The following is a 144,179-nucleotide window of genomic DNA, read 5'->3' as shown; positions in this document are numbered from 1 at the left end:
GACAAAGGTGAAACATTCACTCTAAATAAAAATCAACAGTATGTTATTCCTCATCAAGACATCCTTAGGAAGATCAGACACTTGAATCACCTGCTGCGTGGTCCGGGAGGGGCTGGTTTGCATTTGCGCAATGGTCTAGTACTCGGCTCCCAACTGGAGCGGTCCGGGTTCGAATCCCGGTGATTGGGTAAGTTCTTCAATAGGTGACGATGAGATAGGAAAGGGCAAGGAGTTGGAAGGAAGCGGCCGTGGCCTTACTTACGGTGCAGTCCCAGCATTTGCCTGGTGTCAAAGTGGAAACCGTCTTCGGGGCTGCCGAGAGTAGGGTTCGAACCCGCTGTCTCCCAATGCAAGCTCACAGTTGCGCGCCCCTAACCGCACGGTCAACTCGCTCGGTCTTTGGAACGCTTGTCAGGTTCTGTATTGAATATGAGTGCTTGGATGATCTCGCATAAAAAGTGATGAAAAATTAACAGGGCAGTGTTAGGGTGACGGTTTTGAGTTTTGATGTAGAATACGTACGGCTTGATGGGTAGGCCTATTGTCAAAGTAAAAATATGATCAGCATGTATGTTGAGTAGTCAGTACGAAGACTTGTCGGATCCTCAACAGAATCACCCTCTGCTGTCATAGATGGCTTAGGCTACACTGAAGTATACCAGGGAAATGAAGAATGATGTAGTTTCCCGTTGACTTCCTCACCGAACCAGACGTTACTATTACATATCAGTCTGCCAGGCCCCCTGAAATGTCTTCAATAACTGACCCTATGATTGACATTTCTTAGAAATCATTTACGAATAGCCTAGGCAAACAATTGATAGAGAATTTGCCACATGAGCTACAGTGCTTTATGATGACTGATTGAGTATTGCAGTCACTTTCATATTGTCAAGGCCAAAAGTGAAACTGAGACATGAAAATTAAAATACATTGTAGCCCGTACCAGAACAACTAGACATACTGCACTGTAAACACTAGGTCTCTCCAGCAAAGGCAAATCTAGTGAGTGTGTATTTAAAATTTCATTCTTAACATCTTCAAAACCAAGTCGATGTACAATGAGGGGTATGAGTTGTGGAAAGAAAACGACATCAATATTACGGGTGAAAGTTAAATACAGTTGTACCGCGCAGAGTCGTGGGAGCTTCGATGGGCGCATCGGAGCCTCTTTGTTACCATTAGGGTGATCAGTGATCAGTATCCACACCCATGAGTTTCAAATCAGTTTTCACCACTGGGGCAGTAGATATGCTCGGATATGGATACAATAACACGGAACTTCTATCACAAAGCTCGGCCGCCTTAAAGTTTTGAAGTTCGGCATTGGTCATTTGAAATTTTTGAAATTCTCCATAGAGCATTTTTGATAATTTTCAAGCCATTCATTGCCCGTACGACGCGACATTTTTCGCACCACTTCACACCACAATTTTCTCAAATGTCCTCTATATGATTTTTTTGTTTTCATTTGGTTGCCATATACTTGTAGAACTCACTCACAAATTATTTCGATTTTAAATTATTCACGTTCTTTTAATGCTCAAAAACAGTTCCTATACTATAGGAGTATTCTATAACTTATCAAAATATTCTTGAGACAATACAAATAAACACTTTTATCTCAAAATTTATAAATTTAAACATTTTCCTTTACATTTAATCTACTTATTTACACAAGCTTTCTCCATAGAATGTTCACCCAACCAAACAGGTCATTTTTAGTTTTGGTACAACCGGCAACGAAAACGTAGAGCATTCAAAGGGTCAACCATGTTTTACTTTGACTCTAGAGAAGGCTGTGTAACCTCGATGTAATCATTATGCAATCTTAAAATTTGTGCTCTCTGTAATATCTCTGTCAGATAATCAGCCCGACAGGTTGCATCCTCAAGTGACACAAATGAAGTTTATACCGTTATAATTAAATCGCAAGAACCTATGGCAGTGCTATGATGAGGCAAACTAGGCAAGATGCGGAACGAGGTAATTTGCCATTGTTTTCCTCACTATCCAGAAAATGCTGTTCCAGCAGAACTCACCCTGTGAGTAGTACTTTTCACAGCAGCCATACGCAGTAGTCTTGCCCCGAATATCAAAACTCAGCTGCAACCTTACCTCAGTGGCTTGCAGACGGTCGAAGCTGTAAATAAGGCTTATAATTCATATTATTTAACTGTGTCCTGGAAACGATCATAAGAGAATGGACCAGGTCTTTATCTGAGAACACCGGATTAAGGATGGGGTTTAAAGCAGACAATTTGAGGATCTCATGCCTGGCCTTTGCTGATGACCTTACTTTATTAGCAAACGACATGCATGAGGCCACTCTGCAGCTTCAAACACTGCACTCTACAGCAGCTAAAGCGGGTCTCTTGATCAACATTGGAAAGACTGAGTTTATCACCAAAATCGGAGAGTGGATATCGGAGGACCTAAGTGAAACGATGGCTCTTGAACGAAGGAAAATCAAATTAAACAAGGCGTACCATGCCTGCAGAAAACTGTATGCCTCAAAACAGCTATCAAAGAATGTAAAACTGAGACACTATAATGCAGTAGTCAGACCATCAGTCCTCTACGCAGCAGAATACTAAAAAGACCCCAGTGAGAGCCCTGGAAGTGCAAGAACGGAAATTCCTGAGAATAATAATAGGGCCAAGGATCCTACCAGATGGAAGGCGATGGTAAAATCCCAACAATGAGCTCTACCAGCATCAAGAAAACCTCATAGACGCTATCAGAAGGAAACGTCTGACTTTCTATGGGCACCTACGTAGAATGGATCCTAAATTATCCCATAAAATCTTCAAGGTTGCTAACAAAAGCAAAGCTACTGTATTCCCCTGGACCAAGCAAGTGGACAAAGATATTGCAAAGCTTAATATTAATCAAGCCGCCATAACTGACAGGAATGCATTTCGTTTAATGGTCAAAACTAAGCCTTTCCTAACATCCCTTACATCTGCTAGCCACAAAGGAGCCGGGAATTGGTCAGAGGAGCGCAGGAAAGAATTCAGCGAGGAAATGAAGGAACACTGGGCCAACAGCAAGCCTCAAGAAGCCGCTAAGAACACAATCCAGTACGCCAAAAGGGGCAGACGATGACAGAAACACAGCTAGAACACAAGCACCGTGGTCCGTCGATGGCCTAAACGCAAAGGAAAAAAAAATAGTGGAAGCTACATTTTTAACATCTATGTCAAGGGTTATACCCAAGAAGGACTTCGGAAACGGATGTTGAAGATTTAAGGTCAGAACAATATTATCAGATTCTTAAAACACCAATTATGAATGGAAAGTAAAGATTCCGATCTCTTCACAACTGTAAGTAGGCCCTAACTGCCAATGAAGGAAAAGAAAAAACAGGTAACTAATTTTCTTCTTCTTTTGCTATTGGTTTTGTGTCGCTCCGACTCAGATGTTATGGTGACGACGCGAGAGGATAGAAATCGGAGTTGGAAAGACGCGACCGCGTCCAAACACTAATTAATGTACAGATCCATCATTTGCTTCGAGTGAAAATGGGGAACCACGGAAAACCATCTTCAGAGCTGTCAATAGTGGGGTTTGAACTTATCATCCCACGAATGCAAGCTAACAACTATACAGTGCATACCGTGCAGCAAACTCACTCACTACACGCAGGAAATGAAATATTCTGTTGGTCAATTATTACAGCGGGATAAGCATGAACGTTGACTGAATGAGTTCGAACAAGAGGGAGAAGAGTGTGGTACCGTACTCCACTACATTTAGGCTCCATGATTTGCAAGCGAGGTGTGACAGTTCTAGGCCTTTTATGAGGCTACAAGGCAAGTAAGGAAAAAGTTCTAGGCGGTGATTATGTGCTCATTTATCTCGGAAGGTAGAGTTGTATGTGGGTTTACATTTCAAACATTCCTCATTCATTGGTTGACATTCAAACCGTGATCACCTTGTAGAAAGCAATTTATGGACCTCTCAGCTACCACGCTTTTTTTATCACTAACAATATTTTACAATATTTGTCCTGTTCCTTTTCCGATTGATCAGCGTAGTGGCCTTCTGTGCTGAGGGCCCCTTGCTCGATCTCAACTGGGACAGATTTTACCTGCGTATTTTCAGATAAGCTCTGGGACTGGGTGTTTGTGTTCGTTTCAATACAATCTCTTCATCAACACATAACTATCAACCACCGCAGAAGTATATAATAGTAAACACATCACCTCACATTGGATTGAAACCTGGAATGTCATCTGGCCGTAATACAAGGGCACATACACAGTGGGTCGAACGTATAAATTGGGAAAGGTTCAAGAAAAAGACGAAAATGGAAATTCTACAATTGCTATAACTGCGGTACTACATTATGTAAACATCAGTCTTCCATGTATGTCTATCCTTGAGTCCGGTTTCTGATATGGAGTTGGGGTTGCAGTAAAATGAAATTATATGGCATGATTTCAGTGCCGGATGCCCTTTCTATAGACAACTTCATTTCGGGAGCTAATGAATATGAATTATGTTGAATGAAACTGGGTAAGGAAGTGGAGAGAATCGACTGTGGACCATTTTCCGGTTAGTGAAAATGAAAAACCACAAAAATGTATTTTCAGAACAACCGACGATGGGTTTCGAACCCCTCATCTCCCGAATGCATAGCTTGGCTCCATACCCGTAGCGCGTTAACACGAGCAGCCACCCTGCTCAATAACACCAATCTTCTATACATCTGTGAAACAATTAAAAGCATAGGTTTAATTTGAAGTTGTAGAATTAGGGCGGCATAACGGAGTGAATGGTGAAAGACACACAACCATTCCTAACTCGAGATACGAATAATAATGTTATTGATCTTTATGCCCCCTTTACCGGGCGAGTTGGCCGAGCGGTTAGGGGCGCGCAGCTGTAATCTCGCATCCGGGAGATAGTGGGTTCGAATTCCATAAGACCTATCTGTGTCGGTGCGACGTAAAGAAAATAGGAAAAAATATGCCACATTAACGATTTTTACTGTTTACGGAGACGTTGAGGAATCAGAATTTAGTCTCGTTAAGTAAACCGATACGAGACTGACATATCGTACTCTGGGAATACGAGGGCCACAAGTGAAAACTGATACTTCTGAGATAATTGCAATATAAGAATTTAAAAATATATCGTCGCTCGACCGGTAAAAGATTGTATTCCACAAAGCTCTCCCTATCAATTATTCTCCTTAAGACTGGTCACACCTCCCAGCCACGTATGGATATGCAGTCCATCAGAACAAATTTTGTTGTGTTCATTTTCCTAAGCCCATGTGTAAAGGAAAATGAACCTTACAGTACCGTACTGTAGGAATGTACGTTTGCATTACGTATTTACGCACTCCTAGTGTACAATGCATGTAAGGTTCATTTTCGTTTAATCGTCGACATAGGAAAACGAACACAATGGACATTGTTCTGATGGACTGCGTATTCATATGTGGCTGGGAGGCGTGACCAGTCTTAAGGAGAAAAATGGATAGAAAGAGTATTGTGGGATACAACGTTTTACCGGCGAAGCGACGATATAAAATATATAACATACAGTATATAGGCTTATGTAAAACTGAATTTACTAGACCTTTTTAAATCTTACAGTGCACTTATCTGAGAAGTATCCTTTTACACTTTTGGCCCTCTTTTTCCCCAGGGGCGATAGGCTATCTGAATACTAGAAACACGAAAACCCACCGAAATGGGCCGGGACCAAACTGCCAACTTGGGAACAGAAATTCGAGTGCTCTTTTGTCTGAGTCACTCTGTCTGGCTAAGAGATACAAACTGCATAGAAATAAACTGAATACGTCCTCTTCTTACCTATATGATAGGACCTATTGGGGAAATGATGTAGAAATGTATATGTGGGTTTATGACAACGTTTAATGACGTATATTATTTAACACGGGAGATAATTGTTCAGGAATCAGTTGAATTCGTGCTGAAACAATGAAATATTCGAACGCACACTTTGCTCTCTCACGTCGGTCTTTTGCAGGGAGCCGTCAGAGGCGATTATGGGTGATAAATCTCATCCGATTATAATAGCCATAATTTTAACTTGCGACTTATATCCCGACGGAGAGTCATATTCCTGACAACTGAACATCCGTAACATAAACATAAATAATAATAATAATAATAATAATAATAATAATAATAATAATAATAATAATAATAATAATAATAATAATAATAATAATAATAATAATAGTAATAATAATAATAATAATAATAATAATAATAATAATAATAATAGTATAAATGCCGAGTGGAGTAGTTCAGACAGTTGAGAGCTCTAGTTGGGAGGTTCATTCCTGGCTCAGTGCAGTTGTAGGCCTATTTGAAAGTGCCCATATAGGGCAGCCTTGTGTGGGTGGATTTACCGGCGCGTAAAACAACCCATGTAGGACAAAACACCGACGCCTCGGCGTCTCCGAAATCATGAAATCACTTAGTGTGACGTAAAAGTAATAATAATAATAATAATAATAATAATAATAATAATAATACAGAGCGAGTTGGCCGTGCCGTTAGGGTCGCGTAGCTGTGAGCTTGCACTCAGGAGATGGTGGTTACGAATCCCACCCTCGGTAGCCCTGAAGATGGTTTCCCGCGGTTTCCCATTTACACAACCAGGCAAATACTGGGACTGTTCCTTAGTTAAGGCCACGGCCGCTACTTTCCGAATCCTAGCCCCTTCCCATTCCTTCTATCGTCGAAGGCCTTCGATGTGTAAGTTCGACATTAAATAAATAAATAAATAAATAAATAAATAAATAAATAAATAAATAAATAAATAAATAAATAAATAAATAAATAAATAAATTTTCTTCTGATGACGCACAGCACAGTTCTCTGTGAAACGTAAAGAATTTCACCTTATTTTCTTGGCACGGCATAAAGCCCAAAAGCCTATACAGTATCATGTCTATAAGTACGGGCCATGAAAGCATCAATGGGCAACATATCTGAAAAGAGTTCGAACATCAGAAAACATTGCTCGTGTGAAGGAAAGCTTGGATCGAATACCGACGAAATCTCAACGCCGTTTATCTGTACAAGTGGGAACGAAGAGATCGTCATGTCGAAACATGATCAACTAGGACCTGCATTACAAATTTACTGCTGTGCATACGTTAAAGCGTCCAGACGAACCTTCTCGTGTTTAGTTCTGCCGGTGGTTCCTGGGTGAAGTGGAGTCAGGATTTTTGGATTTTAGCGTTTCATTTCTTCAGATGAGGCTATTCCCAGCATTTTCTGTGATGTTCATTAATAGGGGGTCAAGCCCGCTTCAGTCCTCTTGTACATAGTTTCCGAGCCAGTTACTTTTATCCCACCCAGTAGTTAGATACTTCCCTTTACATAGTTTTGATATGGGGAAGAGCATCGAGCCTTAAAACTGGACCAAGTCCACGTGTGTGGCATGGATGGCACACACGATAGAGAAGGAATGATCGACATGGAATTTGTTTCCTCTCAAAATACTCCCTGATATCTTCCTCAGTACCTTCTTTTCTACAGAGTTCAAATGCACTAGTTTTTGTGTCCATAGACCTATCGGGACGTAAAAAACTCCTTCGGGACTCCTGCCCTCGACGTCTACGTAAATAAGGAAAGAAGAAGTTGGTGTTAGTAATACAAATACCATATTATTATTATTATTATTATTATTATTATTATTATTATTATTATTATTATTATTATTATTATTATTATTATTATTATGTCCGCCTCCGTAGCGTAACGGTTAGTGTTATTAGCTGCCGTCCTCGGGGGCCCAGGTTCGATTTCCGGTACTGCCAGAAATTTAAGACTGGCTGAAATGGTTGAAATGGTACATGCAGCTCCCCTCCAATGGGGTTGGCCACAATAGTGCTGCACCACCTCGGTATGAGGATATGAGTTTAAATTATTATTATTATTATTATTATTATTATTATTATTATTATTATTATTATTATTATTATTATTATTTGATTCGTTGTGCCCAGCTGTGGAGCGCGTTTGAACTTATTTTGCACAATGTTTCTTCTTCTTTTCTTCCCAATATTTCTTCATTTTTTCACTGTGTTCCTTTCTGCGTGTTTCTGTCCAGCCTGTATTTTTTCTTGTTGGTTTCTCTGCAAATTTATGTTTGTTTACTAAGCTTCTAAATTTCATTCTATCTTGAATGGTTTCGTCCTCAATACCCATTTCTTGTAGATCTTCATGAATTTCTGCTAACCAATTGTTGCGGATTTTCAGGGTTAGAGCTAGATTTAGAATTTTCTTTGTCAGCCTGTTGTTATCCATTCTGTGTAGGTGTCCGTAGAATTTTAGTCGTCTCTTTCTGATGGTATCTGTGATTTTTTCTGTGAATTGAAAAATTTCGTGTGGTTTCTTTTTCATCCAAATTCCATTTTCGAACTTTGGTCCTAGGATTTTTCTGATTTTATTATTATTATTATTATTATTATTATTATTATTATTATTATTATTATTATTATTATTATTTCTTGTTACATTTTTATTCTTCTAATGCATGGTTGACTATGACCAAGCGAGTTGGCTACGCGGTACGAGTTCGTTTAGGTGTAAGCTTGCATTCAACAATAGTGGGATCAACCTCATCAACCCCTTTCCCCACAATAATTTCTCATCTTATAAACAATGATAGGTTGAACCCTATGTATAGAATTTTATGAGATGTTAAATTATTATTGTACGAGCAATGGTTTCTGTACGTGGAATTCACACCGATTTGCTTGGAATTGATAAGCTGTATCCAAAATTAAAGGTAAATGTCGATTATTAGCTTGATAAATGTATAACGACGTAATTTAGTATTTACCATAAGATGGACCCATAAATAGTGAATGTTAACCCTGTTCATGTATGGACGCATAATTCCTCCTGCAGGCTGATTAAAGTTTAAATTCCCTCAACAGTTACGCATTTAGCGTTTATTACTTAAATGAGTTAATAACCAGAATTTGAGGCTGCTTTATGTTAATGAAAATCTCATAATGATATGATGGCGACAAAATCACCTCCCTACCTGCCCCTCCTCAACTATTCGCTGGGGTCGAACTATGATCTCAAATCCGCACCGGCGCCGAGGCCATGACTTCAGACACAGGCAGAAAATTGAAAGAGCAAGTGGAGTTTTATGCAAAAATGGTCAAACTATGCAATATATGTGAGAATTAAATGTGCAAGTCTGAAGATTTCAGTAATGAGCTACACATAATAATAGGCGTCATGAAAAATGGAGGTTCTCCTGTCTTTATAAATATTTATTAAAATTATATGCACCCTGGTACCTCTCTCGATAAGTGCAGCAGGACGCTAATGGCTAGAATTTTGAAGGATCGATGACTTGGCAGATCGCCTGATGGCCTCAAATTGGCAAATCATACTCAAAGATTGGACATGGGAACCAGGAGAAGAACATAATTGAGCTCGAGGATTCTGTTCCTGCATATTTGCAAAATAAAATACAACTATATATTGTACTAGTTGATGTACCCGTGCTTCGCTACGGGATCTTCAGAAAGACTGACTTTGTGGTTTTCCTAACTGAAGTCAACATAGGTCATTACAAAAACGTCAGTAGGAAAGTAGCGATTAAAAGCAATGTTATCATATAAACTACTCGATCAAATGAAAAACCGCACTTTTAACGAACAGTTGCGGTGCCGATCTATGATACATGCACACTGCTCATTCCAGTCAGTGCCTCAGAGTAGGGATTGAATAGCTTGAATGCTTTGATGAACCTGTGTGTTACGTACCAGTAGTATCAGAAAATTTATGAACCATAGGAATGGCATGCTAAAGAAGAAAGTTATCTTAACTCCCACCTACTTCCCGCCAATATTCGGGCAGGCTGTTACACTCGGTACGACGGGGTGATTTGGCCGTGTGGTTAGGGGCTCGCAGCTGTGAGCTTGCATCCGGGAGATAACGGATTTGAATCCCATTGTCGGCAGCCCTGAAGATGGTATTCCGTGGTTTCCCATTTTCACACCAGGCAAATGCATTGGCTGTATCTTAATTAAGACCAAGGCCACTTCCTTCATACTCCTGGAACTTTCCTATCCCATCGTGCCCATAAGACCTTTCTGTGTCGGTACAACGTAAGGTAAATTAAAAAAAAAATACTCGGTACGCAGCAGTAATCCTATCTATCGGAGATGAGTGACAACAGAAGACACAAAGCACATCGCAACAAACAATGGTCAATGTAATGTTATTGTTGATCAATTTTATGAGCTTTCTATATTGTAGGCCTTCACATTTAGTTTCCTTTCGACTTTGTGATATTAGGGCGTCTTATAAAATTCTTTATAGCGTAGACTGTAGTTCCTTATTTTCCGACTTTACGTACCGATTTTCATTAAATTCTGTTTACCCATTTTCTTGTGACTTAGCGCTGATATGGACTTGGTAAGAAAAATCCAAATTCATTAATATCTCTGTGATAATAGCCGGTACGTTAACAATGTATAAGACATAAATGATCGGAAATTTAATACTATATAACGTTAGTTATATAGTATTTATATCGATACGACCAATAATAGCATGAATATCAATGGCTAAATGGTTAGCGTGCTGGCCTTTAGTCAAAGGAGTTCCGGGTTCGATTCCCGGCAGGGTCGGGAATTTTAACCAAAATTGATTAATTCCCCTGGAACGGGGACTGGGTGTATGTGTTGTCTTCATCATATTTTCATCCTCATCACGACGCGCAGGTCGCCTACGGCAGTCAAATCAAAAGACCTGCACCTGGCGAGCCGAGCCCTTCTTGGGATATCCCGGCACTAAAAGCCATACACCATTTCATTTGAGAATTAAATTTTAGGCCTTCGCATAAAATACCATTTCACTCAGCGTGAATAAAATTATTTATAGTCTAGGTTATAGCGACTTATTCCCCGAATTTGTATACCGATTTTCGTTAAGATAGGACCACTAATAATACCAATATTTCAGAACTAAATTTTAGGCCTTCCCCTAAACTACCATTTTTCTCAGCCTGAATACAATTATACATGGCCTAAATTGTAGCGAGTTATTCCCCGACTTTGCCTACCGACTTTCGTTAAGATACGACCACTAATAACAAATATTTGAGAATTATATTTTAGGCTTACCCCTAAACTACCATTTCACTCAGCGTGAATACAATTATTTATGGCCTAGATTATAGCGACGCATTTTCCGACTTTGAATACCGATTTGCATTAAAATACGACCACCAGTAACATAAATATTTGAGAATTACATTTCAGGCCTTCCCCTAAACCACCATTTCACTCAGCGTGAATACAATTATTTATAGCATGGATTATAGCGAGTTATTCACCGACTTTTCTTACCGATTTTCATTAAGATACGACCACTAATAGCACGAATATTTGAGAATTAAATTTTAGGCCTTCCCCTAAACTACCATTTCACTCAGCTTGATTAAAATTATTTATAGTCTAGATTGTAGCGACTTATTGCCCGACCTTGCATACCGATTTCCATTAAATTGTCTTCAGCAGTTTTCTCGTGATGCGTGTACAGACAGACAGACAGACAGACAGACAGACAGACAGACAGACAGACAGACAGACAGACAGACAGACAGACAGACAGACAGACAGACAGACAGACAGACAGACAGACAGACAGACAGACAGACAGACAGACAGACAGACAGACAGACAGACATTACGGAAAATTAAAAAGTGCATTTCCTTGTTACTGTGGACACGACTAATACAGAAATACCATCCTTTTTAAATTCTGAGCAATGTACAGACAAAACTCTTATTTTATATATATAGATAGAACAATAGATTACCACCTCGCACCTTGGGTCTGGATTCTTAGGATACAGGAATAGATACAACCACTTATCAAGACTATGTAACAGTGAGGTCAGCTCCGTGGTGTAAGTAAAGCGTGCCTGATTTTACCCGAAGGCCGTGTGCTCCAATCCCTATTATTTCAAGATAGCTTAACCTGGTATTGGGATCACTAATCCTAAGGACCTACGAGATATGTGAGGCAGCGGACTTGATCATGGAAACAAATCAATATGGCTGAGTTTGCTGTCATCGCGGCCACGTGACACCGCAATATCCACAAGCTATCTGGCTAGTTAGCTGTCGTCTTTAAACCATCGTCCTTAATGGACAGTATGCGCCCTGCGGTACAGAAGACAGATGGAGAGCTTGCAGGTAGGCCTAATTTAAACTTTAATAATAATAATAATAATAATAATAATAATAATAATAATAATAATAATAATAAATATAATAATATGAACTGTATGCTGAGTATTCAGCCCGAAGACGGGTCTGAGCCTCAACAGCTCATCCATCAGCTGTGATGGATGGCCTAGGCGTCACTGAAGAGGCATACGAGGGAAATGAGGAGTGAGATAGTGTCCCATTGCTTTCCTCACCGAGACAGAAGTTGCTAATCCATCTCACTCTGTCGAACTCACTGAAATGCACGCACCAGCTGACCCTATGAGTAACATTTTAATACCATTCATAATAGGGTCTAGCTGCGTAAAGAATGGCAATACTAGCATCACTCATGCCTCAGTCACTTTTTTATTGACAAATCCAAGGATGAGACTGAGACAGGTCAACGAAAGTAACACATTTGTTGCTATCAGAAAACATCGCGTAGTGTAAACACTAGGTCTTGCCTGTGGATGGAACAACAGCAACAACAACAACAACAACATCAACAACAATAATAATAATGATAATAATAATAATAATAATAACCGAGCTCGATAGCTGCAGTCGCTTAATTGCGGCCAGTATCCAGTATTCGGGAGATAGTAGGTTCGAACCCCACTGTCGGCAGCCCTGAAAATGGTTTTCCGTGGTTTCCCATTTTCACACCAGGCAAATGCTGGGGCTGTACCTTAATTAAGGCCACGGCCGTTTCCTTCCCACTCCTAGCCCTTTCCTGTCCCATTGTCGCCATAAGACCTATCTGTGTCGGCGCGACGTAAAGCAAATATCAAAAAAAAAAAAAAAAAATAATAATAATAATAATAATAATAATAATAATAATAATAATCTATCTATTAAGTCATCAGCCCAGAGGCTGGTTGGATCCTCAAATAGCTCCACCAAAGGTTATGCGGTTATAAGGAAACCACAACAACCAATGGCAGCACCAAAATGAGGCGTACTAGGCAAGACGAGGAGTGAGGTAGTTTGCCATTGCTTTCCTCACTGGGTCAGAAAGTGCTATTGCAGCACAACTGACCCTATGAGCAACACCTTTCATAACACTCAGATGCACTAGTCGTGCTCTGAATGTCAATACTCAGCACCACCCATACCCCAGCAGCTTCCATATTGTCACAGCCATGGATGAGACTGGGACTTCGGTGAAAGCTACACTTTATTCTGGCCTGTGCCAAGAGATGGATGCAAAAGTACTGTATCCATCAAGAAATGGCAGCAGGCATAATAATAATAATAATAATAATAATAATAATAATAATAATAATAATAATAATAATAATAATAATAATAATAATAATAATAATAATAAATGAAATGGCGTATGGCTTTTGGTGCCAGGAGTGTCCGACGACATGTTCGGCTCGCCAGATGGAGGTCATTTGACTTGACTCCCGTAGGCGACCTGCGCGTCGTGAAAAGGATGAAAATAAATGATAATGAAGACGACACATACACCCAGCCCCCGTGCCAGCGGAATTAACCAATGATGGTAAACATTCACGATACTACCGGGAACCTAACCCTGGACCACTGTGACAAAATGCCAGCTCGCTACTTATTTAGCCATTGAGCAGGAAATAATAATAATAATAATAATAATAATAATAATAATAATAATAATAATTATAATAATAATAATAATAATAATGAAAACCTACAATCTCTTTTCCACCCAATGACCGGGTCAGAGATGGGATGAATGAAGCCCTCAACTTGCGGCCAGGATAGGAATTGTACTGGCTGCCGAGGCCTGTCGCACTCCTCTGGGGCAATGATTAATGACTGACAGATGAAATGAAGTGGAGAGTGTTGCTGGAATGAAATATGACAGGGAAAACCGGAGTACCCGGACAAAAACCTGTCCTGCCTCCACTTTGTCCAGCACGAATCTCACATGGAGTGACCGGGATTTGAACCACGTTATCCAATGGTGAGAGGCCGGCGCGCTGCTACCTGAGTCACGGAGGCCGCAATAATAATAATAATAATAATAATAATAATAATAATCATAATAATAATAATAATATGTATGAACATAGCCAGGTTTTACAACCGGATGCCCTTCCCTACTCCCTCTCTATGCATTTCGTGTTTCTGTAGATGTTGGCAGTGCAGTAAATGAAGAAATGTTTGAGACAAGCAAAAATCCCCGATCTGACCACATCCAAGCTTTCTGGAATGACTTTAATATTCCTGTTTCCTGATGGATTACTTTAATTACTAATGCAGGACGTCAGATGTGTCCAGCCTGTAGGACGACCTTTCCTAGACAACCAAATATAATTTATTGTTATACACTGTCAGCTTTTGTCTTTGTGACAGAGTATTTTCCAAGAAAACTATAATAAACCTTCTGGCTACTTGAGACCAAGAACCAATGTTGTGAACGCTCGCTGTGGCCTGAACGAGGCAAGTATCCATAACGTTGGCAGCTGGATAGCGGGTAAGCGATGTCTGAGAACCGTCTCACCTGCTAGTGTCTTCCACCCACCCAAGAGTATTGATGTGTGCGATTGCTGATGGAGAGCCTCTACCTTTCGCTTAGATTGTGCTATCATTTTTTCTGTACTCCCAGTAAGTCTGTAGAAAACCCTGGGGCAGGCTTCAAACACATGCATATTTCCATTCATGGAGATGAATTATATTGTCTTTTATGACAACGAAGTACTGATATAATTTTTTTTTTCTGATTCTATTGCTATGCACAGAACATTCTGTCAACTGCAATCTGTCTTAAGAGACCCCAGTGCGGCGAAGTTTAAGGGTGAAATGTATTTTATTATTCAAGTCTTGAACAAACTTCTTTTTTACAAGTTGCTTTACTTCGCATCGACACAGATAGGTCTTATGGCGACGATGGGACAGCAAATGGCTAGGAGTGGGAAGGAAGAGGCCGTGGCCTTAATTAAGGTACAGCCCCAGCATTTGCCTGGTCTGAAAATGGGAAACCACGGGAAACCATCTTCAGGGCTGCTGACAGTGGGGTTCGAACCCACTATCTCCCGAATACTGGATACTGGCCGCACTTAAGCGACTGCAGCTATCGAGCTCGGTATTTTAATAAACCTCCACATCCGCTGGTACGTTCTAACTCACACAATTCCAAGTCACTGTAAAGCGTTCTTTATAATGAAACTGTTAAAATGACAATGGAACTAGAAATTTGCGAGAAGAATTGAATAAAGTCTTTGATTTTACGTCCCGGGTTGACATTTCCTATACTGAAAACTTTAAAATTGCTATAACACTGTATAATAATCAAATAATATGCATCCTAATGTAAAACCCGGCTATTCCTGAACTGAAATGCAGTTTCCCGAAAATCTGTTTAGCCATATTCCTGTGAAGCTGTAAGAATTACACGGACGGACATACACACGCATAAAAATTGAACGGAATCTACTTTATACTTCCATAGGCTATATTGAATCTGAGAAAAGACGAAGCATGAGACGAAAATTGAGTGACGGAGGCAAAAGTTTAATTTTATTTACGCCATGTACTGTAGATTAGAATAACAGTGTTGGAGGTAGTGCAAGATCCCCATTGTAGGCCTATATGGATCTTTCCCCTCCTTTAAATTGTACACTTCATTCTGCGCAATTAGAAATATTTCCCTTCTCTTCCTTTCCATTAGTATAAGAAGGAACTCATCACCTTGTTTTTGGCTCTTTCGAACAACCATCACCACTACCATTTTTTTGCAATTTTCTACGTTGCACCCACGCAGATAGTTCTTATGCCGACGATGGGATAGAAAAGGGCTATGAGTGGGAAGGAACCGGCCGTGGCCTTAATGATGGTACATCCCCAGCATTTGCCTGGTGTGAAAATAGGGAACTACGGAAAACCATCTTAAGGGCTGCCGACAGTGGGGTTCAAACCCAGTGTAGCCTTCCCCTATCTTTTCGTCGCCGGAAACCTTCGACATATTAGCACGACGTCAAACAATTAGAACCAAGAAAAGTGTATTAGAAGAGAAGAGAAGAGAGTAATATCACGAGTATTGAGGCAATGATTGTCCAACATCAACTTGGATGGGCCGACCACTTCACTTGAACGCTTTAACATACGCCTTCGAAAGCAAATGATGTATTGTTTACTAAAGGATGGAGAGTGTAATCAGCGTATACTAAGTTATAAATGTTTGTTCGGCAGTCATACCCAAAATAAGCGTCCTATCGATTGGAAGCTGAACGGGGCGGAACGGAACGAGTTCAGAAGATGCCAGTAACATTTGCTAAGACAAAGTTGAATGTGTTGAAAAATATATTAACACAACCTAAGAGTGAGAAACGTTAGCTCACTCTGGAGATTACCAATTCCCAGCAACCAACGTGCCCATCTAGAAAATTTTCTCCCTGAATATTTGACACTGTGGTTAGAAGCATGTTTAATCTAGCTGTTGAAGTCCGTTCAGTTTTGCAATAAAACGATGAACAGGACTTGGATTTTCATTTAAACCAATAAATAACCGCAGTAGTTACGTTGGTGCCACATTATTTACATGAGTTTCTTGTACAGTATTCTGATCCTCAACCTAAATCATGGTTGTGAAACTTCACGTATTTTAAAGCAATATTCTGTTCCTCACATTTTGCTTAAGAAAAGCTGAAAGTTCTGTATTTTCAATTATGGAAATATAGATTTTCTTTACCATCTCATTTGAAAAAAAAATGTCTTTGCAAAGTATCGTGGCACCAATAAAGTCAGAAATGAACTTGCATCATGTCTGGAATTGCTCAGACACACTAAATGGCATGATACTGCTCATAATTAAATTAAAGACAACTCATTAACAAAGACTAATGTGCCCTTAATAGGCGCCATTCTACATTCCTCATTTGCCTGAATTTCGGTATATACGTGCTATAGCGGTACTCAGGTATCGTGAGGTATGTTGTAGCCCGTAATGAAACAACAGTTCCAACATAATTGTAGGTAGCCTAACCGAAAAACAAACTTGCGATATCTGGAAATACGTAAAAAACTATGTACAATAATATGTTTTCTCAGCTATTAACACATTTTAGAAAATTCCACTCATTGCTTTTACCTGCTGATGCTGCGGTTTTATCAGGATTTTAAACGACGTAAAATTATTTTAATATAAAATATATGCGGTGTACTTATTTTAGTACGTATACTGTGGAAAATAATGTGTTGGTTAGAGTTTGTCATATTTTTGGATGAAACTATATAGGATTTTCTTTATATTTATATATTTTTGTCCATTAATCTGATCTAACATATCTGTCAACAAAAAAACCAAGATGCCTGCTGACCAGTCCGATAACCTGCAGAATCTGGAGTCAAGTGGTCATCGCGACGACATTCTCAGCTTCGCTTTCTGAATCAGGTCTGCTTTTCGGTTGAAGGTGACTGAACCCCTCAGTCCTGGATTAAATCAGTGGTCCAGTGGGGAGTCTAACTCCAGTCCAGTGGGAAACAGACACGTTACTCGTACGATATGACATATCTGATAACCCTGATCACAACAGTTATAGTTATGCATACTGTTATAGAGCCCAAATGAATTACACTTTCTATACGCACAAATACAAAGGTCTTACTATCCAATAGACTAAATTTCAACCACCTAAAATGAATCAATAGCTTGTTTCAAGCACGATGAATGCTGCATTCTCGTACAAACATGCAAACCACCCTCTCGAGAGCTTTAAATATTTCATGAAGGAACGATCATCCTTCAGTAGATTCAAGGAAACATCTCTATTTCCAGTTTTGTGAGACAAGAGAACATTAGCTACTGACAGCACAACTCATTAGTTATCATCGTTCCCCTTCTTCTTGTTAGTTCAGGATATTATTTCAACTGCCTTAGTCCATTAGCTTGGCTGTAATCCGTCCGGAATCTCACGCAACGTAGGAGGAACAAGGTACATAAACCAATAAATCAGTTATTTTAAAGAAAACTTACGCATTTGGTGATCGGGTAGGAAAGTGGTTTAAATCTTTAATTTGACACAGAAAATCATTTGCCTGGGAACAGGAGCGGTGAGTGTGGGGTTGGCGGTAGGCTGGTCCTATCTAATGTCTGGGTTGTAATTAATGAGAGGCCTGACATACTGAACAGGTCATTTCAACCAATATATATATATATAATTAATTTTAATTAGATTTGGGGGGTAATTCACTTCCGTTTGACGTCTTTTAAATGTTTCAGACTATCTGAAGAGTAGTGCGTGATAAATTATCCGTTTCTGTCTGTTTTTCATGCTTGTAACGGAAAAGCTGCACGGCCGATTTCAACTAAACTTATATTTAGAATATACCAGCATAATGTTTGGATGTACTAGAGGTTTGTAAAAAAAAATACTGTTGACACTGGTTTTTAACAAAACAAAATAGAATAAAATTGGCTTAGGCCTAATTATAATGGCGCTACAGACCTCATAGGCTTTGGACTACCAAGCAACCTCTGCTCAGCCCAAAAACCTGCAGATTACGAGGTGACGCGTGGTAACTGTGACGAATCCTTGGCAGTTATTCTTGTATTTTTAGACCGGGGCCGCAATTTCACTGTTAGTGAGCTCCTCAAATTGTTTTCACGTAGGCTGAGTGAACCTCGAACCAGCTCTCAGACACAGGGAAGAGTCCCTGATCTAGCCGACAACGGAACCCGGGGTTTATCGGTAAGAAGTAGGCTCACTACTTCCAGGCAGCGGGGTGAAATATAATTCAAGGCAGTGAACGATTTCTGTATTATTATTCTTCATCTTCATATTATTATCATTATGAATTTTTAATTACCCCGGGATGAGCATGATTTGTAAGAGTCGAGTCTATATTGATGAGTTAGATGTACATTATAAATGCTAAGACCTGAAATATTCCAGCATTGGTTAATATTTAATTCACCGGGCGAGTTGACCGTGGGAAGGAAGCGGCCGTGGCCTTAATTAGGGTACAGCCCCAGCATTTGCCTGGTGTGAAAATGGGAAACCACGGAATACCATGTTCAGGGCTGCCGACAGTGGGGTTCGAACCTACTATCTCCCGAATACTGGATACTGGCCGCACTTAAGCGACTGCTGCAGCTATCGAGCTTGATAAGCCTACAATTCAAAATAAAATGTAGCCTAGTGGTATACCTACATTCTATCGCACAGCTGTCGAATATAGCCTGAATTCGCGGTGTAGCTTGTGATATGGTAGATTACAAAGGAAAGAAAGTAAAACATTATTTCCCGTTATATTTGCAGGATTTCTGGACGGTAATAGCGATGTGTGGGTAGGGAAGAGTTGGCAAGAAAGAGAAATCAAGGAGCGAACAAACGGTGGTTGGTGTTAAGACAACAAAGGTCGTTAGGATGGGCCGTTCTATCTCCTGGGATGAAGTGCTAATCGCATCCCATTACAAGGTCCACACCAAGAAACTCGTAAACGGCGCGCGGGCTGCTCAGGGACTGGAGTGTGAGTAATGGCAAACTCCTCCTCCCTCTAACACTTCAGGTTCGTCATCTTACGTTTAGGTACGTGAGAGTTTCTGTTTCTTCAGTTTCATCTTCTCATGCTTAGGCCTATATAGAGAAAGTCGATGCCTTAATAGAGGATAACTTTCGTGCTGTTAAATACTGATCCACGTGAAAGTCCGTTCTCTTCCAGCTGGGATTCTGAAGTGGGACACTCAAGTCTGGTATGGAATGGCTAGGACGCTGCGGCATCAACCTCTGAGCCATTCACTCAACCCTCATTTGATTAATTTTGAGGGCGATTGCAGCTACTCCGTCTCAATTTGGATTTTGGATGGAGGATTAAAGTTGGATCTATACCGGCTATATGTGCATGTTAAGTCAATTATTTGAGTGATAGTAATCGAAATAACAATCATAGTGACATAGCTGCTGGTTTTCAAACCGCCTGCACCCAAAATAGAGAAGTTTGTTCTCGGCTAAGATCGGCGGTACTTGAGACATTTCTATGGGCCATGGCTCTGGCTTCCGACAGATTGAAGAACACCCGTGGGGCAAAATGCCGACAATCTGGTGTCTCAAAATCTGTAGCAAGTGAAGTGACTTAAAGCAATTATTATTATTATTATTATTATTATTATTATTATTATTATTATTATTATTATTATGGGCTACTCAGCCAAGATGGGAAAGACACACTCGGTTCTCCCGGAAGGATGTGGGTTCGAAGTCAGGAAGTCGAAAAATTATTTATGAAACTGGATCTCCACTTCTGAAGGTGTACGTGGCCCTGAGGTTCAGTCAAGCTGCACCAAAAATCAGTATCAGTTTAATTCCTGGGGGCAATGGAGGCCAGGCTTTGAGCTAACTACCTTATCCCAATAAGTGGCAAGGTTAAGAATAGCGCAAGAATTTACCTTCCGATCATCCATAGACGTTTATGACCTGTGTGAAGATGCCTTTGTTTTATCATTATTATTATTATTATTATTATTATGATATTATTATTATATTATTATTATTATTATCATTATTATTTCAAACTTGTAGTCTGATGTTGGAACTCTGATGAGTCCAGAGTGGATATATAGTGACAAAATTTCAGTAATGGTTCAAAGCTTTGACCATAACAAGATGGTTCTTTTGTGGCACCATACTTCGAGGACTTAGCCACATTTAATTCCACATCAGTCTTTCACAATGTGTCACCTACATGGATATCGTAGACTATTTCAAATTATAAATTGTCTTCATAAAAGAATGACATAATTGGGGTAAGACTGTCTAAGGATAATACCCTCCGTCTACTCTCCTACAGCGTATGAAAAATTTAACCGTACCATGCGCGTCTGAGAAATCTTCATCATCAAACGATAGGAGACATGACTGCACATTCTGAGACATTACCATTTCTTCATTGTGTTCTACTGGATACCGATCGAAGGTACATACATTGATGTATGGACAAGGCAGCAAACAAGGAACCGTTTTAGACCTTACGATACGTTTCGATACACCAAGTACCATCCACTAGACCAGAGGCTGTCTATCAACCGTTTAGAAACCGCGTCGCGGTGAATTATCCCTCTATAAGAATAGGGTCCTGCCCCACTCCCCCCTCCACCCAAAGCCCATAAATACGATTCCATTCTTCTTAGTTGATATACTTTTACTAGTGTAAAAATTAATAATTAAGTACGCCGTAATATTCTATATGCTGGTGCTGTTCCTCTTCTTATGCCTTTCCTGGAGATCGCTCTGTGGACTTGAAGTGGATACATCGCTAGCTGCTACGTGAATACCTTCATTGAATTCAGCAAAGCCCCTTGTGTTTTATTCACATTAACATTTAAATCTGTACACCTATTAATTGGAGTTTCCAAGCAGGCACTTATATAATGCAATGCGCACTTACTCAGAGACAACGTTCACTATGACTATTCAGCATCGACAGCTGGATACAGACTATCTTGATCTTCAATGTAAGTGAAAATGTTTTCTTTATACTTTCCAGTTAATTGGTCACTGAAATTATCACAGTTTCGAGAACAGAGGCTTAACGTTCCGTTGTTATAATCGCTACATTTGACCGACCATAAACATTAGCATTCCCTTTCCTAACTACTGAAAGATGTCTGAAAATTTATGATTTCCCAGATTTACTACAAAGATGTTATTAGATTTTAGAATTTAGAGCTTATAGCCTAAGAATCTTCCCACCATAAAATATTTATTCGTGAAAAAGACAGGTGGTATGATACTCAGACTTCTTGTACAACCATTGGTACGATTTTATGATATGGCTACCGCCACAACATGAAGAACACTAGCCATAAGTTACTCTGTAATCACCTGTGCCCGTGGAAGACGTGTATCTGAACGACACCATGTATTCCTTAAAAAGTATGCATTTTCGTTGGCTTTAAACTTATTGGAGAAGTTGTAATAATGATAATAGTTCAGTTAATTTGTCAGCCTTTTGAAGTCTCTCTACTTCAGTACAGAACACAGCCCTATCCAAGTAGTTCAGAAAACTTATTTTAATGAAGTATAAATATATTGCTTTATTTTTCATATTATAAGATACCATAGGATTATTCAATTCCAACCACGTAACGTTCGAATGGAAATCACGAATAACCACTGAAGAGTGGTATAGAAAAGAAGTATTTATTTATTTCTTACTACGACGAATTTGACTTCTTTCCGTTATATAAAGTGTATGGAATATAACACTTAACGTTTTCAGTAGCTACTTTCCGTAGATTATATTTCAAAAGCGCTTCTGATTGATTGAACTCTTGGGCGCTCACCAACAGCTTCTCTGATTCGTGGAAATTTCATATCGGATAGGTATAGATTTCCTGGACTTCCCTCCCAGTTTATTATTTGGACACTCCTTCATTTATTGATGATGGATTGGTTGGCGATGTGTCAAAATTATTTATAATAAAATATTTAATTTAAATTAAGTACATCTTCCGTAGGATGGAATAAAGTATTGTACACAACAACCACTAAAGTGACAAGTTTAACTTACTCGCTTCGAAATTCCGAAATTCCTGCAGCTCGAACGTACACATCTCACTCGTACGATGAAACGTCTTTCCGTGGCTGTTCCGTAAATCACTATTATGCTCTCACTTCTTTCTATTCTGAACATTGAAATAATTGTTACCTAGAGATGTTGTTCAAAAAGTGTTTAATTGATTTTTAAAAACTCTACTCTTTCTCTGAGACACTTTCTTCCTTTCGTGGTTGTTGTGTAAATGTTTCCTTCTCTTATTTTCCTTCTCTATTCTTATTTCTTCGTGTTAAATACCAAGATAAATATTCACATGTAAGGTACAAAATTCTATAATCCAGTAAATTGCAGGTTTCATTGTTAGTACTTCTTCATATTCATAAAGATGATAGGTAAAACGCCAGTTTCCGGCCATTCTTAGCTCTTTTCTTGTTATGTGTTAAGATATGACAGGTGCTATTACCTACGTTTGGATTAATGGTGCAAGAAAAGCATTGTCTAGTCCTACGGTACATGTTTTACACCTCTTATCTCCATTTCCACGGTCTAGCTCGCTGAAAATAACTCCTGCTGTGCAATATCATATTACTAATCAGAAAAAGTTTTGCGTTTTCTAAAACGAATCTAATGATTATTGGGAAGATACGTAATCCCATTATAATGTACGTTACTTTCTTACTACGTGCTCGGAAAACATTTTTCTGCTGTTCATTTTCAGGGCATCAAGCCCTGTGTTCCTGGGTGAGTGACTAAATATTTATTTAATGTGATCTGATACGTCAATGGCTTCTGAACTTTTGGATTGTAAGGGACCATATTTTCTTTACATGACGAGCAGGGCGGCCAGTTTTCAAAAATTGAAAAGGAAAAAATTTCATTTGCAATTATAGTTAATAAATATTTCCCTTGCACTCTTCAATAATCCAAATAACTGATTACACCTGTTGCATGATAAGAAGAATAATTTACCATGTTTGTTACGTTCACGAAATAACATAAAACAATTCTTCTTCCTCGCCTTAATCCAAGTTTATTGGTGTCACAATTTGATATGGATTTGGCCCAGTTTTACGACAGGATGCCCTTCCTGACACAAACCCTGTATGGAGGGATGTTTTCGCTATCGCGTGTTTCTGTGTAGTTTGTTGTCTATATGCGAAGAGAACTGTATTAATACAAAACCCATAAGAATCAAACATAGGAAGTTGAAATCTACAGTCTGACCAGTAATCGAACCCGGTGCTCTCTGAACCGTTCACCTGTACGCTGAGCGTTCAGCTAACGATCCAGATAACATAGAACACTTTATGACACTAAATATTGTGATTTATTCAACGTTATTCTACTTAAGCGAATGCATCTTTCAATCATACATCCAAATAACTGTATCCAAGTTACAGATCATGAAGGATCCTGGAGGAGTGGAACAGTGGACGATAAACCAATTCACTACTCTTAATCTCAGCACTAAGTGGGATAGAGAGGTTAGATTTATGTCCGTCCGTTTTATTTCCAAAGAATTAATCTTGAACTCGTGTTTGATGTAGGCTGTGTGAACCTCAGGGCCTCCAGAAGTGGAAATTTATTTTCCAAATTTTTGGACTTCATAATAGGTAATCGAACACACGATCTTCACAATGAGCCGCGTTCGCCTTTACCACGTATGCCAGGCTGCCGCTGAACCTGAATTATACACGGTGATAAATGAAGAAATAGTAAGAACAGGGTGGAAGAACTGTATGGTATGTTCGAATGTGCTGTAATTCAGAGAACTGGCGTTCCTTTCTGATGCATTGTTCTCTAATTCAGTGTTTACAAGTTATTGATGTATTTAAAAATAATTTCTCCAAAATCAATAAATAAAAAATGGTGTTGAATTTAACTTTTGTTTACATTCAGTTTCTTAAGAGGGAGCAGGTAATCAAGTTGGTTTATTCCTTAAAACAACAATCATCAGGAGAACATTTTTTCTTTAGCTTTTCAGTTTTTTGGAGTTGTCAGAGCTACTGTGGCTGAAATGAGTAGTGGTAGTGATTGCTTGATTGGGAAGTACAACTAGGAAACCATACGTTCTTTACACTGAACAGAAGAGAAAAAGGGGGAGGGATCCGACCGTTCAAATAATTATCGAGAAAAGAATTGAAGGGCCACGTGGGACGAGAAGAAGTAGGACTCCTTTAGGTCTCACAAACGTATTACCACAGGGGTCGAAAGAAAACTAGAAGAAGGTAGGAAAGCTAGAATAACTGTACGTAAAGTAAAAGCAATGTCAAACTCAGCTAAGGCTCCCTTACCTACTGCCAGTCACAATCGATATGGGGAGTTTTCATTACAAAGGCAGGTCCCCTTTCCTACTTCCAGTCACATTTGAGATGGGGAGTTTTGATTGGGATGGCAATCCCCTTTGTCTACTGCCAGTCACAATTGAGTTGGGTTTTTTTCATTATAATGGCTGGTCCCCCATGCCTACTGCCCGTCACACTCGACTTCGGAAGTTCTCATTATAATGCCAGCGTCCCTTGCCTGCAGTTAGTCACAATTGAGTTGCGCCTACTGCCGTTCAAATTATGTTGTTCAGGGTTGTTTTGGAAGTCACGATCCATTGGAGAGTTTTCAATAAATACTGATTAAGGAGACTGCGATACAGCAAGGTGTAGTTTTCTTGACCCTCTCTGTCCATGATTCAGTAAGAGTAAAAATCTGAAGCAGAAGCCGTTTACTAAACAGGGGCCTTAGAATTTGGATCAAGCCGAGCGATGCTAATGGAGTATCCATCTTCTCCATGTCGGAACATAAGAGAGTACTGAAGAGCGTCATAAGCACGATGGGTTCCATTGATCCCCACGAACTTCGTGTCTCTGCTGTGAAGAACGACGTCCCGCTTTTCAAACTTCTGCCCCACAATCACCAAATCCACCTCACTAGTTGTAGGTGCGTTCAGCTAGTGGTTGTCGGTCCGCATGAGTCAATTTTAAACTCTTGACCTTCTAGGGGATTTTCCAACGCTGTTTTAAAAACGCCTTCATAAGGATTGCGATTATGAATAACTTGTTAACATTTTAAAACTAGTCAAGGCTTCACAACAGGAGAGATATTGGACCGAATTAGCGACTCATTTTCATCATTGCCAAAAAAATATATTTGTAGAAATAAGATTTTTCTTGTAATTCGTGTAACTTCCCATTCAGTGGTAAACATGGCCTGAAACTTTAAACATTGGTCTAAAATTTCCCTCATGTACCTCCGTAGCTGCAAAGAACTCTCTCTCTCTCTCTCTCTCCCCGTGTGTGTGTGTGTGTGTGTGTGAGAGAGAGAGAGAGAGAGAGAGAGAGTTCAAAATTATGATGAGATACTAAGCTATGACATCGTCACATAGTGAAAATTCTATAAATTCCTCTCTTAATCCAGAGACATTAAACTGAAGGACTCTCCAACATTTTTCTAAATAACCCATACGCTACATCATACCCATAGGCTAACGCTGGCAAAGCAATGAGACAAACACAAGAAGTCATCTTGCACATTCTATCGACTTAAGGTATTTTAGATAGCGTATGTCTAGATCATTGTAGATATAAAAGTCGTCTGCAAGCGATTTAGTTGGGTGTTCTTTTTGAAAAATTGTGACCCACCAGGTTATCGGTACGTTCTAATAAATGGTAGACAAGGAAACCTGAAGCTTCTTTCTACTTACAGCACACACTGTGTCCCTGTGATTTATCCACTAATATTTCCATCAGGGGAACCTGCCTGAGACAAGGAACTTACACATATCGGCACTGTGCGTCAAGAAAAGAGGTAAAAAATAAACATGCTTCAATTCATCTGTTTCAGGCTTGCAATCACAGAAGATTTCTCAAATTTGCATCAAGCCAAGAAACTAATCCATCAGTACTTATGTGATCAATATAGCCCGCCTTGTGGCCGTGATACACTTAAGAAAATGGAAATTGCAACACCATGAAGGCATTGGTCGTTTGTGTTGATTTTCAAGATATGGAACGATGCCATGTAGGTACGTAAACGATCAAAGTTTCAGACCCATTGAATTGTTGCTACAGGTCTCCCCACGTGATTGGTCGCGGAGGAATCAACTCCAGTATATGGTGTAGCGTAGTTGACTTGCAGTCTGTGCAGTGAAGTGTTCCCCGTCAAACATGCCTCGACGACAGAGAATAACACGCTATCAACAACTGTCGCCGTTTGAGAGGGATCGGATATTTGGGCTGTGCGAGGCTGGATTATCCCTAAGGATTGTCGCTGCACGTGTTGGCAGACAGGCATCTACGGTACAACGTGTATGGCAGCAGTGGTCGAATGAAGGTACCCACACTCGTAGACCCGGCACAGGCCCAGCGCGACATACAATTGTGAGAGGGGAATGCCGCATCATTCGGAAGGGCCGGATGGAAACCCATGCAACAGCAGCGCAAATTCGAGCAGCTGTGGCACCCTACAATACACAACAAACAGTTGATAATCGCCTGCGTGCAGCTGGCTTACGAGCCCGTGTCCCTGCAGAAGGTATTCCATTGACCCCAAAACAGCGACGTGTAAGGCTGGCCTGGTGTCGAGAAAGATCGACGTGGGTCGACGAATGGCATAGGTTCGTCTTTAGTGATGAATCGCGCTTCTGTCTTGCCCGCAGTGATCGCCGGAATCGTGTGCGCCGACGTACTGGGGAGAGGGGCCACCCAGATCTTATTGTCGAGAGGCACACAGGGCCAACACCAAGCATTATGGTCTGGGGAGCTATTGGCTTTAATGTGAAATCACAATTAGTGCTTGTTGAGGGCACTATGACTGTTCGAAAGTACGTTGATAGGGTACTCAATCCAGTGGTTGTCTCTATGATGGCGAACATTTCTAATGGGATGTTTCAGCAGGACAATGCCCGGGTTCACACTGCACGCATCTCCAGAGAAGCTGTCCACGACATCACAACCTTAGAATGGCCCACCAGATCCCCGGACCTCAGTCCTATTGAGCATGTGTGGGACATGATGGGTCGACAACTGGCCAACCGTCCTCAGCCACCCACAACTCTGGAACAACTGACCCGTGCAGTCCCGCGAGCATGGGCCACAATTCCTCAGGAAGCGATCCAGGGCCTTATTGACTCCATGCCTCGACGAATTCATCAATGTATTGCAGCTCGTGGTGGGCAGATCCTGTATTGATTGATGTCTAAACTTGCGATCTGAGGAACCTGAAAGTGTAAACATCTAAGCACAACCGAACACTCGTCCTGCATGTTCAATTGCAGCAATGTAGCACCACTCCTTCTGGGTGTTGCAATTTCCATTTTCTTCAGTGTAGTTAAGGCGCTGAAGCTTAAACTGTCTGACACCGCGGCTAGCCGGTCCCAGTCCCGTTGTTCGAAAATATTTTCATCATCAGAATGTTGGCCGGCAGGGTAGGGGAGATGGTGGTATACAATTTCTTATCACTAGATTGCATACCAAAAGCCTGGATTAAATTTCAAACCTCTCCGTGGTGCTCACATGGAGTAAGGGCATATGATGCTGTTGATGGTGATTCGTCCGTCGGATGGGGACGTTAAGCCTTGAGCAGACCCCTAGGCGCTATTCGCTAGGCTATCTGCTGGCACCGGGTTTCACCCTCTCCCTACTATCATATAACACGTCATTCATTTCATCCTATTAACTCATCTGATGAGGTTGACAGATTCATCTCACCTCATACAGGACGCCGAAGACAAATGGGACAAGGGTTGATCAATATACTCGTGTTGAGGAGCAAACTGTTCAAAATTCAGATGGATAAGGTGGAGAATTACTAAAAAAGGTAGCAAAATTGGAGTGAACATTGAGAGTATGTATATTGTGCCCTACAACAGATATTTCATTTATAACGCTCATAATAAAGTAGAAATATGTAGCAGTGTGAAAAGCGTTACATTTCTCTTTAAGTATGTTCATAAGGTATATGATACTGCAAAACATGGCATATTTAATTAGTGACAATGTTCGACGAAAACATGTAGTGAGGGGTCTCGTCTAATTCCGCAGTAACTGAAATTGAAATATTTCACAACGTGAGCGGAAGGTATGATCAGGTTATTACGTCCTCTAAATTTTACTCCAGTGATAGAGGCTGTAAATTGTGTAGTGGATCCCTTTGGTGGAAGCGCCAAGAAACTTCATTACTTATCCTGCTTACTGTGTTTGGAAGACAGGCTTCTTTAAAGTGAGTACTTCTATAATATTCTGTACTATTTTCTAGTAATGTTATTTGCAGTGTTATTGGCAATGAATTCACGAACTACAACGGAATTAGTCATTCCATGCACCAGAATTTCCTGAACCGAAGTAAATTGCGATTAAATTGAAAAAGTTCATTATAATTTTGTTTAGAACTAATAAATATAGCATTTGTTCCAGCGTATGAACCTGGCTGAGACATGGAACTTACATATATTGACAGTAGGCGTCAAGAAAATAGGTAAAAAATGACCGTGCTTCAATTCATCTGTTTCAGGCTTGCAATCACAGAAGATTTCTCAAACTTGAATCAAAACAGGAAACTAATAAAACTAACACAAGCATGTATACAAGAAGCAACATGCTTAGTGCAAGTGAATGGAAAGAGGTCGGAGAAGTTCAAAGTGAGGACTGGAGTGCGACAGGGAGACTGTCTCTCCCCCTTCTGTTTAATCTGGTACTAGAAAGAGCACTGATTGATGTAACAAACCTAGAGACAGGAATTCAACTGGGTAGAAGAATCAACACCCTGGCATAAGTTACGCGGATGATGTAGTCTTGATAGCACAGAATGAGCAAGATCTTGTCAAAATTAGTGTGGGCTTAAGGATGAATACGGAAAATACCAAATACCTTGTAGTGAGCAGAGAAAACAATAACAAACCCTTAGATATGGATGGAGAAATATTTCAAAGAGTAAAATCATTTAAATATCTTGGGGCAATACTCAGTGAGAGGAATAAGATAGACGAAGAAATAATGGCTAGAATTCTAGCAGGAAACAGGTCAAAGTTTGCAGTCGGAAAGCTGCTCAAGTCCCGGCTTCTATCGAGACACACGAAGATAAGGATCTACGGGACTGTAATACAACCCATGGCCCTATACGGAGCAGAGACCAGGACTCTGACCCAAAAGACAGAAAGAAAACTCATGACATTTGAGAATGCTGTGCTGAGACAGATTTTTGGACCAGTGAAGGACAGAGGGGAATGGGGGAAAAGGAAAAACCTAGAACTTCAGGAGTTGTACAAATTGTTAGACATTGTGGCAGTGATTAAAGAGAGGAAGATGAAGTATTATGGATACTTAATGCGTCGGGAAGGTCAGATAACCAGGCAGGTGGTGGAATAAAACATCAGAGGCAAAAACTAAAGGGAAGACCACGATTGAGATGGATAAATGGGGTCAGAGAAGTTATGAGCAGAATGAGACTGACCGAAGAAGAATACACGGATCGAAAATGGTGGAGGGGGCTAATTGGCGAGGCCAAAAACCGACTACGGTTTGTGTGGCCAACCTAGTAAGTAGTAAGTAAGTAATTATTCTTAAAACGCATTGTGCTTTCAATTTTATCTTAATATTTCGGATTTGGCCTACATACATGCGTTTGTGCGAAATTATAAAAAGGGGGAAAATTATCAGCGAGACATGCATATCTATAGGAGGCACAACACAAAATTTACATTCACCTATTACTAATGGTCAACGAAATATCTTCCCTGTGATGTTCCCTAAGTAATCGCTTCTTGAGTCAGCGCCGTAATAACCGAGGATAAAAATTAGTTTATAAAATGATACAGGCGTGAGTGCTGAAACTCATTTACCTTTCATTTTGCAAACGTATACTTATTTCATATCTTGAGCAAATCGAATAGAGTACCAAGCATGCAATTACTGAAGCAGCTGGTCACTCACGTTAATAACAAGAGTACGGCCAGTAGCTCATCTCGTCTGTTTCGCACGGCTGGACGGACACACAGCTTCTGATAATGAAGTAGCCAGTATATATGGCTGTACTCTCTATCCTCGCTTCATATTAATATTCCACTACTAGAAACACTGTGCTAATAGCATACATCAGTTGGACGTCACTGTGCGGTGAATAATGCAATCGAACCATTGTGGCACACCTGCGAGAACCCTTTGAGGCCTTTGTTGGTGTGCCAATGCTCATTGGTTGTTAGCCCACTGAGCCAGAGAGCGCCGCTAATTTACACAAATATGAAATGCTAAACGTGGTGTCGTCGTCGTATAGACTAAGACCACAACTAAAATACATCTACAAATTTCATTAAGTAGAGACTGTAGGAAGAAAACATTATGTGAACGCAATAGAGTCTATTTTGGTAGATACGTATTCTCATTATTGCACACTAATGTGACGTGGACTGCATACTGGGGGCATCATCCCCTATGCAACGTCAAACTTTAGATTCCTGTCCTTTAGCCTGGATATTGTCTTTTTCTTACTGAAACGTTTTCAATGAACATGACTTAGGACTTGTGAGAATGATAGATAAAACAGCAGTTAGTCTATAATTAAAAGGTTTGGCAATTGCGCAAGAACAAAAGTGCAAATGGCAGTGACCGATTGACATAATTTGTTACATTATCATTCATACCATCTATAAATACTGTACTTATACATACAATTCAAAGTGTTTCTGTTCTTTGCTGGTTTACTCCATCTTTAGTGTTTCGTTACACGTTTTCGATTGCTTGTAGACAACTTGACGAAATATTTTGTGTGTGTTTAACTGTTGTAAGCTTACAACGAGGAAACTACTGCAGATATTCATCCAAATTTTATAAAATATAGAATGTACCATCTCAAGAAAACTTTTCTTTGTGTATGTTACGTCGAAATCGCTGAATGTAGCCCTAGTGGAAGTATGAAGGTAGTATGAAACAAATTAATAACTCTAACCATATTTGTTGATAATGGTTTTGGGAAGAAATGTTTTACAAGAATAGGTTTAAATGTAATTGTAAGCAATTTTCACTCAGTAAAAATTTTTGGTACGAAAAATTTTGGAATCCTTCCGGTGGGATGAAAAGTCTAGTCTGTCACAGTAACTTACCCTGGAGTATGTATAAGCACAAATAAATGCCAAAACATGGAATAATACATAATTGGCTAATTTGAATTTGAATATGAATATGAATAATATTCATATTTTATTCCCGCACAGATTGTCCCTTCTCTGCTACAGAAAACACTCAGTTGACACTGATGAGATGGAAGACGATGACTTTATAAACGACGGATATGTTAATCAAATAATTTCATAGGTCCTCGTGTAACACTTAAGCATTATTTTCTTGAAGTAAAAGTCTATTGTTTTACTTATCGTGAACACTAGTAATATGCAAACTCTAAAGGCTTTTTTCTTTCTCCTAAAATCATACAGTAAGTGAAAATCACTCGTACATTTGTTTCCGCTGCACGGTCAAGCGTAGAATCACGGATATGTTCTTATGGAGACGTGTAGATGACGCTACTGGATGACGATCACTGGTTGCCAAGGATTTAATGGTCTCGGTAAATTGATAACGCTAATTCTAGATGGACCCCCAGCAAAAAAAAGTCCTTATTAAAACTTTCACTACAAAACTTACAATACCATCTTTAACAGGGACTGGGCGAGTTGGTCGTGCGGTTAGGGGCGGGCAGCTGTGAGCTTGCATCCTGGAGATAGTGGGTTCGAGCCCCACTGTCGGTAGCCCTGAAGATGGTTTTCCGTGGTTTGCCATTTTCACACCAGGCAAATGATTGGGCTGCACCTTAATTAAGGCCATGGCCGCTTTATTCCTACTCCTAGGCATTTCCTGTCCTATCGTCTCCATAAGAATTATGTGTGTCAGTGTGACTTAATGCAAATAATAATAAACTTAAACAGGGAACGATATTTGTCTGAGAGTTTGTTCCACCTTAACATGGAAACGGACGGAGATATTTAATCGAAGTTTAATGTACATTTAGATACATTATTAAATACTAGATACTAAAAAGATAACGCTACGAGGCACATGCAGTAAAAGAAAGCGAGGAACTGATCCGCGAAGAACCTTCACCGTTAAAGCTTCTTGCATTTCCGAGCGATTGAAAATACAGCAAAAACGTTAATAAAGTGATTGGTAGATCTTAACTAGATTTCACAGAGTACCCGGAAACATATGTCTAACAAATATCTCACAATTCGTGTTTATTTTAATGTTCCCATCGTTTCCACTTACAGAACATTAAATGGTTCGCGTCATAATGACGAATACCCCAGACATAGGCGAGCGAATTTAATGGCGATGAAACGGCGTTTTACGGAAAGTATTTCGAATGGATATTTTTAGATATCGCTTCCAGAAACAGTAGAAAATAAATTGGCCAACAACGTGCAAGCGGTCCGGTGGAGGCGTGTTCTTTGAAGGAACAATTGGACATGCTGGAATGCAAGGCACTCATCTCAAGCTCATTCACTTCTTAGCTTCACTGTGGTCACCTTATTTATAAGCAATTCCAGAACATAAGCAAGAGAAGCCGCGGGGGTTAGTTAGTGTTTGTCATAAATTATTCTGGTTTAGCGGAGTATACTGTACACTTTATCACTCCTAATTTTGAACATTTGGACTGTGTTTGTTAAGAATGGTACAAAATGCTGTCGTCCGAACCTGGGCCGAATGGGTTAGTTTTTCTTATTAGTATACCGTAATACCTGTTAGAACTGCGTGTTCTTCTCTGTGAAATACAAAATGGGAAATGATTATACTTCAACCAGTGAGTAGTTACATTACCTCGTTAAAAATTTGCAAGAATTGTTTGGGCGGTGTAACATTGTCTTGAGGCTTGGAAGGGTGGTAGAGAACTGGGGTAAGTTTAATGAGGTGATGGTGGGGAAAAAGAGAGACCACATTTAATATGAAAGCTGGAAGAGCTCGTGCCCGAGTGATAAACGGTTGGCGAGCCATCAGCAGCTCCTTCCGTTTCATTTAATTATTCCATTAAGGTTGTCAGTCCTGCGTCTCTTATTAGTGTTACAAGGCGCTAGTAGCAACGAGGACGTCGCCATCTTCTTCTTATACTTCGTCTTCTGTTTCTCCATCTTCTTCTTCCTCCTACACATTAGTCTGAGCTTACGGCATATTAAGATGGTCGCACTTCTGCGTAAGGATGATATAAGAGTATGATGGAGTTGTCTACAGTACATAAGCAACGGCTTTGTGGAAATATAACTATCGTATCTCAAGTCATCATAAATAGGAGTATCGGACAGATTATTTCTCGAGTGGTCAACAACTAATAGTAGCTCTGTTGGTAACATGCTGTCTGACCAATGTATTTTATATGGTCTGAGTAATTTGTAGAATTTGTTCAAGAACTTCCCAAACGTTACAACCTGTTTATTTACCTAGCCGTTGTAAGCAAGTTGTACTAAGTTCACCCAGATAGAATTGGGTTTGCACTGCCATCATCAAGTCGGAAAATAAGATTACCACAGGGTCCTAGGGTCAGCCTCCATTAAGAAGGAATAACCACAGTGGGAAACAAATATTCATTAACGAAATTTCACCTATTTGTACTCATGACTAGCCTATTAACCGAAATAAATTTCTTTTTTTAGATAACGATCATCTTCCTCATCATCATTCTCTATTATCTGCAGTTTTTCATTTTCTAATGGTTCAGTCGAATATTAATTTTGTAAATCAATCAGTCTACAGTCGAGATGTGAGAGCAGCGTTCATTTTCAAGTTCTATTTTCAGAAGATATCTTGAAATTATCTTCTGACTTGTTGTGGTGCCATCAAGCTGGTTTTTCAAACTGCAGTGAGACAGAAACACTGTCCCAGAAGTGAACTCTAGGTAATTTCGAGAACCCACAGGGTTAGAAGCATTTTGACTTCAGCATTAAGATCGCTACGATGGGGAAACCCATGAAATCGTTTACTGTAAGTATATCTATTGATGTCCGTCTCCATGGCTAAATGGTTAGCGTGCTGGTCTTTGGTCACAGGTCCCGGGTTCCATTCCCGACAGGGTCGGGAATTTTAACCATCATTGGTTAATTTCGCTGGCACGGGGGCTGGGTGTATGTGTTGTCTTCATCATCATTTCATCCTCATTGCGACGCGCAGGTCACCTACGGGAGTCAATCCGAAAGACCTGCACTTGGCGACTTGAACATGTACTCGGACACTCCCGGCACTAAAAGCCATACGCCATTTCATTTCATATCGATGGATCATTTAGGAAGGTTGTTGTATTTGACGGGTGTATACGAAACGTGATCGTACTGGATTCAGCATTCTGATTTGAAAAGGAATAAGATGTGACCTTCGAGAGAAAGTCCAGCCACGAACCATCAAACTGGTAACAGGTAACTGGTCGGTAACAGGTATCCTGTACGATACGGAAGTACGGGAACATAGAAAAATATTATTACATTTAGGGGATGAAAATGAATTGTCAGTCCCTTGTATTTTACTTATTTTCTAGGAAAAGGCTGGGGCTGTACCTTAATTAAGGCCACGGCCGCTTCCTTCCCACTTCCAGCCCTTTCCTCTCCCATCGTTGTTATAATACCTGTCTGTGTCGGTGCGACAACAACAACAACAACAACAACAACAACGGATTTTTAGTTACTAGAAATTCACCGAGAGAGTTGCCCGTGCGGTTAGGGGTGCACAGCTGTGAGCTTGCATCCGGGAATTAGTGGGTTCGAACCCCACTGTCGGCAGGCTTGAAGATGGTATTCTGTGGTTTCCCATTTTCACACGAGGAAAATTCTGGGGCTGTACCTTAATTAGGGCCACGGCCGCTTCCTTCCCACTCATAGACCTTTCCTATCCCATCGTCGCCATAAGACCTAACTGTGTTGGTGTGACGTAAAGCATATTGTAAAACAAAGAAAAAAGAAATCCAAATTCTCAAGAAGACTACTCCCTAAAATTCACGAGAAGATAACAAAGAAGACCCCCACATATTCTGACGAAAACTTTATAAAAGAAAATGTAACTTCTTAAAGGTTTATTATTCAGAAGTACACATCTCCAAATCCTGGTCTCAGCAACATGCATTCAAAAAAATTTGTTGACCCCAAAGTCATTTTTATTTTTACTTTTCACTTTCGGCACTTCAGTATTGCCTTATTACTGGTGTATTTTAACATAATTTTGGTTGGGGCATCATCATTAACTAGAGGGTCAGCACAGCGAAATAAAAAATAAGTTGCATAATAACTGCGAAGCTTGAATATGTGAAATCGATTACTGTAATATTATTCCGTTCCCACTTATAAGAGCTCATTTCTCAGACGCGGAATATAATAGTGTGGCTAATGCAGTAGAGAATTCTACATTGGAGTCATTTATTGGGCCGCAATTTTAAATAAGTTATTGTTCAATTCAACTAGTTGCTAAATTTCATTTGAAAATAAAATACGTAGTTGTAATGCCTTGAACTAAGATTCTGAGCTTTATGACCTAAGTCGCAATACATAAACACGTATGCCAATAATGTATGTTACAGTGGGAAAATCGATGGCCAATATGTTCTCTACTCACAGATTTGATCAGTAGTTCTTTTATATTAATGAGTACCAAACCGAAGTATTCTCTTACATTTCAAATTAGATACATATAATACAAATCAATAATTAACAAAAATATTACGGACACTAAAAGCTAAAATTGTCACTTATAAAATCTAGGAAGTATATCGATGGGTTCTTTTAAACCTCGTAAGTCCCAATGCTCTTCCTACCCATTATATCCGCCTACCAGCCACATGTTTATAACCAGTCCATCAGAATAATTTTCGTTGTGTTCATTTTCCTACGGATATCGGAATGTATATAAACATGTGGCTGAGATGTTCCTCGGTCCGGCTGGTAATCGAACCCAGGGAATCTCTGAACTAAAATCTACTGCGCTGACCATCCCGTCAAGGAGCTTAATAATCGACCTGCAACGACAAACGTAGATTTCAGTCTACTCTATGTAAGCCTACTAGTCACCATTTTTGACAAAATTTGCGTTTCGTGCTCTGTGTAACACACCCCCCCTGTGGCTGGGGGTGGTAGAATAACAGCTGGTATCCCCTGCCTGTCGTAAGAGGCGACTAAAGGTGGCCCGAAGGGCTCTGGACTTTGGAGCGTGGTTTGGCCACCATGGGGCCGTTAGCTGAGTCCTGGCATTGCTTCCACTTTCTTACACCAGGCTCTTCACTTTCATCTATCCTATCCGACCTCCCTTGGTCAACTCTTGTTCTTTACCGACCCCGACAATATTAAATCACTCGATGCCTAGGGAGTCTTTAATTTTCACGCCCTTCGTGGCCCTTGTCTTTCATGATGGCCGATATCTCCATTTTGGGAAGTGTCTGATCCCTTCCATCCTTTCTCTCTGATTTCTGTTATATAGAGCATGGTTGCCTAGCTGTAGTTTCCCTTAAAACAATAATCACCACCACCACTCCTGTGTAACAACAAAGTAATGGTGAATCAGGTGTAGGTTTTAAGAAAATGCTAGCTACAATTGCGTGTAATAACTAATTAACTGAACTGAAATACATTTTACATTTCACATTTTCCATTTTTCTTCTGTTGTGTACTGTTTTACAATACAAATTGCATTTCAAATATACGAGTATGAGCTTTTACCAATTGACAAAATTAAAGTATGTTAATAGCACTAACTAGCGAATTCGTGGGAAGCTTCCCCAATTTACCCCTTTTGTATTTCGAAATGATGAACTACAAGAAGAAAAAATCTATATAAATGAAGTTGTAGGGGATCTGCTCTCTGTAATTTCGTTTGTTTTCCAAATTTTTCAGATATTTATCAGATTTAGGTCAACTTGGTTTCAGTGGTTTCTAGCTTACGTGTCTGTCCTTCTGTCTGTTTGTCCGTTTGTTCCACCATCACGGCGAAACGGCTGGATAGATCTCGACCAAACTTCATTTATAGAGTAGGCCTATAAGCATTCAGGGGAAGATTTAGGTATGTATATGATACTTTTTTACAAGTTGCTTTACGTCGCACCATCACAGATAGGTCTTATGGCGACGTTGGGACAGGAAAGGGTTAGGAGTGGGAAGGAAGTGCTCGTGGCCTTAGTTAAGATACAGCCCCAGAATTTGCCTGGTGTGAAAATGGAAAACAGCGGAAAACCGTCTCCAGGGCCTCCGACAGTGTGTTTCGAACCCACTATCTCCCGAATACCGGATACTGGCCGCACTGAAGCGACTTCAGCTATCGAGCTCGGTCATATGATTTTAAAAACCCTGAATAGTATGGGGGTTTATAGGGAAATCACTACAGTTTTCTTCCAACTTCCCTAATACTATTGTTCTGTAAAATACGTGGATTACATATGAAATGTTCCATCATTTTAAGCAACTTTTGTTATGAGCATAAGTTTGCTTACTCTTCAAATGACGGAGAAAATTACTACTTTCTGCGGGTTTCATGCTCTGCATTGACTGGCCGACAGACCGACAACGAACTTACCGGTTACCATGGCAACGTCTCTGGCTGGTTTCCAGCAGGGAAGTAACATAGGCTAATGTCATTTTCGTCAAAATTCCTGTAAAAATCTTGGTTATTCCTTGCGTAGAAGGCGAGAGAGAGACGTCATGCTGCCATTCTGCGGTATATTTGCGAAATCCCATTGGAGGTTACAATAGTCTTCAAATAGCTCTAAAGGGGCTGTTAATATTTGAGCAGTACCGCGGAATGTAGCTCATGATTTCACACCGAAAGGTGTTTTCTGGCATTTGCTATAAGTCTTACTGCATTTCTCTTCTACTTTAATTTCTTGCCTCTCTCTTGCCTTTTTAGGCTTAAGTAATAACACCATAGGTCATTTTCTTATCTGTTTACCTAAAAATCCCTGCGTCTAAATGTCTCCTCTGTCACTGCCTTCTTATATTCGGAACTCCTATCATCACAAATTAGTGAGGGACATTTCATTTTACAATACATCTACTCGGTATTTACATATTTGTCGTATCCAGCTGTCCTAATTTATAACCCTATTTTCTGTTAATTTCAACTTTCTCAACTCTATTTATTTCTTCCTTAATTACTCCGTATGTATGTATGTATGTATGCGAATACTAATCCAGAAACCTGGCCACTCTTCCCTTTGAGGAAAAATTCCAAGCTGTTCAAACGTATAACGTTTTGGTCTATGAACATTCGAAATAGGGAGGCAATTTCAATGACGGTGCAGATGGTTTCGGGGTAACTGGAGGCTGAATGGTAAGTCGTATCACAAAACAGATAGCCTTTTAATTTGGAGGGATCTAAAACTTTGACCCTTAACGTATTGTACGTTCTCGATCCCTTATACGTTAGATAGAGCTGCATTTCTCAGTTTTAATTTTGTCTTATGGTTTGGCACACTTAGGCCTAAAGGAAGATAGAATCATCAAATTCGGTACTCACATTGACACGAACAGTGGTCATATGTGAGTCAAATTGTATGATTCCAGCTGTCACATAATAAACCGAATAATAACGTAATGTGTGAAAACTGTACCCAAATTTGACCCTATTTCATTTTCTAACTCAATCTAACCCATAAATATAGGAGATACGAGAGAATGCCATAGGACCAACCATGTAGAACACTAAAAGAGGAGTCTGATGGAGAAATCTGTTTGTTGATATTACGTACCGTTTAAAATCAGTAAATCAGAAAGTGAAGTTCTGCATTTATAAACTTGACCATGCTTACCTATAAAAACAAAGTTGAAGAGGGTCCGTTGTCTGTAATTTCGTTTGTTTTGCAAATTTTTCAGATAATTTTCCGATTTGGGTCAACTCAAGCTTCGTGTCTGTTTGTCTGATCGTCCGTCTGTTCCACCATCACGGCGAAACCGCTGAATAGATCTCGACCAACCTTCTATAGTATACTTATCCAGGGGAACGTTTAGGTATGCATATTATTTAACAATCACTGAATGGAATGGGGGTTTATAGGGAACCCAAACCGTTTTCTTCCATTTTCTCTAATACTATTGAATTTCTGTAAAATCCGTGCATTATATGTGAAATATCCTTCATATTAAAAAACTTTTTTTATCTGGACACTCTTTGGTTTTTAGGGGAAAATTCCAGGCTGTTCAAGTATATGACTTTTATACCCCGGAGAATATCGATATATGGAGGCGATTTCAATGGTTTGCAGTCCTTCGTTTCGTGGTGACTACTTTCTCAACGGTAAGCCATTTCACAGAGCTGATTACACAATCGCTGACCAATTTGGAGGGAATTTCAACCTTGGTCCTATGTCTTATTGTCGTATCTCGATTCTTTATAGTTTAGATAGCGCAGCTTTTCTCGATTATAGTCAAATCTCTCCAACTCGCTGTGACTGGCGTTAGGAAATGGGGCCTGTCATAATAAAAACTATCCATCTCTATTGTGAATTGCAGTTGGAATGTGAACCTGTCGTTATTGTAAAAACTCCCGAACTCGATTCTGAATGGCAATAGGATATGTGACCTACCATTATCAACAAAATTTCTCCAACGTTCACCTTACATCGGAAACAACGTATTGGGTCCTTCCCTTTTTTTTTTTTTTTTTTCTTCTCGGATAGTGCAATTTAATATAATCTTACTCACTGAATGTAGAGTAACTTACGCAGAACTCCGTATAGGCCTACAAGGTAGAATGCCGTAGTGAAGCACGGGTACATTTGCTAGTAAAAATAAATATGTATCAGAGTCCGCCTCTGTGTTGTAGTGCTTAGTGTGATTAGCTGCCACCCCCGGAGGCCTGGGTTCGATTCCAGGCTCTGCCATGAAATTTGAAAAGTGGTACAAGGGCTGGAACGGGGTTCACTCAAGCCTAGGGAGGTCAACTGAGTAGAGGTGGGTTCGATTTCCACCTCAGATATCCTCGAAGTGGTTTTGCGTGTTTTTCCACTTCTCCTCCAGGCAAATGCCGGGATGGTACCTACCTTAAGGCCACGACCGCTTCTTTCCCTCCTCCTTGGCTATAACTTCCAATCTTTCCATTCCCCCACCCCACAAGGCCCCTGTTCAGCATGGCCGGTGAGGTCGCCTGGCCGAGGTACTGTTGCTCCTTCTCAATTTCATCCCCCGACCAAAATGTCTCACGCTCCAGGATACTGACCTTGAGGAGGTAGAGATGGGATCCCTCGCTGGAGGGTATAATGATTAAGAATGAAAGAAAGTAAGAAAAGAAGGAAGGAAAGAAAGACCGAAAGAATGAAAGAAAGAAAGAAAGAAAGAAAGAAATATCAGAACACTGTCATGTGAAGAAATTTGCAAATTCGAATTTTTACTGACGTATTTTTAACTCGGGTGGTATCAACTCAATATACTTATATTTGAGTATCTACTATTGTTTTTTACAATTTGCTTTATGTCGCACCGACACAAATAGGTCTTATGGCGATGTTGGAATAGGAAAGGGCTAGGAGTGGGAAGGAAGCGGCCGTGGCCTTAATCAAGGTATTCTACAATCCCAGCATTTGCTTGATGTGAAAATCGGAAACTACGTAAAGGCATCTTCAGGGCAGTTGACAATGTTGTTCGAACCTTCTATCTCCCGACGTTTCGTTACTGAAGACAAATTATTATTATTATTATTATTATTATTATTATTATTATTATTATTATTATTATTACTAATATTATTATTATGATTAATTATTGTTGTTAATAATACAATACCCGGTAGTAGAAATCCCTCTTCTTTTGAGCACAGAGCGTACAGCTAGTTAGAAGGAGATGCCACTAGAGATTTTGCAGCACGGCATTTTCATCGTCAACTGGTTTTTGAAACGTTGATTACATCACTCGCGATGTCCGCATGATGCATTGCTATAATCATAATCATCATCAATAATTGTAGAGGAAGATGACACGCCACTCCTCCGCCCTCGCGTTCCTCCTTCTAAGCTTGCAGCTACTTCCTTTAAATATAAAGTTCAAAATGTATCCTTTACAGTGAGGAGATGTCTTGCCACGAGAATGGATGTGTAGCTGTCAGACTTCTTGGCAGAGAACTTAGTGCAAGGGAAATGAATGAATCATGGAATTCAAAATCGTACCAGTTTTGCATTGTTAAATTCGAAATGAAAGAGAAGTTTTCCTATTGTTGGGTTTAACCGGCACCGCGAACAATGTTTTAGAATTAGAGCTTGAAGAACTGAAGTTTAATCCCGGATTATAGTAAAGGTTTAAAATTGCTCCTCACTTGTTAAACAACTCCTGCCTCATTCATTAACGTGGAAAACCAGGACCAGAGAAAATAAACCAGGTTATCAGACAAATATTTTGCCAATACGGAAGCTATCACTACATTATAAATTTTCTTATACAAGTATCGAGTGTTTCCCATTTTATAACCAAAGTATTGTCCTGAATAATGATGTTATTGATAACTGTCACGTCGCACATCGTTTCGAATACGCTGAGGTGTCGAAACGTTTGCTCTCCAAGATTTATTTTGCATGAAGGTGAATCTGCCTACATGATGCTGACGTATTTCTGAACATTCAAATATCACCGGAATCCAAACCACCGTCTTGTGTTCAAAAAGCCAGCGCTCCACCGTCTGGGCCACTCAGCCAGACTGGTTGTGTCCGTCCTGTCCTTGGCCATCTTACTCCTCGTCTTGGAGAGCGATGATAAGCTAACGCTCACAAAAGCGATAAAGAAGTGTTCGGTTCACGTGGAAGGAAATGGACCCAGTTCCCTGCAAGGAAGTCGAAACATTTGGACCAAAACCTCTGAAGAGCCACGGGACTCTTGTGATTCTCTCAGTCTACCATAGAAATAAGTGCCAGTTGAATTACTGGCAGCATGTTAATCACTGTATTCCACGTAGTGACAAGGTTGGGATTAGTGAAAGTACCATCTACTCATCCAGGGTCCTTTATTATCTGCACGAATATAAATTTTCTTTTGATTTTATAAAGTACACAGCCTTCTGACGTAGCTGAACCCTTCTCCGATCATACAGTACATTTACTCCACTGTCGCCGGTTACGAAAAGAGAAAGGTAATTGCTTTGCTGGATATACTGATGTTAGAAAATCCACGAATTTAAAACAACAAATCCGACACCCTATGGAGGCAAGTATGAGACTTTTTTAAACATGGTTCTCATGACAAAGGTATGATAACCTTGGCAAAAGAGTTCTATGTCCTCCAGGTCGGAGATTTTGTGTAAAGACCGATAGCCTGATCACTCGACGACATACAAACCGACGCTTGATACTGAAGATTTACAATTAAATTTCTTACAGCATTGAGGAAAATATTGATGGCCCTTTCCTTATATCCCGCGTCAACAACTAAGAATATGACTCATCTGTGGGTGATGATTACGAAAGGGGTCTCCAGGAGGTCTTAAGCTGAGAGCCCAGTTCAAGGACGGCAAGCTGGAGTTGAGCATTGCTTCGACTTACTGTACTTGTAGCCTACTCACATCTTTCCTATTTGACCCCCTTTTGTCAACTCTCATTTACGAGTGCTTCGATTTGTGAAGCCCAAGGAATACCTCATTATCACTTCGTGGCAATTCCTTTCCATTCACCGGTACCCCATCTGACTCGTTGGCTGAATGGTCAGCGTAATGGCCTTCGTTTCAGAGGATCCCGGGTTCGATTCCCGGCCGGGTCGAGGAATTTAACCCTCATTGGTTATTTCCAGTGGCCTGGGGGCTGGGTGTTTCTGCTTTCCCCAACATCCCTGCAACTCACACACCAGACATAACACTATCTTCCACCACAATAACACGCAGTTACATACACATGGCAGATGCCACCCACCCTCATCGGAAGGTCTGCCTTACAAGAGCTGCACTCGGCCAGAAATACCCACAATAAATTTAATTTTACCGTTAAGCCCATTCTTCCAAGTGTCGAAATTCATCAATTTTCTCCTCTATTCTAAAAGAGGGGAGTGATTACCTGTTGTGCTTCCCTTTATACAGTAATCACCAACACCATAACCATAAGAAATATGTAGTACTGTAACCTCTGCAATCCCCATTCTACATACTTGGTTAAATGTAAGTTCCCATCCTTGTATTCCTCGAGGTGGTACACCCCCAATGGATGCAAACAGCTTATACTTTTAATTGTATCCCAACACTTCTGACAATTTTAAACCTCTCAAAGTATCTGTAATGTAACCCGGTGCCCTGAGGACTCCCTAAATCGTGCTAATCCTTAAGCTTCGGAGGTAGTCATCTTGCTTTGTTCATAAGGTACGTATCTATGTGGAGAAAAAAAAGTAGCTGTTAGCCTATGAAAGGTACATCATTTCTCGTATAACGACCTGGCTAAATGACGCAGTTTAGTTGTTGGTCTGTCACAATGACACACATTCGGTTCCAATTGATATTGTTGACAGCTGAGGGCTTCTAAATTACATATCTCCGAATCCCACGTTAAAGATTTGCCTGAGTGATAAAATACCAACAACTAACCGTCGACCGTTAGCAATAAAAGAATTAGCATTACTAATAACTTCTAGACTAAATAATAATAATAATAATAATAATAATAATAATAATAATAATAAATAATAACAATAAGAAGAATTTAACTTGGTTATTGCTAGTGTGCTTGCAGCCCTTATAAGGCAGACCTTCCGACGAGGGTGAGCGGCATGCATCATGTTTAAGAAACTGCGTTTTAGTGTTATAGAGGATAGTGTTGTGTGTGGTGTGAGAGTAGCAAGAACGTTGGGGAAAGCACAGCCAGCCCCTGGGCAACGGTTATTAACCATTTGAAATTAAAATCTACCTACCCAGCAGGGAATCGAACCCCGGACCCCGAGGACCGAAGGTCAAAACACTGAGCTCGCAGCCATGACGCCCAACATTCGTAGCGTAAATTGGCTAGTATCTTCCCAAACGTTCGCATTGTATGAAAGCACTGAGCCAGTTGTGAATCCAGAGACTTATTGTGGGAAAGCATGGAAAATCACGTCGAGGAAGAAAAGGAACAAAAATTAGTGATTTTATTATTATTATTATTATTATTATTATTATTATTATTATTATTATTATTATTATTATTATTATTTAATCCGTTTAACGTCCAGGTTTGGTTTTTCCCTCGAACGCAGCGAGGCATCACCCCATATATCACCTCAAGTGTCTTGGAGCGTGCGACATTTGGTCGGGGATACAACTGGGGAGGAGGACCTATACACAGCCAGGTTGCCTCTCGTGCTAAGCTGAACAGGGGCCTTGCGGGGAATGGGAAGTTTGGATGGGATAGGCAAGGAGGAGGGAAGGAAGCGGCCGTGGTCTTAAGTTAGGTACTTTTTTTTTGCTATTTGTTTTACGTCGCACCGACACAGATATGTCTTATGGCGACGATGGGATGGGAAAGGCCTAGGAACGGGAAGGAAGCGGCCGTGACCTTAATTAAGGTACAGCCCCAGCATTTGCCTGGTGTGAAAATGGGAAACCACGGAAAACCATCTTCAGGGCTGCCGACAGTGGGATTCGAACCCACTATCTCCCGATTACTGGATACTGGCCGCATTTAAGCGACTGCAGCTATCGAGCTCGATAAGTTAGGTACTATCCCGGTACATGCCTGAAAGAGAAGTGGTAAAACACGGTAAAACACTTCGAGGATGGCTGAGGTGAGAATCGAACCCCAGTCAGTTGACCTCCCAGGCTGAGTGGACCCCGTTCCAGACCTCGTTCCATTTTATTCTGAGTTAAAAGTTAATTAATTTGCTAGGTACAAAGCATTAAATTTAAGGCTATTATCAGTAGTAACGCAGTTATACGTATCCAGCCGTAAGAAAAGGGACTGAGGGGTGGACATAAATATTATTATTATTATTATTATTATTATTATTATTATTATTATTATTATTATTATTATTATTATTATTATTCAGCCTCCGTGGCTTAGGCGGCAACGCACCATCCTCTCACCGCTGGGTTCTGTGGTTCAAATCCCGGTCACGCCATATGAGATTTGTGGTGGAAAAGGCGGAGGCCAGACAGATTTTTCTCCGGGTACGCCGGTTTTCCCTGTTATCTTTCATTCTAGCAAAAGTCTCCAATATCATTCGCATTTCATCTGTCATTCCTTAATCATTGCCCCAGAAGAGTGCGACAGGCTTCGGCAGCAGCACAGTTCCTATCCTCGCCGCTAGATGGAGACTTCATTTATCCCATTCCTGACATGGTCGAATGACTGGAAACAGGCTGTGGATTTTCATTATTATTATTATTATTATTATTATTATTATTATTATTATTATTATTATTATTATTATTATTAGTTCCATTTTGATTTTTTTACGTCGCACCGACACAGATAGATCTTGTGGTGACAATCGGATAGGAGAGGTCTAGGAGTGGGAAGAAATTGGCCGTGGCCTTAATTAAGGTACAGCCCCAGCATTTGCCTGGTGTGAAAATGGAAAAGCACGGAAAACCATCTTCAGGGTTGCCGACATTGGGGTTCGAACCCACTATCCCCCGGATGCAAGCTCACTGTTGCGCGTCCCTAACCGCACGGCCAACTCGCCCAATTATTATTATTATTATTATTATTATTATTATTATTATTATTATTATTATTATTATTATTATTATTATTATTATTATTATAGCCTACATCTCATACTGAAGAATGTTCTCAAATATTGACGGGTAAAAAAATGAGACCACCCACAGGGAAGTCAGCAGTCAAATTAAGCAGTAGGCCTAAATACTTAACAGTTACAATGACGTGGACTAGTACACTAGTGCCAAGGACAATCAGATAACAATCACATTATAACAACACGACTCTGACAATTGTACTGTGTCTATGACATTAAGTAAAACGTAATTACAAGAATGTGTGCGTTAGAAGAGGCGAAAAAGGAAGGGAAAAATCAGTGGAAAATGTTGTCCGATAAATATCAGTCTGCCGCCAGTAATTCAGGCATTCCCGACAATTAGATTTCATTAAACAGATACTTAAACTTTAGGTATGTTCACGTGATAGGAATAAAATGAAGGTCCAACGACGTGCAAAAAAGTAAGTTCTGTTCAAGGTAAATCGCAACGAAAATTTGCCTAGATTACACTTAATTGCAGCCTATATATCTGGTTCAAAATTCATTCCGAAATGTTTAAGTAATGTACGTAATGATTTTGTCGCTCTTCCAAGAAGATTACTTAGCTTAACTAGGCTTGAAAATATTTTCTGGCATCTTGAGACGTTATCTTAGCAAGTTTAAACTTAACATCTTAATTAATTGAGGATGCGCGGGATATGAAGGGCTGAGGAGAGGGGGAGAAGGAAGGATATAATTAATTATCATGTGGTTAAGATTGTTATACAACGCTCAGAGTTTGGTGTTGATCTCCTCTAACGGCTCGTGGACAAAGCAGAAGTGAAATTTTTGATGTTCTGAATATATTTGCAGTAGCGAAATAAACAAACAGTCGAAAGAGTGTCAGTAAAAGGGCTAACGCACCTTCCAATCCAATTCGATCTGATATCCTAAATGTGCGAAAAATAACGGGAAATCATATAGTGTCGTCCTCACAAGAAGGTCGGTTCTCTAAAAGGTAGGACAGTCTTGCAATTCCCACTAGTCAACTGAGGAGTCAGGCAGTCAGTTCGACTGAAGTGATATGGCTCCCCTGTACTCCACAGTACTGTACTTCATGTAGGCCTAATATTTTACTTCCGTCCAGTCACTGAAAATCTGATTGTGTTACTCAGCCTTTCTTCTGTAGTGACCGATTGTCGCAGGAAAGTATTACGCTTTTCAGTGAATGGCTTAACTAAGTTTAACGATTTCATACAACATATTTCATTAATACAAAAAAAGTCATCAGAAATCGTCCCAGATCAATTCTTTCAATAATACCGCATGGACATTTTTTCTCTCCCTTAACCACTTCTAAATCGTGATCTTAATATATATATATTTTTTTAGGAAGGTATGGTGGCATAATGAGATGTTAACAGTTCACTGCTTGACTGAATGTTCAGCGTTCTCACCTTCGGGCCAGGAGTCCCCATATTCTATTCCCGGCCGGGCCGAGGATGTTAAATGTTGTATGGTTAATTTCTCTCGTTCGGGGACTGGGTGTTCGTCTTAATACACTTCTCTTTATCTATATCAAACACGTCACACTACCAGTTACTATAGAGGCACGTAATAGTGTACAAATCCCTCCACGTACGATAGTGCTGGAGTCAGAAAGGATATCCGGCCATAAAACTGGCCCGAATCCACAATAACATTGGGAAAAGGTAAGGAACAGAAAGAAGGAGAAGAAGAAGAAGTGTATATTAAAAGTCTGGAAATAACATTGGTACTGACGAGGTGATGAGATTATAAAAAGAAAACGAACGGTGTGGATCGCATTTTTTCTTTCGTGTATGAGACGTCAGGTAGTATTGAACTGTACGGTGTGTAAGGGCTTTAACCAGAACACCCTTTAACCTCCAGTCGGGCACAACACTAATCCAATGACCACATTTCTCCTCTCTCCCGTCCAACACGGTGGTGTCACTCGTAGGCCCTACTATTGAGTAAATTTATTTTCTAGAGTTGTGTTTACGTTCACGGGTTATTTGGCTATTTTGTAATCATATTGCTTTAATTCTTTTGAGCCATCAAGGAACGAAAATATGTGTTAATAGCTGCCACCTACAGACGTCCGGGTTCAATTTTCGGCTCTGCCAAAAAAATTTGAAAAGTGGACCGAAGACTGGAACGGGCTACACTCAGCATCGGGAGGTCAACTGAGTAGAGGGTGTTCTATTCGCACCTCAGTCATCCTTGAAGTGGTTTTCCGTGATTTCCCAATTCTTCTCCAGGCAAATGCCGCGATGGTATCTACGTTAAGGACACGGCAGCTTCCTTCCCTCTTCCTAGCCTATTCCTTCGAATCTTCATATCCCGCACAAGACCCCTCTTCACACTGCAGGTGTGGCCGCCTGCCCGAGGTTCTGGTCCTCCTCAACAGTTGTACCCCCGACCAAAATATCACACGCTCCAGGACACTGCTCTTGAGGTGGTAGAGGTAGGATCCCTCGCTGAGGCCGGAGGAAAAACCAATCCTGGACACTAAACGGATTAAATAAAAAAATAACAGACGAAAAAGGATTAAATGATGGTTCACGGCAAAGAATATGAACGCAATTGTTGGGTTTTTGCCATGTGAAATGGGCAAGTTGGACTATTATTGAAGCAGACGTGATCAGTCGAGATTCACTTCTGGGAAAGCGGGACAAAATCTTCGAAAAAAGTAAAGGTTCCCTGTAATTTCCCCCTTTCATGGGGCAAAGATGATATAGGTATACCGGGTAGTCCCTCAGTCCCATGTGAGCTACAGTAGTTTTATGCAATCCGCCGCGTTTACTACACTTCTGAAATACATTGGCCTCTCTCCCTAAACCTCGTTAATATAACAAGATGTGTGGTTACGGGCTAGAAGAGAGCAGGAATCGTGAGCACCTATTAATTCGTTATAAGCACTCTGAACGAAACCGTAGATACGAACAACATGTGCCTTACAACAGGTCCACACACAGACCAGGAGTACGTATTGTATAGGATGGGAACTGCGCCTAGCAAGGCAAACCTCGCAATAGCTCACTTAGTGGAGGCGTGGTCGCGGATGTGATAGTGGACAATGCTTCGGGGTACAGAGGTTCGAATCCCATCTAAGTAAGGCCTACGTTATTTTTATCTCCAAAATTTCGAAAAAAGTAAAGCTTCCCTATAATTTCTCCCTTTCATAGGGCAAAGATGATAAAGGTATACCAGTAGTTTTATGTGGCGATGTCGTATACTTAACTGTTTCCACAGACTGATTTGTTACTTTGGCCCTGTAAATGGCCGCTGGTTTCGTGGATAGGGAAAGGATTTGACGAGGAAGACGAGGTGATGGTCTGCGGCTAGGACGCAGGCAACCAGTTAGCTGCATCATACTGTACGTGTCCCAAGCTTCGCAGGACATATTGAAGCCAAAGAGTGCCCCATTGAAACGTTACCAAAAATGCGATGACAGGTAGGTATGCAGCTCCGCGAACTCCCCTCATTTGAGGCAAGTCAAAATACAACACAAAGCTTATTCACGGTCTCATGATGCATTCCAGCGATGAGTTTGTGGCTGCACTATTCTCTATGGATGAGCTAGACAGAATGCATACTAAGCACAATGCCTGTATAGTAAACGCTACCCAGATAGACAACAATCGGCAGGCATGACATTTCGAAGTGTGGAAAGAGGTCTACGGGCTACTGCGTCCCTGGAAACGACACGGCCTATTCGAGATCATCCCCTGACGTCTGTTTAGCATAGAGAGGTTGTGTTGGACGCTATCCGGCCTAACCCTCACGCTAGCACATGGGCAACTTCACAGGATACGAACACCAGCCGGGCAAGGAAGCAAGTGGGCGCGCGGTTTGGATCGCGTAGCTACCAACTTGCATTCGGGGGATAGTGGGTACGAACTGCACTGTCGACAGCTCTGAAGATGGTTTTCCGTGTTTTCCTATTTTCACACCATGTAAATGCTGGGGCTGTACCTTAACTAAAGCCGCATTCGCTTCCTTCCCACTCCAACCGTTTCCTATCCCAACGTTGCCATAAGACCTACTTGTGTCGGTGTTACGGAAAACAACTGTAATAAACAATGATCAGCTGGTCGTCTGTTATGGGGATATTGCATGCCCAGCGATTTCACCCGTACCATCTACACTTACACGATGAGCTTAATGGTGATGATTTCGTGGCCCAGGAGGCGTTCTCTCAATGGACCCTACAACATGTGGACACTGATTCTGCCATTTTAGCGACCATCTTATGTATGGACGAAGTGCGATTCCACAACAATGGAACGGAATCAGCTTAACATGCACTACTTGAGCACTATTGGAGTGTGGATAATACCTATTTCGTAAGACGGGCAGCTTTTCAGGTACTGTGGGGCGCGAACGTATGGTGTGGCAACGTACGTAATCACCTCAATGGTCTCCATTCCTTTGAGGGCCATCTGCAGTTTCCCCACGATGAACCACCATCGTTGTAAGATGTGGCTTCAACATCACCGAGCTCCACCGTACGGGGCAGTGGTCGTACCGAACTACGCACATGCAACCTATCCTGATAAATGGACAGAAAGTGGAGGACCTGTCACCTGGCCTGCCTGATCGCCCGATCTTACGCCAACAGATTGTGTCCTGTGTGTGCATGTAAATCAACTAGTTTATACACAGAAACCGGCCAGTCCTGGTCACCATAGGCAGCTCATCACCGAGGCATACTGATCCCTTACACCGGAAATGTTCCAACGTGCCAAACGGTCTTTACAACATCGTGCGCAGCTCTGTATCGAACACGGAGGCCGTCATTTCGAATAGGTGCTGCGTTAACGATGTAGGTAACTGAAATTCTGTCACATGTTTTCTAGCCTTTTCCACCTGAGCTCCATTCCATATTTTACGGTACTAACGGTCCTTTTCAGGGCCAAATAAAGAAAACTATTAAGTATGCAACCTTTCCTCATCCCAGGCAACTGGGCGGTAAAAAATTACTTGCATGGGATTCGAAACTCCGTACCATCGAACATTGTCCACTATCGCATATCCGACCGTGCCACTGCCAAATGAGCTATTGCGTGGCTTGCCATACAGAGGGCAGTTCCCAGATCATACAGTAGGCTACCTCTTCCTGGTCTGTGTGTGCACCACCTGTTGTAACCATTTTGCAGTGAGTCAGAGTGACGTCTCCAGAAGCTGGAGAAAGTTTTTGCCTACCTGCCATTGCATGCTGTCATCGTTTCAATGGGGCACACTTTACCCTACCTTTGTTGCCCTACGAAGCTTGGAACACCTACAATGTAGCTAACTGCTTGCCTCCTATCCACTGAGCATTACCGTCTCTCAGTCGTCCAATTCAGCTCCATACCGTATGCCACTATACCAACGGTCCATTTCAGGGCCAAATAAACAAATCCGTTTTCGTAAACTATTAAGTATTCAACCTTGCGACACCCCAAGCAATTGGCGGTATAAAATAAGAGCGTGAGATTAGTACTTCCATACCCTAGTGCACTGTCCATTATCGTATTTCCAACCTCGCCACTGCCAAGTGAGCTCTCTTGCTAGACTTGCCATGCAGTGGCCAGTTCCCAGCCAGTACAGTATCGGCTCCTGTTGTAAGGTACGGGTTCATTCGAGTTACCCATAATGAACCTATAGTAGTGCTCACGATTCCTGCTGTCTTCAAGCCCGTAATCAAACATTTAGGGTTAGGTGCAGGGACAGACGTATTTCTGAATTGTAAAGTTTGCTTAACACTAGATTACAAGGGGTGGTGGACCACCCTGTATATACCCAATATATCATGTCCGTTGTCCGACTCGTTGGCGGAATGGTCAGCATACTGACCTTCGGTTCAGAGGGTCCCGGGTTCGATTCCCGGCCGGGTCGTGGATTTTAACCTTAATTGGTTAATTCCAATGGCCCAGGGGCTGGGTGTTTGTGCTGTCCCCAACATTCCTGCAACTCACACACCACACATAACACTATCCTCCACCACAATAACACACAGTTACCTACACATGGCAGATGCCGCCCACCCTCATCGGAGGGTCTGCCTTACAAGGGCTACAGATAGCCACACGAAATTATTATTATTATCATGTCCGTTATACTTTTAAGTTTCAGGATAATGATTTTCTTATATAAGTTTTTCAATATATATATTCTTCGTGAATGGAGAAGGATAGGTTATATAGAAGAATAATAGACACAGTACGGACGGTAGACCCTAAGAATAAGAGGTAGACTAAGGAGACGATGACGAGACCCAGTGTTTTAATGATTCAATGACAAGAGTATAAAACTAAACGAGACCACTGAGCTAGGTGGAAATAGAGGAACGTGGAGGCACTTAGTTAGTAGACAGAATCTTGAAAATTCAACACTTAAAGGCACAGCGGTCAATAATGAAGATGTCTAATGTTAAAAGACTTGAAAGTGCGGTTAGTTGATTAAAGTGTGATTCACGGGAAGGTTCTTTTGTAGTTACACACACATATATATATTTTGCTAGTTGCTTTACGTCGCACCGACACAGATAGGTCTTATGGCGACGATGGGACAGGGAAGGGCTAGGAGCGGGAAGGAAACGGCCGTGGCCTTAATTAAGGTACAGCCCCAGCATTTGCCTGGTGTGAAAATGGGAAACCACGGAAAACCATTTTCAGGGCTGCCGACAGTGGGGTTCGAACCTACTATCTCCCGAATACTGGATACTGGCCGCACTTACGCGACTGCAGCTATCGAGCTCGGTCACACATATTTTAAGGAAGTGTCTATTGCGCTCGTTGCCCTCAATGCGCCTATGATGTGACACTGAGCATTGCACCTAGCCGACCTTTAAACCAAAACTATAAAAGAACAAATGAGAGAAAAAATCTACTTCCGTTTATGATCAACAATGAATAATTTGTTGTCACTGTGTTCAGAACGGTATACTGGCAAAAATAATGTAAAATGATGGAATAATCACTAATCAAGAATAAATGATGCAACGTGAAAAGAAGTGAAGACGAAGGTTGCTCCTCTGTGCAGGCTTACAGTTTTACGATTCGTATTGCGTGGGAATCAATCAATCAATCAATCAATCAATCAATCAATCAATCAATCAATCAATCAATCAATCAATCAATCAATCAATCAATCAATGAAATCAATCACCATTGCTCTGCATTTAGGTCTGCATTTAGATGGTATGTACTGTAATTTAATTCCACTCGTCAGATTTACGCTAATATTCTACGGAGCAAATTGAGATACTTTTAACTTGGAGAATATTCTGATCATGAGTAAACGAATTTTGATAAGAAGTGCACCCTTTTAATATGTTATATCCGGGAAAATATTTACAAATAAACAGCGAAAAAGACATTAAATTCCATTCACCGTCCTTTAAAAAGTGCCGAAATCAAATTTTTAAAATGCGAGTGTGACTGAACTAACAACATGGGAGGATATTGATAAGAGGAGGGTTTTGATAATTAAGGAATAAACTAAAGTAGTTCAGTTACAATTCTCTAGAAGCCTCACTATTCACTATTGCACGAAAATCGCCATCACATGAAACGAGTTAAACCAGAGAGATAGCGGCGTTGATCAATCGTTATCAACTCCTTGACAAGAAAAAGACACGTTAACTATTTCTTCCCTAAACAACCCAAGCAAGGAAGAAGGGGGTCTTCAAATTTCCTCTGATAGTAAGGAAGAGAAGTTTAACTCAAAATATATTTAATGAAACGTTTAATGATGCACTAATTATTTATTTAAAACAATAATGTATGTACTGGCGTTGAAAGTGAGAAGGGCTAGAGAGGCGAAAGGTTGGTTGGTAGCATTGTTTTGATTAAATCGTTGCGATGTATGATAAATAAAGTCATTTAAAATAGATACGAAGTTATTAATATCTACAGTGATACCAATCTGATAAAACATTGCACAAAAAAGATACTGGCCCATCCCTCTAAACGAAATAAAAAATGGTAAAAAAAGTCCTGTGAGATAGAAAAGTGACCATAGCATGTGATACGACTTCATTCAACGTATCCTGCATATCGCGAATATACGCTTGGTCGCGTTAAAAATGTTCCTCCCCGCTTTCCGCTTCCTCCCCCAGTTCCCCTCTCTGACGGATCCCCCACCGTCCTTCACTCTCCCTCTCACTCGCACACACTGTTATAATCTGTGGACGGAGTGACCTATGGCTACATTTCAATTATCGGATTTAAACTACGATAAATTTTAACTCAATATTTTTGAATTCCATTCCTTTTTGTTTGTCTCTATGTGTGTTTTGTTCTGGTTATTTTGTTTTCATTTGACTGAACTCTGAAATAGATTCCACGATCTGAAATTCTGGCCTTATATACTTTTATACTGAGCTTGAGATATTATTTATTTAGGTGACTCAATATTATGCTTATTATACTGTTGTTGCTGCATAGAAGTTCCCGTTGTTCAACAGACCCACGTGCTTAATACAAAGGAAATCTAAGCGAGAAAGCAAGCAACAAAGCAAAATTTAAAGAAAGGAAAGGTAATTAAGCTTAGAATTTTATACAAATGTCGAGATTTTGATCATAAAATATAGAAACTTCAGTTTTATGTGGGAACCGAACTTAGGAATGTGAATTTTCATTGCAAATGTTTGGGACCTGTTAACACTACCATTGAGATATGGCATCGGGTTCTACTTTGTGAGGTCAGTCAGATCGTTTTTTTTATGGGGCAGAAAATAGACTACATGGTACCCCATATCGTATAATTTTGGTTTGTAAATTATCTCTGGTGATGCAGTCGGAAAAAATAAGTTAAAAACACATCAGTCCGTTGCCTAGTTGAGTACCTTTTCCTTCGACATCAAATGGAATTAAATGGAACGTCGAAAATGATACGCAGGCAGCCTAAAATCATAAAGTAAAATTGCTAGTACACAGTACATCGGGCCGTTGTATAGTTAGGATTATGACTCGGACGCTGAAGAACTATAAATTGGCCAAAAAGGACCTGTAAAATATCAAAAAATGAAGGACCTAAAAGCTGGTTAAAAGGACGTAAAAATTAGATCCAAATTCATTTATAATTTTTATTACGTATTTAATGAAGGGATATAATGTTGAAAAATTCGGAATTCTGGTGGTATGAAATGTACAGTGCAAAACTGCAGTATACGAGTGAAATATTTCTTCTTGCAGACATTATATATTTTTCGATTAACATATTTTAATAAAGTATTCCGTGTTTGTTAAAAGGATACTTGAAGAATTTAGAATGAGATTTTTTTCCACCTGGAATGTATTCAGCTAACCCGCAATGGACATCCTGGAAAAGAAAATTGAAATTAGTATAACTGGAATTATATTTGGCTCAATCACCCTAGAGTTACAGAAATTGGAATTCGGAATCACCTCTGTTTGCTTTGCAGCATATCACTATAGTCATTTCTAGGTTCTTAGATGTAAAGGACAGTCGGTTTTCAGACAGCACGTTGCGAAACATCGAGAAACTTTTCTGCACACCGGCGGATGTTAAAGGTTCATACTTGAAGCGGGTGAGATTTTTCTCTTCAAGTACACTCACATGAAAATGTTTTCCTTTCAGTATTTCACTTATCGTGCACATAATTTGATACACCTGTTTTTTCAAGCACTAGTTTCATTTTTCATTTTATTTCATTTCATTATCTCTCTTTTCAGATATGGTTCAAACATATGTAATTACTGCAGAAAAGATTTAATATCTTTAGGATTTTTCAATCGTGAAAGTACCAGCGTTTCGCCCCTGTGTGGCAGTGGGCTCATCAGTTGGATTGCTGTACCTTTCCAAGACGCTGGCTCTAGTGCGCCGTTGAGACACCACTACAAGTCTCTTACGTAGGACAATGCAGTGACGGTGCACTAGGGGAAGCATTTGTATGTTTATATAAAAAGTAAGGTTCCCAGAAGGAAACCATACTTTTTGCGGACCTTATTTTTGATATAAAGGCCAAAGGCAGGCATTTACACTGCTACACTGGGGCGAAACGCTGGTATTTTCACGCTTGAAAAAGCCTAAAGAGATCTCTTTAAAATTTGCAATCGATGAAATTAAATTATGGTTTCCTTCTGGGAACCTTATTTTCGGTACAGAAAAGATTTTTAAGAGGTGATGGATGAGTTAATGATGATTCGAATTGAGAATGAGCAGTAAACTTGTATTCGAAAGAAGGTGAAGCTTCGAAAACAACCTGAAGATCTAAAAAAAAATCAAAATAGGACCAATAAGCGAAAAAAAACGCCGAAAAAGGCAAAAAGATACAAATAAAACTCACCATTTTCTGGCCTATAATGACCCAGAATGAACGTATATTACGCCGGGTCTCGTTTTTAGACACCCGAGAAAAAGATATTCCTCAACTTCCGAGCCCTAGTTATGATATATTTTATGTAGCTGCAGATCTTTGTTGATACGTGTGTCCTACGTAGCCCAGCATTGAGCTAAAAAGAAAAGTTTCCAGCGACTTCCATTTCTGATCTTCTGGACATAGCCAATCCTGATACAAAAATGTTATCAGTAGTAACAGATGTAGACTTCCTGTAATCATTCAGAGATAAACATACTTGCTAACAACGGATTACAAATTATGCTGGACATGTAGGGTGACCAGACCGAAATATATTAAATATATTAAATATATTAAATATATTAAATATATTAAATATATTAAATATATTAAATGACGTCATCTGCTAATCACTAAGATTCAATCAGTCATCAATGATCTGCATTTAGGGCTGTCTCGCAGGTGGCAGATTCCCAATCAATTTTTACCTAGCTTTTCCTTACATATTTTGAAAGAACGTGGAAATTTATCGAACATTTCCCTTGATAATTTATTCCAATTTAATCCAGACCAGGTAGCACTTGCTAATAATATAGCCCTCCTTCACCAACCTTCTTTGTGTTATAATTTTTTTTTTGCTAGGGGCTTTACGTCGCACCGACACAGATAGGTCTTACGGCGACGATGGGATAGGATAGGCCTGGGAGTTGGAAGGAAGCGGCCGTGGCCTTAACTGAGGTACAGCCCCAGTATTTGTCTGGTGTGAAAATGGGAAACCACGGAAAACCATCTTCAGGACTGCCAACAGTGGGATTCGAATCCACTATCTCCCGGATGCAAGCTCACAGCCTCTACGCGCACGGCCAACTCGCCCGGTTGAGTTATAATTATACAGAAGATAAAACACACAGTATTTACAAAACAATTACAGAAGTTCAGGTGTATTTAAGGAGGCAATCAACAAGAACAGTTCTCGTCGCCGCGTTATGCAATTTTCTATGCATTCTGCAGTGTGGATCTTCCAACTCCCAAGGTGTTCGACATTGACCTTGCTGGCCCGAACTATTGTGATCGGTGTGGCCCATAATTTTTCATTCACTCCTCATGGTGCAACTTAAGGACTTGTTTTGAACATTTTTGAATGTCTATGATATTCATTTTGTGAAGTACATGAAATACATTTCATAGAAGGCTTTTCTCTCCATGTCCTCTATATTCACTTTCCGTTGTTGTCCAGCACACATGGTGAGTCATTAGCAGCTAATAATTTGCCGTCACAATTGTTAGTATTGATGCTTTTCAATGGTTCTAACTAGACACTGAACTTGCGACCTCGCTCTCAACTAGATTCGTTGTTAGATTACATGACTATAAAGACATACACACCAGTTCATCACAGTTCGGTGTTCAGTAGACATTGAGTGGTCGACAGACTTCCATGACCTTCTGTAGGTCCTTGCCCCATGCAGATGCAGTAGTTACTCACCCTTAAAGCACTTATGAGGTCAATGATGACATGCACTGAACGCGAAATATACCCTCATTTTATGTTTACAGGCAGATTACTTATACATTTAAAACTTGTGGGTATAACCGGCTTTTAACCTCCAAATGTTAGTCACTGGAGGAAGCATGGGGAATTGAAAGGTACCTTCATATGGAATGAATATTTCATGAGCTGTAGAGCCGTACGACGTTACGGTTACTTCGATAAAGTCAACCGACGTTACTGATGACATCTACCGTACCCGTCGATGAAACGTCCGGAGGGAAGAGAAATTCTAATTGACTACTGCACTACGGCCCAGAAATTATTCATTTCGCAACCCAAGACCGTAAAATCTTACACTATTTCAGGTGTTATATGTTAACATTCAATTCATGGCTTGAACTATTAATTATAAAACAATTTCGCAAATAGTTTGATGAGGCTGGGTAGGTCAATGTGTCAATCCTGAAAGTTATTCCCGAATTCAGGAATAGAATCTAATTTGAGGCAGCAATCACCAATGCAAACAATTAGGCCGCCTTCACCGATCTCCTTCTCTACATGTTATTATTCGTTTTATAAATATAATTAGGGGGAAATAGTATATATAACATTCAAAAACAATGACACAAGTCCAGGTAGGCCTATATTTAAGGAGAATTAAACTACGTTTGACTCGGAGCGTACAACTTCTAGAGCACGGGATGCTGCCTAGAACAAGTCTTCTAGGGAGCAGGGTACGCCAGGCAATTCAAAAATGGTCAGTGTTTGTCCATAGATACAGCTGGTCGAGTGCGTTCGAAAGTCCCATTTTTGCACGTTGCACCTAGATCATACATACAGAGAGCCTCAATTAACACACGATCCCTCAACATCCTTATTGGGTTCCCAAGTGGTCTCAGGACAAGGCAATGATTCATATTAACTGGCCAACCTACTACAAATCGCAGCTTCATAAATAGTTGCTTTTGTTTTGTTAGGAGTGTATGGCTACTTGCTTGGTGCTTCAATTCTGACAAAATTAGTTGTTATCGAAAGGAGGCTACCGACTCCAGATGATTAGGAGCGCTCATTCGTCTGGAAGTAGAGACATTTAACAACGGTTCTTTCACTTAGGTTCACTCAGTTTATAACGGAAGAGTCTTTGAGAACCGGACTGAGTTGGCGTAGAACTCTTGAGCTCAAAAGACCTATGCCTGACTATCTGAGTTACTCAGAGCGTCTGCACAGCACCGACAGACAGGTGCAAGAACATGAGATTTATGAAGAAATGGCAACATGCGTGTTTCAGTGGATGTTTTCATAGCTAATTTTGGCGAGTACTGGGAAGGAAAGGCCGTGTTAGCGACAAAGTCATCAACTCAGCATTTGCCTGGAAATGAAATGTAATACACATAATCATTTCACAGTTGATAAAACTGGATATCGAACTCGTACATTTCCTAATTCTTGAACACTTGTCATACTGGCTAACATTCGAATGTTATAACCTAGCCTGGTTCGTTGATACAAGTTCTTTTAGTTACTTATATTATTTGCTGCCACGGCAAATAATTTACAGTTCATATTTCATTTGAGCATCTGTTAATATTTTAAAGGATCATTATTACTCACCAGCAGCTTCTAGTAATCACTATACTATAGAGATAAGTGTTCTAATACTTAGCAACTTCTGGTAATACATCGATTTCTAATAATAATAGATGTATTGGATAAAAGAGGACTGTGCAATAAATTTTCCTGCGGAATTTTTGAATTATGGCTCGGGGATAAAATGAAACAAAGCGAATCTAAACGTTATATGTGATGTGTTGCTTTTTTATTGTTCCTGAAGTAAAATACAGTCAATTGTACGTATAGGCTTGGAACGTCTTTATTTGGCGTTGCACAGTTGCTCCTTTCGTTGGCTGTATAATCAGCGATCGCGCCCAACAAATAAAACACTTTCGACTATAATGAGATCCACGAAAAGCTGTTCAAGTACATTCGGTTCATATAAGAAGTTGAGTCTCTCCTTGTTCAGACAATGGTAATTTATTTGAGTACTGTGAACTGCATTAGGATTATCATCGTCACGCAAAACAAATTGTTGTTGCTCAAGTGGTAGAGTTAACTGTGTTGTAATGTAATATTCGTGAACACGACAGATTTAGTGGGAGTAAATAAAAGAGTCATTCGTTTATTTTCTATGGACTGTTAAGTGACAGTGCATGCTACTAGGATCAAATTCACACACTGTGCTTAAATGTTGCTATTTGTAAAATAAATACAGTTAATAACATATAATAATTTTCTGTGGAGAATTACGCCATCAGTTCTTCGTCGCTATTTCATTACTAGTAACTTATTCCAGTATTCAATCTACCGTATTTAGGTACCGTTTGCTTGTGTTTTATTCGTGTTATTAAAATTCATATAATTCTCGTTACACGTGAATAACTATTAGGCATACAATTAGACCTATAATTGCACGATGTTTCTGCTCATTGAAGGAAACCTAGAATATGCCTTCCTCTCTAGAGATCCTCCTGGCGATGGTGTCAAGAGAAAACATAGCTACAGCCAAGACTGAAGGGTTTAAATGTATTCCTTGACAGATTTCAAACGCGCTTAGTTCCTTACAGTAGTGCTCTGGTATTCCCACTTTCTGAGTAGTACGACTCGACAATTTTTCGAATTCTAACTCTACAAGAAAGAATTAAATAGGAGTGATTTTGTAGTTGAGTTAATATGTAATAACATATAATAATATTTGTACCGGCCGGTACACCTCCACGCAGCTAATTCTAATATTGCGCCAGTTGAAACTCCTCTACAGGAGAAAGTCTGAACTTTAAACAACTGAATTAACTCAACGGTTTCTCTGAAGATGTCACCCCTGTAAATTTTGTAATTTTGAAGTGTTCTGAATTGTGTCTATTTCGAATTGTGTTTGTTTTGCCCTGTATCAAGAAGTGTGTACATTCTCTTCTAGATGTCTCTACAGAGAAAAGACTACGATTGTGCACTCTGGTGCGAAGTGAAGGAACTGTTTTTTGAAGAAACCTTGTATCCATAAGTATGTTCTTTGTTAAATTCCTTTCTTTCACTTTTTGGGTTGGCAATATTGATCTCTGTTTCCGCCAGTTTTGAATTCAGCCAATCCCGAATTTTCTAAATTAATTTTCCTCCAATCTTAGGTTTCTTGTTCATGTTGTGTGTAACTTTTGATGTTAGCCAATAAAGGGAAAAGGTGTGGCGCTTTTATTTCATGAAAGGTCTCGAAGCTTCCTTGTGGGTATAAAACTGCTGAGGTTCACGGCTCGTCGCCACTCCATCGACATCTTGCTTAGTGTGTGAATATGTAGCAGGGGGCGGGAAGCGCCTCTTTCTTCGGGCAGCACTTCATCAACAAGGTAATGGCCGTTTAATAACCTTATTTCTTGCTAGCTCAGCAGTTTAACCCACGGGGAAGGTTCGAAACTTTTCTCATGTAACCTACCTTTAAAATGTAAAAGACATTTGGTAAAAATTCCGTCTCTTTAACTACAGATTAGGATAGAGAGTGACTAACCCTCTCGAGCTCCCACTCATATTGTTTTGAGGTGACTACGTTTTCATTACCGATTTTCTTCTTTTCTCAATGTAATAAAGTTTTCTTATACGAGTCACCTCCTTAGTATGGGATTAGCCCTTGTGTAAGCGGCTTAGTGCCAAGTAGGTTTTAAAAGTGTATTAGGAGTGCAAGCTACGCCTCCAGTCAATTTGGTATTTTGGGCCATGTAATTAACCTGTTCCTTTTCTGAGTAGGCCCAGCAGGTTGGGTACATGATACCCCTGTGTAAATTTGTAAGTTGTGCCTGCAGGCAAGTGATTGTAAAAGTCGAGGATGCCTTAAATAGGCGTGAGTAACTGAGAGCCGGTTCGCTCGTTTCGAATTAGGTTTTGAGTGCTTCTAGAAGGCCGGAATGTGTTAGGTGAGAGCAAGTGCTCTTTGATTTCATGGGAATTCTGCCCCAGGTAATCTGGTTACATATTGGTAAAGTGGAGCTTGGAGCTCATTAATTATTCACCCGGGGCTTGAACCCCAGCAAATGTAATTTCTTAACTTGTTTTCCTGCTACTTGGTACCTGGTACTCTGTTGTTGTTTTTTGTTGATTTTGAAAAGAAAATATAACCTTTGTTAAAGTTTTAAATTAACTTTAATTTGGTAGTTGAGACCTATTCCAACCCGCACCTTCTTTCATCTCTGCTGTTCCACAGATACCTCGGAACAATAATAATAATAATAAGAAGAAGAAGAAGAGGAAGAATACTATAGTAATAATAATCGACTAATAATAATAGAGAGATTTATTAAAGTAATAAATGGAACATGAAAATGAAATACCCACCCCCCCCTGGCTGACAGAGGTGCTCAATGATCTACAGAGAGAAAGCATAACACCAGCTGAAATTCACGAGAGAAAACTTTGTACGGTTGTCTAGGTTGTTGCATGTTATTGATGTGTAATAGCTTATTATTTAAGTAAATATGGAGGCATTCATGTTATTATTATTCCAAAATTAATTGCTAATATTGCAAAGTTCATACAGTACCCCATGGTAGGCAAGTCAAGAATTCTTTACTTGTTAAAATTATATATTTTATTAGTGGGAAGAATCGCTCAGCCTTTTCTGGGACATTTCAACGTAGGCTATAGGCGTAATCTTGGGTAAAACCATGGACATGAATATCCAGGTAAAAACAGCCATGTGATTAACACAGAACGGATAATTTGACGGCTGGGTTTATCCAAGCACCTGATTATGAAAAGGTGGAGTGATGGAACGGAGCAGATTTCGTATTGAGTGAAGTAGAAAAGGAGAATAGCGAGGACATAAATACGTAGGAAATGCAAGTGTGGAGTGGATTGCTTATTCGGTTTCAAAGGATTCATATTATTCGGTGAATAGTTGTTCTGTGGTGACTCTCAGTCCGTACACAGTGTTTGTGGATCGTGACTGTCATCAGTATATCGTGCTGCCAGTCCTATATTTATTTATTTGGGTGCCAATTTTGTAAAAAGAGGGATTCACTGTGGACTGCCTCAATTCAATCCCACACGAAATATTGTCAGTCTATCGGGCTATGTGGGGAGTAGCTTGATACTTTTACCAAGTGCATCAAGTTGGGTGGCACTTCACGTCAGCGGTGACTAGGAGTATCCTGCACGAGAGAGGATAATACCTTCGCAGGAAGGTCGGACTGAGGACGGTTTTGGAGTTCCTGAAGAAATACAGGCACGAAAGCAGGAAGTTACGGGAGTGAGTAACCATCTAGTCTAAAGATGGCAAGAAAGAGCAGAATAATACGTGGGATTAGGGTTGGTCTGATTTTTTACAGGAAATTGTAAATATTAACTCGTAAATTTTACATGATCTTGTTTCTTTTGAATATATAGATATATTAGCGTGAAAGAGTAATCAAATTTATTTATGGTAGCCTTGTAAGCATGCTCCTACCATTTTCTAACGTTCATAGGGGTAGAAGGCGTACAGCAAATTAGGTTTTTATGAAGAATCTGCCCATACAACTCCATCTAAAATCAACACACACTAGAATAAAATACAATAACTACAACACACCTATGTATAACCTATTTTCTCCCGCATTCCCATCTAAATATATACAAAACTTAGCTCGGGGACTTGAATGCAGACAGCTTTGAACGTATTTAACCTTACTAAAATGAGCAAAACTAATGCCACTTTGGCTTACATTTAAAGATTAGTTTACTTGTTTAACTGGGCCCTAAACTAGTGCATCTAGATATCACTTCACATACTTATAGACCAAAGGTCTTAACTTGACAGCAACCTCTCCATCAGCGACGAATCACATAACCGCTATGTCATGCGTGCTTAGCCCATGACTACGGTACAAAGCACAGGGATGAGGGTCCTCTTGTCGACTCCTGGATACTTGATGATTGCTGCCTCCTTGATGTGGGTCGTATCTGGAACTGTTGAGTTAAGTTAGAACCATCTACTTCTCCGCTTAGCGTGCTCTAAGACACGATTACAACCTTAGCACTGGCTATTATTTGACTATAGCCTCCGCACAGATATTAGTCCGATCCGCGCGGCACTAAATTAAGGGAACTGGGCCCGGTTGTAATCTATCCTTGTCAGCGGTTATATTTTAAACGATTCGCACACGTTAATTATACAGTTCGCGTACGCATTAGATATTATTTATGAATACATACCGTCACTTGTTCTTGTGACCTAAATCACAACGATTTTATTTCAGTTTAATAAAAATTCACAAAGCAATAATCTTTGCGGCTCGCGAATCACGACACGTCACGTCAAACTTGGCGTTCAAAGGTAGAAGGAGGGCCTTCCATTCCGACCGCAGATTTTATAGTCTCTCGAAGTCACCAGCTCCAAGGGTAACCACCGGCAAATAGTCCCTTTTCCTTTGTACGAGCACGCCAGATGTTAACGGCTGCTCCCGTTAATACGCATATATTTCAGTTTAGCACAAGCAAATAATTGTATCAGTTCCCGTTACTATATAATTATAATCTTTATTATATGTAGTGTCAGATCTGTGGAATTTAGCTTAATGGCGGATTACCTGATTAAAACTCAGGTATTTCCAGACCTGGAAGAGAGAAGTTTCTCAACCTGTGACAGCTGTTTGGTACATCCACTCGTTTAAATCTAACCCCCTCCAGAGTTTGCTGTGCGCTTGGTCTACATGATGGAAATCACGGCTTACGGCTCATGTCCATCCAGAGGAATTCCTTCCTACCGAGGCGCTACGGGGTTCTCACAGCCCATGGCACGGCCATTCAGGGTACTTCCTTCAGTCCTCGCGACTATATGTTTAGTGCTTAAGTAAAATTATGTCCCAGTGTTATAATAAATAAACTGAAGCATATTATGATATGGATCAGTATGGTGACCTCTGGCACCCATATATCTGAATTTTCGTCAAATTATTAGTAATGGATATTATTATTATTATTATTATTATTATTATTATTATTATTATTATTATTATTATTATTATTATTATTATTATCGTCATCTATTTATTTATCGTCGTCTCTTTATTTATTCACTTATTTGAAATTTTATTTCATTGGAAGTCGTCAATTGATAATTACATTCAATTATGGTACAAAAATTCATATTTTTATTAATATATTTTTTAACGTTATAATTATCACTGAAGCGCTAGGCAAGGTATTTTAGTAGATCACAATTGTGACCCAGCAGCGGCTAGTGATATATTCCAATTGGCGCCCAACTTAGGACGTATTTTATTTATATTACGAACATCGCCGTTAACTGAAAGAAAGAGACCTGAAATCTGAAAGTTGACTTCAAGTTAGACCGGAGGTTGTTTACTCGTAATCGATCTCCAAATCCTCCTTAAATGTAAGGTTATCCATCAATTGAAGACCAAGGAAAAGTACCAATCACCGAATGGATCCTGAATTGAGATCAAATAACCTCCAGTTTAACTTGGACCAATCGTTAACTACCAGCCAAACATTTAATGACGTCAAAATAATGTTAACACCACTGAAGCATAACACTCTGAAGTTCAGTTTAAAATAATTAAGAGGAAAAAGTTCATCACTTGAGTAAAGCTGACATAGCCTAATGACTATGTCAAAATAAAAATACTTAAAAGGAGCACAAGAACTATTTATGTTTGAAATGAACAATTAAACGACTGAAAAACTGTAAACTAACCTTGATTCGCGTTTAAATGTATAAATATAACAATTAACTTTCAGGTTGATGACGGGAATATTTAACTAAAAATATTGTAACGTAAATGACGGGGTACCGGTAGTAGAAAAATGAACACTCGACTGTTAGCGTCTACTCAACAAAAAGATTTATTAATTATTTAATTATTTATTATTATTTACGTTCATTAATTTATTAATTATCTTCTGTGAAGGGGAAACATGAAAACCTTGCACGCAATAACTCAGTTCGCGTTCTCCCTGCGTTCTCAGTATTCAATCATAAAAGCAGCCTATTCACTCTGACACTTACAAGCTAACATATTAACGCTACGGTCACTGCTGTAACTTTCAACCGACCTGGGGCATTTCAAGAATAAATTCACTTAGTGGCCGCACAGTATAAAGGTTATGCGCACGCAACACAGTCATACAAGTCTGTACGCGGTACAGAGTTCACACACACACACACACACACACACACACACACACACACACACACACACACACACACACACACACACACACACGGCAGTCTCCTTTCGTTATACCTGACCACTCAAGTCGCTGTTCCATCAGTTCACACAATGATGTCCAATCAGCCAACATCAGACATCTGAGATGCAACCTATTGGTGAGGTAGTGGCTCTGGTCTACCAAGCCATGAATAACGGACGGGACAATTCGCCTCGCAGACCACGTGTCATCTCGTGACTTAACAAGTCTTCAGGCAGTGGCATATGCTGGGATCAAGACGTTGGCTACCAGTAGATTTAGGTTACCCCTTTTCGATGGTAGGTTTAATGAACGCCAAGTCTTCAGCGTTTTGAGCTGCAGGTAATAGCCTATGAAGAAGTCTGTTGTGTTGTGAAATCTGCTTCACAAGCTACTGCCCTGGCTTCTGCTGCTGCCGCCAATGCTCATCCTCTGATCAGTGGATGTGGAAGCCGAAGTTTAGCAAATAAAAGTCCAGCTTTGTGGCTAAATAGATAGAATTCTTGCCTTTTGTCCGATGGCTCCGGATCAATTTTCAGAATCTAACTCCTCATACTGTTAATTCCCCCGGCTTGGGGACTGGATGTTTATGACGTCTTCAGCATTCATTTTATCCTCATTAGGACACCATTATTATTATTATTATTATTATTATTATTATTATTATTATTACCGATTATGACCGATACAGAAATACCATTCTTTTGAAATTCTGAGCAATGTACAGACAAAACTCTTATTTTACATATATAGATTAGCAGTTAAGAGGGCGTTTCTCCTCTGGCTTGGAGGAAAAATTTGCCTCCAAGTCAGACAAATTTTTCCGCCACCAGACAAATTTTTCCGCCACCAGTGTAGTGAACTGATACTTTCCGACTCATCGGGGACTCCTAGGAAACAGATTAGTTAAAGGGCTTATCTTTGCCCCGGGAGTCGCCACCATTCGACCCCATCCCCGCCGAAAAGGGACGAAGAGTGTTCACGACTCACGGCATTCTGCGGCTTGGACATTCCAGCTCTGGAACTTTGGACTGTTAGATCGACAGCTGAGTCCTGTTCGTTAAAAGTGAGAAAATGTGTGGTTTTTCATTTGATCGAGTATTTCATATGAAAGTATTGCTTTTAATCGCACCATTCTTACTGACGTCTTTGTAATGTATGTTCATATCAGTTGGGAAAACCACTAAGACCGTCTTTCTGAGGATGTAAACAAGCAGGTGGAGAATGAGTGTCTACCATTATAATGAAAGCTCCCCAACCTGATTGTGACTGTTGGAATGCAAGCGGGTCTACCATTACAGTGAAAATTCCCTAACTCAGTCTTCATATGAGAAAAGATGTTTGGTGAATTCCCCGTCGCGTTTCTAGGGTAACGTTAAGAGCTATGAATTTCATACAATCTTGCTCACAACAAATACACTACCTAATCTAGAATTCTGTATACAATGTAGAATTCCGTAGCGAAGCACGGATAAATCAGCTAGTTTGGAATAAAATGAATGTAGAATTTAACAAAAATGAGAAGGAAGAAACAGCTCTTTTCAGGGTTGAATTTTGAGTTATTTAGTGAATTGTGGTGCTATAATTTGGAATAGCCCTAATTGTTATTCTATACCAGACCATACTACTACTACTACTACTATACTAAGTGAGCCTCTGCCTGAAGTATGCCCACTGCTCATTCAAAACAGCGCGTCAGAGTAGGGATGGAATAGCTGGAATACTATCATGAACCAGTGTGTTACGTACCAGCAGTATCAGAAAATGTATGAACCAGAGGAATGGCGGCTATTTCCCGTCATTATTCAGTCAGGCTATTATACTCGGTACGCAGCAGTAATCCCGTCTATCGGAGTTGAGTGGCAGCATAAGACAAATAACATCACAACAAACAATGGTCAATGTAAAGTTATTGTTGATCAATGTTATACGCTTTCGATATTGTAGGCCTTCACATGTAGTTTTCTTCCGACTCTGAAATACCACTCTTATCATAGTCGGTACGGTAAAACTGAATAAAACATAAATGATCGGAAACTGTATTCTCTATAACTTTTGTTATGTAGTAATTTTCGAAAGGACCAATAACATAGGTATTTAAAAATTAAATTTTAGGCGCCTTCCCCTAAACTGCATGTTAATCTTCGAATAAAATTGTTTATATCTTAGACTGTAGTTCCTTATTCCCCGACTCTATATACCGATTTTCATTCAATTCTGTTAACCCATTTTCTCGTGACTCGGCGTTGATATGGACTTAGCAACAAAAATACAAATTCATGAATATCTGTGTTATCAAAGCCAGTACGGTAAAAATGTATAAGAAAAATGGTCGGAAATTTAATTTTATACAACTTTGGTTATGTAGTATTTATCGATAGGACCAATAATACGGTAATATAAATATTTGAGAATTAAATTTTATGCCTTCCACTTAACTACAACTTCACTAAGCGTGAATTAAATTATTTATAACCTAGACTTTGCATACCAATTTGCAATGAGATATTTGAGTTTTAGGCCTTCCGCTAAACTACCATTTCACACAGCATGAATAAAATGATTTATAATATATATTGTAGCGACTTATTTCCCGACTTTGCATACCAATTTTTATTAAGATAGGACCACTAATAACATAAATATTTGAAATTTAAATTTTAGGCCTTCCCCTAAACTACCATTTCAATCATCGCGAATAAAATTATTTATGGCCTAGATTGTAGCGACCTATTCCCCGAATTTGCATACCGATTTTCATAAAATTCTCTTTAGCCGTTTTCTAGTGACAGACAGACAGACAGACAGACAGACAGACAGAAATTACGTTAAATTAAAAAGTGTATTTCCTTGTTACTGTGGACATGACTGATGAAGAAATACCATTCTTTTGAAATTCTGAGCAATGTACAGACAAAATTCTTATTTTATATATATAGATATGTAGACTTTGGAAATAGTCGTCTTTTCCTTACACCCGACTAATGAAAACAATTTTCACTGGAAATTAATACCAGACATTTGTATAAATGCCCCTGTTATTGAATTTAAAATTTAAGTTTTTTTCGAAAGTTTCTTTTTCGACAAGGTCAGACAAATTTGCACGGCCTTGAACATGAAAAGAGATTTCTCCTTAAATTTTGTATTTAAAGGAACGACGTTACTACCACAATTAACAAATAATTATTAAAAGGAGTTAATGAATGACGATGTTAGGAAGTGGTTTCTGACAGCTGACACAACGTTACCCTCATCATTCTCTGCTGGATGGAGTACAAATGAAAAGGCAACAAGATCACTGGATTCGTGTATCAGCAGAGGATTCAGCGGGGTGCCTTGTTTCATACTGGGTGGTCTCAAACAACGTGAACCGTGTATATGAGCATTAGACGGTTGATCACACTGATAAATAGTTTGAAAGAAATAATTCGATATATCGCGCCATTGTCATTTTATCACCTGCTAAAGTTAGCCAATGAGATCGCTTCAAGGGCGAATTCAAATGGGCTTTGCGAGGCGGTGTTGCTAAATTTGTACTTGGCTTGACCAGCTTGAGAGCCATGCCAAGAAATCAGCATCAAATACAAACACACCGTGGGTTTAAGCCGCTGTCACCGCGATCCTGATAGCTGGGGGAGGGGGGTCCTGTGTTCAAATCTCTACTCTGGCGATATTTTCTCCTAGGATTGATGCTCTCAAGCTGGTCTAGGCCACGTGCAGATTTAACAACACAGCCTCGCATAGCCCATTTCAATTCACCCGATAAGCTATCTGACTGGTTGACTTCAGCAACTGATAACATGACAACGGCGGGAGATATCGAGTTATTTTGTTCAAATTAAGTATCAGTGTTACCAACCCTCTAGCGATCATATACACGGTTCATGTTCTTTTCGGACATCCTGTATATAACGTCGCTGGAAAGGTAAAAGGTTGTATTCCACAAAGCTCTTCCTATCAATTATTCTCCTAAAGACTGGTCACGCCTCCCAGCCACGTATGGATATGCAGTCCATCAGAACAAATTTTGTTGTGTTCATTTTCCTATGTCCAAGTGTAAAGGAAAATGAACCTTACAGTACCGTACTGTAGGAATGTACGTTTGCATTACGTATTTACGCACTCCTAGTGTACAATGCATGTAAGGTTCATTTTCGTTTAATCGTCGACATAGGAAAACGAACACAACGGACATTGTTCTGATGGACTGCGTATTCATATGTGGCTGGGAGGCGTGACCAGTCTTAAGGAGAATAATTGATAGGAAGAGCTTTGTAGAATACAACCTTTTACCTTTCCAGCGACGATAAATAGGTAAGTGATCAAATAAAATCTAGAGGTTGGTTGCTTAGTTATACTTTCTCTTAAAACAATAATCACCACCACCACATCAAATAAAATCCATTTTCTTCTCTAAACACAATATTAAAATATCTGCTTAATTTAGTGGCAATGGACAATTTTTCATGAAATTCTGATTTTAAAAACATTCAAACCTCTGTTTCCTGTAATAGTACAGTGAATTTTATTACGGTTCATATCGTTGAGGAAAAAGTAATGAGCTCAATATCTACGGTGTTGTACCTGCTCCATAGCTGCATGGACATTCCTTTTACAACAGGTTGGCGAGCATTAATTGAATGAGATGAACAACTATCAGTTGTATTCAATTCCTCTGGCATTTCCTCCCTTCTCATCCACCCGCTTTTATATAACAGGCTGCATTCTTTTGTTTACTCTAACCGGTGACTCCCGTTAATTCCGTCGCATTCATAAAGCTTTATAAATGCACCCCACCCCCTACCCCTCTGCACCCCCTTCCCATCTACCTTCCCGGTCTGCACTGCAAATCCACAACACATAAATCTTTCGCAGTTGCCTTCACCGCTCTACCCCCTGCCATTCTCTATGTATATATATACATATACACACAATTTTTATTTCCTTTATGTACACAACCCCTTTGTAGAGGTTTATTTTATTGTATTTCTTCTCTGAAGTATAAAAAGCTTGCAAGGGGTGTGGGTGTAAGTATACGTCTATTCATATTTTCGTTCGTTCATTTTTTCTTAGACATTCCGGTACATTTAGCTCTTAATTCGAATACAACACTTAGTAAGATTAAACGCAAGGTAACAGGAAGAGAATTTATTTTGTTTATCATTTTTCTCTATCATTATTTGCAAAACGAAATGGAGGACAAGGTGCCTAGTAAGCTTGAGTAATTAAGATAAACACGCTAATAAATATTAGCGTTGAGTAAGTACCGCCTTGAATATTTCTCGAGACTCTCAAGAATGGGTTTAACAGATATAAAGTGATCACCTAAAGGTGGATATTTATATCGCACTTCTGCATGGATATGTAGAATTCAGTCAACAGACCTTTAAATACTACTACTACTACTACTACTACTACTACTACTACTATCATTACTACAAATAATAATAATAATATCCATTCAGCTACTGTGTAGGCCTATATGCATTTCTCTTTGACACCATTTAGGGTGTCATTTGATACCACGAGATGACAGAGAAACTGGAACTCTATTGACTGACCTATTCCTAAGTATATGGTTAATTTTTTTTTTTTTTGGCAAACACCGAATTTGTCGCAAAATATCTTACGTTCTGATATCATACGACAAACAACCGCCTATTTGACAAAAGCGTCAATATATTTTTTAACATAGCCCTACTTCACCGTAACACAACACAAAACTCTGTCCTATAAGCACCACTTAACTAAAGTTACTAGTAAAATGTAAATCAGAAACTTATTGCATTTAATCTGTGTAGTGCAACATGCCAAGCCTATGCTACAACTGTTAGATGTTCTTCTCTATGCCTGGGTTTCTCTACAACTCAATATGACATCCCGTTTTGCTAAAATGCCCATATGTAGGTAAAGTTAATGTTCAGCTGAGCGACTGAATGATACTGACATCAGATCCACGCCCACAGACTGGCTTCACTTCGAGAATTCAGGAAGGATCTTATCCAGTGTGATATTTCTAATGCTACGGAAATTAGGACTAAAATTTCGAAGTTGGCCCATCACAATAATCAAATAATTAGAAATAGTTTATTTCTACATAATATCAAAATGAAAGGAGCCGTGGAAAATTCAGATAAACCCGGCGCTGCATGGTTTACTGGATATAGGATATAGGAAAAGAAAAGACACTGAACTTATAATTTTTTGCTAGTTGCTTTACGTCGCACTGACACAGATAGGTCTTATGGCGACGATGGGACAGGTAAGGGCTAGGAGTGGGAAGGAAGCGGCCGTGGCCTTAATTAAGGTACAGCCCCAGCATATGCCTGGTGTGAAAATAGGAAACCACGGAAAACCATCCTCAGGGCTGCCGATAGTGGGGTTCGAACCTACTATCTGCCGAATACTGGATACTGGCCGCACTTAAACGACTGCAGCTATCGAGCTCGGTACTGAACTTATAAAACGACGATAGAAGATAAGACATGGAATTAGACGAAGCGGCAGTGCTAGTTTCAAATACAGTACTAGAGGATTATTGAGGTGCTAATTCATTTAGCTAGATTTCCAGAGCGAATATCGAAAGGCATAATAGTCTATAATGAAAATATGCAAAAGTAAAAAGCAAAGTCGCCTCCGTACAGGCCATGAAGGCCAGTGGAAGAGTGGAAGGTAAAGGCTTCCACCATTTGTGATAGTACATATATCACACACCCGAATTATATGTAGAAGGTAGAGATATTATTGTCAGTATTCGATTTATTATTATTATTATTATCGGTATTTCATTTGTATGTTTTGTCATTTATATTTATAAGCTGGAAGATATCCACATATGTAGGTATGATTAATTTGTTTTGCATAAGTGGGAAAACATTGCTTTAATAACTCTGGTAATTCGAATGAGTCATATGGCTACCCCAGTGTCTGTTGTGATGTACTTGTGTCGGGAAATTCATGAGTCATGTATATATCCCAGCCTGATGAGATGAGCTTGTTGTTGTACCAGGGAAATTTGATGATTCATGTAAAACTCCCGAGTGTTTGTTTATAACTTGGAAGAAAGAAGAGGTTCACTCATGATTGGCTGGCAAGCACCAATCCAGACGTATCATCTGAGAGGAGGGGGATGTTGATGTCTATAAAGGTTGATCATACGGCGGCAACCAAGAGATTAGGACATTGTAAGAAACATTGTAAGGGTGATTGTAAAGGAACGAGAAGGAAGATAACTACAACTACAACTACAACTGACGCACTGTACGGGAAGGAAGTGGTGCTGATACACGGTACTGGAGTGACACGGCTGCAATGGACTGGACTTCAAACGTTCGTGGAGCGTAGTCTTGTTATGTTTGTGGAAAGTGGCTGATTGTGGAGAGTGCTAGCGCATTAAGTATTGTAGCACTTGTGGCGGCCTAGCATTATATGTTGGTGAAAGCTATCTCAGACTTTCCATAAATTTATATGTTGAGGATCGACAGACGTGTGTATATATCTTTACAACAAGTGTTAAAATATGTGAACACAGTAGTACAAGGTACAGTATCTGTGTGATGTGATAACTGCCGATTATGAGAATCGGTAAGTTGAATTGATACAGAGACAGTGAAGGGTATTTATCTTCATACATGTACATTGTTCATCGGACTATTTACAAATGGTAACATAGTTCTCGCTTTCGTTTTCCCACGGTTTTCATTATTGTTGTTGTTGTAAATATGGAGTCTTCCAGCAATATTTTATGTGTGTATTATATGTATAATGTTGTATGTTGATGAGGTGCTCATGCACGGAATTTGTTCAGAATATAGTTAGCTATTTTAGAATCAGTGTTATTGATGAACCTAGGTGCAGTTCCTACCTAATTAGTCGTTTTCAGGAGGTTAGGTAAGGCCTGCAGCAGATGTACCAGTACGCAGCATTATGTACACGCCCTGGGATATAAAGTTTATCATGCTCTTATTTAAATTCGAGGGATCCATTCTGGTGAACTCTGGCGCCCATACTACGGACATTTCGGTTAATTATGCTTATTAATTTTATTATGTTTTTGAGTAATTTTATTTATATATTTTTATTATTATTATTTATTTATCAGTAGTCATCAACTTATTACAATTGGCTTCCCAACGTGTGGCTGAATGATTGGTACATCTGTTAGGCTTATAAGCATAGGTGCACTTGTCAGGTGTGGTTGGAATTCTACAAATAATGTCAGTGAAGTATTTTATATGTTTCATGTGTATTTTGGAGTATGAAGAAATGTTGTAGCGAGTTCAGTATTATAAAATTGAGAAGTAGAGAGGTTTTGAAAGTTGTTGGTACTATGAATCAGGATAAGAGAAGTCAAAAGAATTCCCCCACATTGAGTTTATCTAATTTAAGTGAGAATAGCAAAATGGCTGATAGTAGAAAAGATCAATTAGCAGCGATAGGTGAGGAACCGAGTAACCCGTCTCAAATTCAGAATGTAGGGGATCAAGAGGAGGCTTCCATTCGTAGTATGCTTCAGTTGCTTCTTAGTAGGAACGAAGAGTTGAAGGGTGAATTGTACAGTAAGATGGATAGTCAGAGTAATGAATTAAATTCATTGAGTGTTGAATTAAATGCCGTTAACAGTAAAATCGATAATAATAATGTTGAACTGTCCAGTAAGATTGATAATCAGAGTGTTGAATTAAATTCAGTGAGTGTTGAACTGTCCAGTAAGATTGATAGTCAGAGTAAAGAACTGAAGAGTGAATTGAATTTTTTAAGTAATGAAATATACAGTATTAATAGTGAATTAAATTCGGTTAGTACGGAATTGTCCAGTAAGATTGAGAATCAAAGTAAGGAGTTAAATTTAGTGAGTGTTGAATTGTCTAGTAAAATTGATAGTTTAAGTAGTGCTGTGAATGGTAGAATAGATGAATTGAACCAGAAGTTTGACCATCAAAACAGGGAAATTCAGGAAGTCAATAATAAGGTAGAAGCTCAATGCTTGGAATTGACTGAGAAAATTGAATGCCGATTTAATGGAGTTAGGAAAGAATTTGTTGAAAACAGCAAGGAATGTGATAAGAGAATAAAAATAGTGGAAGATAAAGTCGAAGAAATAGATAGAATTAAATCCAATCAGAACGTGTTAGCGAAGCGTATAGATGAGAAGGATGAGAAATTGGAGAAAGACCTTAAGTCGGTAAAAGATGACCTCAAGTCAGTAGAAGGAAATGCCAGAATGGTAGTTGAAGAAGGAATTAAAGCATGTCATGTAAAGTTAAGGAAGGAGATCAGTCAAATCCTAGTAGGTAGCAGCATATGTAATAGGTACGTATCTTGTACGAAGGACTCTGAATTACCCAAGTTTAATGGTCGGCAGTTTAATCCGATGGAATTCTTGAAAACGGTGGAGAAACAGTTTTCCAAGAATCTTGACGATGGTTTGATTGAGTGGAGTATGGTTGATGAGCTGTTGGATGTTGCATTTGTTGGAGAAGCGAGATCTTGGTTTCAAGTTTACAGACAGGGTATTTCGAGTTTGGAGGAATTTAGGGAGAAATTTAGTTCTAAATTTTGGAGTGAAGCCATTCAGGGAAGGGAAAGAGATCGCGTGCTATATGGTAAATATAGACCTCAGGAAGGTGTATCTATGACGGAGTATTTCTTGGCGCATGTTCTGATCAGCCAGAATATTGAAGGTCTAGCATCGGAGAGAGATAGTCCGCCAGATGTTGAGGCATTTTCCTGAGAAGGTCGGATTGGCTGCATGTATGCAGAATATTGTTACGATTAAGGAATTAGAGCAGCTGTTAGAGAGGTTTGATGCTTTGGAAGGGCATGGGAGGACTAGGCAAAGTGAAGGTAGAAATTACGGGGATAATGGGAGACAAGGTAATCAGCTAGGGGTAGATAGGAATAATCAGAATTTCAGTCATTCTAGGCAAGGGAATCAGGGTGGTAATTCCGGAAGGGGAAACAGACACTCTAACCAAGGAGGTAATCACCAGGAATATTATGGCAGAAGACCTAATCAAGGGGAATCAGAAAGTAGGGGGCGTACGGATCAAAGACCGCCAGATCAAGTGCCGAGACATGATAATAGTGAACAGTCCACGTCAAGTAATTTAAACCGGAATCGGACTTCTTAGTTGGGTCAGATAGGCAGTCCGATACCGAAATTCCTATTCACGCGATGAAACAGGTAAGTTACGAGGTAGACGTGAAAGAGGAATTATTGTATGACCATGTGTTTTGTGTTCAGGGAGATTTTGTGAATAGGGGGCGTGATGAAGGTAAGAAAGCTGTGTCGGATGACTTACTTTGTGCTACTGGTGATGGTAATAGCGGTGTTGCGATCGATAATCTTGTGGAAGTTTCTGAAATTGAAAGTGAAGTTTTTTGTGAAGTTGATGAAGGTTGTTTTGTGAGTAAAGAGTGTTCACGGAGTATACGTCGTGAGGATGTTTTTGTTGATTTAAGTGTATGTGAGGAGAGTAAAGTTAGGTCCATTATGTGTGAAAATGGTGACTTTGAGATTAATGAAACTTCTGATAAGAGAGTCGAAAGTAGCAGTGTTGTTGGCATGAAAGTGGTGCAAGTAGGAGCTGATATGGAAGGTGGTGAAGATGGATTAATTGTTGGGTCATTAAGTAGTAATGACAGTAGTTTCGAAGTGAATTATGGTAAGAATTACAATAATAGAGTGAGCGTGTGTGAGAATGGAAGTGTGCGTGAGATGAAAGAAAGTCTATCCAAGCGTATGTGTACCGTTTTATTTAAGACTGAGAGTTGTGTGAATGACTTGCTGAGTGATATCGATGTGGAATGTATGAAAAAGTATGTGATTTGTTTGCTTGCATTAATTATGAGTTTGTGGAAGAGTAAACGTAGTGAGATTCCCGCGTATTTCAGAAAGAGGGATTTCCTTTTTATGAATGTTCCGAATGAAAGTTTGTATAATTCTTGTGTGACTCAATGGGATGAATGTTTGTGTGTGAGATAGTGTGGATTCTATACGTAGTTTGATTTTATTGCGGTACGCATTCCTCGCTTATCGATGCCAATGTTAAGTTTATGTATAGTTTTTTCATTTATGTTAGGGTCCGTATACTGTGGACAGTAGAATAGGCAAGTGTGCTTATAGGCTCCTAACCGCTGAAAATAAGGTTCTTGGGACATTTAATATCTATAGCCTTCGCAGATATAAGAGATAGGATCTGCACCTTGGATGTATATATTATCAATTATGAGTTATGTGTACAGTAGCAAGAAGAGATTTGTTCTATGGTATATGAAACAATCAGAGTTGTGTGTACATAGACATATTATTAGTATTATTATTATTATTATTATTATTATTATTATTATTATTATTATTATTATTATTATTATTATTATTATTATTATTATTATTATTATTATTATTATTATTATTATTATTATTATTTGGACAAATTGTAATTCGTGTGTGCGAATACAATGCAGTAGACGCAATGTATATATCATTATTACAGTAAATTATGTGTTCAGTTATGCCATTATAAGGTTATGTATGAAGATCTGTTTTATGGTGAATCATAATATGTGATATCATCGATTCACCAAGGGGGCGTTATGTGATAGTACATATATCACACACCCGAATTATATGTAGAAGGTAGAGATATTATTGTCAGTATTCGATTTATTATTATTATTATTATCGGTATTTCATTTGTATGTTTTGTCATTTATATTTATAAGCTGGAAGATATCCACATATGTAGGTATGATTAATTTGTTTTGCATAAGTGGGAAAACATTGCTTTAATAACTCTGGTAATTCGAATGAGTCATATGGCTACCCCAGTGTCTGTTGTGATGTACTTGTGTCGGGAAATTCATGAGTCATGTATATATCCCAGCCTGATGAGATGAGCTTGTTGTTGTACCAGGGAAATTTGATGATTCATGTAAAACTCCCGAGTGTTTGTTTATAACTTGGAAGAAAGAAGAGGTTCACTCATGATTGGCTGGCAAGCACCAATCCAGACGTATCATCTGAGAGGAGGGGGATGTTGATGTCTATAAAGGTTGATCATACGGCGGCAACCAAGAGATTAGGACATTGTAAGAAACATTGTAAGGGTGATTGTAAAGGAACGAGAAGGAAGATAACTACAACTACAACTACAACTGACGCACTGTACGGGAAGGAAGTGGTGCTGATACACGGTACTGGAGTGACACGGCTGCAATGGACTGGACTTCAAACGTTCGTGGAGCGTAGTCTTGTTATGTTTGTGGAAAGTGGCTGATTGTGGAGAGTGCTAGCGCATTAAGTATTGTAGCACTTGTGGCGGCCTAGCATTATATGTTGGTGAAAGCTATCTCAGACTTTCCATAAATTTATATGTTGAGGATCGACAGACGTGTGTATATATCTTTACAACAAGTGTTAAAATATGTGAACACAGTAGTACAAGGTACAGTATCTGTGTGATGTGATAACTGCCGATTATGAGAATCGGTAAGTTGAATTGATACAGAGACAGTGAAGGGTATTTATCTTCATACATGTACATTGTTCATCGGACTATTTACAAATGGTAACATAGTTCTCGCTTTCGTTTTCCCACGGTTTTCATTATTGTTGTTGTTGTAAATATGGAGTCTTCCAGCAATATTTTATGTGTGTATTATATGTATAATGTTGTATGTTGATGAGGTGCTCATGCACGGAATTTGTTCAGAATATAGTTAGCTATTTTAGAATCAGTGTTATTGATGAACCTAGGTGCAGTTCCTACCTAATTAGTCGTTTTCAGGAGGTTAGGTAAGGCCTGCAGCAGATGTACCAGTACGCAGCATTATGTACACGCCCTGGGATATAAAGTTTATCATGCTCTTATCTAAATTCGAGGGATCCATTCTGGTGAACTCTGGCGCCCATACTACGGACATTTCGGTTAATTATGCTTATTAATTTTATTAAGTTTTTGAGTAATTTTATTTATATATTATTATTCATGATTGTATATATTTATCATAAAGTAGTTACACATTGTAAACCTCGGCACGTGATGGGGTAGAGTGGTTAGTTCTACGCTGGGCCACCTTTGCCCCCAGGAATTAACCTGGTGTAGGCTGAGTGAACCTCAGGGCCATATGCACCTCGGGAAGTGGAAATCTCGTTTCTTAAATTTTACGACTTCCTGACGGGGATTCGAACCCACGTCCTTCTGGGCGAACCGAGCACGCCTTTACCGCCTCGGCCAGGCAGCCCTTATGAAAATATGCATATGTATTAAATGCCATTGTTTCTGCAATAACGTAAGGTACGGGCGTTTCTAAGCATATGGTTTGCAATGGTCCACTTTTATATTAAGAAGCAGTTCCTAATTCACAGAAATGTAGCTTTTCCTTGGTAGCGAAACAGAGTTAATTTGAAGACCAAATAACAAGTTCATCAGACCAATAAATAAGATAAAATATTTCAACAAGTATTAAATTATATGCACTTACAGTATTTACAATATTACAGTATTACTGTGGTCAATATCTGCGAAAAGTAATAATTTCTTATAGGAACCTGCTCCTGACTTTATGAGTTTGTGGAATTTCACATATTTACGCAGTGAAATACGTGAATACGGTATCATAATACCATCACATCATGAAAGAGAATATTTTACTGAATGGTGCATTTACTCCTTGCTTTCTTATTACCTTATTAAAGATAATAACAAAGTAATCCTAGTGTTAATTTAGACTGTGATAAGAATGGGGCTGCTTTTAAAACATTATTCTCCCACTCTCCTAATTCTCTTTCCTTGAGAAGACAATTTCTTTTCTTGGTTTAAAAACGGCATAACTTTGCACCGATACAGACAGGACTGGGACTGGGAAGGAAGCGGTCGTGGCCTCAATTAAGCTACTGCCCCAGCATTTGCCTGGTGTGAAAATGGGAACCTATGGGAAACCATCACTGGGGCTGCCGACGGTGGGGTTCGAGAACCCACTTCTCCCGAATGCAAGCTGATATCTACGTGACCTAAATCACGCAGCTACTCATTCGGTCACTTGAGAAGACGAGTACACTAATTTACTAACGTAATTGTTACGAAGACTGCAGAGCCAACGCAACTGTGAAAAGTACTATCTTAGAGTACTAAATGATTTGAACTCAGAAGAAAAGTAATAGATTTTAATTCATATTTTAGGGCAAAAGACTAATCGGCTGCAAGCGACCTTTTGAATAAAATGGGACTGAAAAAGAACTCTTGAATGCTAGATTTAAACCAAAAGGAATCATGTCGTCAACACTGGTCGCAGTCTGCTCTGAGGAAGCTAAGCAAAGGTAAACGCAATACGGAACCTATAATTCTACCTTGCTAAATACTGCAACTAGAAAATTGCAACTACAAGGTGCAACCGTAATTCTTTATTGCAAGCTCATTTCACATTTCGTGGCGTGACAGCTCGAAGTGGGAAGCGAGCCAACCATTCGAACACTTCGGCTGACCTCGGGTAATTAATAATGAAGTTCCAGATAATAACCCTCATTGCGAGAGATTTCGACACTATCTGTAACAAAGAAATAAGTAATTGAGAATTTTAAGAAACATTTGATGAAGCTAAAGTCCACAGGGTTGAAATGTGTTTAATTAGGCCTGGAGAGAAATTGGCATCTATGTTGGCCGTGAGGGAAACACGTGTCAAGCGCACGTAATTGAAATGCGTGCGAAATCGCCTGCACCAAATTAATTAATTATCCCCATTAAAGGAACGGGAAAAGTTAGCTAACAACACCATCATGATTAGAAAATTAGGTGCAATTTTTGGGGTGTGTCTCGAAGAATTCAGTCCAGTGGTTTTCAAATTGTATGATTACACCACAATACATCACGACAGGTAAAGCGTCCCTAGGATGCCTTTAAATACCCCCACCTCAGACAGTAGCTTCACTCTTTTTGTCATGGTTCACGAGGGTGAATCTGCGTCGGGCAATATCAAGTAGAGGACTTGAACTGTTCCTTCAATGAACTGGTGAAATTTACGAGTTAACTGGCTCGAAACAGGAGATTTTTACCAAGTGGTAAATAAACAATGAAGACTCAATTAGCTATTGATACAGTGTAGTTACATCTATCATAATCAGTAAAGAAAATCATTAATTGAATTAGTATAGGATTCCTGAACTTCTCAAATGGAAACAGCGAATTCATAGATAGCTTTCGTGAATTACCGTGACACGGTGTATTTTTGTAATCGGTAAAGGGAGCTGAAGACTGGCAAGGATATGCTTCGGGTTTCATACCTTTAAAACATCCGGCCTGAGCGGGAGTTGCGGTTCTCACAGACGAGAGTTTGGTCCACGGCACGAAGTGGAGCAGTTGTACATATTGTTTGTGTCTAGATAATTTATTATTTACGTGCGTTGGATCAATTAAAGTGTAGAATCTGTGTTATTATAAGTAATGTATAAGAGAAGAATGTACTCTTCAATCATGTGTGGCTATGTTTGAGAAGAGCTGGCAAAAAATTGAGCCGAGACAACTCCATGTCCACGACGTAGTTACAGGTCTGTCTAATTTAAATATCATGTTTTTATTGTTATTTTGCTTTACGTCGCCCCTACACACATAGGTCTTATGGCGACGATGGGATAGGAAAGGCCTAGGAATTAAGGTACAGCCTGGTGTAAAAATGGGAAACCACGGCAAACCATCTTCAGGACTGCCGACTGTGGAGTTCGAACCTACTATCTCCCGGATGCGAGCTCACAGCTGCGCACCCCTAACCGCATGACCAATTCGCCCGGTAATATCATGTTTTGTAGTTAAAAATGTACATGCTTGTCCCGTTAAATTAATATGTGGCATGTGAAAAAATTAAGTGTAATGCAATGTTGAGGCGAATTGTCTATTATTCATGTCAGGGCGCGAAACTTTAAAATGCGTTTACATTTCTTTAGACAAATTTTAAAGGTGAAGCTTTAAATATTGTGATGAAAATTAATGAAATAATGTTCGGTCCGATAAAAGTTACAATGATGACGTCGATAAAATATCCGTTGTGAGCGTGATAAAGTTGAATATCAAATTTTCCAATAATAATAATAGTCACGTCAGGATACATTTTGCGAGGATAAATTATGTGTTCAGCACTAATGTCAAGTGAGATTTACGATTTATACCGAAATCCAGTGAGATTTGATAAAGTTGGCATTCATTTTTCGAAAACTTAAATTTTGTGACACTGTGTATTTGTGATATAGAAAATCACGGTATGCTATTTTGCTCTTGAAGTCAGGAAAATCTAAAGAAGTTAATTATGGGATCCTTACCAAGTTGTTTGTCATGGGTTTGCTTGTATTTGAAAAAGTTTCAAAGAAGAAGAAATGGATTGTAATGGAAATAAAAAATTATGAAAACAGTTAGGAAGATGTTAATGGCAGAGTAAGCCTGTATTTTATGAGTGATCTATAATGATCAGGAGGCTACGAATAAGAGGATTTGCTTTTCGACGGAGAGGAATTTTTGTGACAGGTTGTATGTTAAGATGTAATATTACTGATACAGGTTGTGTAAGCTGACAATGTCCTGTAAGCAATCCAGAATAGTTGACAAATTTAAAGGTGGTCAAAACCAAGTGAGCGCGTTGTAACGCCTACTTGAAGTACAATTTGACGTCCTCCTATGATTACTATTTTATATGAGACCGTAGGACTTGGCAATTAAGTCTAAGTGACGATTCTATGTGGTACTAGCAAAGTGCATTTTGTGATAGCCGACCTCACGAACAAAGTACATTCTGATACACGGTCGAGGTAATACTGTACTTGATTATTGAATTTTATTAAAATGATAGTTTAGCTTGAGTTGATTGATGAAAAGTTACTTCACTGGACAGTTCATGGTGATACATGTTTGGAACATTGAGATGAAAGGCCATTTGGAGCCTCACACTTGAGTTTTGCCGTGGATATCGTGCTGGTTGAGATTACTGTTTTCAGTGATATTACGTAAAATCAACCGAGAGTTGAGTTTGTTTTTATTTAGCGAACTTCAATGCATCTGTTGAGATTGTATTGAGAAATAGATTATACTATTCGGACATGTTGTTTACCTTCGATCTCGCGCTTTATTGTAAGAAAAAGACACAGTTATATTTTCAGTTTCGACTTCATTCTGTGGCGAATTTCACTTCATTGTGTTCAAGTTTCAACGAGGATTAGATTTAAATATCGGGACTGTGATTAAAGTATCGATTTCGCCTGACAGTATAAATGGTGTGTAGATACCATAACGTTGGCCCAACGAGAGATTTAGGATGCTGCGTGTATTATATAATTTACGGATAAGTATGTAATGTAACGTAGGCTCAACGACAGGATATTAAAGTCATAGGTTAGTAATTTTTTCGAATCAACTTGAACGATGTTAGTGTTTGTAGTAGAGCAGGTACTATTCAGACAATGTTCCAGCATAATTCTTACTAGCCAAAAGGTGCTCCCATAATAGCGTTGCATTAGTAGTGGCATGAATGTGAGGGTTGTCCCACGTGGAAACCTAGCTAATGGAGACTGATCCCTAATGCTTAGCCGCGAGCGTTCAAGTTCGATGAACTTTCGTTTTCAATTTACTTTTTCTTTACTTTTAGATTTATTGTTCGGATGTGCGGTATCTTATTACAGTGTCATGTGCTGACACTTAGTTGATTTATGCAGGACTTACAATACGAATGCGCTTTCGATCGTCAGCTATTAATATATATTTTATTTTCATTTTTCGTTCTTCACTATATTGTAGTTGAGACTTTGATCTAGCGATCACCTGTAGTTTTTTTTAGTGGGACAAGTGTAGGCAGACATATTTGTAATGGTAGTCATAGTTATAGAAGATTGGAAAAATTTCTTTTTATGTGTTTTATATTGTGGACTTTTATGTTAACAAACTTAACGACATAATCGCTTTATAACCTGAAAGTTGGTTTAGTAAGAACATTTTTAAGTGACATCACTTTTCTGTAACTTCAGTGTTCGGTATTTCTTCTAAATGTATAATGAATTAATGTTTTCCTGCATTTCGCAGTTTTGTTCCTGCAGGACTACGTAAGATCCCATCGGATCAAGTGTTGTTGGTTCCTACTGAACAGTTGTTTGGGGTGATGCATGTTTCAGCATCGGGATTCTTCTGTAACCTCAGGGTGTAACGAGATGACAATACATGGTGGAATTTTATTGTTGATTGTGACAATTGCCGTTAACTTGTAACGAACACCATGCTTTCTAGTAATGTTTCACGACCTATCCAAAGCAACTGATAGTCGATTTGGTTTGATTAAGGGACCATTCGAGGGATGTTCCAATATCCGATAGGATAGTAAACTGGTGGATAACCTTAATTAAATGTAAATCTGGAATTCTACTTGTTGAAGGTCAGATTTTCCATGGATCGTGTGGATTAACTCTCAGTTATCGTTTGGAGGAATGGTGCCCGATTTTCAGGTTTTATTCTCGTTTTCTGGTTTTTGCTGTCCACGTATTTTACATTATATTTTCATTCTATTAAGCATAATGTTGAACAATGATAAAAAGATGAGACTCGCGTTATAAACGTTGTAATTTTTTTCAGTGATGTTTCTGGCTAATTTCATAAATATTTTCATCGTGATTTAATGTGAATAAATATTTTAGTAAGCATATTTTTGCTTCTCATTTAAAGTAGTTAGGTTCTCTTCTGAACCCTATCGTTTGGCCAATGTAGTGACAGAAAAAAAAACCCGCATCGACCCCAAGGTCTAAGAGTTCGATTTTGCTCTACTGAGGCAGCCGAGGTATACGACCAACGATGGATCGGTAAGCTCAAGTGTTCAATACCTCAAGCAGTTTGTGTCGTTCATCGTAGTTAATGTCCAAACTACCATCACTACTTGTATACTGTAGCCCCATCTGTGGACCAGTGGTACAGTGTTGACCTCTGGGTCCCAAAGTCGGGCCTTGAGAAACTAACAGAGATAAATATATTTTTAAAGGGCGGAAAAAAGTCTATTTAACACTCCATATCGTGCGCTGTACGTTAGCTATGTAAAAGATTTCTGACGATACATTCAGTGTTTGCCCGAATTAGCCCTTTTCGTCCCAATGATCAATTATGGCACTACATTATTTCTGGATGTTTCAGTCTATTTATAACTCACGATGAAGCCAGGTTGTATCGTCGTAATATACCTTGTGGTGTAAGTGTGATAATTCTGAAAGAAGCGTAGTAATTGATCAATACAAAACATTTCGGGAGGAAGGTATTTACAAGAGACAGTATCAGCACTCTTAAAAATGAAAAATTCCTAAAGATAGTTTTCTGTGGTTTCCCATTTTCACACCAGAAAAGTGCAGGGGCTCTACCTTAATTAAGGCCACACCCGCTTCCTTCCCACTCCTAGCCCTTTCCTAACATATCGTCGCCATAATACCTACCTATGTCGGTGCGACGTAAAGCAAATTGTAAATTTTTAAAAAATACATAAATAAATTGGCGTCAAGATTCCATTTGAAAAAATCGTATGATCATAAATATATCTTTCAATAAATGAAACTCAAATTGATGTCGATTAATTTATTTGCATCTAACGAGTCGATTTCAAAAGACATCGGTATGGATGTTGAAGTCGACGAGTACATCCAAAGGGGGAAACTGACTCAAGGCCTTGAATACTGTCACGAATGAAGTAACTACTTCACTAGAGCATGATGATATGATGTCTCTTTGATAAAATATGATGTCTCTCAGTCATGGCCATCCATGAATACTTCTCATCAAAGCCGGCACGGTTGCTAGGTGATATCGCGTCATCTTTTTTTAAAATCACTTATTTCGTACAGCAAATTATCAGATCACCCCCAGCTATAAAACATATGTATGTCAAAACATATGATTTTTATATCATGTATATTAAAATAACAGTGGTTTTCATTTCTTATTATGTACAAATATAGTACATGTACAGTACGTCCTGTGTGTTTTCATATCTTCTGTTTTATTCTTCACCTTAGCAATTTCTTCTGCCTGTGACGTGTTTCATTTATTCAAGAATATCAGCTCTTATCCACGGGCCATTTCAATAAAGGGACTTACAATTATATTTCTATATCACACAATTCAAGAAGTTTAGTAATTGCCTGTGTTCAATCTGTATTGATTTCGTATGACGTCTCTAATATTTCCATGAATAAAATACATATTCATCACGACGTACAAGACGCAATCTTCAGTAATCTTACATAAAAGGGGGTACATCTTAACCGATTATTAGAAATAAGTTGGGCTGGAAAGTGATAATTCAGAATTAATTGGAACCCAGTAACAGGTTACCTAATAGAATTAGTAGAATTCTGGTTTCAGACAGCTTTGATGACGTCAAATCAAAATGCCTGGACACAGTAGCTGAGGTCACGGCAGAGAAAGTGAAATCTGTTGGGTGATCACTATGGCTGCTTTTAATTTATTTTGTCAGAAAGCAAAATCGCGTCACCTGAGCTCTTTTGTTTTTTTTTTTCGATGTCGTACGACTTGGGGAACCGAATGGTCTTTCTTCCATCCGGTTTAAACCCGAGATCCTGGGATTCGAATGCTGAGACTGTGCCACTTATCCCTTTCTTTTATAAAGAGAATCATCATGATTGTCCAGCACTCAATCGGATACTTCTGAGCCATCGTCTTTAGCATCATCAAGGAAAAATTGTAAAATTTCTTCCTCTTTCCTGCCAGGATAAGACGTCTCATAATATTATTATTATTATTATTATTATTATTATTATTATTATTATTATTATTATTATTATTATTATTATTATTATTATTATTATTATTATTATTATTATCTTCAAAAGTCGCATCCGGATTAATGGGTGACTAGTCTGCACCTTCGTATTCCGGCCTTGGGGTTACGAGTTCCCGGTCGGATCATCCAATTTTGATCCCTTGGCCCAGAGACTGGTGTTTGTGCTGTTACAAACATTCGTGAAAACTCACACGCCACCCACTCTAGATTATCCACCAGCACAGTAACACAGATTTTCCAATATACGACAGAAGCCACCCATCCTCGTCTGCCTTACAGGCTAATAGAAACCACATGAAATTAAAATGTAAGAATCGGAACAGAGGTATTTATGACCTAGATGACCAACGTTATAAGGCAACGTTCACCTTGGAGAAATGGCTTTTGTTTAATAATTCGATCCGTAAGTACGCTAGTGCTATCTGTGAACGTAATATTAATCTAGAAAATCAGAATCGAAACAAATTCACAGTCAGAATTAAATACACCTGTTTGTATGCGTCATTGTAAAGGAATGGAGTAAATGAGCAGCTGATCTTATGTATAAAAAGAAGAAGTGGAATCTATCTCCAAAGCTGAACTTAACAACCAAATAATTCCCTTTCATAAACAACTAACGTTTCGGAAAGAAGGTTGATTATTGTTCTTGTACTCGTCGCCCTTAACGGGTGTATGGCATTGAGGATGGTGTATATTGCAAATGTTTGCTATTCCGTGTACCGTGAGTGGTATCGAGCTACGATAGAGAGAGTCATATATCAACCGCTGGTATGCGGAGAATGTGTTCGCTTACTGTGTACCACTCTCGCCTGTCGTTCCAACCTCCCGCGCCACGTGCATTTCTGGCCTCGCTTATTGATTGGCTTTACAGACCGGCCACAAGTTACACATCCAATGTACCTCCTAACTAATGTTCAAACTATAGAGTTTCTGTGTTAAATCTACAGTAGCAGCAGTGAAGGACGCACAGCATTCAAACTTGGTTGTCAAACTAGACATTTTAAAAACTAAGTATCTCTACATCTATGTTTCTTCCGGATGTAGCTAAGAGAAAGCATCCTGTCGTGACTTGTAAGGTCCTACAAAATAAAATGACCACTCATGGAGGAACCATGTTTTACCATGAACTAAACATGTTAAACTGTTATTTACAGTTATTTATAAATGCCCTAGATTTAGGGTGTCCCACTTGACACGAACTTGGCTGAACACACTGCCCTCCGATAAGGTGAACTTCTGCTCTCCAGCAGGGCGTCCCGCAGAGCAGTATTGTCCCCAAACCAGTTCACTCCATAACTCGATTCACACGCCACGGTGAACTACGCGTAGCCGGCTAGCCACTACTCGCTGACACACTCCTGCATAACTCGTGATTGACTCGTGACTGTCTCATAACTGACTCAAGACTGACTAGCGCTTTTACTGCTTCGGTCCTTATATAGGCCAACAGAAGGTTCTAGATGAAGTATCTGGGAGCCTACGCTTCCACATAATTCCAGCCATCTTTCCATTGCTTGTCTGTTTCCAGCAACTTTCCAGGAGATCGGTCAACTTCCTTATCTCGTGCCTCAACGATTCGCCGGGGCTATTGTACTCCTCATCGCTGGTCTCATCCATATTGTCGTACCTCAACCGGCATTATCGCCTGTCACTAGCCCTCAAAATCTCCGTCCTCATTGTCATAATACAAAACAATTTGGTTCCAGATTATTTGGTTTTAATTGTGGACCGTGCAGAAAGGTTGGTATGAAATATAAATGAAATTTACAGCGAGTCATCATCTTAATTTTGATCTTCGTCACCGAAGGCCTTCACTCATTGGCCAATACAATAATGGCTTCCGAATGCAACAACGTCACCGATTATGAATTCCTAAAAGCTGAAGAAACACATTCCAGGAACAAGAGCTCTGCCACAATGCTGGTATATAAAAATATGCCAAATATATTGTTTATGATTATAGAACCTGGTGGTCATTTCTTCTTTGATTTTCTCGCTCATTTCTACGACGTCTATGATAAGACTCGTGCCTTCGTTACTGTTCTTCAAAACCGATGTCAGTTTTTCACTTCTTCATATTATACTCGGTGTCTTCTAAGCCACTGGATCGGGATCCGGATCTGTCCGGGACCGCGCGAGTTTTGCAGTGCGCGAACATTTAGACATGAAGAGATATCTCTCTCAAGCGTCTTCCGAGGGGCAATAACAACATGACCTGACTCACAACAATGTTCTATGGCGATCGACGATCGGAGAGTTGCGATGGGAGCAGGATTATGTAGTTCGAGAAAGCGACTATGTTTACATCTTTTTCAGGAGCTATTGATTGATAGAAACCTATGGAGGCTGAATATCCCATGAGGAATAAAATTAGATGTGGTGTAACATTTTTAGGATACGTGTGCCGAGAAATCTTATGAAGGTGGGGAGAAACTTATAAGTAAGTTTCGCAATTGAGATCAATGAGTAAGCTATTTAATTAGAAAGAAGTTTATCCAGGGATGGAAGTAATCTTAAACGTCCCTGTTTTTCGTCTGACATTATATATCGTCCCCTCTCCGGCAAACCACCGAAAGTGACAAAATAGAGAATCTGCAATTAAGATCTAGATTTCACCTTATAGGCTACGTGAGATCTACCCTCTGATAAAGTGTCGCATCTTCAGATCGTTCTGAGCGGCTAATACACAAAACCGGCCGTAAAAAATAAAAATGGATTTTAAATGAGAAATCTCAACTTGTTTCAGGTCTCCTAATAAACTGGCAGTGTGCTATTTCTTTAGTTCGCCAGAGGGGACGATATGACAATAAAAGAAGGATACATTCTGCATAAATATAGGCGATTAGAGGCAATAGAAGTGGAATTTTCTGGGACTTAGTGGCTCAGACTGTAGAACACTGGCCTTGGGAGCCCACCTTGGAGCTTCGAAATGTAGATAGATATACCGACACGTAAAGGAAATCATGTGGCATTAAATTTTGACATTTCAGCGTCTCGAAAAACCTTGAAAATAGTTAGAGCAATGTGAAACTTATTATTATTATTATTATTATTATTATTATTATTATTATTATTATTGGAGGCGTGATTAGCTCAGTAGCTTAGCTGCTGGCTTCCCACTCAGACGGCTATCCGACTCGTTGGCTGAATGGTCAGCGTTCTGGCCTTCGGTTCAGAGGGTCCCGGGTTCGATTCCCGGCCGGATCGGGTTAATTGCTTAATTCCAATGGCCCGGGGGCTGGGTGTTTGTGCTGTTCCTAACATCCCTGCAACTCACACACCACACATAACACTATCATCCACCACAATAACACGCAGTTACCTACACATGGCAGATGCCGTCCACCCTCATCGGAGGGTCTGCCTTACAAGAGCTGCACTCGGCTAAAAATAGCCACACGAAATTATCATTATTATTACTCAGAGGGCTGAGGTTCGAATCCCGGTCAATCCTGGGTCGGGATTTTCATCTCAAGAATCACGTGGCGTCAGGAAGGGCATCCGTCCAAAACGAAATTGAGCCTGGGCGTCTCCTGCTACCCCCAGAAATAACTGGGATAAGCTGAAGAACGTTTATTTTATTATTATTATTATTATTATTATTATTATTATTATTATTATTATTATTATTATTATTATTATTATTATTATTATTATTAGGGAACTATGATTTTTGCACTCATGCGGGATCTACCAGATGAATAGAAATAAACAGATGGGAGTTAGGAGGGTAAGGTGTTGTGGAATGTTTGAATAATACCGAGTAGGATATAAAGAGAGGAAAATGACATCCATGAAATCCTTGTGCAATATATAGTTTATTTTCAGATACTACAGTAATCTTTGCGGTAAAACTCAAAGTATTCCCCTAGATTGTTTACAAGTCGTTGTCAATAATGAGGGAGACGTCGGATACCAGACGCTTCGCCATGTGTGAATTTTACAATCTCATATATCACAGCGCTGGCATTATCCTCTCGTGTCCCAAACCATCTTCCACGCAAAGGTTCTTTCACTTTGGGGATGAGATCAAAATCTCAAGGTGACTGGTCAGATGAGTATGGCGGGTGTTCCAGCATTTTCCACGGCCGGCGCTGAAGTTGCCTCCATACAGATTCTGCTGCGTGCGGTTTGGCGGTTACTTGGATAAGGATACATTGTGGAGAAGATTCGAACGTTTGTCCCTAATGGCATGACGCAACTCTGCGCAAGAATGTCGTCACCGTTGTGCCATGTGGAAGGAAGTGACACGCAATCACGCCTCTGAAGTCTTAAGCCACAATGATCATCAGCTTATGGGGGCGGGGTTGGGTTGGGGGGGCGAGCACTCTATGGCAAATAGCCAGTTTGATGTACCGTTGCCTACGCGATATACAAGGCCTGGAAATGCTGGCCAGATGATAGGGTCACGGTGAGGTTCAAAATACGCCGCTAGATGTCATTATTGGCTGACTTGCACAATGCTCTTAAATGGAAAAAAAAACATGTATGTTGATATTCAGCTGATAAACACATAAAAAAATTATAAGGAAAAGAAAAATGTACAAAAATAAATCAGTTTCAATCACATAATACTTATTCCGTTCCTGTCGGTCTATAATATTTTGAAGAATCGTTTATATTTTCAAGACGTTCCAGCCTCTCCATTAGGCTAGTGTAGCCAAGGACATTTTTAATGTATTCCTGTGAGGAAGTTTGAAGTGACCATCTAATTAAAATGTACCGTAACCATTAAGTGCTTTTCTATGCCACAAAACAGTTTTTTCCCGAAGTAGTCTCACCAGATTTGACGTTTTTCTTTGTGTATGGTTCTAGCTGATCTAATTTCTTCTGTATTTTGTTGTTTTCACCTTCTTCTCACATTTTTATTCTTTCAGTTCTGTCGTAGCTTATAAATTCCTTTTTTTACATCAATCAATTGACCTCCTCAGCAAGATAGATTTCCTTCTGTTTCTGTTGTATTTAGCTCTTCGGGATGCTTTTGGAGTTGGGGTGTATAGCAGAATTGCTACTTTTGTCATGGGAAGTTGAGATGTTTCTCAGTAGGTGAAGCTGCCATTGATTGAATTATTTCTGGTTTAGATGAATCTAATCTGGGATAGGGCCACTTTTGCGTTTTGCACATATTTGTTTATGAGTGGGGTAACCGCTAAATATGGACGATATTTTATTTGGAAAAAGCCTCTTTGTGAGGCTAACGCTAAAATCAGATTCAAGCAAATGCTTGCTATCCATTTTCGATGGTCTTGTTGGTAACCATTAAAAAAACTAGTTTTTAGCGTTATCTCGAAACGGCAATTTTCCACTTCTCTAGTAAGGTTCGATCAGTAAGAAACAGGTGGAACGTCACATTTTTTCTTTATTTGCACTGTTTGAAGTACATATTGGAACAAAGCAGTGCACCGATTTTAATACCAGTATTTTACTCACATTCCCTCCCATATTATGCACAAAATGTAGGCTACATTACATGACTTAGCCCTACAACAATTATCACAGTATTGACAGTAACACTATTCGTTGCTGCCATAAAATGATTAAAGGTAATCTTGGTGTCTTGGTACAGAAGTAGACGGAGAGCCAACCCATAAATTTTTACCACTGTTAAACGATTTCATTTTGTGCCCCGATGGAGTAAGGCGGGTCTTCTAGAGGGCTACGCACTTTCTAAGTCTAAGGAGATTTGTAGCCATGATTTAAGGTGCGGAAACGATGATATAGTGGCGCCCGTAGCCTATAAAAAGATGTTCCAAAATTTGTCTTAGTGCAGGAGAATGGAAAATCACAGAAAACCATTCTCACGTTAGCCGACGGTGGGAACCTGTGCCTCCCGACCGCAGAGCTGGAAGACTAGCAAACCTAGTCGCTGTTGAACTGAAGGCCACTCTGATCCGTCATTATAAATTATAGGAATAAACTACAAATACATCGGGACCGATGGCCTAGATGTTAGGCCTCTTTAAACAACAAGCATCACCATCATCATCAAACTACAACATAACCAAGCGGATTGAAACCATAAGATGTAACATTAAAATTGAAATTAACGAAGGAAAAACGATAACAGGATGTATCTACAAGTATTCTATAATTCGTACAGCTATAGCACGCTAAAAGATACGGCGAAAACCAATAATAAAATGCAAACATATCACACGTGTAATGCGAATCTTATACCAAGTTACGACTCTAATTCACTGACAACAGCCCATAACTCTGAAATCTACCGGTAATACTACAAACCTAAAGTGCCCCGCTATTCTGGCGGAAAATCACCCATTCTTCCAGGCCTTGTATATTGCGTAGGCATCGGATATACGTATGCTGTTCTTTCCTCGACACATTCATTCTGCACCGACCCCATCGCCCTGTGAGTGGTACCTGTCCAACGGAGCGCCATCTCTTGCTTCGTTCATGTTCTATGAGTATCATAATTTCCAAGGCATATGACCAGCACCGTGAAGATATGAGGATAAAAGTAGTATTATTATTCGTTTAGGCCTAAAATGGACCACGTGGTTCTTAACTCTGGTGAGCTTTCTTCTTCTTTGTAGCTCAGTATTCCTTCATTTTAAGGCTTTGGATGTATTTTCTTTCTTGAGTCCATTTCACTCCAACTCCTGGACGCACTGATTTAGCTGTTAGTGACTGGAGAGTGTCAGGTGTCTTGATTAACTCTCTGAACTTATTTCGTATTATTAATATTATTATGTCCGACTCGTTAGCTGAATGGTTCAGAGGATCCGGGGTTCGATTCCCGGCCGGGTAGGGGATTTTAACCTTCATTGGTTAATTCGAATGGCCCGGGGGCTGGGTGTTTGTGCTGTTCCCAACATCCCTGCAATTCACACACCACACATAACATTATCCTCCACCACAATAACACACAGTTACCTACACATGGCATATTCCGCCCACCGTAATCGGAGGATCTGCCTTACAAGGGCTGCACTAGGCTAGAAATACCCAAACGAAATTCAATTATTATTATTATTATTATTATTATTATTATTATTATTATTATTATTATTATTATTATTATTATTATTATTATTATTATTATTATTATTATTATTATACACTGTTGTACTTTTATGAGTTCCGTCTGCAAGCCTCTGTGAAGAAGTAACCAGCTCCACAATTCTCTAACTGCAGTGTGAAGTAGACTGTCCGACTCGTTGGCTGAATGGTCAGCGTACTGGCCTTCGGTTCAGAGGGTCCCGGGTTCGATTCCCGGCCGGGTCGGGGATTTTAATCGCTTCTGTTTAATTCTTCTGGCTCGGGGACTGGGTGTATATGTCCGTCCCAACACTCTCCTCATCATATTCAGACAACACACTACACTACCAACCATCACAGAAACACGCAATAGTGCTTACATCCCTCCATAGAGGGTTGGCGTCAGGAAGGGCATCCGGCCGTAAAAACAGGGCCAAATCCACATGTGCGACGCAGTTCGCACCCGCGACCCCACAGGTGTGGGAAAAGCGGCAGGAAAAGAAGAAAGAAGAAGTGTGAAGTAGACTGTCATCAGTACTTCAGGGATCCTGGGTTCGATTCCCGGCCTGGTCATGGATTTTAACTGGGGGCTGTGGGTTCGTCTTCAGCATTAGATTTCATCTTAGATAGGTCGCCATTCTTAAGACGCCCAAGCCGCCTATGGGGTGTCAACCAGACCTCTCCTGAAGCTACACGTCATTATTATTATTATTATTATTATTATTATTATTATTATTATTATTATTATTATTATTATTATTATTATTATTATTATTATTATTATTATTATGTTATTGTATTTACGTCTCACTAAGCTACCTTTGACGGTTTTAGCAGACGTGGAGGTGCCGAAATTTTGTCACGCAGAAGTTCTTTTATGAGCCAGTAAATCTACCAACACGAGGCTGATGTATTTGATCACCTTCACCACCGGCTGATCCAGGATCGAACCTACCAAGGTGGGGTCATAAGGCCAGTCCCTCAACCGTCTGAGCCACTCAGCCCGGCATCATTATTATTATTATTATTATTATTATTATTATTATTATTATTATTATTATTATTATTATTTCGGTATTAGTTTGATTTTTAAAACCATATTGATTCTATTCCATTATTCGTTTATAGGAAAGGTAGACCAAAGGCCGTAGCCGTGTTGAAACACCGGATCCCGTGAGATCTCCGAAGTTAAGCAACATTGGGCGTGGTCAGGGTTTGGATGGGTTGCCACGCGCTATTGGTAGGGGGGTAAAGGAATGGAGGAGCTTAAAGGAACTGGCCACCCTACCGCACGTAAACTCCGGCTCAGGAACACCTCTGCGGAGGTTCGGACCTGCCTTCGGGCAGAATCACCCTTAGGCTACCTTACCTAGGAAAGTGAGTTCGGGATTGGAATAACTTACCAAGGGAAATGTTCAATAATTTTCCAATTTCTTTGCGATCATTTAAGAAAAGGCTATGAAAACAACAGATAGGGAATCTGCCACCTTGGCGACTGTCCTGAATGCAGATCAGTAGTGATTTATTGATTGATCTGGAATAAATGTGTAGCGACTAAAAGTTTTGTTTAGAACAAAACAACAGTCGGTATTAGATTGTATTTACCTTGCAAAAGAATCATTATTTTTATACAGCCTTGAATCTCAAACCGTTGCAGTTCTCCTCTTTTCATGTTGAGCGTCAAATACTGGTGGATACGCACAACTATGAGGGTGTGTACGACCATACGTAAAGCAGGGCTGAGTGTACATCTAATGGAATTACTCCCCAGCTATTTCACTGTTATCGCTTTTATCTAAACTACTCTGTTTCTTCACCCCTTGCATAGGATGATTAAGATAAACAAACATGAGGGTTAGAAAGGCCGAGCCGTAATGAAAGTTGATTTCGTCCTCAGTATTTTGCTTTATGGCAACTAGTAATTGAAAAGAAAATGTATAGTTTATTTGAGCCGAAGAACAAAGCATGCTGCTTTAATCTTACAGTATGCTGTTGTGACGCCACTCTTCCCACACTTCATCATTCCACCCCCTTCTGGTAGTAGTGGAAGGGGTACGATGAACTTTTCTGACGTCACGAAAGAACGCACGTTGCTTGTATTCCCACCGACTAATGCGAAAGCAGTGGCAGATGCAATTTAGGCATTACTCCAACATTAATAGGCACCACCAGGTATAGGCCCTACTACAATTCTGAATGAACGTTATGGATAAGTGAACATATCAACCTATGTTAGTTCGGACGTGGCACCGGACGAATTACCCGTGCGGTTAGAGGCGCGCAGCTGTGAGCTTGCATCCGGGAGATAGTGGGTACGAACCCCACTGTCGGCAGCCCTGAATATAGTTTTCCGTGGTTTCCCATTTCCACACCAGTGAAATTCTGGGGCTGTACCTTAATTAAGGCCACGGCCGCTTCCTTCCCCCGCCTACCCCTTTCCTATCCCATCGTCTCCATAAGACCTATCAGTGTCGGTGCGACGTAGAATAAACTGTAAAAAAATATTCGGACGTGACATCTCCGAGCGCGTTGGAAACTCCCAATATTTCCTTCGTGCATGTTGTGATATGAGGAGCCATGGGCTTATTTGATTGATTAAAGACGTAATGAGTAGTAGCTTTCCGAGTTGGCCGTGCGGTTAGGGCCGTACAGCTGTGAGCTTGCATTCGGGAGATAGTTGGCTCGAACCCCACTGTCGGCAGTCCTGAATATGGTTTTCTGTAGTTACCCATTATCGTATCAGGCAAATGCTAAATACTGGGGCCGTATCTTAATTAAGGCCAAGGCCGCTTCTTTCCCACTCCTAGCCCCCTTCCCTATCCCACCGTCACTGGGAGTATCTGCGACGTAAAGCAACTTGTAAAAAAAAAAAAGTAGTAGCTTCCCTTCAGAATGTACCCACTCTTAAGACCACTAGCAAGTTTTTGGCATATTTAAAAGGCAGATGTTAACATTCTATGTCGAGTTCCTTCAATACAAATGATAAGACACTGTCCCGTAGACAAAGTATATAATTATACGTGTCTTTATAATTTAATCGAGGTGATAAGAGAGAGATGTGTTCGTTCTGGTGTTCCGCATGGAAATCAAACCAGTTACACAAATGATTCCTCAGAATAGGCAACTGAACCCTTTACAGCTATCAAGGCCTCTGTATTCGTAATTTATTTTTATTTTAAATTTTATAAGCATACGGCTGTTAGTGACGGGAGTTTCCCGGGACATATTCGACTCGCTAGTTCTGTATTCCTTTTCCCGGCACATCCCATGGAAATGATCTGCATGTGCCGTTGTGTGATGGTTTTGTCTGTGGTTGGGCTAGGAAGGGCAAGAAAAAAACAGCAAGGGTTTGAGAATTCACCATCCAGGAATTTATATGGAGATGAAATGGATAACCACAGAAAACCATTTCGACAATGGCCGAGGAGGGATTCGAACCCACCTGTCTCCCAAGTACAGAGCGAGCAGCCATAACTGGCCGCAATGCAGCCTATTGAGCTAACCTGTTGGGTAAAAATTTGTTATCCAATCAGAATATCTTTCAGAACTATGCGAATCTGGCTGTAATTTTACCTCCAGAACCAAACAAGAAAAACCGCTACTTCTGCACATATCAGCTTATAATACTCTTTATAGAACAGAATTGTAGCTCAATAGGTGTCAAATATTTCTCAATGAATATCCGCTGGTTGAGTTTCGAAACCCTTAACGGTGGGGTGAATGGTAATCATATCTATCCGCTTTAGAGGATCCGTTGAATATAGGCCTAAGCGCCACTGAGGTATTTGCATGATGTGTTTTCACGTTTTGATTTGGAAATAAAATAATATTTCAAGACTAATTACAGTATTTACTCTCACTGATTATTGATATAGGTTTTCCTTCACTCTGTCTCACTGCCAAAATTCATCAGGTCAAACATTAGGAGTGTGGCAGTCAAAGTGTTTATTGTTCCACACCTCAGCGACACTGCCTGTTCAGCGTCGCTAATGCTAACAGTTCCAGGGAGGAAGTACTTCAGCCAAGTTTGTTCTGTATCAGCTCTTTGTAATCATCTTCATGAATTGATTCAAAATCTTCGCCTGCATCATATGGCTTGTGATCTTGCATAATGGTTGGATGAAAACGGTCTTACCGAGCTCGATGGCTGCACACACTTAAGTGCGGCCAGTATCCAGTATTAGGGAGATAGTAGGTTCGAATCCGATTGTCGGCAGCGCTGAAGATGGTTTTCCGTGGTTTCCCATTTTCACACCAGGCAAGTGCTGGGGCTGTACCTTAATTAAGGCCACGGCCGCTTCCTTCCCACTGCTAGCCCTTTCTTATCCCATCGTTGCTATAAGACCTATCTGTGTCGGTGCGACGTAAAGAAACTTGCAAAATAAAACGGACTTGTCTCTATCCGAATCTTTTTCTTGACAGAGGACTTGAGTTTGTTGGGCAAATTCTTCCAAAAAATAAACGATTGATCAATATTTTACCTTCTGTGACCCGTACCTGGTGGAGAGCTTATCCTGTTATACTTTTTATTCTGTATCGTTTCATGATACGCTCCATCATCGACTGTGGGAATTCATTGTGTGAGAATGCTGATACATACGTATGTCTACCTCCAAGTCCCATTTCAAGATACGGGTTCGGGGATGAGGTGAGATGAAATTATATGACTTGTTTTTACCTACGGGTACCCTGATGGAGCTAATGAAGATGAAATGAACAAAATTAGATATGAAGGCGGAGGAAATTGGCTGTGGCCTATGAATAGGAACTGTTCTGGCATTTAACTTGAAGCGCAAAAGGGAATCTACAGAAAGCCATTCTTAGGACAGATGACGGTGGGTCTCGAACTCACTCGTCTCATGCGCAGCCACTCCACTCGGTGGAATGCTCCTACACATGTCAGTAGGAAACAAATTCGGGCGATCTGCATCTGTCTGAGTGTCATGCGATCCACATCAACAAATGCGCTCTTAGTAGAAGGGCTCGAAATGCCCTTGCACTTGGATCGAGGAATGCTAAATAACCTCTAATACAACATTCGGCTATTTCACAGTATTCTCTCCTTTCTACGTTGCAACGATTGATTAGAGAATGTGACGACCCTCGCCATACAAGCCACACATTCTTTTATGCTGCCACAACGAGCTCAATTATATTTTCCCATTAACATGAAGCATGCCCGGTTTTGAAGTTAACTTCCAGGGGTTTGCACAGTGTGTTAGAATGTTCTATCTTCCCAGGCACTTCAATAAGGAGGCTCATACAATATAACTATATTCCGGCTCTGATTTGCTCCATGTGGCCTAAAAATACGTATACCTACAGGGAAGGTTCCAAATAGGATATTACAGCCAACATTCGGGAGAAAGTGGTATCTTCAAATTACTGACCTAACTCTCTACTTTTAGCTGAATTTCAATTTCGTGAAAAATTGTGATCCATTTATACTTGTTATGCAATTGTTGAACGTAGGATTTTCAAGTGCCCTGTGATGCCATCTAATATTTTTGTGTATCTATTATTGCATTTTGTACCAATTGTGCATATAATATTACCAAATGTTGTTCGAGTAATAAAAAAATAAATGAATTAAATTAACTAATTAATAAACGCGGTGGAGTAAACATTCAGAAAGTTTGTAATATATCCCCGCAAGTTTCTTCTTCTTTGCGTTATCGAATCCTGGTACGTCCAGCCCTCGGTGCCTATATGCGCGTTGCAATTAAGTAACATTTTGCCTTGAAGAAGAACGTACCGTCGACTCATCAAATATTCCCTACTTACTTCACAGAAACTGACGAACACACAATTATTGCATCCAAGGATAATTTCACGCCGTAATCTTTGGAGTAAAGAGTCTATATGAAATGATTTTTCTATTCGAGATAGTTTCTCGATACTTACGATATCTCGATAACCTCGAAACTAACGACCTATCGATGTCAAATTATACTATCTTATTTGACCTCGATACGTGTTTGATACATAATTAATGCGGAAATTTTAAATTAATATTGTTAATTTGTCGCAAACATCACATTTTCAAATTGTCGCAATGAACACATGTCTCATTTTCCGCGGATGACTCCATTGGGAAGGAAAAAAACTGTGTTTTCGTGATTTTTCAGTTCTTTCGCGGACAATCTCGGAGTATTATTAATACAAATGCTGTAGTCGCTTTCTTTCCTTTGCTAACTTCAATTAACCTTCGAAACCGCGCCCCATGTTCTACAACTTGCTATTTCGCCAGACCGCGTGCAGAAATATAAAGAAAGGAGGCCGCTTTTGTTATGGGGTTAGCGCGGCGGCCTGGGTTAGAAATGCAGCTAATATCTTGCTATCTGCTACTCACAAGCTATGTGAGGTTTGTTTATACACTGACTGACAGAGCAAATGCAACACCAAGAAGGAGTGGTCAAAACTTTATGCCAATTGCAGGGTAGACTGACGTCACTGAGGTATGCTCATGATGTGAAATGCGCCGCTGTGCTGCGCACGTAGCGAACGATAAATGGGACACGGCGTTGGCGAATGGCCCACTTCGTACCGTGATTTCTCAGCCGACAGTCATTGTAGAACGTGTTGTCGTGTGCCACAGGACACGTGTATAGCTAAGAATGCCAGGCCGCCGTCAACGGAGGCATTTCCAGCAGACAGACGACTTTACGAGGGGTATGGTGATCGGGCTGAGAAGGGCAGGTTGGTCGCTTCGTCAAATCGCAGCCGATACCCATAGGGATGTGTCCACGGTGCAGCGCCTGTGGCGAAGATGGTTGGCGCAGGGACATGTGGCACGTGCGAGGGGTCCAGGCGCAGCCCGAGTGACGTCAGCACGCGAGGATCGGCGCATCCGCCGCCAAGCGGTGGCAGCCCCGCACGCCACGTCAACCGCCATTCTTCAGCATGTGCAAGACACCCTGGCTGTTCCAATATCGACCAGAAGAATTTCCCGTCGATCGGTTGAAGGAGGCCTGCACTCCCGGCGTCCGCTCAGAAGACTACCATTGACTCCACAGCATAGACGTGCACGCCTGGCATGGTGCCTGGCTAGAGCGACTTGGATGAGGGAATGGCGGAACGTCGTGTTCTCCGATGAGTCACGCTTCTGTTCTGTCAGTGATAGTCACTGCAGACGAGTGTGGCGTCGGCGTGGAGAAAGGTCAAATCCGGCAGTAACTGTGGAGCGCCCTACCGCTAGACAACGCGGCATCATGGTTTGGGGCGCTATTGCGTATGATTCCACGTCACCTCTAGTGCGTATTCAAGGCACGTTAAATGCCCACCGCTACGTGCAGCATGTGCTGCGGCCGGTGGCATTCCCGTACCTTCAGGGGCTGCCCAATGCTTTGTTTCAGCAGGATAATGCCCGCCCACACACTGCTCGCATCTCCCAACAGCCTCTACGAGGTGTACAGATGCTTCCGTGGCCAGCGTACTCTCCGGATCTCTCACCAATCGAACACGTGTGGGATCTCATTGGACACCGTTTGCAAACTCTGCCCCAGCCTCGTACGGACGACCAACTGTGGCAAATGGTTGACAGAGAATGGAGAACCATCCCTCAGGACACCATCCGCACTCTTATCGACTCTATACCTCGACGTGTTTCTTCGTGCATCGCCGCTCTCGGTGGTCCTACATCCTACTGAGTCGATGCCGTGCGCATTGTGTAACCTGCATATCGGTTTGAAATAAACATCAATTATTCGTCCGTGCCGTCTCTGTTTTTCCCCCAACTTTCATCCCTTTCGAACCACTCCTTCTTGGTGTTGCATTTGCTCTGTCAGTCAGTGTATATAACCTACCGTCGTTAGAGGAACAAAACCTCGTAGGTCTCAATGCTCTTTTTATCCATTATATTTTTTAAGACTGGTCACGTCTCCCGGCTACATATTTATACGCAGCCCATCAGAATAATTTTCAATGTGTTCATTTTCCTATGCCAATATGTAAAGAAAAATGAACATTACCATACCGTTCTGTAGGAGTGTTGTTTGCATGGCGAATTTACGCACTCCTACAGTATAATGTATTTAAGGTTCACTTTCCTTTACTCACTGGCATAGGAAAATGAACCCAACGAAAACCATTCTGATAGACTGCGTATAAATGTGTAGGACCGGGCGAGTTGGCCGTGCGCGTAGAGGCGCGCGGCTGTGAGCTTGCATCCGGCAGAGTGTAGGTTCGAATCCCATTATCGGCAGCCCTGAAAATGGTTTTCCGTGGTTTCCGATTTTCACACCAGGCAAATGCTGGGGCTGTACCTTAATTAAGGCCACGACCGCTTCCTTCCAACTCCTAGGCCTTTCCTATCCCATCGTCGCCATAAGACCTATCTGTGTCGATGCGATGTAAAGCCCCTAGCAAGAAAAAATTGTAGCTGGGAGGCGTGACCAGTCTTAAGGAATATAATGGGTAGGAAGAGCATTGGGGCATAAAAAGTTTTTTCGTTGTGCTCATTTTCTGATGTTGCTGTTTAAAGGAAAATGAGAAACTTACCGTACCGCAGTGTAGGAATGTATGTTTGCATGACTTATTTACGCACTCCTACATTATGCTGCATTTAAGGTTAATTTTCCTTTACCTATTCGCATATGAAAATGAACACAACGAACGTTGTTCTGATGGTCTGCATATCCTTATCTAGCTGGGAGGCGTGGCCAGACTTTAGGAAAATAATGTTTAGGAAGAACATTGTGACATACGAGGTATTGTTTCTTCACCAACAATATATATATAGACAGACGCATGCCCTTACTGAACGTTACATACGTATTATTATTATTATTATTATTATTATTATTATTATTATTATTATTATTATTATTATTATTATTATTATTATTATTATAATTTCGTGTGGCTATTTCTAGCCGAGTGCAGCCCTTGTAAGGCAGGCCCTCCGATGAGGGTAGGCGGCATCTGCCATGTGTAGGTTACTGCGTGTTGTTGTGGTGGAGGATAGTGTTATGTGTGGTGTGTGTGAGTTGCAGGGATGTTGGGGACAGCACAAACACCCAGCCCCCGGGCCATTGGAATTAACCAATGAAGGTTAAAATCCCCGACTCGGGCGGGAATCGAACCCGGGACCCTCTGAACCGAAGGCCAGTACGCTGACCATTCAGCCAACGAGTCGGACATTATTATTATTATTATTATTATTATTATTATTATTATTATTATTATTATTATTATTATTATTATCATCGAATCTCATGTAAGTTACGTGCACAGATGTGATGACGACTATAGCTTATATCGATTATGATAAATGATAATGTAATGCTATTAATTTTACGTCGCATTAACTACTGATAAGTAATAACGTGTTACGTCGCTTGATTATATGGATCTTGACAAAAATAAATAAATAAATAAATAAATAAATAAATAAATAAATAAATAAATAAATAAATAAATAAATAAATAAATAAATAAATAAATAAATACATAAATAATGTGCAGCCCTTAGAGACGACAATTGCAGGTCTTTCTAGCTGATATCAATGTGTGTGTGTGTGTGTGTGTGTGTGTGTGTGTGTGTGTGTGTGTGTGTGTGTGTGTGTGTGTGTGTGATGGTAATGAGATATGGAGAGAATGAAAACCGGTGTCCTTACATATCGAGTAACACCAAAGTGTCTGACGAGTAATCATTCCATATGAACTCTGTGGAGAGGTTTGGAATTTAACCCAGGTTTTTGGCACGAAATCTAGTGATTAAAAATTGTATACCACCGCATCTCCAACCGTTTCAGTCAACGTTCTTCGCCAATGGGACTCTACCTAACTAAATCGGGTGTCAGACACTAAAGATGTGACGCCGTAGCTATCAAGGTCATAAGATGGGCTAATAAATAAATAAATAAATAAATAAATAAATAAATAAATAAATAAATAAATAAATAAACACATACATGGATTAATAAATAAATAAATATTCATATCCCTGTGAAAGAAAAAGGAAAATTGTGGTGTATCATAAAAAAATGAAAGAAAATTTCTCGGTGTGCCTGTTTTATTTGGCACAGTGTGTGTATGTATGTGCAGTAGACTTTGGTCCCGTGTCACGCTAATTCAATACCATTGCTTTAAATAACGTGTGTGGCGAACACATTAACACTGATGGCAACACACACAGTTCCATTAAAACACCCAATTTAGCGAAGCTCTATCACATTAGCGACAACACTCCGCAGGTTGGACCAGCGGCCACAGCCTCTCAACACAACAGTTTGATGCAGGAATGTCAATACATCAGAGTAGAACGATGGACATCGATAGGGATTTGACGATATTATAATAATACTGGCAAAATAAACATTCATGTTAACCCCTTTAAAATATAAAGTGATTTGGTACTGCAATGTTCCTGTTAAGTACTTACAAAATATTGTTGTTTATTCCCAACTACAGCATTAAATCATCAGATCGAAACATGTTTGAATTTCTGCGCAATTTGTCCCGCCATCCTATGCTGAGTTTTGGTTACAGATCTGTTACGTGATGTGGGCCAAGTGCGTTGTGACTTTCCTAATACTGGTACATCTCACGTGTTACTTGTATGATATTACGTCAAGATGTTCGTAACTTACTTGTCTTCTGAGCTTCAGAAACATATTCGTACAGGCCATAACAGTTCTTGGAGGAGTTATATCACTGCGATCATTCATTATCAGTAAATTTCAGTTGTAGCTAAGCATTTTTCAGAAATAAACTTCGAAATTTCGTTTGATAAAGCTAAAATTACAGCAGCTGTGTCGAAAGAAAAATTCGGGAGGTTACACAAATAAAGGACCATCCGAACAACAGTAATTTAGAGGAAGGGCCCAAAATTAACAATTAGTGTATGCCTATCACATCAGTATGTAGGTAGGTCAACCTATGAATACACAGGACACCCCCAACCCCAACTTACAGAAATGTAGCCGAAATTCCCCTTCTAAGTGTCGAGCGAGAGATACGTTCCAGATGCTTCGAAGATGCTGTCGAGGCTCGTGAGAACCCGGCGATAGGAAGATTCTATTTGCTTTACGTCGTACCGACACAGAGAGGTCTTATGGCGACGATGGGATAGGAGAGGTCTAGGAATGGGAAGGAAGCGACCGTGGGCTTAATTAAGGTACACCCGGGCGAGTTGGCCGTGCGGTTAAAGACGCGCGGCTGTGAGCTTGCATCTGGGAGATAGTGGGTTCGAATCCCACTGTCGGCAGCCCTGAAGATGGTTTTACGTGGTTTCCCATTTTCACACCAGCCAAATGCTGGGGCTGTATGTTAATTAAGGCCACAGCCACTTCCTTCCAACTCCTAGGCCTTTCCTATACCATCGTCGCCATAAGACCTATCTGTGTCGGTGCGAAGTAAAACCATTAGAAAGAAATTAAGGTACTATCTTCAGAGCTGCCGACAGTGGGGTTCGAACCTACTGTCTCCCGGATGCAAGCTCACAGCTGCGCGGCCCTAACCGCACGGCCAACTCGCCCGGTAGGAAGTGCGCCCTGGTGGGGGTGTGATAAGCGTCATGCAATTATGATGAATTATTGGGGAATATATATTTCATTTTCAAAATAAAGAATATCATACAGTAAGAGCAGGCCAGGCCGAGATGGTATGGTGAAACATGCACAGACTATTGTCTCCACTGAGATTAACAAACACAATGAACAGCAGAATTAGAATTCTCAGAAATTGTGACGAAGGGGGAGAGAGAAAGACACTAGTTGTTGACAAGTTGCGGAAAGTTTTCATAGCCCCGGGCAGAATAGGTAGTGGCAACAGCGCAAAGAGCTGCGTGCAGATTTCTGAGAAATGATGGCAGGGTATCTCCATGTACTAGCGGGACTGAACGCGGGGTTGGCACTGGAAGAAAAAATATGAGCCTTCCCGGTCCCGTGGTTTATGTGGACCAATAGAAAATTTCATCGACCAGTCGCAGGTACGCCAACTTAGTATTGTAAGAAGCACTAGCGAGGCTAACTCCGCGGATTAAACTGATAGAAGGGAGGGAGATATCAATTTAGAATAAGGTGGAATTTAGGAGCCTTGCTATATTATAAAACTTATAAAAAGTTAATAATTGCATGGTGTAATTCTGAGAATTCATGGACGCTATTCGCTGATTGGCTGGTGGCAAAGGACGCCACAATATAGCGCGAAATCCCAGGCCGGGATACGGCAGCTAAATTCGCAAATATAACGATTACCAGCGAACGATAATAGTTGAGAATTGGTATAGAGCCTTTGAGAACATAATTACATCATTGAATCCCATATTTAAGCCACGGGCCGGACCGCAAATTGTCGTATGAGGATATCGGGGCTGCGCGTCCCAAGATGACCTAGGGTGAACTCGGAAGAGAAGGGATACAAGTGTGGACAAGGACTGACAACTACTTCTGACAAAGTGCTCGGGCGGATACCACGTCTGGGGTGCGTGACAACTTCTGATATTTTGTTCGAGCCGTGATTGCACCAGGGGTGCGTTTGTGTACTTACTCGTGGAGTAGGGTTCGAAGTATTATATTGTTACATAGTACAGTGATTCATAACAAGATGTAGCTCATATTACAGTTTTGAGCAGTATACTAGTATGAAGTGTTTCAAATAGTTACAGGACTCAGTAAAGCATAACTTACGGAGTGTGAGATTCTACCAACAGATTAGGAAGTACGTTACTTGAGAACGATCACGAGTGTTTGATGTATTTCACCTAGTAAACAGTCGATTATAAACTGATACCTGGTCAGCTGTGTGAACGCGTGACGGAAATTCAAGTGCGCGCACGGGCCGTTGTAAAGGGGATCCCGAGGTATCCCATGTTCCTAGTGTCCGGGAAAGGAATGAAGAATGTATATCTACATTAAGTGGGCTAGATACAAGGCCGAGAGTGTAAAATTTGGGAGTAGAATTTAGGGTGGAAATTATTCCAGAGTGCAACAGTTATTTTTTTTGTTTTTATTCAAAATGTGTAAAGTTGAAAAGGGTCAAGGATTAATTCTTCAAGCTGGCATGAATACCAGTGGAATGCAGTGCTAAAAACCGGAGGGGCTAGGCTCCTTGTCCGATTTTAGCAGACTACAAAGGCAGAGATGAGTAACCTTTTAAAATATTTATAGATTGCTATCGTTAGGGGGAGGAAATCATATTAATTTATCATGTAACATAATTTGTGAAACGAGCCGTTTCCGGCTCGTATAAATTCAAAGATAGATAGACAAAGGGACGAATTAATACGTACATAATTAGATCAAGCACTCATCATAATTTTGATTATTAAATAGAGTAGAGTAGGGTCGATTTGTTCATTCAAGTGCTTGAGTTGTTTGATATGATATGGAGCACGTTTCACGTAAAGATAACGTTAATATTCATTTAGAAGTGCTTCCAAAGTGTTTTTCCGTTATCGGATGTTTTATAGATATTAAGGCATGTTGTTAAGATAATCCAAAGGTAGGGTTGCCAAGTGATTTAAATTGTTGTGGGACGGAATGAAGTCCATTGATTTGTTTGTAAATATCGCGAAGTTCGCCAGTGGCCAAATAATAATAATCTGTACAAGTGTCGAAGTAGTACATTAAAATTTGGTAATGTGTAAAGGCGTGTTTAATAATAATCTTTGAGAATAAAGGCACGGGCCTAGTTGGATAGAATGACTGCAAATTAAAGTCATTTAAATGTGGAGATATTAAGTGGTATTAATATTTTATTTGGCCAGTGAAGCCGATTTTAACACTAATTTTTGATTTAACGTTTTGGACTCCATAATAATCATAAATAAATTGTGGTAGAAACGAGATAGGCATTTTGATAATATGGTCACGCTATGTTTGAAGCCCAGAGTGATTTGAGCCAAAGGTTGAGATTTGGAGTTTTATGGGACAGAAATCCGGCCCGAAATGAAAGTGAATTGTACTGATGTTGATGAAGAAATAGATGGATTTTAAGGCCCACATAGAGGTTGTATTTATATACCGGTGTCTTGAGTGGCAGAATAGAGTCCACACACCGAGGGTTAATTAGTGAAAATGTCTTGAAGAGTTCCAATGGACAAATGGACTTGAAAATGGAAAAGGAAGGAATAATTTAATACTTGCACAGATTGGAGGTATTTGCCCAACTGCGAGGTGTTATGGTATTTGAGAATTGTCTTAGGAGCATATGGTCTCCATGAATTAACGACAGTACGAAAATAAGGTAGCGGGTTCGAACACCATTATGTCCCGACCGATGTGAATTCGGATCTTGGTGATTTCTGTTTGGGCGAGAACGTATGTGACTAAATTATAAAGATGGGGAATAAAAATAAAGATTCTCGAAAGAATAATAATACTATTAATAATAATAATATTCCAAGTAAATCATATCTGGATTGATTAGTGCCAAAATAAATCGGAATTGTAAAAGGGGTTATGCGTTAAACATATTAAGAGTGGACTACCGTGTAACAAGCGAAATTATTTTTAAAAATTAATAATAATAATAATAATAATAATAATAATAATAATAATAATAATAATAATAAATATTTGAAGAAGAAGAAGAAGAATTTAGTTTTTTATATTTTGGACATAATAATGATGTTGGGAGTTGAAATGAAACATTTGAGATTTTTAACTAATAATAATAATAATAATAATAATAATAATAATAATAATAATAATAATGAGAATATTTGAAGGAGAAGAAGAATAAAAAGGAAGCTACTTTTTTATTTTTATTTTTTTGATGAGAATAATAAGAGCGAGAAGTTGAAGTATTATAGCGAGGATGATTACGGGTTACGATAATCACGATTTCCACTATTAATAATAATGGTGATAATAATAATAATAATAATAATAATAATAATAATAATAATATTAATAATAATAATAATTTTTTTTAAATATTTTTATTTTATTTTATTTTATTATTTCGGATGCTGATGTTGAATGATACTTGGGAAGTCAGCTGGCAAATTAACGTAATAATGTCAAGTGTTGTGAATAATAAGTTAAGTTAATAGTTGTAAAATGAAGGCAAATCCCTACATCTGGACCATTAGGTTATAGTCTCTTTGTTGTTTCCTTCAACTAACGATTAGCATATCTTGGTTAGGAACCCGGGGAGAGTTTGTAGTTTCCCGGGTTGGTCTCATCTCAATCAAAGTATAGGCGATAACATGGTCCATGTGATCGCGCCTACTTAGCCAACAGGTAATTGGTCCATGACCAAATATGGTCATGGTGTTAACGAAGGTAAATCTGATACCTTCAGATATCAACGGTTCCACCACCCAAATGGAAGGATGGTCAAAAGTGATAAATATTATGTAATCATTTTTCAGGAATAATTTGCCAAATTACCGGCAAATCAAGGGTCAACAGATTTTGATTGTGTGTAAAAATTATTTTGTTTACTTAAATAAAATGCTCCTTTAGCATTTGCAAGGAAACAGTTCCAGGTTCTTGTTCTTGTAGAATAGTAAACCCTTGGTGACCGTTTAAATATCCGTCCCCATTCCTAGGACGGAGCCTTCATAAATTTCCTTTGATCTGAATATATATAATTTGTGTGTTTTATGGTGAGCCTTAAAATTAAAGATTAGAGTGTCCCGCTCAACCCTGTAGTACTGATTGGATGGCGCCCTTACATTTAGTTTGAGATCTTATATCTCAATATATATTTTTTATTGTTTATTAGTTGCGATGGGTTCGGACCGTAACACTCCCTGAGATAAATGCTGGTTGGGACTCAGGCTTTGAGCGGGTACAGAAGATGACATAAGGTGTAGCACAGTGACCACGTTCGTGACCGAGCAACGTAGGCTTCGACTTAACGATTGCCACAGCTTTAGCGTGACTCTACAGCTCTGCATTCGGGAGGCGATAGGCTGGTCCCACCCTCGGCTGTCCTGAGAATGGTTTTCCATGGTGTTACATTCTCCTCACTAACTGGAATGCGGGAACAGATTCTTTTATGTGCCACAGCATCTCCCTCTCATCTTCTTCGCACCTCAAATCACCCTAACACATCTGCTGGCCTGACAGACGACGTCACCCGCTAGGAGGCCCTCCGTGTCCTTTCAGAGTACGGATTGAAAACAATTCAATAGTAGCAGTTGACGATCATCGAGGTTGGTTTTAGCTGTCTGAGGAGACATTACCTCAGATCAAGTAGGAATACATCAGTTCCTATGATAAAGAATACTGGAATGTGTTCGGAACGTCGGTAAACTGTACACGATGTACTTAAGAATACGGTCCGGTTCGGAAAAAGAACTTGAGCAAACTCCTACACTAGGGGAAAGGTTTTATTTTTGATTCAACAAAAATCAATTGCTATTTGGTTTTGATCTTGGTTCTGGTTTAACAAAATTGCATTTCTCTGCTAAGATTTCAAATAAATTAACTCCTATTTCTTATACTATACTTACAAAGAAAAGTATGTTAATAGATCTTCAGGTGGCTCCTTAGCAATTTCTAACAAGACAATGGTTTTAACAGCCATTACTTTGTAGGACACTCTTTAACACTTTTACCGGCTCTTGAACGGTTGGACGTAGATTGTAGGCTACCAGGTTTTCGCAATCCTGCCGAAGGTACCACCACCTTGACGAAGGTAAAATACGTTGTACCGGGTGTTTTGGTGGCTTGGGTGTTCAAATGATTTTTTCGTTTTTTGCTAGTGGCTTTATATCACACCGACACAGTTAGGTCTTATGGCGACGATGGGATAGGAAAGGCCTAGTCTTTGGAAAGAAGCGACCGTGGTCTTTATTAAGGTACATCCCCAGCATTTGCCTGGTGTGAAAATGGGAAAACCGAGCTCGATAGCTGCAGTCGCTTAAGTGCGGTAAGTATCCAGTAATCGGGAGATAGTGGGTTCGAGCCCCACTGTCGGCAGCCCTGAAGATGGTTTCCTGTCGTTTCCCATTTTCACACCAGGCAAATGGCGGGGCTGTACCTTAATTAAGGCCACGGCCGCTTCCTTCCAATTCTAGGCCTTTCTTATCCCATCGTCGCCATAAGACATATCTGTGTCGGTACGACGTAAAGCAAATAGCGAAAAATAGCGAAAATGGGAAACAACGGAAAACCATCTTCAGGGCTACCGACAGTGGGATTCAAACCCACCATCTCCCGGATCCAAGCTCACAGCCTCGCGTCCCTAACCGCACGGACTACTCGCCCGGTCAAATGATTCCTAGAGCCATGCCGGCGGGAGCATATGCTCCTGGTAGAATCAACCAAGCTGGACAGATCTAAGGTGGTGATCCAGACTAAGAGTGATACCCTGGTCCTCAAGGTTGGGGGTTGGGAGTAGGATTAACTCCCCTATCTCGTAAAAAGAAAATTGTTAAGGTACCTTAAGACTGACTAATGAAGGCAGGTGAATAAGGAGGCCAAGGACCTACATGGACTGTAGCGCCGACCAGTAAGTAAGTAACTTTTCGCAATAAGATGTATCTATTTTCTCCCATCCTTCACACATGCTGTTTCCAGGTCATCTTTTTCCGAAATCGGGTGCTTTCTTATGACTACTTCCAAATAATGCCATAGATTTCCTATCACATTTAAGTCTGGTGATGTTGTAGGTGGCTCGAGTACTTTCGAACAATTTCACAGTAGCCATACCCTTACATTATGAGCTTTGTGTTTCCGGTCGTTATGTTTGTGTTATTTAAATATATCAAGTATACCACGCTATTGAACTCTAGCTCACAAATATAGAACCCTTTGGTCCACACTGAAGGATATCTACCTTCCTTACCTATCGGCAATGGTTCATGAGATCTGTCTCTTGGGTCGTATCGGGTTCTTCGTCAATTGCTGAGGTAAAGGTAGGGTTCAGTAATTCTAATCTATCTACTCAAATGAAAGGTCTGTTTAAAAATATTCCTATGTATTCACGTAATCTCTGAAGAGTTAATCATTTTATCATCGGCATGATTAGAATCCAATCCTACCGAGCTCGATAGCTGCAGTCGCTTAAGTGCGGTCAGTATCCAGTATTTGGAAGATAGTAGGTTCGAACCCCACTGTCGGCAGCCCTGAAAATGGTTTTCCGTGGTTTCCCATTTTCACACCAGGCAAGTGCTGGGGCTGTACCTTAATTAAGGCCACGGCCGCTTCCTTCCCACTCCTAGCCCTTTCCTATCCCATCGTCGCCGTAAGACCTATCTGTGTCGGTGCGACGAAAAACAACTAGAAAAAAATCCTAATCTGTCCACTGGACACCACAATCTTTTTGCACAGAAGGTCAGAACAGTGGTGTGAGCCTTTGACATAACTGCCTGATGGGCATCCTTACTAGAAACCATTGTCTCAATTATTAATTAAAGAAAAGAAAGTCTGGAAATCCTTCGATTCGGCTTCCATGTGAGACTACATGTACCATCATAGTGATTCTTTATGGTCCAGTCCTCGTAACACGAACTCTGGACTCTGGGTATAATTAAGGCAGTCCAGTCGGTCTGTGCCACACAGTGGTTATACGGCATGGACCCTTAATTGAATCGATGTGACATGCGACTATGTCATGGACCGACATCTAAACTTCTAAGTTACTTTAAAGTCATTGTGGATGATGACCACAAGGAAAATGATTCTACGGTGGCATATGCCCTACTCTGAGTCACTGACCCCATGACCAAGTTTCTAAGCTGAAAGCTAAACACACTTAAGTTACATCGGTTGATGACCAAAGTTTCCACTTTACTAACCCCAGCACATTTACTGCTCAATCAATCAAAGTTAAATAATGCAAGAATAACAATGATCAAAATACCTTGTGGCAGTAAAATCCATTACCTTCGTATATGTCCCCTTAATCGTTACGTTTACATTTACAGATTCCCCAGAAAACAAACTAAGATTTCCAGAATGCATCTCCAAGTTATTCGCTTGATTTAAAGTTATTTCAAAATACGTTTCCACTGAATTTAATAATTAAATACATTTAGAATCTTAATGAACAACAAATTCTATCTCCGCGGACGAATGGTTTCTTTCACATGTCCCTACACAAGTCTTGACGTAATTCATTTTTAATCATGTCGGATGTCTATCGTCGGTAGCTGGAAAAAAATTACATCACTTATTTCCAGTATTTATCTTGTTTCGTGACACCACACTTTAATTTAATACTAACCATTATTACTACTTGGATTACCTGATAATTAAGGGCAAAACCGTAAGTAACTCGCCGTACAAGGTAAACCGATTACGATGTCATATCTTGTCGTAAAATTTCCGTGAAGCTTTGTGCGCCCCTCACAAACAAAACAATCATCATTACCATCGCTCCATATTTTGGACAACCCTTAAATTGGCTAACCTTACTCATTGTACTCTAAGTTCGTGGTCTCAAATGTACATTACAATCTCAACTAAACAAATTTAATGTATCTAATAACACACGCGTTATTCCTGGATGAAAATTTCAACAAGATTTCGTAATTATTGATATCCACTGCCAGGAAATGTGATCTCAATTCTAACAATTCTAACACACTCAAATCCCGTTACGCGACTTGCGAACTCCTATTAGCTGACGGCATCGAGACACGACCCTTGCCCTGCTGTGATATGAGACATCTGTTCGTCCTGCCTGACTGGCCTCTCAGAATGAAACCTTTAAACTTTGCCGACATAATTAAACAAATACGATGTTTCTGACCAACAAAATGCACATAGATTATACTTCAAAGTGCCCTACACTAATTGTACACGTCGCAAATTAATACCGGCATGGATTCTCTAGTTCTACTTTCCATCCCTAACTGTACACAAAATCTTCCTCGGGCTTATACATATCCCGGGACATTTATAGGCTTCCAATCACCTGATTCACAAATCCCATCTCAACTCATACGACAACTCTGAACTCTCGTCTCCACTGGACGGCTCTCACTGACAAAAGACTGAAATAAAGTACTTGGAATCCACGACGCCTAATACGTACAAATACATTAATAATGAACACTGCGCATAATGATCTCGTATTTTCCAAAACTGGATTTCACAAAATGACTGTCAAAATTCTACTATTTCTATTGTCAGAATGACACAGTTTAAATGGACATAGAGTAACGTTTTACTCCGTGAGAAAATTCGCCACTCTATTTTCTCAACCCGACAGCGCGCTTCCACTCGATTGAAAATGGGTAACCATGGATTTCTTACATTATTTACGTCAAATTTACGTGTCAGATAAAATTATCTCAATTAACATCACAAAAATATAGGCAATAAATTCACGGAAATTGACGATCTACTCTGGACGTGATATCACTTCGAAGCCCTCATTAATAACTTTTACATGTCACAAGGCACTCACAATATTTTAAATTTATCCAAGCAGAAAATAAAACAAATGACCTTTCGTCATATTTTGACATTCGCCGAAAAACATAGGGTTGACCAACTGCGTCATAAAAACCCATTTCAAATGCACATAAGTTTGACATCACAAAACAAGATATAGTAGGTGGTAAGATGGCAAGGCACCTACCTTAAATCGACGCCGGATTCCATCCTTCGGATCACTAGTGACCTTCCGTCGCTTTATCTAACCATTTTACATTTCTGGCTGTACATCATAATATTTGTTTATTTTCCTGGAAGTAAAACACATAAAAAAAAGAAATACCCTTCACACGTGTCTCCCTTGATCGTACTCGACGGATGGTAGTTACTGCCCACACACGAATTACTTTTACAACACAAAAATATTTTACAGCTTTATACTTCTTCTGCAATATCTTGACCTCCTATTTATAAGACTACCTTTGCTCAAACAAAATCCATTTGGATTTAAGTCACCAGCCACATCAGCCAAAATCTGTTCGTCGGACTTAGTCTACTTTTGTCGCTTGATTTACAGAACAGTCTAGCTCTCTCGCTCAAGATTCAATAACACAATGCAGGGGTTTCATCATGGCGGCCCTTCTATATATATAGCCATTACCCCCTCTCTTCAGGCATTTTCCCTTTGCCGCCAATAAAATTTGCGCAATATTTCTGACTTAAATGAACCGTCTTTAAAAGAGTTTTGGATGTAACCATGTATTTGTTAACTCACTAGCAGTAGTGATCCTGAACATTTAAAATTTATATTCATTAATTTAACTGGTTAAATGACCTCATTTGATAGGCACTACTTTTCTGTCGACTTCGCGTGAGGACGCTATACACACGCGCTCTTCTGAAATAACCCACCAAAATGGCTTAGCAGTCTCAAACTTTCTTCTGTATCCTTCCACGTACGACACGTGCGGATGACGTCACGTATCCCAGAGCGTGGAACGGAAAGTAGCTACCCCCTTGCCACGTGTCACTCCCGTGATATCGAGAAATTTTCAGAAATGTAGTAACTTTTCATACTTAAAATTCTTAGGGCACAAAGGTCATGGGTTCAGTATATTTAGATACACAGTTTGATCTATTGTTCCAAACCCTAAACGTCAAATCTCTTAGTCCACTAGCTGACATGCACTCCAGTGAGTTACTCTATCTTCACTATGTTTGACACTTGTACGCAAATTGCTGGGTTTCCTCTCCTCATTTTGTTTCCTCCATACAGTAACCTTCCTATCTGATCCGAAGAGACTGTACTTGCATTCATCTGTAAAAATTATGGTCTTCCAGGAGATGTAATCTTTTTCTATGTGCTGCTTAACGTTTCTTCCTAATAATTTTGCTAACAAAACAATGGTTTATTCATACCTAGTCTTTGATGGATGTCACTGTTCCTTTGGATAAGTTGATTAGCTTCTGAATATGATCATGTGTTGGTATATTCTTCAACTATCACTGCAAGGTTCGAAGCAATAATCGTAGGATTTGTCATCACTTGTCTTACTATCGAACATTCCTGCTGATGTTGACAATTTTTCACCTACTCACTTTGTCCTTATTTTCAATGTTGCGTGTACGTTAATATATATAGAGTACTGTACATATTTATAAAGCTCTGTACAGTTGCATGACTCCTGCATACAATTTTAACAATTTCAATTTTCCTGTCTTTCAATGAAAAATCATCAGTTCTATTTCTTCTTTGTAAAGTTGTCCTCTTTGACGCCCCATGAGATCACCGCGGTTTATCTGTATCCCACAAAAATCCTAAATAAACTGAATGTGGTGTCGAAACACAAACATACAGTATTTATTCTGCCCTCTGACCTGTCCATCTAGAACTCCGTGAGTTTCATAATGACGTTCTCCACTAACACATCTGTTATACCTTGGCAAGTTCAGGGATGCGCCAACTAGCCTGCGGCCACATAATAATTCAAGAAATACCTTTTTTGTTCTATGCATAAAATGGGAACTTATATTGTTGTCCACATTTCTGTTCACACTAGTTATAGTGGTGTATGAGTTTCACTTTGACTCACTGTTTGTTGTAACTAGAAGTGAAGAAATCATGCATAATTTTTAAACTTTCCTTACCGAGCTCGATAGCTGCAGTCGCTCAAGTGCGGCCAGTATCCAGTATTCGGGAGATAGTAGGTTCGAACCCCACTGTCGGCAGCCCTGAAAATGGTTTTCCGTGGTTTCCCATTTTCACACCAGGCAAATGCTGGGGCTGTACCTTAATTAAGGCCACGGCCCCTTCCTTCCCACTCCTAGCCCTTCCCTGTCCCATCGTCGCCATAAGACCTATCTGTGTCGGTGCGACGTAAAGCAACTAGCAAAAAAAAAAAAAAAAACTTTCCTTGGAGGTTTCTTTTTAAAAGATTTTTGTTTTATGTAAACAGTTTAAAGATGAAATTTTCCTTGTTGCTTAGGATGTGTAGAGAAACATAGCGAAGAAAAAGATCACTACTATCTCCCTTAATAGACACTGCATAGTAATGAACCGCTTCCCCATCAATAAACACGCATTACGGTTATATTTAAATAATGGGTTGTCACATTTTAACAGTATCAGACACGTAGAATCAGTCACTTTAAACCAACCGAACAAAACTAATCTATCTTAAAATATCGTTGCTCGACCGGCAAAAGGTTGTATTCCACAAAGCTCTTCCTATCAATTATTCTCCTTAAGACTGGTCACGTCTCCCAGCCACGTATGGATATGCAGTCCATCAGAACACATTTTGTTGTGTTCATTTTCCTATGCCCCTGTGTAAAGGAAAATGACCCTTACAGTACCGTACTGTAGGAATGTACGTTTGCATTAGGTATTTACGCACTCCTAGTGTATAATGCATGTAAAGTTCATTTTCGTTTAATCGTCGACATAGGAAAACGAACACAACGGACATTGTTCTGATGGACTGGGTATCCATATGTGGCTGGGAGGCGTGACCAGTCTTAAGGAGAATAATGGATAGGAAGAGTATTGTGGGATACAACGTTTTACCGGTGAAGCGACGATATGGTCTCTCTGCCACAAGACAGAGAAAGACACGGTGAGATATAATTAACACTACCAAACGTTCAGTTGTCAGTGTGGAGTTTTGAACCAATTTTTCTAGTTGTAAAGTCCTGAAAATGACTATTTACTTGAGTTCATTTGTATTAAGGCCAGCAGATCACTGGGATCGTTTGGCTGACCAGAAATTGTTTCTACTCAGCACCACACAGGGTCAGGTGCAAGTAAATTTAACGTTAAACCTTCGGACGTGAGCAACGTTCAACCTACAGGACATTGCAATTATTGTACAGTATTGAGTAGGTGGAATAAACTTTTTAAATTATATGTAATCTTAATTCAATACGGAACCAATCATGAAATATATAACCTTGAAGGATACGCACGAACCACGGATTACGCAGATATTTCTCAATTAATGGAATCAGACCACCAGACCATTTGCAGTTGCCAAGCAGTACGTCAGACGATCAAACATATCGTGCACATCGAGGTGACATGATGGACTTCTCTGTGTTATAAGCATATATGTAACTGCTAGGTTTATAATGTTTTATAACATGTGTAGTCATTCGGGTAAAAAATTAAATATACTGACATGCCAAACATCATTTGGATAGCAGTATTTAAAGGTAAAGTTACCTTGACGTCTTGGAAGTGGCCAGACCTGTATTAGGTGTGATCTGACATATCGAGAGTGAGTGTAAATACCGTCTGTGCTGGTCGTGGCTAGGCGACGTGAATTATCGTCCTTCGAACGGGGCATGATGGTGGGGTCCAAATGACTGGGACACTCCATTGTCAAAGTCATACGAATATTAGAATTCCTGGATTGACGGTATCACGTGTGTATCGGGAATACTTCATGGAAGGCATTACCGCCCACAAGTGAATAGCGCAGTAAGCGACAGCGGCTGCTTAGTGATCGCGATTATCGGCGTCTGAAAAGACTTGTCTGTGGTAACAAACAAGCCACACTGTCTCAGATCACAACCACATTCAACGCAGAAGGTAGTCCTACCGCACGCACATCCAGCAGGCCAGTGCAGCAACCTACCAGAGTGCCCTTGTTAACACCACAACACCAAGCACAGCGTCTCCCCTGGGCACATGACGTTGCTAATTGGACCCTGGAGGAATGGCGACATGTAGCTTGGTCCAATGAGTCACTGTTCCGGTTGTTTTGAGCCAATGGTATGGTTCGGATATGTTGCAAGCTCCATGAAGTCACGGACCCCAGTTGTGAAAAAGGCACCATACAAGATGGTGGTAGCTCCATAAGAGTGTTCACCTGACATGGGATGATCTGCCGATCCACATGAACAGGTCGTTGACCAGTGACTGTAACGTTTAACTGCTTGGTGATCACTTGCAGTCCTTCTTGGACTTCAAGTACTCCCCCACTGCAACGATGAGATATTCCATCATGATAATGGACCGTGTCTTCAGGTACAAGTTGTCCAGAATTGGTTCGAGGAACGTTCTGGAGTGTTTCAACGACTGTTGTAGCAACCTCATTTTCCTGATATGAACCCTGACGAGCATTTATGGGACCTGGTGGTGCGATCCATTCACACCCAAGACCTTGAACCTACAAACAGCAGGAATCTGTGAGTAGCTATCCAAATGACATGGGTCAGAATCTCTCCATAGTGTTTCTTCCACTCGTGGAATCGATGCCGCCACAAATTACTGCACTCTGCCGAATTGGAGGAAGGCCTACACGATACTAGCCCCCTATTCCATGACTCTTAGAAAGTCAGTGTAACTACAACGTGACATTAAAAAAATGAACTAATTCAGCAGTCTGAGGCCTATCGTTGCTACGAATAGACATATAATTAACTATCATAGTAGGTCGTGACCTACCGTTACGTAGCATTCTCCGTATTTCGTCTTCTTGCCCCTTAGGCCAGTATTTATTAACGTCAATTAATTTTGATGTCATCTTAGATTTTCCGAATTCGGATAATGTCATTATTTCTGATAAGGCTCACTTCTATATACACCACAACATTTATTATCATTTTTTACTAAAACTAAGTTTTCGTTTCACTGCGAGTCTGAACCTTAAATTTTTCATCATACGATGTTGTATAAAAAATTCCTCACCTATTCCCACCGGCACTGTTTAAAAACTTCAGCTGATAGGTTATTCCGGCAAAGTATTGATGATTTTTGCTACGCAATTTCTGTAATTGAGTAATGGTGAAATTGTTGCTGTGGTCGGCCCGGCCAAGATAAGAGTATGGAGTGGCACGTGACTGCGATATCATCAGACTGAACCCTTGATTTACTGTTCCATCGTTGGTCGGCCACAGCTGCTTCAGTAGAGCAATATTGAACCCTTAAATCTTGGGGTCATTGCGGGAATGTTTCGGTCACGATCTTAACCAAACGATGGAGTTCAGAAGAGAGCCTAACTACTTGAAATGAGGAGCAAATATGTGCTTACTAACTTTTATTAAATTCTTATTGGCACAATTTTTTAAATATAAATCCTTGATCAACAATTAATTATTAATTATGAAATGTTTCAACACAGTCACATTGCATAGCGTCTATATTTTCTTTTACAATATCGAAGAATTTGCTTCGGTGAAAGTAGGAATATCATAAATTAGTGGACGGCGAAACAAAACAAGTGAAAGGAAAACCTGAAAAATCGGGCACCTATTAATCCAAACGATAACTGAGAATTAATCCACTCGATCCGTGGAAAATCTGACCAAGTAGAACGCCTGATTTACTCTCAATTAAGGTTATCCACCAGTCTAATACCATTTCGGATACGGAACATCCGCCGAATGGACCTTTAATCGAACCAAATTGACTATCAGTTGCTTTGGATAGGTTGCGAAATATTATTGGAAAGCATGGTGTTCACTACAAGTTAACAGCAGCATTCACAATTGAAACAAAATTCCACCATGTATTTGTCATTTCATGACACCCTTAAGTGATAAAATAATCCCGATGCTAAACGTGCATAGCCCAAACAGCTGTTCAGAAGGAACCAACAACAACACGATCTTAAGTTACGTCGTTCTGAAGGAACAAAACTGCGAAATGCAGGAAACACTTATTCATCACGCATTTAGAAGAAATGCTAAACGCTGAAGTTAATTAAAAAGTGGTAAATCACTTGAAAAATATTATCATAAAACCGACTTTCAGGTTATGAATGGTTACGTTACGCTTAATAAAATTACAAGTCCACAAAGAAAAAAATATACAAATTACAGAATTCTTTCCTACTTAACAACGACTACCATCACAGATCCATCTACTTATTGTTTGTCCCAACACACTACCTACAATTTATCAATTGATCGAACTCAACTACGTATAAAAATGAAAGAACGACAAGGATCAAAAATAAAATATATTACTGGCTGACGAATCGAATCCACATTCGTAACTCAAGTCTCACACTAATACGTTGAGTGTCAACATGCACACTGCCAAAGCAAAAATGGACATCATAGCGACAAAACATTTAGGTCCGTAAAATAAAATAAAATACCGAAGTTATTTGGACTCAAACACGCATGAAGAACTACAGTAAAATATTGAATCACCGTTAGCTAAGTACCCAATATTGGACAACCCTCATTATGCATGCCATTAGTGATTCTATAATCTTGAATAAACACCTTCCAGCTGTTGAAGGCTGCGCGCAAGTTTGGCCTCGTTATTACCAAGCTGACACTCTTCCCATTTCGTATTTTACTGTAGACACTACCTTTGCCCAGGTCACTTCGCAAAAACATCTAATCTAAGACTTGAGTATGTACAGCTGACCTCCCAGACCTATCGTCGGGCCTACTTAACATCTGTACACCCTAACAATAACCTCTATGTACACGTACCTTCCTAATTCTATCGTTGAGCGTGAACTAGGGCGTCTCATCATCAGTATACTCCTAGGATAACTTGTGAAGTCCTAAATCTATTGTCGGGCGGAAACATTGTCGTATGTGCTTCCCCTAGCATATCAGGCGAAATCGTAAATTCAAACAAACTCTGATATTTTTAACTGTAAATCTGGTCGAAGCTACTAACACACAACGAAACAACTCTTGCCACGGAACGAACACAAGTCGAAATAGGCAATAAGTTTCTATGTTGTTACAAAAAAACGTGAATTTGAAAATAAATATTGCGTGGCGAACAATCCCCCAACTCAAACACGATCTCAGCATGCGCAATGAAGTTTAGGAAAGAATAATATAGACTTCGCACACCCGTTTAACATTTAGTGGATGTCGTCAAAATTAATAATCATCACCACCGCAGGGATACATACTATCATTTTAGGGTGAGGCCCTCCAATCGCCTACCGTCATTTTTCAAACATTCATATCCATGACTATCCAGTGAAACGAAATTCAATAAATTTACACAGTCAAACATATCGCTTTAACGTCCAATATCTCATTTCACAAATGCTCCGATTTACTGATAAATTACCGCCTTGTAATTTATGAACTTTACTAATTGGAAAGTCGTCACTACAGTCAAACAACACCAACCATGTATTCACAATGCTCTTTTCTACTTGAGGTCATATTATTCTAATATTTATTACTGACTTTACGTAACTAGTCACTTGAAATTTTACTACCAAGAGTTACCATCTTTACCAAAATCGTTTTTCACTTGGGATCTTATTTGACATTTACTGTGCTTCACACAATAATTATCTCGGACCGACCTTCCCCAGGTCCCAGCTTTCGGATTGTTAGCGGAATATACTACAGCCTGCCACATAAATCTCACATTTAATATACAGTCTGTCTCAAAAATCCTTCCTCGGCAAATATAGCCTGTCTCAAAAATGCATTCTCCTCGCCTTCTCATGGCGGTATTACGTAAAATCCAGGCTCCCTTTTGCCTTCAACATTTCTACCACTCTCATCTCCACATATATAAATTCTTCACTCTCAATCCATTTTTCTTATATTTCAAGACCCTTTTCGAATCTCAATCCTCTTGTGAAAACAACTTTTATAAAAATACACCTTTTTAATTTTACTGTTACTACAACTTTCGGACCTCGAGAATACAACAACACACCGTGATTTTCCATATTATCGACATACACTATGTTACAAAATTTTACTTCCCATGAATAAAACATAACTTTATCGAATTTTGCTGCAATTTTTCTAAACGCCCTCAATCCTTGTAGAACATACTTGTTAAATACACTTTTAACATAGGAAAATTTGTCCCGCGTTAGACATTATTATTATTATTATTATTATTATTATTATTATTATTATTATTATTATTATTATTATTATTATTTCGATACAAAATTTATGAATTCAAACGATATTCGAAATTAAGACAATCGCCACGACTACTTATCATGGCCACCTTCCTAATTTTTCTCACTTCGGACAATATCTCAAAGGGGGCCGATGACTTCGAGGTTAGGCCCCTTTAAACAACAAGCATCATCATCATCATCATCAATATCTCAAAGAACATTAACACAAGATTTAAACGTCGCATTTTATAGTTTCTTGATGTGAATTTTTACAAAACTAAAGATTTTCACACGCTGACCAAAAAATATATTTTCTTGATCATTACAAAATATCACCCCGACACAAGGTTACAGACCTGTGATCTTAGCCGTCATCCTTGGAGTTCTGGCTGCATTTAGCCAGCAAACCTCTCGTCTAGCCTACCATAGCTAGGTTATACATCTTCTTTATAAATATATATTAAATTACACAACACTATCCAACGCACTTTCAAAGGTTTAGCAAGCGACGAACACTCTGCTCAAATGACCACATCTACTGCGTCCACAAGACTACGGCCAGGTGTTCCAACAGATAAGAAACCAGACACAGTAGCTAACTTCAAACTCGTCTTTAACAGACACACACTGAATATCAAGAGAAATTCAATTTCTAAACCTTCAAAGTTTCATTAGCGGCAGCTCAGAAATTTTTTATCATCTTCCATTCCTAACATTAGATCTGAACCATAGCCACGAACATGTAGTAAGTTATTTGGAGATCAAATTTTTACACTTTTCTGTTGACGAGCGACGGGGGCTCCGCTGCTTCAGAAACCAGACAGACACACTGAGAAATATACGAAGGGAGGTTTCTTTTATACTCTATGGGGTGACGCTCCTCACACCATGGAGCTTGGTTATGCAATATGCTAATTCCGCATCCAATAGACCGATTTTCCTGAAATTCGTTCCATGACTTCGGACAGACTTACAGTTCATTTCTGTGTTAATTTCGTAATTTTCCCATACTCGCAACAGGCGAAATAAATTATTTTTGCCCGGGCGTTTCGCGGGTTTTCTTCATTCATCGACCTTGGCAAGTGTCACTAGTCCGCGGATCTGACGCGGATTTGTCTCTAGGCTTAACTGCATTTATATTTACCCTGGGGGTTCTGTCTTCACGTGGGGTTTAAGAATATAGTTAGATTCTTTATTTCAGGATTTACTGTGTTGCCAAAATCTCTCGTTACGAAGAATTCCTTGAATATGAAAAATTGTTGAATATTCGAAGTCCACCGAAGAGTCACGGTATTTCACGAGCTTGCGGTTTGGCGTGACACGGTGAGCTCGCTCCCACGAGACAGCCGGACGCATGAAATGGCCGCTCTCAGAAAGACAGAAGTATGGCCACGAAATTTGAAAAGTGGTACGAGGGCTGGAACGGGTTCCACTCAGCCTCAGGAGGTCAACTGAGTAGAGGTGGGTTCGATTCCCACCTCAGCCATCCAGGAAGTGGTTTTCCGTGGTTTCTCACTTCTCCTCCAGGCAAATGCCGGGATGGTACCGCTTCCTTCCCCCTTCCATATCTATCCCTTCCAATCTTCCCATTCCCCCGTGAGGCCCCTGTTCAGCATAGCAGGTGAGGCCGCCTGGGCGAAGTACTGGTAATTCTCCCCAGTTGTATCCCCCGACCCGATGTCTGAAGCTCCAGGACACTGCCCTTGAGGCGGTGGAGGTGGGATCCCTCGCTAAGTCCGAGGGAAAAGCCAACCCTGGACAATAAACAGATTAAGAAAGAAGTTCTTTCCAGATGAGGATTCCTTGCATACCGGAATATCAAGACCTTTAGAAATTGATTAGTCGTTAAATATCCTCTCTGTATTGCTTTACCTGGGCTTGAAAGGCATGCATTTGAAAACGAGTCCAGCAGTCCTCCACTTGTGACATCCCTGTATACAGAAACAGAGAAATAATACGAGAAGTCGTATGTGAGGAATAGGTTGAAAATCTATAGACTGAAGACAAATCTGGGGAAGGGATCTGGTTCAAAAGAGTGGTTGAGTTATCAGGTACATAACAGTACGCCAGTTTGCTTCATAGCGTATCAGCTGTTTTGGACCGCTACAGTAATATCCGCTGGACCTCCAACATTTTCAAGCCAAATCACTCTCATTTTCACTGTTATTCGTCATCGTCCGCGTGGCTATGACAGGTGCTCTGGTCAGTCAGCCCCCGCCTACAAACCTTCGTTTTAGTGGAAGGATACGTATAGTTGTATCCCAGCATTGACAAATGGAGACTAATTTCCCATCATATACAGGAGGAAGCTAGACAAATGCATGGAGATTGGGGATGATGCCATTATCAGATATATAATTACAGCACATATATTAATATCTGAGAAATTATTCAGCTTAATTAAATAGAATAAATATTATATACTCGATATATTCGTACATATCTTCATTATGGGCTGTTGCATTTTACCAAATTCTCTGGAAGAAATCAGATCATCAGCGAACCGCTATTTATGCACAGTATATTCTGATCTATACTGCTCTTAGCTAATGTTAACTCATGCTCACCACCACCACCACCACCACCACCACCACCACCACCACCACCACCACCACCACGATCATAATAATAATAATAATAATAATAATAATAATAATAATAATAATAATAATAATAATAATAATAATCATCGCCATCGTAATGATAATTATCTAACACGGATTAGTCTTTCAAAGACCAGTTTGACTTCATCTTCATTTTTACTTATACTCCAAAGAATTCTAGGAAGTTTTGAATGCTCTCTCTGAAGAAGTTGTTCTCCCCCTTTCCTCTCTATAGCTGTTGATACAGTGACCAAGTGAGCTGACGCAGTAAGTCATGTCCGATATCATCAATTCTTGTAAAGTACGTCATTTCTGCATCTGACGTAGGTCGGTAATCTTTCCGGGGTAGGACGCACATCTCACAACCATACAATGCCGTATGTAATCCCGTAATTGTATAAAATTTAAACTGCATTTTTCTGCTGGTTAATTTTAGAACGCCAAATATTTGTTCGAATCTGAACAATTTCATGATAATTTTTCTATCGTCATTAAACGAAACGTTACAACCTAGATAATTGAAGCGGGGCGTTTGTTCTAACATTTTTTCATCCACAAAAATTTTGGTTCGGGTACGATGCTTGCCTTTGAAAGCCATAGTTTTTGTTTTTGAAGTAGAGACCTAAGATTGTGTAAATGTTTAATATGTATATGTTTATAAACGGCAGCCTGAAGTTGACCTTCATTTTCCTAGGAAACGTCTGATCGTCAGTAAATAATATTCTATTTATTGTATAGGTACCGTTTTAATCCCAGGTTTAACTAAAACCATCCATGTCCTAACCATGTCGTCGACATTATCTCAAAGTGTGTGGATGGTAAGCTACTCCCTTGTTATTATCCTTCGTTTATAGATGATTTCTTCGAGCTGTTTATCAACTTTGAATTTTGGTGTAAATCTTATTTGCCTGTGAGAGGCGACACTTACGAGGTCAGTAACTCCGAAATCTGACTCCTGCAGTGAAGATTACCATACCATTGTACAGTAGACACAAGAGTAAAATGCTTGTGTGCTTCAGTATCGAAAGCAGGATGCTCCAGTTTCTCGGATTTTGTCTATACCAGCACAATATTATCGTTACTCATTACAGAATTCACCAGTGAATGGGAATTGATGGCATTCTGTGTACGCCATGCTTCCTGTACCCATTACCACCCTAAATGAAGCCACCGATGATGTAGTGACAATTGAAGCTGGTGTGTGAGAAGGTTCATCTCCATTTATCCTTCTAGCAGCTATCTCCCAATGCTATTGGAACCAAGAGATTCCCTCATGCTATTGTAGGCTACCCTTTACATAGTTATGATGGAGTCTGATTATGTTTCTTCCATTAAGTAATTTTTTTTGTTTGACATGTCTGTCCGTGCTAATTTGAGTCTTACGGACACGTGTTAGTGGTCTCACATAGGCACTGCTTTCAGCATTTCACCGCTCTACGTATCATATATTGGATAATAACGTGAAACGTCCAACCGCCGGCATGTAACTCTATGATGTGACAGAACACACACTCTCTACTGTACGGAAGGACGAGTTAGTGTGAGTTCTTGCTTTTACAATGCCCCATAGTGTCAATATTGCATCATTCATACATAAATCATCCACTTCTGCAGGCTGATGAAATTATGTTTTAAATTACGCAACACTTCTATGGTTAGTTAATTATTCGTCCACGAAGTTAGTATTATTATCTGGTCATCGCATCAATTATTGTGTGTTCACAGTCTATGCTATTATTTGCACTTCTAAGCTGCCAATAGTATTTTCTACGATCACCTAATCTCTTCAGCACTACAAGAAATACATGATTCTTGAGAAAGCAATCGAAAGTGGTAAATTGGTGTTCACTCATATTCGACCAGACATATTAAGCAGTCTGTTGAAGTATACGAAGATAAGAGAAACACATGTAATCCAGCCATTCCATAGGCCTACTGTATGTATGTTGAATACTTAGCCCTAACGATGGTTGGATTCCAAGCAGTCCACCACCGTCTGTCGCACACAATCAAGTCCCCACTTAAATACTGAGGAAATGTAAAGTGTGGTAGTTTTCCGTTACTTCCCTCACCAAGACAAAGGGTGGTATTACCTGTCTGTCTGGTAAGCCAGCCGACCATATCAGTGAGATAATAGCATATGGGTTCGAAAAATGAAACAGAGCAGGTAGGAAATGTTCACAAGCTACATCTCACTGTGATTAGAAGAGCAAAATAGATTATTTAGTTTACATCTATATAATATTACATGGAGATAAACTCGAAAGTTACTTCCAAGATCTTAACACGAACGTTTACGACTAGATAAGATATCTGTTTGTTCCAGTTTTGAAAAAAATGCTCTAAAGGATATATCAGAAATAACCACATCTGCCGTTGTCAGAGTCAGGATACAAGGATAAAATGTACTTAGTATTTGATCTTTAACTTCATATCATCCAGAAACTTAATAGTAAGGCTTTGTGGATCTTACACAAGTACCACCACAATATCGAAAACTTCTTCTCAATCATACACTAATATCAAGCTCATGGAGAGTGGAAGGCGATGTCAAATCTACTTAACTAAACAGGTAAATGGAGAAGTCATTACCCACGCATAATAGAGCAGTGTCGTCCGTAATGCATCTACTTGTGAATGATAAATCTCTCGAGCTGAAGATGAGACTACAATATTCTGTATAAAATCTCTCACATGAAAAGAGAGATTCTGCCGTGAACTTTGCCGGGAATTGTTTTTAGAAATTACAATAAATCTTCTAACTCTTGAGAGTATGGTGCCTGAGAGACAGACGTATACACATAGACATTGTAGAACATGCTTTATTCATGGCGACGGAAAGACAATATGCTACTACTATATGTTTCTTTAAACACATAATTACCATTGAGTTATTATTCTAATCAGAATCGTATAAATCTCTCGGTAATACTGCAAAGAGTTGTATAGTACATGTTAATGTGCTAAGGCTATTGTAACGCGGACAATTTGGTATTGGTGAACAAGCAAGAACGTGCTTTTCGTAGGAAATACCGGACAATTCGCAGGCTTGTGACGTGTCAAGGTCGAACCATACATATTCTATTCACACAGCTCAGTTGTTTGTATTGTCCCGCACTCTCAGGCACTGTATCTCAATCCCGAACACCATATGTCTTTCGTAGAATGCCATTCTTTTATAAATCTTAGACATTTCATAAATGGAAATCGGAGAGCATTGGTCTACAAAGGTAGATATAAAATGAAAATTCATGTGAATTAATGAGGTACTTCCAGTCCGGCTGCTTCGCTGGGTAGTCAGCGTATTGGTCTTCGGTTCAGAGGACCATATGTTCGATTCCGCGCCGGGCCGAGGATTTTAACTGCGTATGGTTAATTCTCTTAGTTAGGGGACTGGGTGTCTGCCTTCGTCTTAACACACTTCTATTCTTTTACATACAAGACACCACACTACTAACCACCACAGAAACACACAGTATTGAATTCATCTTTCCACATAGGGTTGACCTCAGGAAAGACATCCGACAGTAAGAAAAAAGGCGCAAATCCATAAGGTACTTAGACTTCCCCATAACTCTGTTATCAACACACTACCTGATTTTCCGCGTAACACATTTAAAACCACTGCTATCTCACACAATTCCTGTTACCAACACAGATTTTGTGTGAATATCTAAAACACAGCAAAACAAACTGTGGAAGTTCATCAGCTGTAAAAAAAAAAAACCACACATATCTGATACAAATAATGCGGGAATTATTGCCTCATATGTTAATGGTAAAGTACGCATAAAGGTACTGAACTAAAAGAGACGGAAATCTGTAGATATAATAAGTTTTCAAAAGTCACATTATTGTGAAGAATAGCATGTCATAAAATGCAAGCATCAACAATGAGTATGCGGTTACATGCATCCAAGAATTACCGCGCCAAGTGAAAATAATCCTTAAAAAGGTCATTGAGTATAATAATGTGGCCAAATACTCTAGATTTACTGGCACGTAAAAGAACTCCTTCGGGACAACATTCCAGCACATAGCTGTCCCGAAAAATCATATTAAGTGGGACGTAAACATTATTACAATAATATAATAATATTATTATTAAAAATGTATGTCTCATAAATTATTGTAAACTATATATTCTATAACATTTTGTATTTAGTATTTGTTGATAGGACCACAACTAATAACGTAGATAGGCCTATTTGGGAACTTCTTTTGCGATTGCTAGGGTTGGGAAGATAGCGTCTGTGGCCTTAAATAAGGTACTGCCCTAGAATTTATGTAATATAAAAATTGTAAACCACGGAAAATATATTCTGGGTTACCAACGGTGCAATCCAACCCGTTATCTTCCGAATGCAAGCTCAGAGCTACGCGACGATCCTAAGCGCACACCCAACTCGCTCGGTAGAATTAGCTTTTAGGCCTTCTCTTCCATATCCTCCAGGGTTTATAAAATTATTTATGCTCAACGATGCCGAAATATAAATATTATATGCCAGAAAACTGAATCTTAATGAGGCTCACTATAGTTCACGTTTCGTTATGATACAGGTTCTCCACCAATCAGTGTTCAGATTTTCATTATGATACTACTGCTCGACCAATTAGGTAAGGATAGCATCGCACCTGCGCTCAGCGCACTAGCTTCGCACTTGTTTCCAAAATCAAACATGTCGGACACACATATTAACATCAATGCACCTTCTACTGCCAATATTCCACAACCACACGCACATTCCCGCAATTTCACTGCAGCAACTGTACAATAAACAATTTGTATTTGAAATAAAGCTAGGTTTTGATAACCTTCTACCAAAGCTTTGAAAACATATGACATTGTCAAGGTCTATGATCCACTCACGGAAAATCAATAATCCAGCGCATGCACTCTGCGTTCTGTTCAAGGATCATATAAGAGAAATAGATCCGTCACTCCTGTATAATAAAGTTGGCTGAGAAAACAGGTCATGGAAGCTACACTGGCCACTTTCTCTCTGCCAACATAAGGAAATAAATCCCACGATAGTACCTCGTAGTAAACACGATGATGATAGTTGTTACTTTGTTAAAATTTTAATTGTGATAGAGATAATGATTGTATTTCGGTAGGAGAGTTGTATATAAAGCTTCTCTCGTATCTTTTACTTGAAAAGTAAATTGTAATTACCGTATTTGTATGTTGGCTATACTGTTATAACGCTTGCTTGTATCGTTGTTTCACCGTTCGCATTTTAATGTAAATTTACATCTATTAAGTGATAAATGCAACATTGATTACTGAAAATGTTAATGCAATTCATATAAAACCCCAAAACGCCCATACTTGCCTAAATCACGATCTAACATAACCTCATTCTTTCGTTGAACGCTTCTCACGACTTTTATATATGGGAATGGAAAACACGAGAAGGAAAGGATGAAAGTAAAACACAGCATAATGCACACAGTTTATATTTTGAATTTATTTATTCCAAACAGCAGGTAAGAAGCACAATCACACAGACGTTTACCCGGAACAGCTAGGTAGTTCAATGTGAAGTACGTTCATAATCATAATACTATTTCTTCACACTAAGAACGCGCATAATTATAATTTCGCACCATACTCTCAAAACACTGGATCACAAATCTTGTTCAATGCGAAAGAATCTCAACAAATTTTCGTCTAACAAGTACTATTACATACCCTCGACCAAGGTCCCTTCGCGCGCAACGATAACGGTGTTGGTTTTGAATTTGCTGTACCACGCAACTGAATGTGTAATGCCAACCTCTGCCTTCTAAATTAACCCTCTAGAAGAGAATTTTAGTTTTCATTAGTTGGTGGAGATCGATTGGCCCATCTCAGAACTGCTTCGGACGCTCCCTATGAAGTGTCACCCCCCTGGTTCTGTTCAGCAAACTCAACTGTCAAGCGACATCTCGACAGATATTTATGAATATTTAAAAACTCGAGTTATAATTATCGTGGAGCATAAATGGTCGTATGCAGCTAGCCTATAATGGTAATTAAGACACTCGTATGGAAATTATAAAACTCGCTTCGCGCCACCCCACCGTGTTCTTTTATTGTGCTTTGCGTGGCTGCACTTGTGCATTGGTCTCTCCCTTTCTCAGTAGTCTCTAATAAAGGCAAGCTGAGTGACACCATAAATGTTGCGTAGGCATACGCTGAGTGTAACTGAATCGAGACGTGTGGTGGGGTTACAAGCCACCTCGGTAAGCGTTTACTTTTGGGATATATTGTTTACCGCATTAGAAGTAATAGCCTTTTTTATAATGGAAATTAGTGTGACGGACACTAACTTTACTGATAAGGTTCTCGCCATCCTTGATGAAGAAAGTAAAGGTGAAAATGACAGTGAATTTCAGGAAAGTAAGAGAGAAGGTTATGTTGAGGTGGATTCCCATAACCCTACTGAAATTAGCGCGTCAGAGGATTCTGACGGTGAAACTGACATTCCTGGGAGAGTTCTGAAGGGGAGGAATGGTCATGTGTGGTAACAAATAATTCGTTTACTGATGAAAATGTGACTTGTGTTCAATTTACCAGAGGTACATTTAGAATGCAGGACTTACGTGCAAGGAAACTGTGAAACGAGTAGAGCCATTTGTGTCTCTTTTGTCCCTTGAATTTCAGACTGCTATTTCCCAATATTGTGTTTCAGTATGCTTTGGCATATACTATTATAGTTACCACAATTAGAGTTTATGGGCATGGCACCTTTTTTAGGGTGCCTAATACTATTTGAAGTATTAAGCATTTTGCAGATGTGAATTTTAGTAGATTAAAACGAAGTACATTTTCTAGTGCATTGATTGTATTTGTTATTTATATTTAACTTCACGGATCATATCCTACTGCTCTATAGGTTATGTGTAAATTACATGCAAGTGCATAGACAAAATATGTCCATATACCTGAGAAACAGGGAAGAAACTAATGGGGTGACGCATCACCCCAGGTAAGCGTTCGTGAGTAGCAGAAACAGGTAAGCATTCTAGGGTTAATTATTGGCATTATAGGCTTGTTGTATAATGTACTATTACAGCCTAGGCGCAGGGATGGCGAACCTTTTCCAACTAGTGTGCCATTTTAAGTCTGGTTTATTGTTCTCAACTGTCTACTGTGCCACTTGTTGTTTTCCTTTGGAATGGCTACAACCCCCCCCCCACCTCGACTTCCATCCATAATTCCAAATTATGTTTCATAATATGTTATTGTACCATTCTGTTGGTTATAAGAATGGATATTTAACGCTGATAAAAGAATGCGCAACAGGACGCTAACTGTGAGGGCGTGATGCTATATGGAGAGCGGGAATCGAGAAGGGGATTCCCGAGGCAAGGCGTGGTCGTGTGCGATAAAGAAAGAATATAGGAGGAAGAAAGAAAGAGAGATGGGTGTTGTCTGGGGGAGAGACGTGCCACCTTAACAGAGAATTTCAGCGGGAACTGACAGGCTCACCACGCTATGGAAATTGAGGCATAACTCCTATATTTGAAGGTTTTACAAGAAAGTAATAGGTTGGGAATCGGTGACAGAATTTTCTGAAGCCATAGACACCTCAAAGTCTATCAATATATAGTTGAATAAATAACTACGTGGGAGGCCGACTGCCGTGAGAAAATGTTTCGAGGCCACATGCCAATCTCAAGTTGTTTCCCGGGACTTCCCAGCGAGTCGCGTGGGTTCCTGGATTCTATAAGAGCAAGGAAGGTGGAAGGAGGTGATCAGTCCATGATAAGATCGCTGTCCGTGTGTGTCGCGTTCTGCTGATGCTCGCGCCAGAAACCTTTGTTTATGACAAAGATGGTGATTACTTTAATACGGTTGTGCTAATGTTTATTCAGTGAATCGGTGATTCATAAACTTTCCAGTAACTATTCAATCGCATGATTGTATTTAGACGCTTTACAAGTGAGGTCGCAAGTGCCTAATTAACTGACTGTAGACGATGCCGTACGTGTAGACTTCATCATGAAGAGGTACGGGTAACCACGCAAATATAGTGTGAGGTGCAGAAGAAGTGCAAGTATAAACTAAAGTCATTTATGCTATTCCTGCTATACGTATGGGTATGAATCAGTCAAGCATGAGATAGTGACAATTTGTTCGATTGATTAAGTTGTTGATTTCAGATAGTAGATATTGCCTATATACATTCGTGCGCGATTAAGTAGTTGAAGGGGAACGATGACTTTAACGTCGCGGATCGCCAGTACTGATTTTTGCATCGAAAATTAAAGAAAAGTACCGGGAATGCTGTGCTGTTAATAAATTAGGCATTTCATTCCAGTGAAGACTCGTGCTGTGTTTCGAGAGACGTGTGATACGAGACCTGCCGACCACAACCTCAAGAAGAAGGCCTCATGAACGAGTCATCCCTCAAGAAGACGGCTTCATGAACGAGCAACCCATGGAGACTGGACGCAGAGGATCGACCCAGGACCACATCGCTACCATGATGGGCTGAGCAGGCATTGCTTAACCCTGACGGAGGAAGAAAGAGGTCTCCAAGATGATAGATAAGTGAACAATAATTAATATATATGTGTAGGGTTGGGGGGTTGTTATGCAGAAATACGGTGATTAGTTTGTAAAAATAGTAAGGAGTAGTATTACGGCCCATTAGGCCATTTATTAAGATGTTTCCTTTATATAATTTAGGTTAGGTATACACAATTGTAATTTTATTGTCTATAGGTAAGCAAGGATTAAGGTAGCATATGATAGTAGTCGTAGGGAAGCTTAGGCACGAGCTTAGATCAATGTTTCTTAGTGCCCGGCATCTGTCGATATCTGCTTGTATTTATAGGTTAATCATGATAGCGTACCCTTATGCTGGGAGGGGAATACGTCTGCACAATGTAGAGCACGTATGCGGCCTGGATTTAATTGTTTACTCCATGTTTATATGGTGTTGGATTGAATGTGAGGGTAATGGGTATAACCCGTAGGCGATGTCACAGATATTTGCGACCCTTTGTACTATGTCAAATTAGGGCTTTAACCCATGACTTGAGGGTTAACTTGAACACGTCGCTTAGGCGGACGGCGAGATGGATATGTATAACATGTGTAATACTCCAGGTGGTCGAATCGAGACCCAGGGCGGTCTGTCACGGACGTTGGATAGTGCAGACACGTATGTTGATTTCCTCACTCATTTATTGTGGCGATTTTCGTCATGTGTTGAGACAAGGTTAAGGTAGAGTAGAGCTCTGCATGTTTGAAACTGGGTTATGTTTTTGTTTTGTTTGTGTGAGGGTGCTTCACGGCCCAGGCCTTAGAGGTCGTTTACCTTGCCTGCACAGTGGGGAGGCTCGCAGCCATTTTTAAAATACAAGACGAGGGCTGGAATTCCTTCCCGCAGGCGAGACAAGCATGTGCGAGGGTACATTCATTCATCCCCTCTTTCTCTCATACTTTATTTAACTTTGTTTATAATGGTAGGGCGGTAGATGGAAACGAGGCACTAAGAAAACTTGTTTAAGCCGTAAATTTTGTAAATATAATGTTGTTTGAATGGACCTTGGTTCATATCCACAAAGGAGTGATATTTCATGCGAGATTAGAAAGATTATGTCTGTAGTCGTAGGTTCAAACTTATTATCTTGTGTGGGCATTTTCCCAAATATATGTGGGGATCTTTTAGTGGCGTTATTTCTGCATGACGAGTTCTCACCCTAGCATCATATACTACATGTGCAGGTACAGCGTGGGTGGCTGTTCCGTATAGGAGCACATTTGTTTCTTGAGTTCACTTATATAGTCTCCACACGACAAACCAACCAGATAGCGAATAATCTTCTTTGTTTGATGTTTATCTTATTCATGATATGAGCCTGTTGGGCATCCATTTTAGCACGATTGGTGCAATAAATTGTAATATAAAGGAAAAGAAATGTTGAGTTAAGAATACACAACTTGTGCTCAAAATGTCAGTAGGTGCGTTTGTGTTCCTCATTTCGTAGTTTAATGTAGTATTGAGTTCCCCATGATCCTCTCGTCATATGAACCCAAATTAACGACCCTTTCTGCCGATTGTAGCTGAGCTGGTGCCCGTATGCAAGAACAGAAGAACAGGTAGGTACCATCCTGCAGTATTAATGTGCCCTATAGGGTACATTATTACATATATATAGTAAAATATTACTTTTGATTGCACGTTCCGTGGTCGTATTTTGTCAATACCGCAGAAATACATTTTTAAATATGTAAGATTTAAAATATCTAACATAATTTATTTAAAAAGGTATATTAAGTGCCCAATGTAACACACTTCTTTATTAAGTATTATTTGATATAGAAATTACAATTCTAATATTGCTAAAGGACATTAAGTGAAATATCGTTCTCAACTTCAGTGTGGAACTTGTTGCTGAATCTTAGTAGCCATGTCATTTATGTTAGGTTCATAACTTCTTGTCTTCAATAACAAGCAAGAACTACTTAGATCTGAAGCAAGACGGTTTCTAACTGTTGGCGTTCATTGTAGAAAATAGTGTAAGTAGCGCTGAAGCAAGTTTCTTCATGGCCGAGGCTGTTCCTCTGTTCAAGCATCAAGTTCTCCGGTTTGTGGAGAGAGTATTCACCATCGCACTCGATTTTCACCAATGCTTTACCAAGTTGTACGAATTTTTTCCCCATGTACTGCTTTCTTGAAATTCAGTCAACTCCATTTCTAAACTGTCAATATCTAACCACTCAAAAATTGACCTTCATATCACTTGTGTGTGCAATATGAGGCTTTGAAATAAAATGCCATAGTTTTTCCAAATCTCAAAATTGGATAATCTTTTGACAACTATTTCTCTTACAAATTTCAAAGTAATGAACATTTACACAATCACGCACTCACTTAACTTCACTAATTGACGGACGTGGTTGAGTGAATGCCTCACCGGCTGCATCTGACATTTATATCTATCAGTGTTGCCATAATGCACGTCCGAATGGAACCTGAATTTAGATTTTCGGTACTTATATCTTAAACTTGAAACATTCTGACTATACGATGCATGAGATAAGTATAGTCTATAGAACAAGACGTGCATAAGAACGTTAATATGTGCATGTGGTTTGCCACCGAAATTGTGTTCGCGTGTCACATAGTGACACGCGTGGCATAGGTTCGCCATCCCTGGCCTAGGGTGTAGTGCTTTATTGCCCGACTTTACCGACCGACATTCATTAAATTCTGTTCACTCTTTTTCTCATGGCTCGGCATTGATATGGACTACGCAACAAAAGTCTAAATTAATGAATATCTCTCTTATCATAGCCGGTACGGTAAAACTGTACACAACATAAATGATTGGAAATTATATTGTCTATAGCTTTTGCTAGTATTTATGTATAGGAACTATGGTAAATAAAATTATTTATAGCCTAGAGTGTAGTACCTTATTTCCCGATTTCACTTACCGATTTTCAGTCAATTCTTCTCACCTATTTTCTCTTGGCTCGGCGCTAATATGGAATAAGCAACAAAAGTCTAAAGTCATGAAGAACTCTGTTATCATAGCTGATTGTACCAGACATAAATGATAGAAAATTATATTATGTGTAAATTTTGTTATGTAGTATTTATTGATAGGACCACTAATATCATACATAGGCTATTAGAGAGAATTACATTTTATACCTTCCTCTAAACTAACATTTTACTCAACGTGAATACAACTTTCATCAAATGCCGTTCTGCCATTTTCATGTGAATTAATGAGGTACAGGACAGGAACACTGAACATCGTTCGTTTGGTCAAGGTAAACACGGAACGGTTTGGATTTACACCCGTCAATCCTATCATGTACGGGATAAACAAATTATTTGATATGAATCCAAAGGCGAGGTAAAGGAAACAACACAGGTTTAATGAAGTAAAATATAAAGAAAAAGAATTACAGGAAAAAGTACAAGGGTATCATGTTTAAATGGAAACCTTAGCCAATGGGCTTGAACATGAAGGTTAATAATCGAAACGAAACAAAATGAATGCCCACAAAGAAAAAAGGGAATAACAACATTAAGGATTAGTGAAGGGATAAAAACGTCAGTACATCTGACAGTAATTATTAATTTATTTAGCGTCTGTCTGTTAGGTCATCAGCCCAGAGGCTGGTTGGATCCTCAAATAGCACCACCAAAGGTTATGAGGTTATAAGGAAAACCCAAAAACCAATGGCAGCACCAAAATGAGGAGTACTAGGCAAGATGAGGAGTGAGGTAGTTTCCCATTGCTTTCCTCACTGGGTCAGAAAGTACTATTGCAGCACGACTGAATCTATGAGCAGCACCTTTCATAACACTCAGATGTTCTAGTCATGCTCTGAATGTCATTTACTCAGCACTATCCATACCCCAGCAACTTTCATATTGTCACAGCCATGGATGTTGACTGGGACTTCGGTGGAAGCTGCACTTTACTCTGGCCTGTGCCAAGAGATGGATGCAAAAGTACTGTATCCATCAAAAAATGACAGCAGGCAGTTATTTAGCGTATGATGCTATAATTTTCAATCGACTCTATGTACACGTGCTGATAGTCTGCACTTATGAAAGTCGGGGAAGATTCCCAGAATGTGTATGCTAATTTGAGCAAAATTTTAATCATCATCACTCCAGAATATACACGCACAAGGCTTCTCTTTCTCGCGGTGCAGGATAAATATTTGGAACTCAAACGATGAACACTCTTGTGAAAAAGTATATTACTTCGTTACAAGAAGCTCGTAAGGAGAAATTACTCCACAACGTGTTTCTAGAACAAATATTACCAAGCACGCAAGACCTCCTTTTCACCAAGAGTAAAAATCACGACTTTCGATAAAACATTACGTAAATTGTACGCAGTGAAAAGACAAAATAAGGTAAAATGGAGCCTGACATAAAAGCCTCGGAGATGCAAAATGATTGTTCATTTTGAGTGCCTGACGTCACGTCATAAAAGAACTTAACCCCAAAAATGAAGCACAGGGCAAAATGATAAGACAAGGGGAGGGGGAAGAGGGGGGTGAATGAAAATGTTACCAAGTTGAAAACGCTACATTCAAGGCAGAAGACAAAACAAAATATGCAAAAATAGTTCTTGATTGACATGATGTCTTTTGGGTTTTTGTCATGTAAAAAAAAGGCAAAGTGCAGGGAATATTTATGTTTCACGAAGGCGTTGCTTTGCGTTCTCTGACTGGACTAATTGCTAGAACATCCGCAGTCGTAGTAGAACAAGTTTCTCTTCTCAGGACGTGCAGCACCATCTTCGTGAAACTTTACCCTCATTCCAACTTGATTAAGAATACTGTGAGATGATGGGTTCGAATCCCACTGTCGACAGCCCTAAAAATGTTATTCCGTGGTTTGCTCTATGCACACCATACAAATATTCTACTAGGGCTGTACCTTAATTAATTTCAGAGCAGCTGCCTTACCAATCCTACCACTTTCCCATCCATACGTCCTTTATCGGACTTTAAGCCACTGTGAAGGTCGATTTCCCTCCCTTGTTTAAAACATTTTGAACGTAATATTGCAAAGGTTTCTGTTCTGTTTCTATTATTACACGGGTTTTGTTTCCACCCTCTATCCAAACCCCTTCAAAAGTCTTTGTTCTATCTACTTAAATATTATTCCCTAAGAGAAAGCTATTCTTGCTTAGGATAGCAAGTTATTCCTTTAATATTTCATTTCCAAATCAGAAATTTATTTCATCACATGCACCATTCCTCTAGATTCTACTACATTTAGTCTATGTGTGAGTTTATTTAATATATTTTTGGCCTTTATTCCACTATGAAGACATACTCTTATGTCCATATCGTAGAATGTTATGTATATTATGCAATTGTTCACTACCCCTAATTTATTACAGAAAATATTGTAAAAATGAACCATTCTATAAAACGTCTATAAAATAACTTTTGGCTCTTACCGAGAGATATTATACCTTGATCTGTCTACCCCAGTGTTTTGACTTGTTCGTGAATTTTTCTTCGTAAAGATGACTTTATAGGAATTTATAATGAAACCTCTGTATTTGTTATATCATCCACAGGTTCAGAATTTGAGCCATTGGGTAGTAGTTGGGAAGTAGCAGAGTTTCGTCACAGAACGTCGGCGTCAGGAAGATGAATGTCTTACGAGGACCAGCAAGTCACGGTCAAGCTGGAGCCGGATTCCACGGACCAGGAAATGAGTGTCGTGTGTCCTGAGAGGTCATCAGCCTTCTCCGCAGCAGAGAGTTTCTTGGTCGAAAACTTTTCGCGGATTGAGGGGTATAAAACTTAGTTCATTAAACGATTGTTGTTGTACTGGAAGGCAATCAGAATAGAGGGTGCCGTTAAAACTGAAAATTTGAACTGCATTTATTAAATAGATTTTCATGTCTCATTAATTCACTAGCATCAATATCCAAGAATATATTCAGTTATGGGCGTTACGTAGAAGAACAGCTTTAATAGGGCTACGTTTAGAAATTGCTTGTAATGAAAAGAGTGGGTGGCAATTTGAATTAAAATATTAGTAGTCCAAAGTAAAGATGTCACTTTTTCATAAGTTCTGCTGGAATGTTCAGAAACGTGTTAAAAACGTATTTATTAACTGTGCACTTTATAATATAAAAACTAAACTCCTCGTAGTACCTCAATTGAAAAAGATTCAAAAATCAATATTTTGGTGTAGATGTATTTTTTCCATAAAGGTGCATACATTCTAAAAGTCTGCATAGAAAATATCCCATTATATTTGTGAGAAATAAGTAAAGAAGCTTTCTAATATTACAGAAGTAGATTTTATAATTTCTAAAGCACACTGTGCACAGAATAAATGTACAAAATATTGAATGATCACGTGATGTTCCTATCATTTTCATAAAATGTTAGGCAGTTTGTCTTATCTTGGCACATAAATAATGGTGCTGTTGGCTTCATATAGTGTACAGAAGCATTGAATCGATTTCTGATTACAAATTCTCTAGCGAAACCCGTAGACTGCAGTCCTAGTAAACACATGCCTCAGTGCAAAATTTGGGTCATTCCATTCGCTCGTATTTGGAGTAGGTGTAAAAATAAAGGTCTGGACCTATGGTCACTGCCTTTTTACTCCTTTTTCCTAATGTGAGCTTCACATCCTCACATGCTGCAGTATTTGCTAGGACGTTGATCTTCATATTGATCCTGACTAAGAAGTCGATGTCGGCCAGTTGGTACACATTTCGAGAATTTACATGATGATTCTATTGGAGGCAAATTTATTTGTATAAGCGTTTTTAGTAAAACGTCAATAAATTTTAATAATTCCATTTTGGTATATCTTGTTGGTGAAGTCGAATAGTCTTTATCCTACTGTTCTGAATATAACGGGATAGATGCTCCCTGACTCCGTGGCTCAGATGGCAGCGCGTTGGCCTCTCACCGCTGGATAGCGTGGTTCAAATCCCGGTCACTCCATGTGAGATTTGTGCTGGACAAAGCGGAGGCGGGACAGGTTTATCTCCGGGTACTCCGGTTTTCCCTGTCATCTTTCATTCCAGCGACCCCATCGTACTAATAGCCTATATCTGCTTCATTCATTACATCCCTGACCCGGGCAATGACTGGAAAACAGGTTGTAGGTTTTCATTCATTCATTCATTCAGATGCTCCCTGAAGTCGTTGGTTAATTGGTTAATTCCAACGGTTCTGAGAGTGAGAATGCTGTACACTTTTCTGTAACGTACACACAGTACGTACATCCACGTCGCTTAAGTGCGGCCAGTATCCAGTATTCGGGAGATAGTAGGTTCGAACTTCACTGTCGGCAGCCCTGAAACTGGTTTTCCGTAGTTTCCCATTTTCACATCAGGCAAATGCTGGGGCTGTACCTTAATTAAGGCCACGGCCGCTTCCTTCCCACTCCTAGCCCATCCCAGCCCCATCGTCGCCATAAGACCTATCTGTGTCGGTGTGACGTAAAGCAACTAGCACGTACCTCCACTATACATTCGAACACTACCTTACATTCTAGAAGCAATCCACTCTTCAGGTAGAATCTGCTCAGGAAAAGAATAATGTTACTGACTGGAAAGCCAGAGATTCGCTTCCCAGCAAAGGCAACGAGTTTTGGTGTTGTTCCATAATTCCTAGGGCACTTATAAATAGCTTGATCAAACGAGTATTCAAGTCATTTAATCACATTTCGCAACTTCACTTATTATGAATTGAATGACCTCCTTTGTACCCTGTACATTCGCAAGGTAAAAGAACTTTTTCAATCACCAATACCTAAAAGTAATTTTATTCATATTTGGTAAGCATGATAAGAACAATATATAGAACAGTAAGCAGTATTTTTTTTTAAACCTGGACAATAAACTCTTTCTTTAATATATATTTAATTTTCAACGTACATTATTTCAACGAAAATTAAGGTCTATTTGAAGTATTATTTATTTATTTCATGGAATACGATATTGATTCATGCTGGAAATATTTGATCTGTCTATACTGAGATGTTGATAGGTTTCATGGTAATTTTGTCACCTTAGGAACTAGCGTCTTCGGGAAATATATCTAAATATACTTCAAGTTCAGATCCGTCTCTGACCGAGCTCGATAGCTGCAGTCGCTTAAGTGCGGCCAGTATCCAGTATTCGGGAGATAGCGGGTTCGAACCCCACTGTCGGCAGCCCTGAAGATGGTTTTCCGTGGTTTCCCATTTTCACACCAGGCAAATGCTGGGGCTGTACCTTAATTAAGGCCACGGCCGCTTCCTTCCCAGTCCTAGCCCTTTCCTGTCCCATCGTCGCCATAAGACCTATCTGTGTCGGTGCGACGTAAAGCCAATAGCGGGCGATCCGTCTCTGCTGAGATACAGTGGTTATATTGCACTGAATCTTATGATATGAACTAAAGTAAGTTTGTTGCTTTTATAGATTTATTTCAGTCTTACTTTTGGCTTTCATTATAGCTTATGCATTCTGTCACTGTGATGAATTATTTGAAGGTGCTGGTTATAAAATCGGTTGGTGTAAACATTTCAGTGAGCTTGACAGACTGATATGCAATAGTACCCTTTGTCTCGGCGAGGAAAGCAACAAGACTCTTCATTTGACACCTTGGCTATATATGACTATTGATAGTGGACTGTTGAAGATCTAACCATCCTTCGGGATATGGACTCCACTTATAAAGGTTACATCAACCAAACCAAAACACACATAACCTACATGATAACACTTCTTATACACCAGAAAAGTCTTTAATTTAAGGAATAAACTATTTTACAGTGGTTGGAAATGTATTTTTATGGACGAACGCAAACTACATTTACTCAACAATAATGATAGAAAGACCATCTGGAAAAACAAAAGGAAATCCGTCCTCGAATATGCCATGAAGGCTTTCGGAGAGAAGAAAGTAAAGGCTTCCACTGTTAATAATTTCGGGACTAAGTGAGATAGAGTGGTTAGCCTTATGCTCCGCAAGAAATTAACCTGGTAATCATTTTCGGTTGGGCAGAATGAATGCCAGGGCTACGTGCCTTCCCAGTAGCCGAAATCTCGTTTCTAAAGTTTTCGACTGTGTGACGGGGGATTGAATACACGACCTTTACCACCTCGGCTATAAGATCAGCTGCAATATCAGGCCTTAATGTGGCAGGAACTGTTAATACGGGAGCTCTCGGGAAGTAGGCTTACGGGAGAATTGGCAACACACACACACACACACACACACACACACACACACACACACAACAGAATAGATATCATGTTTTTCATATTGAGGACTAGCTGTAGTGCCGTCGTTGACGGGGCAATCATATAGCATGTGCAAGGCAGACTGTTTTACTCGGGACACAGCAGCAGTCCCATCTATCGCAGATGCGTGGCAGCAGAAGAGACGAAGCTCCTTACGACAGACAATGGTTTATATATTTTACGCCTTCACATTCATTTTCTTCCGACTCTGTGATGTTAGGGAATCTAACCAAAAGGAAGTCCTTTTTTTTTCACGACTCTCCCCTATACACCAACGGCCGTACCCGTGTTGAAACACCTGATCCCGTGAGATCTACAAAGTTAAGCAACATTGGGCGTGGTCAAGATTTGGATGGGTTGCCACGCGCTGTTGGTGGGAGGTAAGGGAATGCAGGAGCGGCAAGGAACTGGCCACCCTACCGTACTCCGTCTCAGGCACACCTCTGCGGAGTTTCGAACATGCCTTCGGGCAGAATACACCCTTACCTTACCTCTCTTATCTTATTCTTCAAGTGATAATTCCTTCACTGAATTGAAAAATGAAACTCCACAACCTGTTCCCAGCCATTTGACCGGGTCAGGAATAGAATAAAAGAAGCCCCGATCTAGCGGCGAGGATAAGAAATGTGCCGGCTGCCGAAGCCTGTCGCACTCCTCTGGGGCAATAATTAATGAATTACAGATGAAATGAAATGGTACTGGAGAGTGTTGCTGGAATGAAATGTGACAGGGAAAATCTGAGTATCCGGAGAAAAACCTGTCCCGCCTCCGCTTTGTCCACCACAAATCTCACAGGGACTAACCAGGATTTGAACCACGATATCCAGCGGTAAGAGGCCGGCGCGTTGCCGTCTGAGCCACGGAGGCTCGTTCCTTCACTATATTTTCAATTTTTTGAATGCCATCTTCACAATTCAATACACATCGATGACTACGCGGTTTTAAATCTTAAGCCAATCATGAAAACATCGCCAGTCAACACGATTGAACAAAATTTCCGTGTCAGCAATGCTCGGCGTTGATATGGACTGAGCAACAA

The sequence above is a fragment of the Anabrus simplex genome, chromosome 1 (assembly GCF_040414725.1).
Source record: "Anabrus simplex isolate iqAnaSimp1 chromosome 1, ASM4041472v1, whole genome shotgun sequence".
In the NCBI taxonomy this organism is placed as follows: domain Eukaryota; kingdom Metazoa; phylum Arthropoda; class Insecta; order Orthoptera; family Tettigoniidae; genus Anabrus; species Anabrus simplex.
Note: the sequence above shows the minus strand (reverse complement) of the source record.